This window comes from Rutilus rutilus (assembly GCF_951802725.1).
Source record: "Rutilus rutilus genome assembly, chromosome: 21".
Classification (NCBI taxonomy): Eukaryota; Metazoa; Chordata; class Actinopteri; order Cypriniformes; family Leuciscidae; genus Rutilus; species Rutilus rutilus.
The window spans coordinates 3,421,220-3,530,946 of record NC_140226.1 but is presented as its reverse complement, the minus strand read 5'-3'; the positions used below and the strand labels follow the sequence as shown (position 1 = coordinate 3,530,946).

Here is a 109,727-nt window from a genome sequence, read left to right as displayed (position 1 = left end):
ATCAAGGAGAAAATCAACAGAGTCAGCAGATATGCTTGGTGTTAAGGATATAGCCTTCATAAATAGTACACTAGTGTTCTCATTTAAGCATCTCTTCTTGACAGACACAGATCTAGCTTCAGTGGCAGGAGAGATCAATATATCAAAGAAGATACAGAAATGATCAGACAGTGCTACATCCTTAATAACAATCGATGAAATGTTTAGACCCTTACTGATAAGTAAATCTAGAGTGTGTCCACGATTGTGTGTGGGTCCATGTACATGCTGAGTCAGATCAAAAGTTTTTAAAACAGTTTTGATTTCTTTTGCCATATTGTTTTCTGCATTATCTATGTGAATGTTAAAATCTCCAGCAATGGCAAAACAGTCAAACTCTGAGGTGATTGTTGATAACAGTTCTGTAAAGTCCTCAGCAAAGGCTGGAGAGTATTTTGGAGGCCTGTAAATAATGATAAGTAAAATGCGTGGAGCACCTTTTAAAGGTGCAATGTGTGATATTTCTGAGGATCTATTGACAGAAATGCAATATAAGATCCATAACTATGTTTTCAGTGGTGTATAAAGACCTTACTTAATGAACCGTTATGTTTTTATTACCTTAGAATGAGTCATTTATATGTACATAACCGCGGCCACCCCCTTCTATGAAGGTCGACATATCGTGACGTCATGTTTCTACCGTAGCCGACAGCAAACAGACAGCGCTACAGAGCTCGTTTCATCACTAACTTGAATGAGAAGCAGCAGAAAAAGACGCGGCTTCCTACGTCGGCCACCGTAGCCTCTCATTCAAGTTTGAAATTTCAAGGAAAGGCCGCGAATATTGACCGGTTGCAATTCGCAAATCTCACCACTAGATGCCGCTAAAAATCACACACTGCACCTTTAACACAATACCCAGATATTCGAAAGAAGGGTAATTCCCAAATGATATTTGCTTACATTGATAGATATCTTTAAAAAGAGCAGCTAGACCCCCACCTCTCTTAACAGCTCTGCAGACACTCATAAAAGTAAAGTTAGGAGGGGCTGCTTCATTGAGGATTGTTGCACTGTAGCTGTCTTCTAGCCAGGTTTCATTTAGAAGCATAAAGTCCAGGTTGTTTGTGGTTATTAAGTCGTTGACTAGAAGTGATTTATTTTTAAGTGAACGAATGTTTAAAAGAGCTAACTTGACAGTCTTACTTTTCCCCACAGCAATATTAGTTTGACGTGTAATAGGCACCAGATTAGTTGGGTTTGCTGTATGGCTATTGAAGGCCTTAGACTTTCTATCATGTAATAGAACATCAATAGAGAAAGATACAGGCACACTGGGTTCCCGCTTGTTTTGTAAACATTTGAGAAAAACATTTGATTAAAAACATAATCTTTATACAGGAATCACACGTGTCCTTACAATTCATGTAAGATTCAAAAGACCAAATCACTAAGAAAAGCGCCGTTTATAATAAATACACAAAAGTTTCCAAATGATGGTTTTATTACTCCGCTAGATTTAGTCCTCTTGTTCAGATAGCAGACGACACTGTTTCTCATGTTGTATGTGTTTTAGGTGAAGACGTTTCTTTGAGAGCCGTCAACATTCAGTGTTTATAGAAATAAATGACAATTAAGAATTTAAGTGATAGTCTTTCTGTTTGACTAAATTTATACTTCATTTAGTGCAACTTTCCCTCTATCTACAAATCACACAAAGTGCATGCTGTTTTACACTTTACACTTTACAACTATTACAACAGAATCACATCTGACTATTGCACCGAGAGAGGCATATTCATTAAAGCTTGAGGCTGTTAAACAAAGTTCCACACTTTGGTAAAACCTGCTGATAAAATTACACAAAAGTAAATTCTAGAGGTCAACTGGGTTAAAAGTAAATGCATCATCATGAGCCATTTAAAACAAATACAGAAAAGCCACTATAGTGATCAGTTTTGGCTTTTGAATGTCTGTAATTGACATTTTACATACTAGTCAATTACGCTGTTTTTTTTTTTTTGTACAGTTTGCAAAAAGTATATAGTCTCCGAGCGTGGTCAAACATGTTCATATAGGAATTTATGAAAAAGATGAACAAATATTGCATAAAGAGAATTAAATGACGGTCCTTCTAGTATGAGTTTAGTTGCCAGAGAAAATAACACACAGTTTTGTTTAACATCAATTGATACTCAATATTAATGAAATAAATAAATGTAATGTCAGAGAATGCACAAAGCGCATCCTTTTGAGATGTAAATTATAATACATTTTAATTCAAATAAAACACACAAGGCCTACATCATAAAACTCAGAAGATTATGTATTTTAATATATTATATTATAATACAAATAAAAAGGCTTATACTTCAGTCGAGTCCCAAAATACACGTATAGGCTAAATCAGCGTCTTCACAGCAAGGGAAATGTTTGGAATAACAAGTAGGACTGTGTGCGGCACAGCTTGCCCTTTATATTGTACAACAGACCAATAGGCTCTATGCACGAACGCTGCTGACGTATTTCCGGTAGGATCTCAGCCAGCGTCTTTACTTCCGCATAGCACGTTCTATAGGACAATTCACTTCAATAAAATTAATTTTCTCAGAAACGGAGACAACGATTTTAGAAACTGATTCGCTAGTCGGATTTCGCGCGATATGAGAGAATACTCACCCTCAAAGTTGTTGATGTAGCTCGTAATTTATAATTTAAAGAACTTCTCTTTTTTACTCATGTGTGACAGTTTAACTGCCTTACAATATTGTTAACTTCATTCACGTTAACCGCTGGAAGTTTTTGTAAACCGCGAGTGTAATTTGCCATTATCTCCACCTAATGCAAAAACTGCTTCTGACGCAGCACCGGATGTAACTGGGCGGGCTGAGACAAAACGCGGAAGCGATCGTGCATAGAGCCTATTAAATTAGGCAGAATAACTTTTTATATGTTTGGTTGACTGTGTTTCATTTTGATAATGAGCAGTCTGCGATATGAAGCAACGCCAGAACTGATACTATGTTGTGTGAGAGTGCGATGTGCCTGCGCCATCATTTGGATTTGTTCCACTGAAATAACTTAAAGGGGTCATATAATGCCATTTTTGTACAAGCTAATATGATTATTTAGGGTCTAAATTAAAAGTTTGTAATATACTTTAATTAAAAATTCTCATTAGTATTGTAAGAAAACACTCATTTTACCTGGTCAAAAACAGCTCTGTTTTCAAGCACGCCATTTCAGTGCATGTGTCTTTAAATGATAATGAGCTTTGCTCACCCCGCCCCTCTGTTCTGTGCGTACACCGTTTTAATAACACAATAACCATAACACGTTATTTATTATAAACATGGGATTATGAATTATATTGAGAACGTAGTACATAGAAAACATGCGTAATGTACCTGAGTGTAAAACTTAGATGCATTCATCTTGAAGCCTGCAAGCGATTTGCAAAGATTAATATATTAATAAAGGTTAATAAAACGTTACACTTACTTCTTCTGGAGGTTCAGCAGGAACACGTTGGTACCGATTATTTTTTTTCAGGAGCAGCTTATTAGCAAAACCAGCTTTACTGACCCTCATTTGTAAAGCTGTCTGGTGTGTGAAATGATTCCATGAAAGCATGGAAGTTGATCGTGGGGAATCCCCGCGAGGGAATCCCCGCGTCAATGCTTTGGGCATATTCCCTTCAAAAACAAAATTCAGCCACTGTGTCTTCAGCAGTTCGGATTTAGGAACATCAAAATAACTGCTGTGTTCCTTATTACACCCAAGAACACCACACTCGCTTAGACGACGCCAGAGCCATAGAGACGACGCCATTCTGCTCCAGCATATACACAATGCACTATGATGACAGACAGCTGCTCACGAGCGAGGGCGGGTCTGTGTTAGAAACGCTGCTGTCAATCAACCATCATGGGAGGGCGTCGATTTTGTGACGTCACAAAATCGAACAGCTTGATTTCAGAGAGGGTAAAACCTATTTTTTACAGTCTATGCTTCAAACCCGTTCTTCAGAAAGTCTATGGGTGACGTCACAGACGCTTTGTCCATATTTTTTACAGTCTATGGGTAAAACATATAAGGAGATTTAAAAAAAAAACACTGGATGGATTTTTATCATTTTATGATGGTTGTGTACAGGCACTGCCAACACACACTTCAGTACAATCAACTTGTAAAAGTGCATACCATTATATGACCCCTTTAATACTCTGTTATTTATAGTCATACAGATATGACATCATTCGAAACAGTAAAATGTATATTTTTATTTGTGTACATTCAAAATGACTACAAAATATCATGTAATTGAAAAATAAATAAAACAACATGATGCGCTGCTTTAGCGCGTCTCGGTCTTTAGATCTTTCTGGCGCTCACCAAACATTAACCAAAATACAGAGAATAGCCTTCTTGGCGCGCCTACTTTTGAAAGTCAACATTTAGATTATTTAACGTTAAATGCATTATATATGCCTGAATTTATTCACTTTGGAATAAATCACAGCGTGTTTCATGATAAAACGTGACTTAGCCTATACAGTCCAGAAAACAGCAAATTCAGACCAACTGCTGGTCTACACAGAGAGAAAGGCTTAGGCTCTTCTGTTGTGCCGAGCCATTCGTTAGTCTAGTTGTTTGATGAGAAAATTAAATGTAGCCTATAGTTGCAATACACGCGTTAAGTTTTGTAAGCTCCGTGCAACTGCTGCAGCGGACTATTATTACTAGAATATTAGAAATCTAATACTCAAGCTGTTTTCTCATTTTTCTACTCTTAATATTAAATTAAAAAACGACTGAACGAAAGATACACGGATTCTCTTGAACCAAAAGAAAACTACTGCAGTGCAGCCAAAATGCTCCATTCGACTTATCTGAGATCCTTTACTCTTCCCTGTGGATGACCTGTGACCTACTTTCTGTAAGATCTGAATTTTTTAGTTTGAATGTTTGAGATTGAATTTTAGAAAACTGAATTTGAAGGTCCGAATTTCTTCATCTTGAAAACTTGAATCTGTATTTTTTTAAACTGAATATTTGCAGTATAAGAATTCAGAACAAAAAAACTAGCTGTTTGAAAATACATGTCTATAAAATTCAGCCATAAAAACATTTCAATTTGTTAAATTTCAAATGTTCAATATTCGTTTAAAAAAAATCAAATTCAGAACTATTTAAACTACCACGTAAGATTACACTTGCAAATAATTCAAATTTACACAATTCAAATTCAAATCATTTTGTCATATTATAAGCTCCATACCGTTACACCCCTACTATACACACAATAAATTTTTTTTAAATATCAATGTCCCAAATTCTGAATTGTAACCATTCAGTTTGAGGATGATGAGTTAGAAACGGCTCAGGAGACAGCTTAAAAAGTCAACATTTATTTGCAGACATATAAAAATGTCAAATTCAATCAGCCTGAACTCAAAAAACTCTGAACTTTTAAAGGCTGAAACTTAATCTGTAAAATTCAAGTGCTAATGAAATTGAACAGTTGTAACTTTAAATAAGAGAATGCATGTGCCTTAATTCACTCCCTTTTAGTTTCAACTCAGACTCAACATTTTTTAATCCACTGGTCTCAGACGAGTCTCTGGGCTTCAACGGTTTCTGATTCTCTCTCTACCAGAATTTGGCCATGATAACAGCAGGAGGAGCTGAAGAAGCTGTAGATCTCAGGAAGACACGCATGAAGAGTTTGATGAAGAAAAGCATCAAGTCGCTGCTCCTCACTTTTGTCATGCAGTGAGAAATCTGTCAAATTGTTGCACAACAGCATCAACTGCAATAGACAAACACAAAAATAATTAATATATATATATATATATATATATATATATATATATATATATATATATATATATATATATATATATATATATATATAAAACATACACAGGTACAGGATATTGATGCAAATTTGTTTGTACAATCTGAGTTTGAACACGAGGAAGACTAATGCATATAAAATATGTAACATCTGATTATTTACCATTACTGCCCATATCATACTCTCTAAGCAAACACATTTAAAAAACTAATTTAAACTAATCTTCAAAGTGTTCAGATCAAAGTATTTACTGAGTGAGAACACAGTTTATGCATATGGAGCCGTGTACAGTCTTTATTTAGAAACTATCCGTATAAAACTACCAGCTGAAACTCCTGTCACTGCTTGTCCTGCAGAAATCACTGAAGAGCCTAAGACATCATGTTTGGAATATATCAGGAATTAATGCAGTGTAGGTTTAACTCACATTCAGTTCACTTCCTGTTTACACACACATATATATATATATATATATATATATATATATATATATATATATATATATATATATATATATATATATATATATATACACACACACATTTATGCTGTGTTTTGGGAGATAAGTACTTTTTTCCCCCCACCAATTTACCACAAAATTCCTCAAGTATACCATTAGCTTGCACATGAAATTACAATTTTATGGGAAAACAAATACTTTAATAATAATCTAAATTAAATAGTTGTTTCTGGATATTGACCTCAGTGTCAGAGCCAGACATGTGCTGGATAGAAAAAAGCTTGTAGAATTTACAGTTTTAGAAATATAGAAATAATGTGTTGTAACCATATATATCCAGCAGAGGGCCATTGAGATTCATTACAGTTTTTTTCGATTGCTAAACGACAGTGGGCACAACTGGAGTCACATGTGCAAAACTCTAACCACAGCAGTTCATGTGGACCAAACTCTAGTTCACAGTTTTCAAAACTCTAACCACAGCAGTTCATGTGGACCAAACTCTAGTTCACAGTTTTCAAAACTCTAACCACAGCAGTTCATGTGGACCAAACTCTAGTTCACAGTTTTCAAAACTCTAACCACAGCAGTTCATGTGGACCAAACTCTAGTTCACAGTTTTCAAAACTCTACACACTTATACCATCACTTTAAATCCACAGTGTTGTGCAGGTTGTGGTTATAGCACTGTTCAAATGCTAACACACTGCTGTCAAAACTGTGAACCACACATTCAAAACAGAATGGATTTCATCCTTGTGCCTTTCAAACACTGCTGATTACAATTTCAGCTGAAAGGCTCCCATACACAAAATAAATATATTTGAAATATATTGTTGGAATATAAACAAATATTCGAAATTGGCCCAATAAATATATTTTAGTTAAACATATGTAAATATATTTCACACTTACTGTAACATAATATATTTTTGTTATATTTCAGAATATATTTCAAAATGATAAATATAAGTGACCAACAATGCAAATATATTTCAATGTATTTGGAATATATGCCACATATATTTTCAACACTTTACGTAAAATATATTTCAATATATATATTTTTTTCTGTATGGGTGGAGGTGGAAAGTGTTTGGTCACCACCCACATGACCAAATGTCTCTTTTGGAAGCCATGCGTGCCGGATGTGAGGACACGACTGCCAGGGATGTATAAGGCACTCCAGAAGGTTCTTCCCCAGGTGCACGGCAAGAGAGAACATTAGATCTGATGTTGATGAAAACCTGTGGCCTGATGCTAGAGAGAGGCAGGATTAGCCCCTCAATTATTTGTTCATATTACAGTATGTAGGCTACTTTCAGTTTCTACCTTTTTTTTCTCATTACTGTAATTCCGTAAATTACTACAGACTATTGAAGCAAACTGCTAATTTTCATTTACCCCTTAAAGGAGTCATAACCTAGTATTACATTGGATACCTACTGCTGTATTATAGTCTTTCAGGCCCTTCTAAAAAAGAAAAGTGGAAAAAAAATAAACAGACCTACTTTTACCCTTATTTCTGAAGGCATTATTGTCTCGCGAGATCAATGCGATGTTTTGGCTGTCGTGGACGCTCTATATGGCTCTGCACGCCAGTTGAAAGGGTTGTTGGGACAGCGTCATTAAAAATGAATTTCATCCACTGGTCCCTGATAGTTTCGTCCGATTTTGGGAGATAAAACACATTTACATGTTTTTTATGGCAATCAACCACAGAGCAAGTCCGGTGTGCACTCGGTTTCTCCATCTTTCTCGACTGAACTGAATATAAGGGGGAGAGGGGAAGGGGGGGGCTTCCTGCTGCGGTGTCCATATATGGTATATCCTACTACCTCATGACGTCAAGAGGGAGCTGAAATCAAAATCTCGTATTTGAGTGCGCGTGCACGCGCGCTGGTTTATTTACCCTGAGGTAAACAAACGCTTCACTTTTAAATATCGGCTTCCCGGCCAGTGTATAATTGTTAGTCGATCATAACACACATTGATTCTCGTGGAAAAGTGAAAATTGCAGGTTATGACTCCTTTAAGAATTGTTACGTTCTAAAAATGTAAATAAATCACGTGAAAGAATGTCTCTTTTTCTTTGAAGAAAATATTACTTTGTATGAAGTCACTGAAACTGTTCAAATTGTAAAGATAAAAAAAAATTATTTTCTGTATTGGTGTTTGATGCTAGTGTTTTTCCTCTCAGTGTGTTCTGAGTGACAGTGTGTGTTATCTCAGTGAGGGTTGTGCATAGTGTTTGGCTGCACTGAGCCTGTTTTGAGCCGTGTGTTAAGAGTTGTGTTGCTTGGAATGAGTTTTGCAGGTGATGTGACCTGTTTAGCTCAGGTGACTGTTGGTAGTGCAGACTGTAGTTAGAGTTTTGCACATGTAGCTCCAGTTGTGCTCACTGTTGTTTAGCAATCGAAAAAAAAATGTAATATTCTGTGACCAACTGCTCCTATCCCAACTTTGATATATTTTGTGAATATATATATAGTAAGTTCTAAGTTTAGAATTAGTTTTTGTTGTTTGGGAAGTTTTGAAGTTTTTGCATCAATGCCATTAAATATGCAAAAATGCCACAAAAAAAATAAAAAGACTGTTTCAAAAAACCAAAAGTAATTAAAACAAGTAGCAATAAGATAAGTTGTGTGTTTGTGCATGTGTTAGGTCTTTTTTGCTTGCCAAGTTTTATGAGAATGAGAATGAGAATGAGAGAGTGTGTGAATGTGAGTGACTGTGTGAGTGACTGTGTGTGAGTGAGTGAATGTGAGTGACTGTGTGTGAGTGAGTGTGTGTGAGTGAGTGAGTGTGAGTGAGTGAGTGTGAGTGAGTGAGTGTGAGTGAGTGAGTGTGTGAGTGAGTGAGTGTGAGTGAGTGAGTGTGAGTAAGTGTGTGAGTGAGTATGAGAGTGGGTATGAGAGAGTATGTGAGTGAGAGTGAGAGTGTGAGAGAGAGAGAAAGTGAGTGTGTCTGAGTGAGTGTGTGTGTGTGCGCGCCTGTTCTACATTGCTTTTATACTCCAGGACTACGCCTTCATTTCTGTGTGGAAATTCAGATTTATGCTGAATTTATTGATTAAAAAAAAGGATCATACTGACCCTAAACATAATCAAAGGGTTAAGTTCATGTACACATATAAAACAGTAACAACATTACCTTGAGGACAGAGACAGCGCCTGATCCAGGGTCAGTGTGTCAAGAGGGTCGAGTGATGTGAAGAAACTCACCAGACTATAAAACGAAAAACAACATTATTAAGCATCCTGTTAAACAGCTGTTATTCCATCCTACACACACACACACACACACACACACACACACCTCAAAAGATCATTAAACAAAAAATAGACATCTAAATAAAGCAGAAATTAGATTATTACCATCAGCGAGTCTCTGCACAGAAACAGCAGGACTGGCTCATCAATCTGGCACTTCTTTAAAGTCCGCGTGAACCGGAAGTTGCAAACGACTTTTCTCCAGTGCTGTGACGTATTTCCCAGTGAAAAGGAATATTGAACAGAGGGCAGGGTTTTGCTCTAGTGTATATATTAGAAAATAGATAATCACGACACGGAGGCGCCGGCGCGTGAACCGAAACTCAGCGTATAACGTAGCCTACTCGCCTCACAGACCTGAGACATATATAGAACGCTTGAAATGTCTACTTTTGAACAGAACAATTCAAAACGAAAAGAAAACAGACTGTTCTCTGCTTGTGTAATCCGTATGAAATGTGCATTTCTCTCTGGTGCATTCACTGAAGATCGCGAGTCAGCATCGTCAACTTCAGCTTTGCAGCCGACACTGACACAGAAAACACTGGTTTATTAGTAAACAATTAAAATGTCTCCTGCTATATTTTACATATTCATAATCATTAATTTTGCCGGTTCGTTGTGACAGCTTTTAGGTGCTTTATTGGCAGCGCCACCCTTACATGTTACATAAACGCATCACAACCGAAAACATGGAGATTTTTTTCTTTTTGGGGGCATTTTGTTTGTGTTCAGGCTTTCTCAGTTGTCTTTAGGCACAATGTTACGAGGACCCTGCTAATTAAGTTGCGAGTAGGCCTAAACATTGGATTCATGTTTATTATTATATTTAAAAAATACCCCAGTGTTTATGCCGGTCGTATCATTTTATTTTGTTGTATTTATCCGCCACACCTTAAAGGCCAGTCTGTGAAAATATTGTCTGATATTAAACCGGTTCGTGGCGCAAAAAAGGTTGGGGACCACTGCTCTATATGGACCTATGTGTAACTTTGTTTAATTGACGCACAAGGGTTAAAGTAGATGAACTTACGGTCAATCCTGCCACGGCTCCTGGACGCTGCATGTGCCGGAGGACCAAGAGCGCCTGGAGGTAATAGCGGTACAGCGTCTTGTCGGAGCTTGAGACCGCCGTGTCCTTCAGCAGATCCCTGTGGATCCTGAGAAAGTCTGACTTTGCAACTTGCAAAACCCTCTGGTAATCTTTAATGCTGGGAGCTCTCTCACCGAACCGGCTGTGACTGGATTAAACATAACAAACAAGAAAGGTTATTAAAGACACCACCCTTGTGATTATGTGAGGAAGCAACCATAACCTATGTTCTTAGTATTATTAAAATAGGGATTGAATGCTTTAGTTAATTTTGTTTGTGTATCTGTTTTTAGTATCATCATTACAGGATATAGCATGTTTTAGTTAATATATTATTTCAATTACATTTAATCATTTAGCAGACTCTTTTATCCAAAGCAACTTACAAATGAGGAGAGCAATAGAAGCAGTTAAACTAACAATAGGACAACAATATGCAAGTGCTATGACCCTTCTCAGTTAAGTCTAACGCAGTTTTTCTTTTTAAATAGATATAGAATAGAAGAAACATTATAATATTATAGGGTACAGAATGCTTTAGTGAAAGTTTTTGTTTTATAAATGTAGTAAGGTAGATAGATTGATGTTGTCTGTGTGCGAGGATTAAATGTGGTTACTGCTATTGTAACAAACCTAGTTTCCTGAAAAGGATTAATAAAGTATCTATCTATCTATCTATCTATCTATCTATCTATCTATCTATCTATCTATCTATCTATGCACGTATATACGCATGCATGTATCTATAACATTAGTAAAATAAATAAAAAGCTCATTGCAAAATGAACATGTAACCTCGTATCCCAGGTCTTGTCATGTGTCTTGGATACAGTCTTCAGCATGTCAGTGTAACTCTGGCATTTGGACCGGAGCTCTGGGTCGGCTCTGCACAGATCCAGCCTTGTCGTCAGGTATTCCAGGAACCATGTAATGCTCTTGATGTATCTATGGAAGGTGGCTGTGCCCATGTGGGTGCGCTGCAGGGCCGTCAGAAAGTCCCGGGTCTCTGTGCTCTTAGACAAGAAGTCCAGAGACGGCTCACTCGCGGTGGGCTGCACGTACCGGAGGAAACGGGACACGTTGTCAACCTGTGAAGAAGGACGTGAGAAAGAAGTGTCAGCATGTCATCATACAAAATGTAATTTTTTTTGTATTATTATTGTTAGTGGCAATAGTGTATAAGTGTTTTGTTATTTATTATAATATTTATTTTAATAATAATAATAATATACATTTATCAGAGAGGGGCACAATACATTTTGAGACAAAAGGGGCAGGGGATTGGATGTCTAAATGTAGTGCAGACTGCTTATAAATCCAGACAAAGAATCAGGTCTGAGAACAGTTATGTCCTGTTGCACACACAGAAGAGGTTGTTTTTCTGGTGACAAATATAATTTTTATTTCTTTCACACAATGTACAATCTGCAAATTCATCTGGGTTTCATCTAGGGCTGAACGATATTCTGTTTTAACATCGACATCGCGATGTGCGAATGAGAGATAGTCACATCGCCGGAACATGCGATGTGAAGGGTAACGTTAGTAGCACACAGTAAACACAAGATTGGTGTATGGCTTTTTGCTGGGGTGACATACGCGTTCCGCGTGCCTGCACAGTGATTGGTTCGCTGTGCCGCAGCTCACCGCTCACAGCCAACATTCACTGGCAATCCTATAGCTAAAAATGCGCTACGAAGAGGATCCTCCGCAAAAAAGTCAAAATCAGCTATTTGGGACTAGCCTATTTCGTCTACAAAAAGGAGGATGTTGACCAAAAAGAGGTAGGCCACTTTGCTGGAGTGTTATAAAGTTGTGGATGTTTTTTTTTTTTAAAGTCGTTTATTTTTCGTGTTCGCATTTATGAGGAAAAAACAATGTTATTAAGGACGCGACCGTTATGAAAGCGGCAGTAAAAGACTGCTTTAAAACTTTCACAGAGACCTCAAACAGAAAGCACAAAGCCTTTCTTTAAAACGAATTTCGTTTCGTATTAATTGTATCTTAATTTTAATCAGTATTTCATTATCCAATTTACTGGATTTAATAAATAAATATTAAATAGCCTATAGCAGCCAGCGCCTGAACTGGAGATTATAAGCTATCATCCATGAACCGCAACTCAGCATAAAAGCCTACTCGCCTCACACACCTAATAATAATAATAATAATAATAATAAAATAGAAATATTACTATTATCTACAGAAATCTCTACTTTTAAACAGAACCATTAAAAAAATAATAATAATAGCCTAATCTGTATGAAAAGTGCATTTCTCCCGATCACTGCTGCTAAGATCGCGAGTCAGTATTGTCAACTTAATCTTTACAGAAAACACTTGTTTATTAATAAACAATTAAAATGTCACATCGCAATATTTTACATATCATTAATCATTACTTTTGCTGGTTATAGGTGCCGTTTACATGAACGCGTCACTGAATCAGCACAGAAAACATAATTTTTCGGGTCCTAGAACCTGAAGAACGTTAGGTCCTGTGAAGAACGTTCACCGAATTCTGAGAGAAATATGTTTCTGGAATAAAATATTAAGTGGCCTTTTTGTTACTTGTAATGAAGCTTGCTTATTAGTGAAATTATTAATAACATGGAATGGTAATTATTGACTTTAGCCTGGATTGATGGCTCGCAATATCGCGATATATATCGTTGGGAAAAAAAATATCGCAATGTAATTTTTTTCCAATATTGTGCAGCCCTAGTTTCATCCTACATTCAGAGGACAGGGTAGGCTACTAACTTTGGTTGAAATTAGACAGGATATGAATCTTGGCTGCTTGCTTTTGCCAGTCTCAGACAGCAATGCAGGGTAGACCACAGCAAGCACATCCTGCTTTCAGAGGCTGAGAGTGAGAGAGGAAAACGCTTTATAAAGCGGCTTTCTGCCACTGGAACTTCTCCTTCACCGACGATCTCCTTCTCTTCGCTGAGCCTGAGACCCTCCGACAACCGAAGAAGAAGATCATCGCAGTAGACAGAGCGGATCCAGCGATAACACTGAGCCCAATATGCCTTTACTGGACTCTACACCTGAAACACCTGTAACCCGGTCAGCTTTGTCTGTTTCACAGATACTGCAGTGGTTTGCTTGTGTCAGTGGTTTGGTTTCAGCTGGGTTTCAATGCTCGTCTTCTCCAAAGCTACGGCTCATCGCACAGATCTTTTCGACAGCAAGCATGATTGGATCAGGTAAGAGATTGGCAGTATTTTAATTACATATACAGTACAGGTCAAAAGTTTGAAAACATTACGTTTTTTATATATTTTTGAAAGAAGTCTCTAATGCTGATCAAGGCTGTGTTTATCTGATCAAAAATACAGAAAAAAACAATAATATTGTGAAATATTATTACAACTTAAAATAATAGTTTTCTATTTGAATATACTTTAAAAAATAATTTATTCCTGTGATGCAAAGCTGAATTGTCAGCATCATTACTCCAGTCTATCACATGATCCTTTAGAAATCATTCTAATATTCTGATTTATTATGAGTGTTGGAAACAGTTCTGCTGCCTAATATATTTGATGAATAAAAGGTTAAAAAGAACTGCATTTATTCAAAATAAAAAAATATTTTCTAATAATATAAATCTTTATTATCACTTTTTTTTAATCAATTTAACACATCCTTGCTGAATAAAAGTATTGATTTATTTCAAAAAAAGAAAGAAAAAAAAATTACTGACCCCAAATTACTGACCAGTAGTGTATATTGTTGTTACAAAATATGTCTATTTTTAAAACATTTGCTTCTTTATTTTTTCACTTTTTATTCATCAAAGTATCCTAAAAAAGTATCACAGGTTATGAAAAATAGACATATTTTGTAACAACAATATAAATGTTAATTCAGTTTTGTTTGCCTTATTCAAAGTCCAGCGTGAATGTCTCAAGAACCCACTGTTTTTAACATGCACATTACATCTAAACATTCACGCTGGACTTTGAATAAGGCAAACAAAACTGAATTAACATTTATTACAACACATACCCAGTCCTTGCACGTGTCCCACGTGTTATCAAACCAGATCCAGCTCGCACATACACTCACAGGCGTCCGTAAAAGACGATCTATAAAATATTTTCCATCGAACACACATGTAATACGCAAATATAACATTTAAACATTTTGTTCACTGTCATGAGAATATATATTTACCTCACCAAACCTTAATTGGGTGTATATGACCAAAACCAGGAGCTCTCGTATGTTATCACTGTCTCTCTTCGCTGAAACTAACATTTCTTCTTCTTCTTCTTTGGAGTTTATTTATTGGCGGTTGGCAAACCAACTTGTAGGTGCATTACCGCCACCGACTGGACTGGAGTGTGGACAGGATACATGCTTATAGGATTGACATAATGCGACATATGAATGAAAATTCATGAGGAAACAACAACAAAACAAAACGTAAAAAAAAAAAAAAAAAAAAAAAAACCGGCCTAAATTCTTTTACTTAATTTCGTTTCTTTAATAAACTTAATAATACTATCATATATAGCTTTTTCCTTTAGTATACCTATTATAGAAAAATCTTTATGCTCAGCTTTAATTAGTGACTGAATGAAATTACGTCTTTCATTGTTGTATTTCCTGCAGTAAAGTATTACATGTTCAGCTGTCTCTTGCTGACTACAGTGATTACATTCCCCTGTTGGGTGCTTGCCAATTTTAAACAATGTACTATTCAATCCTGTGTGACCTATTCTCAGACGGGTAATAATATTCTCTTCACTTCTGTTCCTGCTCTCTCTCCTCCCAGCACAAACTTGTTGTTGAATATTATATAAGTGTCTTCCTGTTTCAATACCATCCCAGTGTACCTGCCATATTGATTGTACATATTTCCTAATGAACACTTTAGCTTCTGCTCTACTTAATGGAACTTGTAAATCTATCTGCTTTAACTTTAAAGATTGTTTAGCCAAAATATCTACCTTCTCATTACCCACTACACCAACATGAGCAGGAACCCAAATAAATTGAATTGATATACCCATAAGCTTTATGTTATACAATTTATGGAATATTTCATTAATTATATCCATCCTAAAAGATGATCTGCCAGATTTTATGCTTTCCAGTGCCGAGTAGCTATCAGATGCAATAACTATGTTATTCATTTGCTTTTCTTCTGTCCACTGCAGGGCCATTAAAATTGCTAAAACTGATAAATGGTCAGAAACTCTTTTCTTAATATGAGAATCATTCATTGGAATATACACGGCTGCACCTGCATATCCTGTCTTCGGGTCTTTTGATCCATCCGTAAACAAAAACACTGAATCTTGGAAATGCCTCTCAAAATAATTCCGCACTATATACCACACTGGAAGTTGTTTGGATTGATCCTTTATTTCCTGTTGTATACTGAGGTCAACAGTTGGCAAGGGGAATAACCAAGGAGGGATAGAGGATATTGAAACTGTGTTGCTATACTGTAATTGATTTAATCCTATATTCCTCGCCTTTGCATCACCTATCCACCCAAAACTCATAAAATTGGTTTCATTATGTTCCCAACAATCTGTCAGTACACTTTTTACAGGATGTGAAACACTTTGTCCCTGGATATTGACCCAATATGCCAACATTAACTTCATTCGTCTTATACCTAACGGTATTTCTCCCATCTCCACCTGCATAGCTGATACCGGTGATGATTTAAATGATCCACTACAGATTCTTAGGGCTTGTGCTTGCAATACATCTAATTGTTTGAGGTTTGTTTCTGCTGCTGACATATAGGCAATGCATCCATAATCAAACACAGATCTCATGAGTGCCCAGTATATACTTTGTAGGGATGCCCTACTAGCTCCCCACTCCCGTCCTGATAAACACCGAAGAATATTAATAATATTTTTGCACTTATTCTTAATTTTATCCAGATGAATTTTCCATGTAAGTTTTTCATCGAACCAAACTCCAAGAAACCTTATAAATTTTACTTGCTCCAGAGGATTCCCATATAATTTCAAAGAGAGGGGTATGCTTCTGAGCCGCCTTGAAAAACAAATGACCTGCGTTTTTGATACAGATAATTTAAACCCCCATTTATTAGCCCACTTTTCAACTTCCTCTATCGCATTTTGCATTTTTTTATGAACATATGTTATATTGCGACCTCTAATCCACAAAGCCCCATCATCTGCATATAAAGATTTTCCAATGTTATGTTCAACTTGTGAAAAGATGCCATTAATCATTATGTTGAATAATAACGGACTGCATACACTACCTTGTGGTGTTCCATTCTCTACTGTATACATTCTAGAATATTCTTCACCTACTTTAACTTGTATTTTTCGGTCAAATAAAAAGTTCTGAACCCAGTTATATGCTCTACCACCAATTCCTAAAGACTTTAACTTAATTAATAATCCTTCTTTCCAGAGCATATCATATGCCTTTTCCACATCAAAAAAGATAGCTACCACTACTTCTTTGTTTGTCTGTGCTTTTCTAATGTCTGATTCTAGACATAATATAGAATCCATTGTATTCCGTCCCTTACGGAATCCACTCTGATAAGGGGACAGCAGATTTTTACTCTCTAAAAAATACGTTATTCTTTCTGTGATTATTCTTTCCATTGTTTTACATAATTGAGAAGTTAGTGCAATAGGCCTATAACTAGAAGGATCTGATGGGTCTTTCCCAGGTTTAAGAACAGGTACTATTATTGCTTGTTTCCATATTGAAGGGAGTTGACCAGTTTCCCATACTAGGTTAAATAATTTTAATACTATTTCCAGCGTATTATCTGTCATGTTAGCCAGCATTTTGTAACACACTCCGTCTCTTCCTGGAGTAGTCTGCCGAGCAGTCTTGATTGCTCTTTTTAACTCAAACATGTTTATAGGTAAGTCTAATAAACTATCTGACATCTCATCTTCCTTCACCAAATTAAGATAATTCTTTAATGTGCTACTCCTACACTGCTTTGCTTCTTTTGAAAGATTATCTGAACTATGAATTTTCTTAAATGATTCTACCAAAAGTTCAGCCTTATCTAAATTGGTGACAGCCATTTTGTCTGTACCTATAATCACTGGTAACTCATAGTTCCTTCTAATCCCCCCCCCATTTTCCTGATCATATTCCATACATCTGACAGATGTACTGTTCTTCCAATACTATCACAGTACTGCTTCCAAAAAATACGTTTTTGTGTTTTTATTGTTTTTCTTACAACTGCCTGGGCTCTTTTATACTGAATCATAGCATCCATAGAATGCTGCTTTTTAAGTTTCTTAAATGCTTTATTCCTTACTTTTATAGCTGCTTTACAACCATCATTCCACCAAGGTCTGAAACTAACACATTCACATTACACGAGGCAATGCCGTAAACGAGTGTCGCAACACCATCTCTTAAAGGACCCACGACCAATTTATGCCTAGTGTCATATTTTGTTATAATCATCCCACTTGGCTACACCTGTATGAGTTTCTTTGTTCTGCTGAACACAAAGGAAGATATTTGGAAGAACGTTTGTAATCAACAGGGCTGCGTTCAGCCCCGACAAAACGTTGCACAACGTTTTTTAAACAGAAACGGTGATGCGTTGAACACACTGTTCTGATGACGCAAGAGTTGCAACTATGGCAGCTGAGAAGGCCATTCTTTGTGTTCTTTGTGAAGAATTTTCTGAGCCTGATGAAGTCGGTATAAATATGTGTTTAATACTACAAAATATGCCTGATGTTACAGTTACTGCACTTGCCACCCAGAATAAAAGAGAACATCCCAATCGAGTTAAGGGATTTGTGGAAACTGAAATGGAAGCACACATCTTACCTAATTCAGACTAAAACACATCTATTTAGCCTCACATACTGACTTTATTTGTAGGTCATACTGTTTTAATACCCTGTATTTTCTTTCTCATTTTTAGGAAAAGCAAATTACCATTGTTTATTTCTATACCAATACACTTGCAATGAAGCTAAAAATATAAACAACTACATCATTATGTTGATATCCCATATTTTTTACAATAAAACTTTCGACAAACATGTCTTCTAATATCCTCAGTTGTTGCGTACACCGAGCTGCATCAAACACATTTGTAAATTACTTTCCTTGAACCCATTGTGCGAGTTCACTTTCTTCTTCTTCTTCTTCTTTTTCGTTTTTATTGGCAGCTCGCTTCTCAGATAGAGCATTACCGCCATCTACTGTGGGCAATGAATCAGAGACTTGTATTTTCCCTCATCCCATACTATTCAGAACCTGGCCTTTCGATGTTGCTGCGTGTTCAGCTCCTCCATCTACAGCCCAGGATCTTCCAGACTAGGGACGAGGGATAATAATAATAATAATAATAATACTAAAAATTATTACCAATCCCAAAACTAATATTAAACTTCATATTCTATGAATTAACTTAGTCCTTTTTAGAAATATTACTAATAAATTATCACTTCCTACTGGATTTAAGAGTTCTTTTAATGTTAACTGCTGTACACCATTTTTCTGAAGTTCTTCAATTATTTTCCTTCTATCCTCAGTATATTTATTGCACTGAATGAGAACATGTTCTACTGTTTCTCTGACTCCACACCAATCACACAACCCTGTTGGATGTTTTCCTATTATATTTAATGTTGCATTAAGTCCCGTATGCCCCAACCTTAGTCTTGAAAGAACACAATCTACCTTTCTACTCCCTCTTGAATTCCTTCTTTTGTTTACCGATGATTGTATAGAGTAAAGATGCCTACCTATTTGTTCATTATCCCAGCAATATTGCCATTTCTCTGTTATCTTCTTTCTAATTATTGACTTAAGTTCGGATTTACTATACAAAATCTGCATATCTATACCATCTTTTGCTGCTGCCTGTTTTGCTAATTGATCTGCTTTCTCATTTCCCACCACTCCTGTATGCGCTGGAACCCACAATTTTTTTCCTGATGTATCATGTATAATAACTGAAGGATCTCCAAGACTATGTCCTGTCTAGTTTCAGACTGTTGAGCATCCAAACATAGTAATGCTGAACTCGAATCTGTACATATTAGTGTTTTATTTAATCCCATTTCATATACTGTATTCATTGCTGTCATAATCGCTAATAACTCTCCAGTAAATACTGATACCTGATTTGAAATTCTCTTTTTTCCTGATACTTTTAATCTTGGGATGATGTATGCTATTCCCACCTGGCCATTTGGATCCTTAGATGCATCTGTATACACTTGTATGTACTGATCATAATTATTCCCGATATAGCCTACTCTTTTGTCAACTCTGCCTCTAGTATCTCTTGATCTTTCATCTGTCTCTTTTCCAGTAAACTTAAGTCTATAACTGGTTGAGGTAAAATCCATAAAGGTGTTGCCGGTAATATTACTGTTGGGATGACTTCATAGGCCTACTCATTTAATTCCATCTCACGCACTACTTCCCCAATGATCCAACCAAAGCTATTCACTTGCTTTTTCCCATGTTGCGAGTTCACTTTAATACCACGTGCTTTATATAAATGTTGCTGCTGATTGGACTGCAGTTCTGACACACCCACCAAACAAGAGAAAACGTATCTCAAACCCCGTTGCACACCGGTGCACGCCGTTTCCAGGAAACATGACGTTCAACCCGGAAACCGTAGCAAAACGTTGCGCACCGTTTTGAACTTGAACATGCCCCTGATCTCGGTCCCCATTGACTTCCATAGTCAATGGGGACCGAGATCTGTTTGGTTACAAACGTTCTTCCAAATATCTTCCTTTGTGTTCAGCAGAACAAAGAAACTCATACAGGTTTGGAACAACTTGAGGGTGAGTAAACAATGATAGAATTTTCATTTTTGGGTGAACACTCCCTTTAAACCACGTCATGTCATATTGTCAACATACTTATGAAGCGGAATAGTGGGTCATATGTCTAATGCTTTTTGAAAACTTAAGGCTTTCTTCTTCATAAAACGAGTCGGACATCATCACATTTTTGTATACATTTTTATTTCTTTACATTAGTAAGCTACAGAACATCGTCTTTCAAAACATGACCTGCGCGAAAGAGAGAGAAAAAAAAGAATGTCATTGTAGACCACGGCACCCACTGAAAATGCACTTCCGAATGCGACTCTTATCCCCACTACCTCCCCAGCACATCTCAAACCAAACTGACGCCCTTACTGATGTTGCATTCCAGTGTTAATTCATACCGATTAGTCATTTCCAGTTGTGTAAATCTACTTATGGTTCAGAGTATTTATTTTTTTCCCACTTTAATTTCCCACATGTCTAGTACAATTATGTGGTTTTGTTTTATTAATACAGTATATAGCCTACTTTTAGCTTGATATACCCCGAAAGAATGGAAGTGAAATGTGACAACATGCCCCATAGGTGGGGTACATTGTAACATGATATGACAGCTTAAAAATGTTATCGGATCTAATAAAAAAATATACAAGACAAACTAGCCTAAAATATTTTTCTAAATAAAATACAATTATTAACTTTTTCATATAAAATAATGGCATTTTTAAATAAATATAAACTAATTTTTGAGTTTTGACAGGAAAACAGCTATATAGCCTACAACATAGTTCAAAACAAATAAATAATTAGTAATTTCTGAACATTGACTCTCAGTCTTTATTCACCTTTTTCTCATGTTTTCTCAATATAATTAATAAAAGTATAGAATATAATAGCATATTTCTAATAGGGGCTCATTGTAACGCAGTGTGACAACATGCCCCACCTGCACAACTTTAAACCCGGCTAGTGTCTTCTGCTAGTTAGCAAAGCATTAAAGAACTGTCTCAACTGTTTAATAACATATTTTGAGATCTGTCAGATTTGTCTAATTTTAAATAAACACAAAAAATAGAGATGAAAAATTAACTTAAGAAATTTACTTTTGCTATGGTTTATATAACCTACTGTTGATATGGCAACTAGTAAATATACCAAGTATGTGTGCATGTGTGGAAGTAGCCTAGCCTAAAACAAGTGTTACAACTTACAACTATCCCGCGTTACGTTGTGCCCGCGCTCCCCTACATTTTGTTTGTATTTTTGTATTTTCAAATTACAAATTACTTGTATTTTAATTCAATTATTTTTTCACATGCAGCTGTATTTTATTTAAATACATTTGATGAGTAAGTAGGCTATTTGTAATTTGTAATTAAATACTTTTTGATGTATTTGTGCCCATCAGGTGTACTTCACTTGGTTGAAGTGTTCTCAGCTGAGTTTAGCTGGATGAACCTGATTTCAGCTGTGAACCAGATTGGATGTGGTGTGATTCGGGAGGTCAGAGGATTTCAGCGTTTGACCAGAGCAGCTCAACAAGCCGATGACAACATAATATAATGCGGTGAGATCCAGGCAGTCGAGGAAACTGACGGAAAGGCAAAATGAATAGGCCTACTCACTAATCAATAACGAATGAAAAAGGGGGGGAAATTACAATGAAATAAAAAGAAAAATGGACACTCAGGCTATTTAGTATTTAGTAGGCTACTCAAATGAGTGACACTTGAGTCTGGAAACTTCATGGGCTTCATAAACTACCGCCGCTTAAACAAACTTCAGTATCACTGAAGTTCAACAGAAAAGAGAAGATCCTTCAGTTTGCATCGTCATCTTTCATCTGTCATCTTCAACAGCGAATGTGATGGGACTGTCTTCCAGAATGGTGTGATCCACTTCCAGTGGATGAAAATACAGCGCGTTGAAAATACACAGTCAAGCCAGCCGCACTTTTTTTTAGTATGCGCGTCTATTTGTGTACTTACGGTATGGGTGCACGCTGGAAGAGGCCAAAATTGATTTTCGGACACATTTTCTGCTATTTTCCATCTTATTAGGACATAAATAATTAAATGTCATGATTTTTGTATTAAATACGACTTTTAATTGTGTTTAATCTTTATTATTTTAATGTTTGTAGGCCTATATATGATTTACATTAATTATTACATAATTTATTCATGTTCATATTAATGTTAATTATTATACATCATTCTTTTTTTTACATTTTCATGATTTTTTTAAGATACGACTTTTATATTTGTTTATTTTTAATTATTTTAATAATTGTAGGCCTATATATGATTTACATTAATTATTATATAATTTATTCATGTTCATATTAATGTTAATTATTATACATCATTCAATTTTGTCAATTTTAATGTTTAATATATGATACATTAATTATTATACTTTATTAATTAATGTAAATTTAATTTAAATACAATTATGTAAATTCAATTATTAATGTTAGTTATCATACATTCATTGTTTTGCATTTTTATTGCTGATTTTAATGTTTGTATATATAAAATATTCATTAATTATTATACATCATCTATTAATGTTTGTTTGTTTATTTATTTATTTACTTACATTTTAAAGTAAATGACAAATATGACATAACAGGCTTTTGGTGCCTTTTAATCTGTTAATTCTCATTGAATTGCCTATGAGCTATACAAACCTGATCTATGAAATATACATTCATACCTGATGTATGAAATATGATACTCAAACACACACACACACACACACACACACACACACACACACACACACACACACACACACACACACACACACACACACAGCCATTTTACATATAAAAGGTCACAGTTTTGCCATTTTATTTTACGTTCTAGCACTTACGTAATGTCCCATTTTCAAACACTCATATGAGTGACGCTGACTAATACTGTATTTATTTTCTACTGTATAGTTTTGGAGAAAAGTAAAGGCCAATTCACCCCATTATCAAAGTGCATTCTAGCACTTACACCATATCCCATTTTCAAACACTTATAAAAAGTGTTCCTTCAAAGGTTTGCTCATTCTTTCACTTGATTCCTGTTCAGAGTGACCCTGACTATTACTGTATTTATTTTCAAAATAATTTTACTGTATAGTTTTGGAGAAAATTGAAGACAAACTCACCCCAATCATCAAAGTGCATTCTAGCGCTTACACCATGTCCCATTTTCAAACACTTATAAAAAGTGTTCCTTCATAGGTTTGCTCATTCTTCAATTTGATTCCTGTTCATAGTGACCCTTGCTATTACTGTTATCATTTTCAAGTAATTTTACTGTATAGTTTTGGAGAAAAGTAAAGGCCAAATCACCCCAATCACCAAAGTGCATTCTTGCACTTACAACATGTCCTATTTTCAAACACTCATAAAAAGTGTTCCTTCATAGGTTTGCTCATTCTTTCATTTGATTCATGTTCAGAGTGACCCTGACTATTACTGTATTTATTTCCAAGTAATTTTACTGTATCATTTTGGAGAAAAGTAAAGGCCAATCCACCCCAATCACCAAAGTGCATTCTAGCGCTTACACCATGTCCAATTTTCAAACACTTATAAAAAGTGTTCCTTCATAGGTTTGCTCATTCTGTCACTTGATTCCTGTTCAGAGTGACCCTGACTATTACTGTATTTATTTTCAAATAATTTTACTGTATTGTTTTGGAGAAAATTAAAGACAAACTCACCCCAATCATCAAAGTGCATTCTAGCGCTTACACCATGTCCCATTTTCAAACACTTATAAAAAGTGTTCCTTCATAGGTTTGCTCATTCTTTCATTTGATTCATGTTCAGAGTGACCCTGACTATTACTGTATTTATTTATAAGTAATTTTACTGTATAGTTTTGGAGAAAATTAAAGACAAACACCCCAATCATCAAAGTGCATTCTAGCGTTTACACCATGTCCCATTTTCACTCATAAAAAGGGTTCCTTCATAGGTTTGCTCATTCTTTCATTTGATTCATGTTCAGAGTGACCCTGACTATTACTGTATTTATTTATAAGTAATTTTACTGTATAGTTTTGGAGAAAATTAAAGACAAACACCCCAATCATCAAAGTGCATTCTAGCGCTTACACCATGTCCCATTTTCAAACACTCATAAAAAGGGTTCCTTCATAGGTTTGCTCATTCTTTCATTTGATTCATGTTCAGAGTGACCCTGACTATTACTGTATTTATTTTCATGTCATTTTACTGTATAGTTTTAGAGAAAAGTAAAGGCCAAATCACCCCAACCACCAGTGCATTCTGGCACTTACAACGTGCCATTTTCAAACACTCATAAAAATCATTCTATTATATGTTTGCTCATTCTTTCATTTGATTCCTGTTCAGAGTGACCCTGACTATTACTGTATTTATTTTCAAATAATTGTACTGTATAGTTTTGGAGAAAAAATAAAGACAAACTCACCCCAATCATCGAAGTGCATTCTAGCGCTTACACCATGTTCCATTTTCAAACACTCATAAAAAGTGTTCCTTCATAGGTTTGCTCATTCTTTCATTTGATTCCTGTTCAGAGTGACCCTGACTATTACTGTATTTATTTTCAAATAATTTTACTGTATAGTTTTGGAGAAAATTAAAGACAAACACCCCAATCATCAAAGTGCATTCTAGCGCTTACAACATGTCCCATTTTCAAACACTCATAAAAAATGTTCCTTCATAGGTTTGCTCATTCTTTCATTTGATTCATGTTTAGAGTGACCCTGACTATTACTGTATTTATTTATAAGTAATTTTACTGTATAGTTTTGGAGAAAATTAAAGACAAACTCACCCCAATCATCAAAGTGCATTCTAGCGCTTACACCATGTCCCATTTTCAAACACTCATAAAAAGTGTTCCTTCATAGGTTTGCTCATTCTTTCACTTGATTTCTGTTCAGAGTGACCCTGGTTATTACTGTTATCATTTACATGTCATTTTACTGTATAGTTTTGGAGAAAACTAAAGGCCAAATCACCCCAATCACCAGTGCATTCTAGCACTTACAACATGCCATTTTCAAACACTCATAAAAATCATTCTATTATATGTTTGCTCATTCTTTCATTTGATTCCTGTTCAGAGTGACCCTGACTATTACTGTATTTATTTTCATGTCATTTTACTGTATAGTTTTAGAGAAAAGTAAAGGCCAAATCACCCCAACCACCAGTGCATTCTGGCACTTACAACGTGCCATTTTCAAACACTCATAAAAATCATTCTATTATATGTTTGCTCATTCTTTCATTTGATTCCTGTTCAGAGTGACCCTGACTATTACTGTATTTATTTTCAAATAATTGTACTGTATAGTTTTGGAGAAAAAATAAAGACAAACTCACCCCAATCATCGAAGTGCATTCTAGCGCTTACACCATGTTCCATTTTCAAACACTCATAAAAAGTGTTCCTTCATAGGTTTGCTCATTCTTTCATTTGATTCCTGTTCAGAGTGACCCTGACTATTACTGTATTTATTTTCAAATAATTTTACTGTATAGTTTTGGAGAAAATTAAAGACAAACACCCCAATCATCAAAGTGCATTCTAGCGCTTACAACATGTCCCATTTTCAAACACTCATAAAAAGTGTTCCTTCATAGGTTTGCTCATTCTTTCATTTGATTCATGTTCAGAGTGACCCTGGCTATTACTGTATTTATTTAAAAGTAATTTTACTGTAGCCTGGCAAGCCAGACGTACATCAAGATGTTTAGTCTGGCAACTCACCATAGGCAACTCACCATAGACACGGTCAATCTGATGGGTGGGATAAACGGCTGTCTTTCAAATTCCCTCTGCACGCAATAGGACAGCGCTTCAACCAACCAGAGCGTTTTCCCAACAGCGGAGCTTAGTTGATAGATTCAACTTTTAAATCTGGCCGACAAAACTACGAACACATCTTCCTTTTTTAAGAATGACTTAAGTGCCGTTCTTTGTTCTTTTCTCAAAGAAAAACTTAACTCCAACTCCTCCAGAGTTGCGGCCAAAGCCGATTCGAAAGACCGTTGTTCTCCATCCGCAGCAGCCATTCTTTGTTTTCAAGTGGCAGGTAACCGTCGCAACTCTGTCGTCATATGTTAAGCCCACCCCCGCCTACTCTATACACGACGTGATTGGCCTGACCCAATTTAGGTTTTTGCCGCAAAAAGGTCTATTGAGAGTGTCTAGACCCACCCTGACTGCAAAATAATTTTGCTGCCGCTAGGGTGCGTCTAGATTTCTAGGCTAATTTTACTGTATAGTTTTGGAGAAAATTAAAGACAAACTCACCCCAATCATCAAAGTGCATTCTGGCGCTTACACCATGTCCCATTTTCAAACACTTATAAAAAGTGTTCCTTCATAGGTTTGCTCATTCTTTCATTTGATTCATGTTTAGAGTGACCCTGACTATTAATGTATTTATTTATAAGTAATTTTACTGTATAGTTTTGGAGAAAATTAAAGACAAACTCACCCCAATCATCAAAGTGCATTCTAGCGCTTACACCATGTCCCATTTTCAAACACTCATAAAAAGTGTTCCTTCATAGGTTTGCTCATTCTTTCACTTGATTCCTGTTCAGAGTGACCCTGGTTATTACTGTTATCATTTACATGTCATTTTACTGGATAGTTTTGGAGAAAACTAAAGGCCAAATCACCCCAATCACCAGTGCATTCTAGCACTTACAACGTCCCATTTTCAAACACTCATAAAAATCATTCTATTATATGTTTGCTCATTCTTTCATTTGATTCCTGTTCAGAGTGACCCTGACTATTACTGTATTTATTTTCAAATAATTTTACTGTATAGTTTTAGAGAAAAGTAAATGCCAAATCACCCCAATCACCAAAGTGCATTCTAGCACTTACACCATGTCCCATTTTCAAACACTCATAAAAAGTGTTCCTTCATAGGTTTGCTCATTCTTTCATTTGATTCATGTTCAGAGTGACCCTGACTATTACTGTATTTATTTATAAGTAATTTTACTGTATAGTTTTGGAGAAAATTAAAGACAAACTCACCCCAATCATCAAAGTGCATTCTAGCGTTTACACCATGTCCCATTTTCACTCATAAAAAGGGTTCCTTCATAGGTTTGCTCATTCTTTCATTTGATTCATGTTCAGAGTGACCCTGACTATTACTGTATTTATTTATAAGTAATTTTACTGTATAGTTTTGGAGAAAATTAAAGACAAACACCCCAATCATCAAAGTGCATTCTAGCGCTTACACCATGTCCCATTTTCAAACACTCATAAAAAGTGTTCCTTCATAGGTTTGCTCATTCTTTCATTTGATTCATGTTCAGAGTGACCCTGACTATTACTGTATTTATTTATAAGTAATTTTACTGTATAGTTTTGGAGAAAATTAAAGACAAACACCCCAATCATCAAAGTGCATTCTAGCGCTTACACCATGTCCCATTTTCAAACACTCATAAAAATCATTCTATTATATGTTTGCTCATTCTTTCATTTGATTCCTGTTCAGAGTGACCCTGACTATTACTGTATTTATTTTCAAATAATTGTACTGTATAGTTTTGGAGAAACTTAAAGACAAACACCCCAATCATCAAAGTGCATTCTAGCGCTTACAACATGTCCCATTTTCAAACACTCATAAAAAGTGTTCCTTCATAGGTTTGTTCATTCTTTCACTTGATTCCTGTTCAGAGTGACCCTGGTTATTACTGTTATCATTTTCATGTCATTTTACTGTATAGTTTTGGAGAAAAGTAAAGGCCAAATCACCCCAATCACCAGTGCATTCTGACACTTACAACATGTGCCATTTTCAAACACTCATAAAAATCATTATATTATATGTTTGCTCATTCATTTGATTCCTGTTCAGAGTGACCCTGACTATCACTGTATTTATTTTCAAATCATTTTACTGTATGGTTTTAGAGAAAAGGCAAACTCACCCCAAAAATCAAAGTGCATTTCCTAAAGAGGTTTGGTCAGTCTTTCAATGGATTCCTGTTCAGAGTGACCCTGACTATTACTGTATCAATCTTCATGTCATTATGAACCATTGTTTAAGACTAAATGGTTTTTATTTTTGAAGGCATTATAGTGCAAACATACCATGCTTATTTCATATTTTATAATTACCACATGTAATTTAAAATTAATTAATGTACAGTAGTTTACAAAATTACATGGAAATACATCATACAATGTCTTCTTGCATTTTATGTATTATTGTCATTTTAATTTAGTGAAAACCTTGTTTTTAACTATAAAAAATATATTATGTTCATCATCCATCCATTTGAGAAGTCCTTTTTTTTTGTCCATGGTTACTAATTCCTCACCTTTAGTTTAGTTTCTTATGTCTACGTTTTACATCCCTGTCAGTTTAGTCTTTTGTTGTTGGTTGTTGTCTTTGTTTATGATGATTATGTCTGCAAAGCTGTTTTTTTTTTATGTTTACCTTAATCTCCAGTCTATTGAATCTGCTCAAATGGAATTCCTCATTTCCCCTCCTCCTTGACAGAATCATTACAATTATATGGTATTGAGATGAACTCTAAAATTATCTTTCTAAATGAAAATCCACATACAGCAAGTGACAGGTCACAGAGATAAGGAAAGAGAGTTGATAACACAAAGAAAAATGAAACTGATGCAGTGTCATGTCCTTGACCCTGAATATGATCACACTTTTATAAATTCTTTGCTTTTCTTATTTCAGAAAAAAAAACGATGTGCATCTTGAAGAACGTCCTGGTTGCGTATGCAACCCACCGTTCCCTGAAGAAGGGAGCGGAGTACGTAGTCGACGTAGACTGAATGGGATCACGCTAAGGAGCCTGTCTTCTTCGAGCATGTTAGAACAAGCCAATGTGCACATTGGCGTGCGTGAGACGCATTGCGCATTCCGCCCCACCGCGCGGGCATAAATACGGAAGCAGATGCACGCACACCTTGTTTTTTGCTGAGGAGCCGAGCGGAACCGGTCAGCGGTGGTCCGGCTATAGTGGCAAAGGGACTACGTCCTCCGTTCCCTCCTTCAGGGAATGGTGGGTTGCATGCGCAACCAGGACATTCCCTTTCAGTCGAGAACGTCAGATGTAGTCGATGTCGACTGAATGGGATCTTTAACCCTGGAAAACGCCACTAGAGCTGCCACCTTCCAGTGCCTGGGTAAAAGCCTCAAGTCCCCCTGCAACTCTGAGGTGGAGAAGGGCGAGGCTGCTGTTCCACAGACCGGGGTCTCAACTTGTAAGAGTTAGCCGGCCCGAATTCCAGGCACAACTCGTTGACCGAAAGCTAGCAAGTCCCTACCCTCTAGTGGAGACCATGCGAGCAGGAGAACTGTTTCTTAAAAAAACAGAATTTTTAACTCACTGCCTGCGATGGCTCAGGGGTGGTCTTCTGCAGTGCAGTAGCACCAGAGAAAAAGAACCAAGAAGGTAAGGAGGGGACGCAAGGCGAATATATCTCCTTGCTTGCCTCAGGGACCTGACGATCAAATCGCACTCCGCTTGGATTTAAATCCACTGCCTCATTGTGCATCAATATAGAAGCCACAACATTTTGAAGTGGAGGGGACAGCCCTCACTCCAACCACAAGCAGTTTTTTAAAAGGGAGCACTGAAGTGATCAAACACCTTCGGGACTCAATTCAAGACTCAATTCAACGAACAGGTTCGACTTCTATTAGAGAAGCTCGCATCTTTCTAGAGGGTGCTCACAGAAGTGATGGTCTCTACTGCATAACAATTATTGCAGTAGACCAGAACCTCCGCGTCCCGTTCTTACTAAAACCAGACCTGGAACTTTCCAAGGTCTAGACGCGGGTGCCATCGTGCTGCATCCCTGAGAATGTGCTCAGAGGACAGGCTTGTGCACAATTCAGAATTGAATTGAAAATGACTCCTTAATTCCAATTCAATTCTTGAATTTGAATTGATGTCAAAAACAGGATCTAGAATTACAATTCGAATTTGAATTAAAGGAAGCAGCATTGCAATTCAATAAAAATTCAAAGAAATGAATATACATATTTTAAGTTAAGTGTTTAACAATGAAGCTTTACAGTATATGTCAGATATGATTGCAAAAGCGTCTAAGTGCCAAGTGCCAAGCTGGGTCTGAAGGTACCGAATGGGGCCAGGCTGGGCATCGGTTGGAAGCGTTTTAGACTTCGACAAAACCGGACCGGGGCCAGGGCCAGGGAACCACAGACGTACCGAGGTGGGGCAGCGAGGTGGAGGACAGGGATCTGGCTTGAGAGGCCCGAAGGCAACCCGAAGCGTTATTTGAGTGTGTGGGGGAACAAATACCTGACTCCACTAGGTGGACACCACCAGACTTGCCCTCTTGGGGCCCAGGAACAGGGGAATTTGCTCTTTCTTTGAAGTGTGGGTACCACTTTTTCTCTGCCCTTTTTTTGGGAGCCAGCAGTGGAACAGACACACACACAAACAAAGACTCCACCCGGCCCTCATCCGGGGGGAGGGAGTGGATGACCAACTCTAAAGCACCCTCCTCCATCCCTGAGCGGCACGCTCAGGAACGCTTTCGCTGTCTCTTGCCACCTGGCTTGGCAGCACCTAGAGCGGGCTGGGCGTCCCTACTGCGGCCGGCTCTATGCTGAGGCCTGGCTGGAGGCTGCTGCGGAGGCCCAGCGGGAGCAGCGGTAGAGGAAAATGCTTGGCGATGAGCAGGTGGAGGAACTGCCACCGGTGGTGGGGTGGCAGCAGAGGGCCGCCGCGGCAGGATGGGCCGGATGGCCTCCGTCTGCGCTTGGGCGGCAGAAAACTGCTACAACCTGGTAAGCTCTCTATGCACTTCGGGGAAAGAAAGGCACTGGGGCAGCGAGCAGAGAACCAGCGCGGCCCGTCCCGAGATACCAATCATCCAACCGAGACTGTTCAGGACACGGTGGAAGATTACAGTTGAGCCCAACAGCCTCGGCAGCCCGATTCAGCCTAGCTGATGTTTCTGGATCTGGCTCGGGCAACGTTACACTCCTAGAGGGAGACAACGCAGCCGAGTCATCATTTCCAAAGGTCAGCTCACCCTCCGATGCTGCAATCGGCATCCTGTCCCCTGGAGAGGCCCGAATGAAACAGCTTGTCCATTACAGAGGGACCAGCGTGCTCAACGAGGCTCCACTGTCTGCGATGTGATAGAGGAGTGAGGGGCCCACAGGGATTGGTAACCGGGCGGGGTAGCCTCACTATGATCCTCTGATCACCCATCCCACACGGCGCCGTAGCGGGGCGAGGCGTGGTAATGGGGACTCCGAGTCTCGATCTCAACACCGTGATAGTCATATCCTCACAATGAGAACATAAACTATCCACAAAAGCCGCTTCAACGTGCTGAATATGTACATATATATATTATTTACACATATATAATACAAACACATGATACAACCATTGTGATCGTCCATATGGGGGGACAGGGAATGATCACATCCAGAAATTACATGTAAATAAATACAGTAATACAGCAAAATGATACAGTAAAATTACTTGAAAATAAATACAGTAATAGTCAGGGTCACTCTGAACAGGAAGCAAATGAAAGAATGAGCAAACCTATAAAGGAACACTTTTTATGAGTGTTTGAAAATGGGACGTTGTAAGTGCTAGAATGCACTTGGTGATTGGGGTGAATTGACCTTTACTTTTCTCCAAAACTATACAGTAAAATTATTTGAAAATGATAGCAGTAATAGCCAGGGTCACTCTGAACAGGAATCAAATGAAAGAATGAGCAAACCTATGAAGGAACACTTTATGAGTGTTTGAAAATGGGACATGTTGTAAGTGCTAGAATGCACTGGTGATTGGGGTGAGTTGGCCTTTACTTTTCTCCAAAACTATACAGTAAAATTATTTGAAAATAAATACAGTAATAGTCAGGGTCACTCTGAACAGGAATCGAATGAAAGAATGAGCAAACCTATGAAGGAACACTTTTTATGAGTGTTTGAAAATGGGACATGGTGTAAGCGCTAGAATGCACTTTGATGATTGGGGTGAGTTTGTCTTTAATTTTCTCCAAAACTAAACAGTAAAATTATTTGAAAATGAATACAGTAATAATCAGGGTCACTCTGAACAGGAATCAAGTGACAGAATGAGCAAACCTATGAAGGAACACTTTTTATACGTGTTTGAAATTGGACATGGTGTAAGCGCTAGAATGCACTTTGGTGATTGGCCTTTACTTTTCTCAAAAATGAGACAGTAAAATTACTTGAAAATAAATACAGTAATAGTCAGGGTCACTCTGAACATGAATCAAATGAAAGAATGAGCAAACCTATGAAGGAACACTTTTTATGAGTGTTTGAAAATGGGACATGTTGTAAGTGCTAGAATGCACTTTGGTGATTGGGGTGATTTGACCTTTACTTTTCTCCCAAACTATAGAGTAAAATGATATGAAAATGATAACAGTAATAGCCAGGGTCACTCCGAACAGGAATCAAGTGAAAGAATGAGCAAACCTATGAAGGAACACTTTTTATGAGTGTTTGAAAATGGGACATGGTGTAAGCGCTAGAATGCACTTTGATGATTGGGGTGAGTTTGTCTTTAATTTTCTCCAAAACTATACAGTAAAATTATTTGAAAATAAATACAGTAATAGTCAGAGTCACTCTGAACAGGAATCAAATGAAAGAATGAGCAAACCTATGAAGGAACACTTTTTATGAGTGTTTGAAAATGGGACATGTTGTAAGTGCTAGAATGCACTTTGGTGGTTGGGGTGATTTGGCCTTTACATTTCTCCAAAACTATACAGTAAAATTATTTGAAAATAAATACAGTAATAGTCAGGGTCACTCTGAACAGGAATCAAGTGACAGAATGAGCAAACCTATGAAGGAACACTTTTTATGAGTGTTTGAAATTGGACATGGTGTAAGCGCTAGAATGCACTTTGGTGATTGGGGTGGATTGGCCTTTACTTTTCTCAAAAATGATACAGTAAAATTACTTGAAAATAAATACAGTAATAGTCAGGGTCACTCTGAACATGAATCAAATGAAAGAATGAGCAAACCTATGAAGGAACACTTTTTATGAGTGTTTGAAAATGGGACGTTGTAAGTGCTAGAATGCACTTTGGTGGTTGGGGTGATTTGGCCTTTACATTTCTCCAAAACTATACAGTAAAATTATTTGAAAATAAATACAGTAATAGCCAGGGTCACTCTGAACAGGAATCAAGTGACAGAATGAGCAAACCTATGAAGGAACACTTTTTATAAGTGTTTGAAATTGGACATGGTGTAAGCGCTAGAATGCACTTTGGTGATGGGGGTGAGTTTGTCTTTAATTTTCTCCAAAACTATACAGTAAAATTATTTGAAAATAAATACAGTAATAGTCAGGGTCACTCTGAACAGGAATCAAGTGACAGAATGAGCAAACCTATGAAGGAACACTTTTTATAAGTGTTTGAAATTGGACATGGTGTAAGCGCTAGAATGCACTTTGGTGATTGGGGTGGATTGGCCTTTACTTTTCTCCAAAATGATACAGTAAAATTACTTGAAAATAAATACAGTAATAGTCAGGGTCACTCTGAACATGAATCAAATGAAAGAATGAGCAAACCTATGAAGGAACACTTTTTATGAGTGTTTGAAAATGGGACATGTTGTGAGTGCTAGAATGCACTTTAGTGGTTGGGGTGATTTGGCCTTTACATTTCTCCAAAACTATACAGTAAAATTATTTGAAAATAAATACAGTAATAGTCAGGGTCACTCTGAACAGGAATCAAGTGACAGAATGAGCAAACCTATGAAGGAACACTTTTTATAAGTGTTTGAATTTGGACATGGTGTAAGCGCTAGAATGCACTTTGGTGATTGGGGTGGATTGGCCTTTACTTTTCTCCAAAATGATACAGTAAAATTACTTGAAAATAAATACAGTAATAGTCAGAGTCACTCTGAACATGAATCAAATGAAAGAATGAGCAAACCTATGAAGGAACACTTTTTATGAGTGTTTGAAAATGGGACATGGTGTAAGGGCTAGAATGCACATTGATGATTGGGGTGAGTTTGTCTTTAATTTTCTCCCAAACTATACAGTAAAATTATTTTAAAATAAATACAGTAATAGTCAGGGTCACTCTGAACAGGAATAAAATGAAAGAATGAGCAAACCTATGAAGGAACACTTTTTATGAGTGTTTGAAAATGGGACATGTGTAAGCGCTAGAATGCACTTTGATGATTGGGGTGAGTTTGTCTTTAATTTACTCCAAAACTATACAGTAAAATTATTTTAAAATAGATACAGTAATAGTCAGGGTCACTCTGAACAGGAATCAAATGAAAGAATGAGCAAACCTATGAAGGAACACTTTTTATGAGTGTTTGAAAATGGGACATGGTGTAAGCGCTAGAATGCACTTTGATGATTGGGGTGAGTTTGTCTTTAATTTTCTCCAAAACTATACAGTAAACTTATTTGAAAATAAATACAGTAATAGTCAGGGTCACTCTGAACAGGAATCAAATGAAAGAATGAGCAAACCTATGAAGGAACACTTTTTATGAGTGTTTGAAAATGGGACATGTTGTAAGTGCTAGAATGCACTTTGGTGGTTGGGGTGATTTGGCCTTTACATTTCTCCAAAACTATACAGTAAAATTATTTGAAAATAAATACAGTAATAGTCAGGGTCACTCTGAACAGGAATCAAGTGACAGAATGAGCAAACCTATGAAGGAACACTTTTTATGAGTGTTTGAAATTGGACATGGTGTAAGCGCTAGAATGCACTTTGGTGATTGGGGTGGATTGGCCTTTACTTTTCTCCAAAATGATACAGTAAAATTACTTGAAAATAAATACAGTAATAGTCAGGGTCACTCTGAACATGAATCAAATGAAAGAATGAGCAAACCTATGAAGGAACACTTTTTATGAGTGTTTGAAAATGGGACGTTGTAAGTGCTAGAATGCACTTTGGTGGTTGGGGTGATTTGGCCTTTACATTTCTCCAAAACTATACAGTAAAATTATTTGAAAATAAATACAGTAATAGCCAGGGTCACTCTGAACAGGAATCAAGTGACAGAATGAGCAAACCTATGAAGGAACACTTTTTATAAGTGTTTGAAATTGGACATGGTGTAAGCGCTAGAATGCACTTTGGTGATTGGGGTGAGTTTGTCTTTAATTTTCTCCAAAACTATACAGTAAAATTATTTGAAAATAAATACAGTAATAGTCAGGGTCACTCTGAACATGAATCAAATGAAAGAATGAGCAAACCTATGAAGGAACACTTTTTATTAGTGTTTGAAATTGGACATGGTGTAAGCGCTAGAATGCACTTTGGTGATTGGGGTGGATTGGCCTTTACTTTTCTCCAAAATGATACAGTAAAATTACTTGAAAATAAATACAGTAATAGTCATGGTCACTCTGAACATGAATCAAATGAAAGAATGAGCAAACCTATGAAGGAACACTTTTTATGAGTGTTTGAAAATGGGACATGTTGTAAGTGCTAGAATGCACTTTAGTGGTTGGGGTGATTTGGCCTTTACATTTCTCCAAAACTATACAGTAAAATTATTTGAAAATAAATACAGTAATAGTCAGGGTCACTCTGAACAGGAATCAATTGACAGAATGAGCAAACTTATGAAGGAACACTTTTTATAAGTGTTTGCAATTGGACATGGTGTAAGCGCTAGAATGCACTTTGGTGACTGGGGTGGATTGGCCTTTACTTTTCTCCAAAATGATACAGTAAAATTACTTGAAAATAAATACAGTAATAGTCAGGGTCACTCTGAACATGAATCAAATGAAAGAATGAGCAAACCTATGAAGGAACACTTTTTATGAGTGTTTGAAAATGGGACATGTTGTGAGTGCTAGAATGCACTTTAGTGGTTGGGGTGATTTGGCCTTTACATTTCTCCAAAACTATACAGTAAAATTATTTGAAAATAAATACAGTAATAGTCAGGGTCACTCTGAACAGGAATCAAGTGACAGAATGAGCAAGCTAGAATGCACTCTGGTGGTTGGGGTGATTTGGCCTTTACATTTCTCCAAAACTATACAGTAAAATTATTTGAAAATAAATACAGTAATAGCCAGGGTCACTCTGAACAGGAATCAAGTGACAGAATGAGCAAACCTATGAAGGAACACTTTTTATAAGTGTTTGAAATTGGACATGGTGTAAGCGCTAGAATGCACTTTGGTGACTGGGGTGGATTGGCCTTTACTTTTCTCCAAAATGATACAGTAAAATTACTTGAAAATAAATACAGTAATAGTCAGGGTCACTCTGAACAGGAATCAAATGAAAGAATGAGCAAACCTATGAAGGAACACTTTTTATGAGTGTTTGAAAATGGGACATGGTGTTAGGGCTAGAATGCACATTGATGATTGGGGTGAGTTTGTCTTTAATTTTCTCCAAAACTATACATTAAAATTATTTTAAAATAAATACAGTAATAGTCAGGGTCACTCTGAACAGGAATCAAATGAAAGAATGAGCAAACCTATGAAGGAACACTTTTTATGAGTGTTTGAAAATGGGACATGTGTAAGCGCTAGAATGCACTTTGATGATTGGGGTGATTTGGCCTTTAATTTTCTCCAAAACTATACAGTAAAATTATTTGAAAATAGATACAGTAATAGTCAGGGTCACTCTGAACAGGAATCAAGTGAAATAAGGAGCAAACCTATGAAGGAACACTTTTTATAAGTGTTTGAAAATGGGACATGGTGTAAGTGCTAGAATGCACTTTGATAAAGGGGTGAATTGGCCTTTACTTTTCTCCAAAACTATACAGTAGAAAATAAATACAGTAATAGTAAGCGTCACACATATGAGTGTTTGAAAATGGGACATTATGTAAGTGCTAGAACGTAAAATAAAATGGCAGAACTGTGACCTTTTATATGTAAAATGGCTGTGTGTGTGTGTGTGTGTATGTGTGTGTGTGTGTATGTGTGTGTGTGTGTGTGTGTGTGTGTGTGTGTGTGTGTGTGTTTTGTGCTGTAGTTGGCTCAAGTTAGACATCATTAGTTCGCCAGCTAACGCCGACCATTTGCTAACGTTATCTGATGTGAAAGACTACAGTTGTAACTTTATTGCTTTTCACAAACACGAGCGCTGTTGTTGCAATCTGAAACATCACCGCTAGAGGCCGCTGGATCCTACATACAGCACCTTTAATATGAACATGAATAAATTATGTAATAATTAATGTAAATCATATATAGGCCTACAATTATTAAAATAATAAAAAATAAACAAATATAAAAGTCATATCTTAAAAAAATCATGAAAATGTAAAAAAAAGAATGATGTATAATAATTAACATTAATATGAACATAAATAAATTATGTAATAATTAATGTAAATCATATATAGGCCTACAAACATTAAAATAATAAAGATTAAACACAATTAAAAGTCGTATTTAATACAAAAATCATGACATTTAATTATTTATGTCCTAATAAGATGGAAAATAGCAGAAAATGTGTCCGAAAATCAATTTTGGCCTCTTCCAGCACCCATACCGTAAGTACACAAATAGAAGCGCATACAAAAAAAAAATGTGCGGCTGGCTTGACCGTGTATTTTCAACGCGCGGCCCACTTGACCGCAGTGAAAATAGCGTCACAATCCTGCATAAGTCTAAGTTCAGTAATGGTTCATTTTTGTTGTAATTTTTTTATTAATTTAGTTCATATATAGCCTATATATATATATATATATATATATATATATATATATATATATATATACAGTGCGTACAGAATATGATCGAATATGAACACGATGATTTTCTGATCATATTTTTTTCCTAGGCACATTTTACCAATTCCAAACCACATTAATCGTAATAACTACTATTCATTTTGTATTTAATCATTTATAAGTGATATATAATTGTTCATGAAGGCTGGAAATGAAAAACGCCTTATATTCAGGTGTGCAGAATTATTAGGCACGTTTTCTTTTACAGATAAAATAAGCCAAAAAAGAGATTTAACTCTAATTATTAAATGCCCATGAGAAGAATGCAATACTAATGCAATACTATAAATTGCAGTTAAGGCATGACCATTGGACAGTGAAATACTCAATAGGTCAGCAGGGTCAGACAAAAACAGGTGGAGAAGAAAAGACACATGTTAACTGCAAAAGAATGAAGAATTAAGGTGAAGAATTAAGTGTGAAACCATCAGGAACCCTTTAGTCTCCAGCGCCACCATTTTCCAGAACTGCAGCGTACCTGGAGTCTCCAGAAGAGCAAGGTATCAGGATCTCAGAGACTTGGGTTAGGCAAAGAATCCTAAAAATGACCACCTCTTAATAAGAATCACAAGCTGAAGTGAATTAATCTGAATCGAGTAGTTCAATTTTCCATATTTATTGTATGTCATTATGTCTGTATCAGTAACTTTCTACCATGCACAAATACAAATGTCACTGAACTTTTGCTGTGTAATTGTAACAATGAGCACTCAAACACACCGAACGTACTCGGTTACTAACGTAACCTCGGTTCTCTCTAGAGAGAGGAACGAGTACTGCGTAGAATACGCTAGGGGAAAATCCTTTTCCACGAGAATACTGAAGCCAAAAAATTATCCTTAATTTTGTATTAATGTAAAACGCGTTGCAGCAGCATACAGACATAGGCGAGGCAGCTCGCGCGCCTATTGGCTGGTCTGCTGGCAACTGCTTAAGCCTATCGAGCGAGACCTAGAGTGACGTCAGACCCAATGAGGGCGCTTCGCGTGCATGCACGGCAGGATACGCAGTACTCGTTCCTCTCTCTAGAGAGTTCCGAGGTTACGTTAGTAACCGAGTACGTTCTCTTACGAGAGATACTCTCGTACTGCGTAGAATACGCTAGGGGAACCTACTGTAAAACGCCGTGCGTGCTGGGATCTGATACTATAGTCTCAAGGGCGACAGCCCGGAGTTCATACAGTACACAATCACCCAGGGAATTCACAGGGAATCCTGGAAGAGGAGGGGTTTAGCCACTATCTTCCTAGAGCAGCACTGCAATACTCAATAGCTGCATAACTGACAGCGTCAGTTTATGAGATTTGGCCGTACTAGACCGACAGTAGTCTGGCCTGTAGTGCGGGAACCTCTAGGTTGTAAAACCTTATAAATGTAGACGGAGAGGCCCAGCCTGCCGCCATACAAATATCTTGCAAGGCAATCCCACTTGACCAGGCCCACGATGAAGCCATGCTTCTCGTGGAGTGCGCCTTGACACCCAGTGGGCACTGCATGCCCCTGGTTGTGTAAGCTAGCGCTATTGCGTCCACTATCCATCTGGATAGGGTCTGTTTCGAAGCGGCTAGTCCCTCAGAGCGCCCGCAGAACGAAACAAAGAGCTGCTCCGTCTGTCTGAAAACAGACGAGCGAGACACATAAGCTCTTAATGCCCTGACTGGGCAAAGGGAGCTTTCGTCCATATTTCCTTCAGTGACCGGCAGGGCAGACAGGGAGATGACCTGTGCTCTGAACGGTGTATTGAGGGATTTAGGAACATAACCGTGCTTAGGTTTGAGTATAACTCTAGAGTCATTCGGCCCAAATTCCATGCACGTCGCGCTTACTGAGAGCGCGTGTAAGTCCCCTATGCGCTTCACTGAAGCGAGAGCCAGAAGAAACGCCGTCTTGAAAGACAGGTGTTTAAGATCAATCTTCTGCAAGGGCTCGAATGGATGACCTTTCATGGCTTCCAGTACCGTAGAAAGGTCCCATATAGGGACTGTGGGAGGTCTGGGAGGATTCAGTCTCTTAGCTCCTCTAAGGAAGCGAATGACTAAATCGTTCCTTCCAATAGACTGGCCAAGCGTGGTCGAAGAGAACACTGCTATGGCCGCTACATAGACTTTGAGCGTGGAAGGGGACCTGCCCTTATCCAACAGCTCCTGTAGGAAGGAGAGAACCTCCGTCACACCGCAATGCAGGGGTGACACACCACGAGCTGTGCACCAGCTAGAAAACACCAACCATTTGGAGGCATAGAGACGTCGCGTAGACGGAGCTCTGGCCTGCGTGATAGTGTTTAACACTCCCTGTGGGAGGTCAGCGGGTACCCGTTGATGGCCCACACATGGAGGGACCACAGCTCTGGGTGAGGATGCCAGATCGAGCCGTTGGCTTGAGAGAGGAGATCCCTCCTCAGAGGCACTGGCCACGGGGCGGTGCTTGCTAACTGCATCACAATTGGGAACCAAGGTTGGCTCGTCCAAAGTGGGGCTACAAGCAGCACTGAGCATCTTTCTTCCCTGACCCGCTCTACCACCTGTGTCAGGAGAGAGACGGGGGGAAAAGCGTAGAGAGGACGGAGAGGCCACTCGTGGGTCAGCGCGTCCTTGCTCTTCGAGAAAAATTCTGGACAGTGAGCGTTTTCTTGAGTCGCGAACAGGTCTACTTCCGCTCTGCCGAATTTCCTCAGCTGGACTGTCTGTGGGTGCAAAGACCATTCCCCTGTCGGAACCTGGTTCCTGGACAGTCTGTCTGGCCCTTTATTTAGGAGCCCTGGCACGTGCGCTGCTCTCAGCGAGAGCAGGTTGCTGCGGGCCCATATCAGGAGGCGCCTGGTTAGCCTGTACAGAGTCAGGGACCTGAGGCCGCCCTGGCGATTTATGTAGGACACCACTGAGACGTTGTCTGAACGTATTAGCATGTGGTGTCCCTTTATCAGGGGACAAAAGCGCGTGAGCGCTTTGCTCACTGCCAACATTTCGAGGCAGTTGATATGTAGGAGCTTCTCCTGCTTTGACCATTGGCCAAAAAGCGGTCTGCCCTCGAGCAGCGCTCCCCATCCCGAGGCGGATGCGTCCGTGGACACCACCATCACTCTCGAGGAAGTCCCCAGGCTTACACCTGATTGGTACCAGTCTTTTGCCTCCCAAGGTTTCAAAGCTGCAATGCACGCTTGATTGACCTTGAAGCGAAGCCGACCGGAGGCCCACGCTGTGCGTGGCACTCTCTCTCTGAGCACCAGCTAGAAAACACCGACCATTTGGAGGCATAGAGACGTCGCGTAGATGGAGCTCTGGCCTGCGTGATAGTGTTTAACACTCCCTGTGGGAGGTCAGCGGGTACCCGTTGATGGCCCACACATGGAGGGACCACAGCTCTGGGTGAGGATGCCAGATCGAGCCGTTGGCTTGAGAGAGGAGATCCCTCCTCAGAGGCACTGGCCACGGGGCGGTGCTTGCTAACTGCATCACAATTGGGAACCAAGGTTGGCTCATCCAAAGTGGGGCTACAAGCAGCACTGAGCATCTTTCTTCCCTGACCCGTTCTACCACCTGTGTCAGGAGGGAGACGGGGGGAAAAGCGTAGAGAGGACGTCGAGGCCACTCGTGGGTCAGCGCGTCCTTGCTCTTCGAGAAAAATTCTGGACAGTGAGCGTTTTCTTGAGACGCGAACAGGTCTACTTCCGCTCTGCCGAATTTCCTCAGCTGGACTGTCTGTGGGTGCAAAGACCATTCCCCTGTCGGAACCTGGTTCCTGGACAGTCTGTCTGGCCCTATATTTAGGAGCCCTGGCACGTGCGCTGCTCTCAGCGAGAGCAGGTTGCTGCGGGCCCATATCAGGAGGCGCCTGGTTAGCCTGTACAGAGTCAGGGACCTGAGGCCGCGGGCAGGGGGGGCGGGATCCTCAGAGCTCGCCCAATCCTCACTGCCTGATGCTAAGAGAGAGCAGGAATCCCCCTCTCGCAGCAGCACGTCGATCTCATCAGCGTCGTCGACAGAAGCGGCGGCAGACCGCGGCCACTGTCCGTCCGGAAGTGATGCTGATGAAACCGGAGAAGCAGGCGGGCGCACCGGCGAGCTTTGACGGCTGGGAGAAGGCTCCGGGATTCGCTGAGCGCGGCGCTTTTTACGCGCGGCACAACAGCAGGTGTGGGCGCAGTCTCGTTGAATAATGCCAAGCGAGTCCTCAGAGTCGCTAATGGCAACAGTTCGCAGTGAGGGCAGCCGCCGTCAGCGAGCGCGAGAGCTGCGTGATCTTGACCCAGGCAGGAAGCGCATATAACATGGCGGTCCCCGTCGCTGAGTGAGGCTCTGCACGAGCCGCAGGAAGGCATCTTAAAAAAGACGCAGCTCTTTTAGACAGTGTGTGTCGCGCCGGCGAACACACACACAGTGCAGAGAAAAAGGATATAGGCGCTGGATAGCGCAGCAGGAAGGCGATGAAGGCGGCGCGGCCAGCAGCTTCGTCGACTCGTCCCGCTGAAGTGCTTCTTCAACAGCGCGGCTTCTTCTCGGATCCAAACGCAACGCGTTTTACATTAATACAAAATTAAGGATAATTTTTTGGCTTCAGTATTCTCGTGGAAAAGGATTTTCCCCTAGCGTATTCTACGCAGTACGAGAGTATCTCTCGTAAGAGAACCAACAATTACTAAAAACACACACAAAAACTGATTTTGCACGGGCATTTTGCACTAGTTTTTTAAACCACAACCTTCTTGGGGCTTCTTTAACCGATATATTTAACGATATCTTTTGCATTTCTAATCCAAACAACATCAAACTTGGCACTGCACTTACTCGTGCCCGTAGCGAGACACCTGTCAAGTTTGAAATCCATCGGACTAACGGTTCGGAGATATGCGGATAACAGACAGACAGACAGACAGACAGACAGACAGACAGACGTTTCTGTAATTTATAGATCGATGGTGGAGAAAACAAGTCTGACCACCAGATGTCGCTAATGCGCATTGTGTTAAAAGCTTCGAGTAATGAAACTTTTTTTCTGCACAATTTCCTTAAAAAGCCTCGGTTTCCAATCTCTAGGGTGAAGCAGGTATAGTGTGTGTTGATGAGGGAGTGCAGGGAATCAGTATTTGGTGATGTTTTGCAGCATGTGTGGCGATGGCTGACTGAGTCTGCTGGGAGATGTAGTGCTGATGGGTGACTGTGACATTACTGATCAATGCACACAACTCCTGCTCAAAATCTTAATATATTTATTCCTGTTTTTCTGTCATATGGGCATTACTTCCACAGTCACCTGATAACAGATGACTCTTAATTGTAACGTAGAAACATGCATTTTCTGTAAGATGATTTATAACAATATAGATTGTGAAAAGCGCTTTACAAATAAATGTGAATTGAATTTAGTTGTTTTATTGTCTCATTTTTGTTTTTTTCTACTCTGTTTTTTAATGCATTGTTTCCCTCTTCAGCATCACTGATTGTTTGCAGCTTTTGTAATAGTTGTGTTTGAGTCCCTCAATTGTCCTCTGTGTTTAAAAATGGATCTTAAAATCATACAGTCACTGTCGGAAAGGCTTGTGTACGCAGAAGATGCTAGAAAACCCCCAGAGTGTGCAGATATGGAGGATTTTTCTGAAGAACCATGAGTTTAACTGCTCAGGACAAACATGGGACTCATCATAAATGGTAATTGGGATCATCCAGGTAAAGACACAGCATTGAGGATCAAGTGGAAACTTTTGAACTGCTTCATTTGTGTAAATTCAGATATTGGTTTTTTTGTGTGGACTGCATGCAAACAGCTTAAAAAAAAAAAACGTATTCAGGGTAAAACAAAATAAAAAAATTAAATGCAATGTATGATCCCTCTTTATTTCTAAATTATTCATATTTTGCAGTCTGCAATATGTATGTAAACATGGGGTATCAATGGTTCAGCATGTGCATCTTTCTTTTGTGAAATAACAGTAAATACAAATTTATTTCTGTATGATAAATGTGCAATCCTGACAATAATAATTGTCATTGTATCACTTTTTATTGTAAAACATCAGTGCTTGTGTTTTAAATCTAAGTATAAAAACAGGGTTTCTGCAGCTATCTTCAAATCTAATTTAATGCCATTTTTAATGCCATACATGACCCAGGACAGACCATGGTGCTATACACACACACACACACACACACACACACACACACACACACACACACACACACACACACACACACACACACACACACACACACACACACACACACAGTACATTTAAAGAAAAAACTCATGTCCCAAGTTCTGAATTGTAACCATTCAATTTGACGATGACAAATTAGAAACAGCTCACGAGACAGCTTAACATGTCAACATTTATTTGCAGATATTTCAAAATGTCAAATTCAATCAGCCTGACCTAAAAAAACTCTGAACTTTTAAAAGCCGAAACTTAATATAATGTGCAATTCAAGTGCAGAAGAAATTGAACAGTTGTAACTTTGTAAATAAGAGAATGCATGTGCCTTAATTCACTCCCTTTTAGTTTCAACACAGACTCAACAGTTCGTGGTTTTATGTTAAGTCTCTCTCTACCAGAATTTGGCCATGATGACAGCAGGAGGAGCTGAAGAAGCTCCAGATCTCAGGAAGACACACATGAAGAGTTTGATGAAGAAAAGCATCAAGTCGCTGCTCCTCACTTTTGTCATGCAGAGAGAAATCTGTCAAATTGTTGCACAACAGCATCAACTGCAATAGACAAACACAAAAATAAAGTCATTAAATCACATTTAAATGGATGTATATATATATATATATATATACACACATACACACAGGTACAGGATATTGATGTAAATTTGTTTGTACAATCTGAGTTTGAACACGAGGAAGACTAATGCATATAAAATTATGTAACATCTGATTATTTACCGTTTATGCCCATATCATACTCTCTAAGCAAACACATTTAAAAAACTAATTTCAACTAATCTTCAAAATGTTAAGATATATAATATAATACTGAGTGAGATTAATATACTGAGTGAGAACACCGTTAATGCATATGGAGCCATGTATAGCCTTTATTTAGAAACTATAAGTATAAAAGTACCAGCTGAAACTCCTCTTGTCCTGCAGGGATATATCAGGAATGAGTGCAGTGCAGTTTTAACTCTCATATTCATATTTCTTGTTTACACTTCGTGTTTGTTGAAGTCAGTATGACCCCCCAAAAAATGTATAGAGCGATTATAAGAATATACATTTTTAATAATAAAAATGATACATCTTTTTTTCCCCTTTTACTTCATATGCGTTTGGGAAGATATGAAGTACTTTTTTTTTATTACTAATTTTGCCAAAAATTCCTCAAGTATACCATTAAGCTTGCACATGAAATTACAATTTCATGAAAAAAATCACTTTAATGATGATCTAAACTAAAAACAAGTTGTTTCTGGATATTGATCTCGGTGTCAGAGGCAGACTTCTGCTGGTAGGAAAAAAGCTTGTAGAATTTACAGTTTTAGAAATAATGTGTTGTGACCATATATATCCAGCAGAGGGCCATAGAGATTCATTAATATTCTGTGACCAACTGCTCCTATCCCAACTTTGATATATTTTGTGAATAAATAAATATATAGTGAGTGAGTGAGTGTGAGCGAGTGAGTGACTGTGTGTGTGTGTAAGTGTGTGTGTGAGTGAGTGAGTGTGTGTATGACTGAGTGAGTGAGTGAGTGAGTGTGAGTGTGTGTGATTGTGTGAGTGAGTGAGTGAGTGAGTGAGTGTGTGCGTGATTGTGTGAGTGAGTGAGTGTGTGCGTGAGTGTCTGCGAGTGTATGAGTGAGTGAGTGAGTGTGAGAGTCTGTGAGAGTCTGTCTGTGTGTGTGTGAGAGAGAGAGAGAGAGAGTCTGTGAGAGAGTCTCTCTGTGTGTGTGTGTGTGTGTGTGTGTGTGTGTGATTGTGTGAGTGTGTGCGTGAGTGTCTGAGAGTGTGCAAGTGTGTGTGTGTGTGTGTGAGTGAGTGAGTGAGTGAATGAGAGTGTGTGTGTGTGAGTGAGTGAGTGAGTGAGTGTGTGCGTGAGTGTCTGCGAGTGTATGAGTGAGTGAGTGAGTGAGTGAGCGTGAGAGTCTGTCTGTGTGTGTGTGTGAGAGAGAGAGAGAGTGAGAGTCTGTGAGAGAGTCTCTCTGTGTGTGTGTGTGTGTGTGTGTGTGTGTGTGTGTGTGTGTGTGTGAGTGTGGTGTGAATGAGAGTGTGTGTGTGAGAATACGAGTGTGTGTGTGTGTGTGTGTGTGTGTGTGTGTGTGAGAGAGAATGCGAGTGTGTGAGAATGTGAATGTGTGTGTGTGTGTGTGTGTGTGTGAGAGAGAGTGCGAGTGTGTGAGAATGCGAGTGTGAGAATGTGAATGTGTGTGTGTGTGTGTGTGTGTGTAATAGAGAATGCGAGTGTGTGAGAATGCGAGTGTGTGTGAGAGAGAATGCGAGTGTGTGTGAGAGAGAATGCGAGTGTGTGTGAGAGAGAATACGAGTGTGTGAGAATGTGAGCGAGAGTGTGTGTGTGTGTGTGTGTGTGTGTGTGTGTGTGCGCGCGCCTGTTCTACATTGCATTTATACTCCAGTACTACGCCTTCATTTTTGTGTGGAAATTTTCAGATTTATGCTGAATTTATTGATTAAAAAAAAGGATCATACTGACCCTAAACATAATCAAAGGGTTAAGTTCATGTACACATATAAAACAGTAACAACTTTACCTTGAGGACAGAGACAGCGCCTGATCCAGGGTCAGTGTGTCAAGAGGGTCGAGTGATGTGAAGAAACTCACCAGACTATAAAATGACAAACAACATTATTAAGCATCCTGTTAAACAGCTGTTATTCCATCCTACACACACACACACACACACACACACACACACACACACACACACACACACCTCCAAAGATCATTAAACAAAAAATAGACATCTAAATAAAGCAGAAATTAGATTATTACCATCTGCACAGAAACAGCAGGACTGGCTCATCAATCTGGCACTTCTTTAAGAATGAACAAGTCCTGGATATACTCTATAAGTTTGGCTGATATCAGGGGACTTTTATTCTTCTGCTCTAACGTCATCAAAAGAGGATCCAGTGTTTTCTGGTTATATTCTGGACTGATTCCACAAGCTTTATCACATGTAAATCTCAATGGCTCTCTATGCAACTGGTAGATTTTCAACCCATCTGTGGGAGTGGAAAAAGAGGCGAGTTTTGCTTGATCTCTTCTTACAGGGACATCGTGAAAAACTGTGCAACAGTTCCTCAATAGTGAAGCGGACTCCTCTACTCATCGGGCCAGTCCAGCTCCAGGCCGAGGAAAGACTTCACAATCTCTCCGGAGTAAAACTTCAGCTGTGTGTCGATGCCGATGTCCACGAGCGCTTTAAAGATGATGACGTCCTGGTGCCGCCCGTGGAGCTTCAGCACGCAGTGAAGCGGCTCCAGGTTGGGGCTCTGAGAGTGTGTGATCCTCCTGCCGACGGTGTGTGTGTCGGGGTGGCACTCGCAGGGGGTCTGGGCGTCCACACACAGGTCTCGCTGTCCCGCCCTGAAGAACAACAGGTCCCGAAGACCCTTCATCATCATCGCTCTCCCTTCGGCTGCCGGGATCACCTTCCCGTGGAAATCACACACAACGTCTCCTTTAGAGAACGGACGGGTCGCAACCACTCCTGAAATCAAGAGGACGTTACATTTTAAGATCAAAACAACAACTGAATACACATGCAGGAAAACTATTCAGTGTTTTAGTTCCTTGTGCAGCGGACACAGAGTGTTTACTGATATAAACAAGTTCAATTCAAGACTTTAAGACCTTTTAACCCTTTAGAACCGGCTGTGTCGTCGCCGATACAGACCAACAAGCTGTATTCATTTGACCATAACTCTTCAACCATTTGCACTATCAAAACCATTCAAATTGCCCCTGACAGTAGACAACATGCGCTTTTCTGCAATATACGGCTTATTACGGTATTATTACGGTCATGCTTTCCGTCTGCAAATGACAGCAGCGCGAGAAGGAAGGATTTGAACAGAGAGATATGAAGCGCGGCAGGTTAGAGTGTTTTGGATTGCATAAAATAATAAAAGAAACGAACAAATACATGGCGAAAGAAGTGTTAGACAGCAGAAGAGGGGATTGGGGTGATTTTTAATGAAACTTGGGAGGCGGATGGCCGTTACTCTTTCACGTATCTAAGCATGTGTATGAATAAAAGTGTCCTAAATGAAAACTGTGCAACCCAATGTCACAAAAAAGACTTGTATATATGTATTATAGTTCATTTTTCAACTTTAAAGTGTTCATTTCTTTCGTTCATGATTTTTTTCTGTGTTTTTTTTCTAAATAAAAATCAGTAAATTTATTCTCGCTTTTTTTATTTTTGTCTATTTAAATTCTATTTACAAACTCACCACACACAATAATGGTCAATAAGTGTAATTTGTTGAAAGCTATTTTTCTGAAAAAGATGACACCTTGCACATTAAGATCGCACATCGTTTTAGAATTTTACAGTCAAAAAATCTAATTATGTGAAAAACACCTATTTTAGCTTCAGGTTCTAAAGGGTTAATGAAACTTAAACCACACCTGTGATGGAAATACACATAATTACATACGTATATGTAAAAAGAAAACAAAATATCATTGCTGTCATAAATGCTATTTATTAGTATGATATACAGTGAACTTTTCATGTAAGCAGACAATATCCGATATATAAAAAGATCCCACAAAAGCATCGTATCCCCAAGATTTCTGGTTATGTAAAAAGTTTATTCCGAAGAAATATTTTCATCAGCGTTCTATAAGCTTTTATACTTAAATTTGCATATTTTTGATTTACACTTTTTTTTTTACTTTATTAAATGTATCTTTCATGTCAAATTCTTACATTTGATAAATGAATTCAATATGCACTATAGAGCTGTTACCAATAATGTATACTGCAAAATTACAACAGCAATAAATAATGCTATGAGATTAATATTTGACATTTTTGAATATACACATAAGAACTTACTGAGCGAGTCTTTGAGTCATTCCTTCAAAACGCTGAATCGCGTAGTAAGAGGACAGCGCCTCTGCTTTGAGATACGCAATAGTTCTGCTCTGATCCTTGTTTGGAACTTTTTTCATTGGTAAAACAGAACAAAAATATTCAATATTGTGTCTAAAATTCAAGTAATTTAATAATAACTACTTGTTTCTTCTGTGAGTTTCTTTATGTGTGCCGTTACGTTACGCTCATTTGTTTTGATTTCTCCACTAAAGTCTCTCTCTCTCTCTCTCTCTCGCGAGCCTCAGAAACACTATCCATTATCAATCGCTGTTTATGTAATAAAATCAGAATCACTCGCGCTTCAATGCTTCACTGGTTATTTGACGGACATTGGGTTCGTCGGACTGGAGAAATTTTAGCGGTAATGTGACCAAAAATATATATCTCCAAAATGCATATTTTGTCACTGTTTTGGAACACACCAGCTTATTCATAACCTTAAGGCTAACATATTTATACTAAAAGCTAAAGAAAAAAAACACGTACATTTTGATTTCAGGGCCATTAAGGACCCGTGGCCACCCTGTAACAGCTGCTAAAATGTACATTTATGTGATGGTATTTTCTCTCCTTAGAAGGAAAAAGAAAGCTCTTCTTACCTAGACCGTGCTCGTCACCGAAGTTCTTGACGGCCAGCCCGGTCCAGGTCTGCTCAGACACACACTTTATTATAACCTGATTTGCCTCAATGCTGTCTGTAGGAGCTGGTTTCCACAACCTCTCGATCTCTTCTGGCTTCGGGGAGTTGGTCTTCCACCCCTCCTGCGCAATCAGCCTCGCCACCTTTCCAGCTGAAGCCTTGCTGTGTGTGAAGCGTGCTGGAGAAAGAGTTACATAACTTTACTCATGCGGGTCACGGTGAATTAATGGGTTAGTTCACCCAAAAATGGTAATAACCTCATAATTTACTCACCATCTAGTCATCCTAGGTGTATATGACATTCTCCTATCAGACGAATACAATCTGAGTTATATGAAACAATATCCTGGCTCTTCCAAGCTTTATAATAGCAGGGAATGGGAGCCCAAAATTTGAAGCCCCCAAAAAAGTGCATCCATCCGTAGGGTTGAGTATCGGTTTAATTTTAACAATTCCGATTCCTAATTTCGATTCCAATAAGGTAAAAAAAAAAAAAAAACGTAGATATAATTCACATTTAGTCTTATTGTAAACCATTTAATTGTAGCTGAATATCATGAACAAATCAACAGGCTAAAGAACACTTACACAAGGAATTTTGCCTGTGGGTTAAAAACACCATAGAAAAACAACTAGCCGAACTAATATAAATTTGAAACATTATTAAACACTCAGTAATTAAAAAAGAACAAGTAAAAAATTAGCAAATCGCAAAAAAAAGTAACAACTGAACAAAGATACGATTGAAATAAACAGTGTTTTAAGATTTTCAGGTATTCAGGAACAGACACTGTAATCAAAAGTAAAATAACACTGAACTTTAGAAGTAAAATATACATTACAAAAGTTATTCAGCCAAAAACAAGCTAATTTTCTCTTTGTCTTGTGTTGTTTGAGTAGTGTTATTATCAGTGCTTGAAGTGGGGAAAAAAGGTGCCGGTACTCTCTTGCATTGGCAAATCATGACATTTGAAATTTCTACAGTGAAAAACAAACCTTGGAGATATTGCAGGTACAACAATTTATTGTTATTTATTAACAGCATAAATGTATTTAAACAAGTCGTGCGTGCGTGCGTGCAAACGGAGCTCCTCCAAGTCTGCAAGTCCAAAAATACAATTATGGTGAGAATCGAGATTACTACATTTTATTTAATTAAATGCATTTATGGTGATATTATTATATTTTCATGTCATTCTGTGTTAATTTTGACCACGAACCATGCGCTGCCACTTTAATTCAGCGCGTGCAGCACAGCAGAAATAGACTCGGTGCGGAAACGATCTCTGCACTGCTGTATACGCAGTCTGGAACGGATCACCGGACCGCATGCGCGTGCAGTGTGAAAGCTCTAACCTGTTAACATGGGTGCGGAAAAAATAAGCACCGCATACGCACTGCAAACAGAGTATATGAAACGGGCGACACTGACGCTTTTTCTGTCAGTGGTAGAGTACCGGCTACATGCGACAAGTAGCGGTACGCAAGAAAAAGTGCAGGTACGCTTAAGAGTAAAATGTAGAAGTGCCGGTACTGCGTACCGGTGAGTACCGCCCCACTTCGGGCACTGGTTATTATAGAGACGGTTATTATTAGGCTGGTTATTATTAGGCTGCTGTCACTATACACAGTTGCCCAATATAGTTACACATGCATGCAGCACATAAAAGCAAGTCGTCTTGCGGTTGAATGGTTTAAAGTCATATTGAAATGTTCACAAAGGAATCGATAAGATGAATCGAAATTACATTTTTTAACAAGTATCTGATTCCTGACCTCAAGTATTCAATTCCAGAATTGGAATCGATTTTCTATTCCCAACCCTGTCCATCCATCATAAAAGTGCTCCACACGACTCCATGGGTTGATCAAGGCCCTCTCAAGAGAAGCGATATGTTTGTGTAAGAAAAATATCCATATTTAAAACTTAATCAACTAAAATAACTATCTTCCGGCAGACGGCCGAACGCATCGACTTACGCCACAAGAGTAACCCGTGACGCATGTATGATGTAGATGCAGGAGTAGCGCTGTTCAGGGTTCCCACACCTTGGTTAACTTCAAATTCAAGGACCTTTCAAGGACTTTCCAGGTCCAATACCCTCAAATTCAAGGACTTAATGTGGGGACACATTTGTTGTGTCCAACAAAAAACGTTGAGGTACCATCGTAGATTCATGCGCGCATGAACGTCATGGCAACGTACAACACAAAGTACCTCATGCGGGAAACACTTAACGTTACGCGTAAATGCGCTTAACTAGTGTAAATCAAGCAAGCTAGTATGCATAGGCCATGAAGTGTTGGCGAAATAACACATTAGGGGACTGGAGTGAATATGGAATTTTTTTCCAGAAAACTTATTGCACAAAATAAATTCAAGCACTTTCAAGGACCTGTCTCTATGTATGTTTATTTTCAAAAACTTTCCAGGGCCTTGAAAACATTTTTTCAGATTCACAAACTTTCAAGGATTTCATGGACCCGTGGGAACACTGGCTGTTCAAACAAACAGGGCTGGGCAACAAACTCAAGCTCCTCCCACATTTCTCTGTAAAAATCCTCATTTAATTCACGTCTAATTCATGACTGCCATTTTGTTTTGCTCTATCCTCTGCGCTTCAGCGTTCATCAATGCGTCATGTGTCGGGTCAGAGGTCACTCTTACGGCGTAAAACGATGCATACGGCCGTCTGCCGGAAGCCAGTGATTATAGTTTATAAAGTAATAAATATAGATATTGTCCTTACACATACGGATGGCTTTGCTTCAGAAAGCCTTTAATAACCCCTGTGGTCGTATGGATTACTTCTATAATGGATGGATGCGCTTTTTTGGGCTTCAAATTTTGGGCTCCCAATCATTATAAATGATATTTAATGATTTTTATAATGATGCCATTATAAATCTTGGATTAGCCAGGATATTTTTTTTATATAACTCTGTGTTCGTCTGAAAGAAGATAGTCATACACCTAGGATGACTTGAGGGTGAGTGAATCAAGGGGTATTTTTAATTTTGGGGTGAAGTATCTAGAAGAATGGCCTAGTTTGTGTCGTGTCAATGCTGTATTGGTGTATTTTGAGACTCACACAGCAGATATTCCTCTCTCTGTTTGTACTGGGAGGCTCGCCACTTATCATAGAGCACACGGTCTTCTGGAAAACCCGAGTCGACCCGCTGCTTTTTCGAGGGTGGCTGACCCTCCAGAGAAACGGGGAATCTGGTTATGAAGGCAGAGAAGTCTTTTCGTGAAGCATGTTCCTCAATGCTGGATCCAGCAGAACTCAGTTCAGCCAATGAGGAGTCGTCGTCCGAGGAAGCGCTGTATAAGTGATGAATAAATATAAGAAAAACCACTTGTATAAAAGGACCAGTTGTATAAACATAGCCATTATGTTAGGACATTATCTTAAGTTCTAGTGTGACCAACTAGCAGTTAGTCAAGGGCAGTCCATTTTAATTTTCGGTCTCAAATTAGGCTAATCTACGTTTTAATGTAACCAAAAAAAAAAAAAAAAAACAGTCTTAAAGGGATAGTTCACCCAAAAATGAAAATTAGCCCATGATTTACTCACCCTGAAGTCATCCTAGGTGTATATGACATTCTTCTTTCAGACGAACACAATCAGAGTTATATTAAAAAATGTCCTGGCTCTTCCAAACTTTATAATGGCAGTGAATGGCTGTTTATGTTTTGAAGCACATAAAAAAAAGCATCTATCCAAGATAAAAGTGTCCCACGCGGCTCTGCGGGGGTTAATAAAGGCCTTCTGAAGTGAACCGATGTGTCAGTGTAAGAAAAATATCCAGATTTAAAACTTTATCGACAAAAATAACTAGTTTCCGGCAGACGGCCGTACGCAAGTGGACTTACGGTAGAAGAGTGACCTCTGACCCGATGCATGACGTAATGATGAACGCTGAAGCGCAGAGGATAGAGCAAAACACCAGTCACGAATTAGACGTCTAAAACGACATTTTTTTTTTTTATGTGGGAGGAGCTTGAGTTTGTTGCCCAGCCCTGTTTGTTTGAACCACGCGAGGCATCAAAGCTTATGCTACTCCTGCATCTACGTCATACATCATCAAGTGTTACTCTTGTGGCGCAAGTCGACTTGCGTACGGCCGTCTGCTGGAAGCTAGTTATTTTAGTCGATAAAGTCTTACACTAACACATCACTTCACTTCAGAAGGCCTTTATTAACCCCCGCAGAGTCGTGTGGGACACTTTTATGATGGATAGATGCTTTTTTGATGGACTTCAAAACATAAACAGCCATTCATTGCCATTATAAAGCTTGGAAGAGCCGGGACACTTTGAGATATAACTCCCGATTGTATTCGTCTGAAGGAAGATTGTCATACACTCACCTAAAGGATTATTAGGAACACCTGTTCAATTTCTCATTAATGCAATTATCTAATCAACCAATCACATGGCAGTTGCTTCAATGCATTTAGGGGTGTGGTCCTGGTCAAGACAATCTCCTGAACTCCAAACTGAATGTCAGAATGGGAAAGAAAGGTGATTTAAGCTATTTTGAGCGTGGCATGGTTGTTGGTGCCAGACGGGCCGGTCTGAGTATTTCACAATCTGCTCAGTTACTGGGATTTTCACGCACAACCATTTCTAGGGTTTACAAAGAATGGTGTGAAAAGGGAAAAACATCCAGTATGCGGCAGTCCTGTGGGCGAAAATGCCTTGTTGATGCTAGAGGTCAGAGGAGAATGGGCCGACTGATTCAAGCTGATAGAAGAGCAACTTTGACTGAAATAACCACTCGTTACAACCGAGGTATGCAGCAAAGCATTTGTGAAGCCACAACACGCACAACCTTGAGGCGGATGGGCTACAACAGCAGAAGACCCCACTGGGTACCACTCATCTCCACTACAAATAGGAAAAAGAGGCTACAATTTGCACGAGCTCACCAAAATTGGACAGTTGAAGACCGGAAAAATGTTGCCTGGTCTGATGAGTCTCGATTTCTGTTGAGACATTCAGATGGTAGAGTCAGAATTTGGCGTAAACAGAATGAGAACATGGATCCATCATGCCTTGTTACCACTGTGCAGGCTGGTGGTGGTGGTGTAATGGTGTGGGGGATGTTTTCTTGGCACACTTTAGGCCCCTTAGTGCCAATTGGGCATCGTTTAAATGCCACGGCCTACCTGAGCATTGTTTCTGACCATGTCCATCCCTTTATGACCACCATGTACCCATCCTCTGATGGCTACTTCCAGCAGGATAATGCACCATGTCACAAAGCTCGAATCATTTCAAATTGGTTTCTTGAACATGACAATGAGTTCACTGTACTAAAATGACCCCCACAGTCACCAGATCTCAACCCAATAGAGCATCTTTGGGATGTGGTGGAACGGGAGCTTCGTGCCCTGGATGTGCATCCCACAAATCTCCATCAACTGCAAGATGCTATCCTATCAATATGGGCCAACATTTCTAAAGAATGCTTTCAGCACCTTGTTGAATCAATGCCACGTAGAATTACGGCAGTTCTGAAGGCGAAAGGGGGTCAAACACAGTATTAGTATGGTGTTCCTAATAATCCTTTAGGTGAGTGTATACAGCTAGGATGACTTCAGGGTGAGTAAATCATGGGGTAAATTTTATCTTTGGGTGAACTATCCCTTTAAAGAAAAAAAAAGTACGTCTAACTTGTAAAACTAGTCTTATGGTCTCACGCAACCGGCCCCAGGTGATGTGTTGAGTCCTTGTTGAGTGGAGACTGACCCGGACAAGGAGTCGAGGAGCTCAGCGGCGTCCACGATGTCCTGAGGCGTTGGATTTCCAGTGTCACTGGACAGGTAAAGGTTTACGGCCCTCTGTTTGTGCACCGGGAGGCTTTGTGAAGCCGATCTAACAGCCCTCCGCACGTCCTGACTCTTCACACAGGCCAGTTTATACCTGCAGGAAGAAAACACCACATCAAATGTGATATGACTGTGACTAGGGTTGGGAATCGAAAATCGATTTGAATTGAATGAAATCGAATACTTGGTCAGGAATCGGATACTTGTTATAAAATGTACATTTCGATTCCTCTTATCGATTCCTTTGAGAGCATTTCGATATGACTTTAAAACATTAAAGGTGCAGTCTGTAAGAATGACAGCTAGTGGTGGAAATAGGTACTGCAGTCCACATTCAAGATATAGGAGATCGTTGTTTCTCTACTGTAGATTGGGCAACTCTTAAAGTGACAGCAATCTATAATAACACTAATCAAACAACAAAAGACAAAGAGAAAATTCACTCATTCTTGACTGAATAACTTTTGTAACTATATTTAATGTATATTTTATTTATAAAGTGCAGTGCAATTTTACTTTTGATTACAGTTTCTGTACCTGAATACCTGAAAATCTTAAAACACCGTTTCAATCGTATCTTTGTTCAGTTGTATCTATTTGTTGCGATTGCTAGTATTTTATAAGTTATTTTTTAATTACTGTGTTTTTTTACTAGTCTTTAATAATGCTTGAAATTTATATTAGTTAGGCTAGTTGTTTTTGCTATGGTATTTTTAGTCTGTTGATTTTTGTTCAAGATATTCAGCTACAACTAAATGTTTTGCAATAAGACTAAATGTGAATGATATCCAAGTATGTTTTTTTTTTTTACCTTATTGGAATCGATAAGCAGAATTGGAATTGTTGTAATTCAAACGATACCCAACTCTAACCGTGACTGACAGGATATAGTAAAGGGTCTCCATTTACACGTGGATCTGTGTAGGTACAGTACGTACATTTCGTGGAGGTGGATCACGTCATGTGTCACATTGGAAACAGCTTTGCCGGACGACGACACGAAAAAACCCTGGCAGAATGTTTCGAGCCTGATGTTCCCAGGCCTGATCTGCTTGTAGTACAGCTGAAAACACTGTGGAGAAACACCACAGTTATTGAATGTAAAACACTGGTGCTGCGCAATCTGCTGTTTGTATCACACTCAAACTTACAGCTTCCTCCTCTTGTGTCAAGGCTATTTGTATGCTTGCAGTTTTCTCCTTCCTTACGCCGATCACAACCCTGCCACCGTGAGCGATCCGCTCCACCCAGTCCTCATCCTGGGGAACATCGAAAAGGTTTAGTTTAATATTGCAAACGTGTCCAGCATATCCTGAGTACAAACTCATTAACTCTTGTGCAACCTTATGGACATTTTGTGTCTTTTCAGTTTTTTTATTTTTTTTATAATTTTTCCTGTTTTTTTTGATAATTTTGCACAACTTTGATTTTCTAGCCGTTTCAGAGTTCAAACACGTTTCATAAAATATATATTTTATATAAAATATTGTTCATAAACTTAAACCTCTATAACTTTTTTTGTTGCACTTTTTAAACTTTTACTTTAACAATAATCTAAGGGGTCTTCTTTAAAATGAGGCCAAACTTAAGTGTGTGCTTCAAATTTTTATGACAGTTTTTTCTGACATTTTTGTCCTCTATATCAACAACATTTGGTACCGGGCCGCACAGAAAGAATAAATAACTTACCGTATTTTCCAGACTATAAGTCGCATCAGTCAAAAAATGCGCCATGAAGAAGAAAAAACATATATAGCCTAAGTCGCACTGGACTATAAGTCGCATTTATTTGGAAATTTATTTCACAAAAAAAATAAAAATGTTACGGATGGGACAGTTCTTCATTACGGACGTGAGCGGTCTGAAAGCGGCACTAAAAGACTGCTTTAAAACTTTCACAGAAACCTCAAACAGAAAGCACAAAGCCTGTCTTTAAATTTTATTTCGTTTTGCATTAATTGTAGGCGCCGGTGCGTGAACCGAAACTCAGCGTATAACGTAGCCTACTCGCCTCACAGACCTGAGACATATATAGAAAGCTTGAAATGTCTACTTTTGAACAGAACAATTCAAAACGAAAAGAAAACAGACTGTTCTCTGCTTGTGTAATCCGTATGAAATGTGCATTTCTCTCTGGTGCATTCACTGAAGATCGCGAGTCAGCATCGTCAACTTCAGCTTTGCAGCCGACACTGACACAGAAAACACTGGTTTATTAGTAAACAATTAAAATGTCTCCTGCTATATTTTACATATTCATAATCATTAATTTTGCCGGTTCGTTGTGACAGCTTTTAGGTGCTTTATTGGCAACCCTTACATGTTACATAAACGCATCACAACCGAAAACATGGAGATTTTTTTCTTTTGGGGGCATTTTGTTTGTGTTCAGGCTTTCTCAGTTGTCTTTAGGCACAATGTTACGAGGATCCTGCTAATAAAGTTGCGAGTAGGCCTACACATTGGATTCACGTTTATTATTATATTTAAAAAATACCCCAGTTTTTATGCTGGTCGTATCATTTTATTTTGTTGTATTTATCCGCCACACCTTAAGGGCCGGTCCGTGAAAATATTGTCTGATATTAAACCGGTCTGTGGCGCAAAAAGGGTTGGGGACCGCTGCTCTATATGGACCTATGTGTAACTTTGTTTAATTGACGCACAAGGGTTAAAGTAGATGAACTTACGGTCAATCCTGCCACGGCTCCTGGACGCTGCATGTGCCGGAGGACCAAGAGCGCCTGGAGGTAATAGCGGTACAGCGTCTTGTCGGGGCTTGAGACCGCTGTGCCCGTCAGCAGATCCCTGTGGATCCTGAGAAAGTCTGACTTTGCAACTTGCAAAACCCTCTGGTAATCTTTAATGCTGGGAGCTCTCTCACCGAACCGGCTGTGACTGGATTAAACATAATAAACAAGAAAGGTTATTAAAGACACCACTCTTGTGATTATGTGAGGAAGCAACCATAACCTATGTTCTTAGTATTATTAAAATAGGGATTGAATGCTTTAGTTAATTTTGTTTGTGTATCTGTTTTTAGTATCATCATTACAGGATATAGCATGTTTTAGTTAATATATTATTTCAATTACATTTAATCATTTAGCAGACTCTTTTATCCAAAGCGACTTACAAATGAGGAGAGCAATAGAAGCAGTTAAACTAACAATAGGACAACAATATGCAAGTGCTATGATCCTTCTCAGTTAAGTCTAACGCAGTTTTTCTTTTTAAATAGATATAGAATAGAAGAAACATTATAATATTATAGGGTATAGAATGCTTTAGTGAAAGTTTTTGTTTTATAAATGTAGTAAGGTAGATAGATTGATGTTGTCTGTGTGCGAGGATTAAATGTGGTTACTGCTATTGTAACAAACCTAGTTTCCTGAAAAGGATTAATAAAGTATCTATCTATCTATGCACGTATATACGCATGCATGTATCTATAACATTAGTAAAATAAATAAAAAGCTCAATGCAAAATGAACATGTAACCTCGTATCCCAGGTCTTGTCATGTGTCTTGGATACAGTCTTCAGAATGTCAGTGTAACTCTGGCATTTGGACCGGAGCTCAGGGTCGGTTCTGCACAGATCCAGCCTTGTCGTCAGGTATTCCAGGAACCATGTAATGCTCTTAATGTATCTATGGAAGGTGGCTGTGCCCATGTGGGTGCGCTGCAGGGCCGTCAGAAAGTCCCGGGTCTCTGTGCTCTTAGACAAGAAGTCCAGAGACGGCTCACTCGCGGTGGGCTGCACGTACCGGAGGAAACGGGACACATTGTCAACCTGTGAAGAAGGACGTGAGAAAGAAGTGTCAGCATTAAGATCATTAAAAGAAAGAAGAGCTACAGAACATTAGTCGCATTTCCATTACCCTTCAAAATATGCAAATTGAAATAGCGAATTCAAAATACGCCCAATGGAAACGTGTCAATTTCGCAAAAAACTCCCATACATCTCAAAAAACGCTCGCATGAGGAGGTTTTTCAGGCAGTTCGAAAAAGGAATATTTCACAAAACTGCAATGGAAACAGTTTTTGAGCATTTACAGGTCAGCTGACGTAGACGACGCGGTGTGTTTGGACAGAATACGAGACAGATTTCTTCATTAAACTCATAAATTAGCTTTTATTTTGACGGGCGGGGGTTTCTTCAAGCATCTCGGAGACGTTCCCGCAGTTCTTCTGGATTTAATCTGTCTCAGTTTTTTCTGTTTCTTCATGTAATCACAGACGGACTCGATGATGGTGAGATCAGATCATACCGGCTGTTGTCAGACTCCTTGTGCATACACAAATCTCACTGGATTATTACAATTAATGGCAAAAAGAATGTTTGGAAATGTATTAACATGCCTAAGACTTTTGCACAGTCCTGTATATATATGAAACTTTTTGTTTTTTTGGGCTAGTAGAACTTCTGAATGGCCGCTAACTTAAAAATTTAGTAGCCAAATTGACCGGTGAATGACCAAGTTAATTTCAAACCAATAATTTTTTATCGCGAGAGGAAAAAAAATTCCATTTTAGTCACATCGATTAATGGAAAAGCCGGCATTTCGCAATAGTTTTTTTTTATGACATTTATCGCAAAAGTTTTGAGCAAATCTGTCAGGAAAACGTGTGCAGTGAAACGGGTGACGAGATCTCACCTTCCTCTGCCAGTGGGAGACCCTGAGTGACTTCATCAGGTGCTTCTTAAAGTCCACCAGGAGCTTGGCATCCGTCGGGAACTTGCCATACAGACCCACCTCCTTCATCTTTATCCTCAAGGAAGAGGTTTGGGTTGAAGGAGGATCTCTATCGGTCGTGTCCGAGTCACTGTCAGGATCCAGGACCGTGTCAGACTCCTGAGGCTGGTTCGTGATGAAGAAACCCCGGCGCAGAAGCTCCTTCACCATGACGGCCCGGGAGTGTGTGTCGGGCAGGATCTCACGGAGATGCCTGTAATCCCAGGTCCTGCTGTTGAGGATCCACTCTCGACTGGAAGCCCTGGCCTTCTGAACCTCCTCCACTCGCTCTTCAGGTGTGCTGCCGGTTCTCATGCAAACCCTGGCCAGGTGAACGGGGAGGTTCTCCTGAGGCTTGTGGCACCGCAAGCAGTGCACGATATTACGGTCAGCAGATCTTCGAGAGAAAAGATATGATATAAAGAAATGTGACTGAAAGAAAGTAAATGGGAAGCAGCAGAACAGAGCTATTAGCATTTATATTGTGACTGGCTGGAATGATTGTTAAGGGGTGTATTAACGATGCCCTCATGTCACAATTCGATATTATTGCGATACTCCAAGACATGATAAAAGGTTAACAAAAAATGTACTGTTGATTAAAATGCTAAATTTGGTTTTACATTGTGTGTGTAAATGAATAGACTTAGACTTGGACTTGGTGCTGAAACCCAAAGCACAGGACAATAGAGACACCAGAATAAAAATATTCATGATTCTGAAGCTGAAAACACAGAATTATTGTAGATGAATATACTTGATCTCTGTCACTGACTAGATATATTTAAAATAATGTATAGGCCACTTTTACTGGTAACATCAGATATTTGCCATTATCAGGACACACAAATATTCCCCCATTGCTTTATTATACATTATATTCAACATTACATATAGCAGTTTAATGTAGTACTGACACTAAAACTCTGAAAACGTGATTTTTTTTAATACACAATAGGCTACATATTGATACAATTTTGTAGTGCGATATATTGTGACAACCCTATTGTTGAGGGGTGTGAATGTGCACAGACTATGATCAATTAGTAAACCCCCACACGGTCTTTAATGATCTTATGAAAATTAGGCATGGTCTTTGAATAAAACCAAAAACCCATGGTTAATATAGTTAAAGTCCCAAATGAACCATGGTTTTGACTTTTGAAACTTTAAAATCTAAATTGCTTTGATTTAAAACACTGTTAAGCTATGGTTTATCTTAAACTCTACATACAGTCAGGGATGGGCAGTATTTCAGATACATGTATTTAAAATACGTATTTGAAATGCAAAATACTATTTTGTATTTTAAAGCCTTTGGAAAAAATCTAATGTAATTTGTATTTAAATACATTTAAGATGAGTATTTTTGTATTTTCAAAATACATGAAATACTTTTTGCCAGTCAACCTCTTTATCAGGGTATCGATTTTGTGCATCAACTAGTTCAGACATTCACTAGCTCAACATTGGGTCTGCAATTTTTTTTTTTATATAAGGTGAGAATGTCGATCAATTCTACTTGTTGATTAAAGTTAAAATAGTGCATTATTCACTTCAGTTAACATGAAAGAATAAAAGAGCACAGACAAGTGGGAAAATAGCGTTAGCCAATCAGTCTTGACCGGTTTTTGATTTTTATCAACTAGCTTGTCAAATGTGTGTAAAGCATTACTGCATGTTAGGGCTGGGTGATATGACACTACATATCATAGTGATGATATAAAGTGTGAATTGATGGAACTTTTTCTAAATCGTTTACATAGATGGGCCTATTTGTGGGGTAAGCAAATTTATCCGTGTGGCTTTTAGTGGGCAGGAATTATTGTAACGTTGGAGTGGGAAAAGAAGCACTGATGAATGATACTCCACAAACATCTTCAGCTTTTAGTTTTAATAATAATCAAAAAGGGGTAAATAGTGTCAAATGAATCTAAATTAATTCTAATTAAAAAATTTAGATACACTTTCTAATTTTAATAAACTTATAGAAACAAATAAACTTTACATAAAATAAATATAAAATTACTTAGAAATCATTGGACTACCTGCAACAACAAAACAAAACTCAAGAGTTTGAAATTCAGTTTATGCCAAGGAATCAAAACTGATATTGAGAATTGTGGAACCATGATATTGTTACTGTGAAGTAAAATTGAGATTTTGGATATCGCCCATCCATATTCTTTGCTAGATAGCAGAAAAGGTTCCCACAGTTTTACATACAGTATGAATGTTTTAATAGTGTTCACCACAAGTAATAGACTACATTGTAACCAGAAATAAGTATATAAATGGCTGCTATTTTGCATAAGTTTATTTGTAATTGCCAGAAAGAAAGAAAGAAAGAAAGAAAGAAAGAGATGAGGTTGAATGTAAAGTCAGTAGGTCTGTAGGTTCTTCGTTCACTGTGACCTATACACTGGATGGCCAATTTCACATGTATTTTGTGTATTTTCAAAATACTGTATATTTAAATAAATAAATTTTTCCACACAGTATTTTGTATGTTAAATACGTTTCCGTGTATTTATGCCCATCTCTGCATACAGTAACATCAGATCAAATTAAAACCCTAATTCAGATGCAACCAACATAACCTCTGCTCTCTGACCTTTTAGATAGTTCACCCAAAAATGAAAATGTTGTCGCCACTTTCTCACACTGTATTTGTTCTAAACCTAAATTAGTTAATTTTTTTCTGTTGAACACAAAAGAAGATATTTTAAAAAATTGTTGGTAACCAGTTGATGGCACCCATTGACTTCCATAGTAGGAAAGAAAAATACTAAGGAAGTCAATGGGAAGTAGAAACTGTCTGGTTACCAACAGTCTTCAAAATATCTTCTTTTATGTTCAACAGAAGAAAGAAACTCATACAGGTTTGGAACAACACAAGGGTGAGTTAGTAACGAAAACATTTTCATTTTATTATCCATTTAATAGTTTATTATTGGATAAATGACTTCTCAAAATGCAAAAAAAAAAAAAAAAACATCCTCTGAAGGAAATACTAATAACACAAGCCTCACCTCCTCTGATCTCGTTCAGCCATTCTCACAGTTACAGCAAGAAAAGTATCTAATGCAGGAGAACAGTTTGTTGACGAAAGAACACGTTTAGAGCAGTTATATCAAAGGCTGTTAGCAGTTAGGCTTCTATACTCTTTGGTTATATTTCATTCTTCTTCTTCTTCTTCTTTTTCTTCTTCTTCTTTCATCAGTTGTCATCCAGCTTGTATGTACATTACCGCCTCCTTCTGCTCCGGAATGAGTAAACCTACTGTCTACGGTAAACCTGTGATCTCACTTCTTGCATTTGTGTCAGTTTGTGCCAATGTGGGCGGGGCTCAGTTAACCTGTAATGATGTCACTGAAGCTGAACCAATAAGAAGAACCAAAGGCGTGGCCAGACAAGTGTCACTCTTACTAATATTAAGCTGTATTGGGTCAGTAGGGTTTTTTAATGTTTTTCAACGAGTCTTTTGTGCTCACCAAAGAATATAATGTGAAATATTATTACCATTTAAAATAAACTGTTTTCTATGTGAATATATATTAAAATGTAATTTATTCCAGTGATCAAAGCTGAATGTTCAGCATCAATACTCCAGTCTTCAGTGTCACATGATCCTTCAGAAATCACTCTAATATGAGGATTTGATGATCAAGAAACATTTATGATTTTTTTATCAGTGTTGAAAGAGTTTTTGATGCTTATTTGTAGAAATAATGCAATGCATTCAAACATATGTGCATGGTAAGATAATTAGAAATGAATAATTAAGACTTTAATTCATCAAGGAGGACGCATTAAATTGATCAAAAGTGACAGTAAAGACATTTATAATGTTAGTACATACATTTAATAAATGCAAATAAAGGCTGTTCACTGAACTTTCTATTCATCAAAGAATCCTGGAAAAAGTATCACAGTTTCCACGGCAATATGAAGCAGCACAACTGTGTTCAACATTGATAATGCTCAAATCATCATATTAGAATGATTTCTGGAGGATCAGGATCTGAAAATTCAGCTTTGATCACAGGATATAAATTACAGTTTACTATATATTCACATAGAAAACTAATTGGTAATCAAGTGTAGGCCTACACATTATTCTGTTATGTGTTTAATGTATATAGTTTAATGGTTGCATTAAATACTTTATCACAAGGCTTTGTCAGTATTTCCTTTTCATTTATTTTGCATGTCCATTTAGTTTGACTAAGTAGTTTTGTATTATTTTTAGTTATGGTTGATCACATAGTTGTACTGATTTTAAATGACAAAAACCTTTGTGAGTTTGCTAATGCTGAAATGTATGGCTCCCATAACACCATCCAACGAGCCACAGATCACTGTCGTTTACAGAGGAGTTTTGATTGCTGTAAATTATCACCATACAGTGATTTAATGAGACATTGAGATGCTGGTGCAGAACAAAGGTGTGTAGTGTGTAGTGCGTAGATATACGGCGAGAGGAGAGAGATCAATCTAAGAGCTGGTGCTGTGACCGCCGATGAAAGCAGGAAAGCAATAACTGTTGAGGACTGTCACTGAGAAGCTGTTGAGAGCGCAGAGAGCACGAGTTTGGTTATGTTCCTTTTTGTTTAACCCTTATGGTGTTCGGGTCTGTAGGACCCGTTTTCATTTTTTATCAAAAGAAAAATGATACGATTACTTATGTTTTCGAATTCAGACTCATTGGCCTTGGCTCATTTTCTGTGAATAATATACAGTATATCAGAACACATTTTCAATGACCACACACTGTACACCCCCCCTACACATTTATATTACACACAGGATGTTCGGGTCCACTGGACCCGGGTCTAATAAAAGTGTGGAAATTGTAGGTCCTGTGTACCTTTACTCTGTCCTCCTCCTGTCAGGGCCTGCTGTTACTGTGTGTGTGTGTGTGTTTATGTTCATGTATATGGTTTATGAGGACACAAATGTGTAGCCTATAATGACATGGGTATTACAACGTAAACATGGTTTATGAGGACATCTGTGTCCTCATAAACCAAACGGCTTAAAAAACATACTAAATGGTGTTTTTTGAAATTCAAAAAGGCCAAACGTTTTCTGTGATTGGCAGGTTTAGGGGTAGGGTTAGTGGGGATAGATTATATAGTTTGTACATTAGAAAAACCATTACGCCTATGGAGAGTCCCCGTAAACCACATATCCAAGTGTGTGTGTGTGAGAGAGAGATTGTGTGTAAGTGTGAGAGAGTGTGAGTGCAAGAGTGAGTTCCTGCACAAGGTTGCAATTCTTAAATGTGATCTAACAAAGGTAAAGAGAAAATATTAACCATATATGCTGTTTATATTGCTTGTAATTTGGATGAAGTAAACATCTGTTGAGTATTTTAACATAAAATTGTTTGATTGTGTTGAATTAAAAACCCAAAAATGCACCCTCTACATCAGCCCCGCCCACTCCCGTGCCTCTCATGAAGAAGGGTCCTCAGGACGACCTGGAGGGACTGTTGGAGCATGTGAGTGGCCTCAAACCCACTGGCCGATTCGCCTCAGGAGAGAGGTGCAAATAGCAGCACAGCAACTACCGGTCCAGAACCTCAGAGTCTATGAGGACCTAAACGAGCCCTTCTTCAGCGGGTTGGCCTCAGCTCATAGCAGCTGCGCCCACATCAGCTCCTTTTCCCCCGCTCTCTCCATGCCAATCCCTTGACCCACTTCCTGACACTGGGGGGTTGGGGCGGTCTGTTGGCACTGCAGGGTTTTGGGACATTTTATTGTTAGGTGTCCAGTGATGGACGTCCCGCAAGCTGCCTCAGATCAAGCTGGCTTGTACCAAATACCTGTGAGGATAAAGGGGGGTACTTATCAGGCGTTGGTGGATTCAGGATGTAACCAAGCCTCGGTCCATCAAAGCCTGACTCAGCCCGAGGCATTGGACGAGAGCCGCATGGTTCAGGTACGGTGTGTGCACGGGGGACATCTGCTAATTTTGGGAACAAATTGGACTGCTTTTAGTAAATTATTGGGGTATTTATGTACGGATGTCTCTTGTGGAAAGAGAATGTATGGGAGCGGGCCGTCGCACAGGTGGGAGAGGCTGAACCGGGACCACTGGAGCCTGAACCAGGGGAACAGAGCGTTATTGAGAGGCTGACCCCCAAGGCAGTGGCGCTTCAGTAGTCATAAAACATCACACTTAGTGAGATTAACCAGTTTTTTTCTTCAAACAAAAGTGATTACAGTAATTTGCTGGTAAATCGTTGTACTCTAATGCACTGTATTTTGTTTTACAAATAGATTGTGAAGGTCTCTGATAGAAAGATGTCTTCATACCTTTGTTTTACGGTGTTTTTAAAAACACTACATAGATGTTTTATTAGATTAAATATTTAAGAGTTCCTTGTGCTGCATTCTATATCCACATACCACCCCAAAATTCATGGGAGCATTGTCTTATTTAAAACAAAGAGAAGCCGAGAACACCTAGAGCTCACTAAAATTACAGCAGATTAGAGGAAACAGTTGTTTTTCAAAGCGTAAAAGAAGACACACACACACACACACACACACACACACACACACACACACACACACACACACACACACACACACACACACACGGTTAACAGTTTCTAAAACAATTTGTTTCAGGAAAAGTGCACACAAAATCAAAGTACCATAAAAATAAAAATAAAAAAAGTCTCCAAACTGTTACATGCTACAATTAAACTTTGAAGCAATGGAAATTTGGAAGAAGGAAACGCACCACAGTGAAAATGTTGTGCCTTGTGTGAACTTTGATGAGGCCAAGAACACTAGCACTGTTAAACATGCGTGACAATAACTGTTCCAATTCAACTCTGATGTGACTGAGCTTGTTTCACATATAACTGTAAATTATCACAGTAATAAACAGGTCACTTGCATTTGCTAGCTAACTATTGAAATTTACGATATACTAAAACATTTTGGTACTCTGCTGATGTGAACAAAAACTGCATGTATATAACAAAATATTAAGACATAAAACGCACCATCTGTTTTCTGGATCAAACCTAAAAGACAGACGCCTAAAAGTCAAAGTATTGGCATGGACAGAAACATTGCACCTTTCACTTAAAATTACTACTTATCAACTGTAGTTCATTTACTTAACAGTTGTTTAGAGACAAACACAAAAAGAACTGTGTATCTATGACTGTGCGGTGAAATGCAGAGTTTTAAGTGTAATAGTTCGAAAAGTTTGAAGTGTAATGGTTGAATAGGTAACAGAAAAACGGCATAACTCACTTTTCATGTCCGTTCATTGTGTCTTGCGATCCCACAGCGTAGATAGACCAGAAAGATGTCCTAAAATAAATGTCATTTGTTTAGTCTCAAGCAGTGTCATGTAGAAGGACTGACGTTTAATTCTCGAAATGCGCTATTTGTTCATGTTTTCATTATTCCTATGAACATGTTTGACCAAGCTCAGAGAGTAGTCTTTACAAACTGTACAAAACAAAGAAACTAAATGTAAAGCGGGTCATCGATTAGTGGAAAAATATCATTTTACATACTGTATTGACATAAACTTTCACAATAGACCAGGAGAGAGGATTTCTGTATTCTTTATGGCTAATTGTCTCTTTTCCTATATGCCTTACACTCTTTCGTAATAAATTGACCTCTTGAATTTACTTTTGTGCACACATAAATCCTGTATAACGAATATGTTTGAATTTTATTCATAGGCTTTTCAAGGACATGTAACTTTATAGTTCTTAATGAGTTTGCATTACAACTGTGTGGCATAGTTCCTCTAACAAATCTGATAGAAGAGCAAAAAATGTACAAAGATTTTAAGCACATATAGTACCTTTATTTGAGTCAAAGAAAATGGTGATAACAATTGAAAACAAACTATAATCTTTAATGTTAAGCGGGACGTTGAAATAAACAATTCTGTGGACGTTAAACAACTTAATATAATATTAAGTATAATGTAATATAATATGAAAAACTGGTTTGTCAAAAAGAGAAAGTTCAGTCATATATTTAAAACGCCTCTTAAATGAAAGGCCTGCGTTTATCACACATGTTTTCCCATGTGCGGAAAAGCATGAACTTACATCGGTTTGTCTTCGCCTAAAACTAAACACAGACCAACAAAAACAAAGAAATGCGAACAGTGTCATCTCAACAAGATGACTAAATCTAGTGGAGTAATAAAAAGTCATTTGCGAAACCATACTTACAAACGTGTAACAAACGTACAAATTGCTCATCGTTTGAGTTTTCTATATTCTGTATGGATCATAAACAATTTTTGTATGGCCTAACTTATTTTCTTAGTGATTTGGGGTCTTAATTTTACATGGTGATTTCTTCACACGTCATTTTTTTATTTTATCTGCAGGTTTTACCAGAGTGTGGCACTTTGTTTACCAGCCTCAAACGTTAATGAATGTGCAGCTCTCAGTGCAATAGTCAGATGTGATTCAGTTGTAACAGATTAAGTGTAAAACAGAATAACTTACTTTTCGAGCTGATGCTTCATGTGATCCCACATCATAGATAGCTGTAAAGTTGCACTAAAAAATATCAACTTAGTCAAACACTCTCAAGCAGAAAGACTATCACTCAAATTCTTAATTTGCATGTATTCCTATAAACACCGAATGTTGACAGTTCTCAAAGGAGAGTCCAACAAACAAAATAGTGCTATCTGAATAAGATGGACACTAGTGGAGTGATAAAACAACACTTACAAGACCAAATGAACAAACTTTCACAATTGCTCACGAATGGATTTTGTGTATTTATTATAAATGTTACTTTTCAATGTATGCTGTGCCCTCTTTTCTTACTCATTTGGTCTTTTGAATTTTACAGGTGTTTTGAAAACACTCCAAGTAACTCCTGTATAAATATTATGTTTGAATAAAGTGACTTCCATGATATTTTCTAGCATGAAGCTTTGTCTGGATCACTCAACACAAAGTTTTGTGTTCTGACCACACGAAGATTACACTAAGATGAGATTTCTTGAGTATTGCATGTTTGCACTGTACCCGAAACTTAGGCGTCAACATGTATCCCTTGTGGTTGTTACACACACACAGGTATAATTTGAAACGTAGGTTTGTCAAAAGAAAAAAAAAGGTACATGCATACATTTAAAAAGTTTTCTAAGTGAAAATTGTGTTTTACTCATGTGAGGAAACTGCTCGGCTACAGTACTAATAAAAGATGCTGGTCATCAGTCTGTTTTAAAGAATAAAATAAAGTAAGTTTTATTTAAAGGAAATAGACAATAACTTTTCTTGCTTTTTGTATGGCAAACAAATGTATAAAATGTTTGAACATTTAAAATCCCTGTGTGTCTTATTTTACTCAGAATTTTGTAGTAAAATATGTAAATTTGTTGTTTTGCAACACACACACACACACACACACACACACACACACACACACACACACACACACACTATGGGTTGGGTTAAAAACGAAAACATTTTCTTTAAAAAATACTAAAATAACAAAAGTAACAACCAAATTTATATACACTAAAAAGATGTTTTTGTGTGCGAGCCCAGAGAATCACCAGAAAGCTTTTGATGAAGTGTCATTCTTTAAACATCTAGGCTAGCCTAAGCAACTGTCCTAAAACCATTAACAAACCCATTTAGGATGCACTCTTCCCCCGCCAGTTCCACTCGCAAACACCTTCACTGTAAGTTAGATAAATGTTTTGATTCTTTGTCTTTTTAACACTGATCCTATTGCCGTCGGGAAACAGATACAGATGTTCAAGAAAAAACGACACCTTTTCATGTTGAGAAGAATATAGCACGGGGTGTGTGGGTAATTAGGACTCTTTGGCTTGATGAACGTGTCTGATTCTTTGTCTTAGGCATTAACATAAAACCTAAAGTTCAGGTACTAGGCTACTGATCCTACTGAGGTGCACACACACACACACACACACACACACACACACACACACACAGTTGTTCTTAGTGGTCGACCGATATTGTTTTTTTGATGGCCGATGCCGATGCCGATATCTTAGAGAGCAGGGTGGCCGATGGCCGATATTTTATATATATATTTATTTTAATCAATATTTAATAAATTATAAATAAATTAGAAAACAAATCTTTAAAATAAACATGCTTTTATACTTTAGATGGCAACTTCTTGTATCTGCAATTCAGATTAAAAAAGCACAAAGTAATTGTTTAGAAATATATGAATATGTGAATAAAAAGAAAGTAAACACTGTAACAGGGCACTCAGTAATCTGGTAATTTCGTGCTGGTAATCATATTTTTTCAAATAAAGACAAGGTAACGCTAATTTTACATACAGCACAGTGAAAACGATATTAATATGACACAGTTGGCAACTGGATATATCACAGATATGAATATGACACAGTTGGCAACTGGATATATCACAGATATGAATATGACACAGTTGGCAACTGGTTATATATCAGCATATTTTAAAATGAAGGATTTAAAGTTTTTCGATTGCGTCTCCTGTGAAGCTGATCTTCTGTTCGCATTCACTCACTTCGCACGGACCGACCGTCACTTGCAGACAGTAATGCACACTTCACAAGATATCACAGCTGGATTCAATTAAATCTGCAAGGTTTGTGAAATTAAATGTTTATTAGATATTCAGAGATTTGTTTAAATGACGTAGATGCGCATTTGCTGAATGTTGACGGCAAATGAGAAAGTATTTTAGCCTAATTGTTTGCCTTTTCTGTTACAAATAATATAAAAGCAAACGCTTTACTTTACTTACTTCGCATACCATTTACTTTCTTTGTTTACCAGTTCTGTCTAACAAAGTATTAGATATGACTGACAGAGATCGTAAATTAATGAAGACGGAGAATGTGAGTGAGCGCTGTTTGCCTTTGCCGTTCTCTTCTGGTGTTCTCAGCGCCGCCCATCAAAATAAAAGTCCCGCTTCCAACACATCGGCCAATCAGAAAAACTTATCGGCCAATGCCGATATTTCAAAAATGGCAAATATCGGCCGATATATCGGCCTTGGCGATATATCGGTCGACCACTAGTTGTTCTTAAAAGAACATTTACCACTCTACAGATAAAGCGTTGTCGGGAAAATTCATTTCGCGTACCTACCCCGAAGTGACAAAATAAAATAAAATAAAATTCTGTATCAAAATTTATAAGGAAAGACCAGTACTTTGTTTAGGCTTGGTTTGTAGGGAATTACAAACCTGCGCACATATATTCAAACGCACATAACTATAGAACCAATTCTTAATGCGTATGTGAACGCCATCAGCGTTTCTCACAGGTTCGCGTTTAAAGTCTGTGTAGAGAGAGCGGTGTCGTCTTAGCGGCCCCTAATTTAATAACAAATGATCATGGCGACGGAAGCGAATCAATCAAAACTAACTTTAGCTGGAAAATAACTTTATTAAAGAACCGCTATAAAGCCAAAACAATCTCTGTTACGTTAAATTATACGCTTATCTCTGTAAAGCTGCTTTGAAACAATCTACATTGTTAAAAGCGCTATATAAATGAAGATGACTTGACTTGACTTGACTTAAAAGAACATCCCCAGACATGTTATAGCCAGTGTGGTGTAGGGGTAATGGTATTCCTGAATGTCTTGACTCAAATACTTTGACTCAGTTAACATATAGGCTACCCTATTGATCAAACAACAACGATTTTGACACTCAGGGTGTCAACATTACGTAATACCTGCTTGGGTGAATTTCACCCCCAACAATCAAAGGAAAATACAATCAGCAACAGTTTCCCCCATACAGACGTTCCCCCTGTAAAAACATTTGACACCCACTGACCAGTCAGTTTGAGTGACACGTGGATTCCCTGTCAATCACTAGGGTCATAAATCAATCAAAAGTGACACATAGTATATGTTAATACTACTGACTACATCATGCATTGTGGTCGTGTCTAGGCACAGATCCACCATCTGATCTGGATTCGGCTCGGAAGCGGCTGACTACATCATGCCTTGTTGTGGTCGTGTCTAGGCGCAGATCCACCATCTGATCTGAATACGGCTCGGAAGCGGCTGACTACATCATGCCTTGTTGTGGTCGTGTCTAGGCACAGATCCACCATCTGATCTGGATTCGGCTCGGAAGCGGCTGACTACATCATGCCTTGTTGTGGTCGTGTCTAGGCACAGATCCACCATCTGATCTGAATACGGCTCGGAAGCGGCTGACTACATCATGCCTTGTTGTGGTCGTGTCTAGGCACAGATCCACCATCTGATCTGGATTCGGCTCGGAAGCGGCTGACTACATCATGCGTTGTGGTCGTGTCTAGGCACAGATCCACCATCTGATCTGGATTCGGCTCGGAAGCGGCTGACTACATCATGCGTTGTGGTCGTGTCTAGGCACAGATCCACCATCTGATCTGGATTCGGCTCGGAAGCGGCTGACTACATCATGCCTTGTTGTGGTCGTGTCTAGGCACAGATCCACCATCTGATCTGGATTCGGCTCGGAAGCGGCTGACTACATCATGCGTTGTGGTCGTGTCTAGGCACAGATCCACCATCTGATCTGGATTCGGCTCGGAAGCGGCTGACTACATCATGCCTTGTTGTGGTCGTGTCTAGGCACAGATCCACCATCTGATCTGGATACGGCTCAGAAGCGGCTGACTACATCATGCCTTGTTGTGGTCGTGTCTAGGCACAGATCCACCATCTGATCTGGATTCGGCTCGGAAGCGGCTGACTACATCATGCCTTGTTGTGGTCGTGTCTAGGCACAGATCCACCATCTGATCTGGATTCGGCTCGGAAGCGGCTGACTACATCATGCCTTGTTGTGGTCGTGTCTAGGCACAGATCCACCATCTGATCTGGATTCGGCTCGGAAGCGGCTGACTACATCATGCCTTGTTGTGGTCGTGTCTAGGCGCAGATCCACCATCTGATCTGGATTCGGCTCGGAAGCGGCTGACTACATCATGCCTTGTCGTGGTCGTGTCTAGGCACAGATCCACCATCTGATCTGGATACGGCCCGGATCCGGCTGACTACATCATGCCTTGTTGTGGTCGTGTCTAGGCACAGATCCACCATCTGATCTGGATTCGGCTCGGAAGCGGCTGACTACATCATGCCTTGTTGTGGTCGTGTCTAGGCACAGATCCACCATCTGATCTGAATACGGCTCGGAAGCGGCTGACTACATCATGCCTTGTTGTGGTCGTGTCTAGGCACAGGTACATTCTTACAATGTAACAAGTATCATACACCCCTATCATACACCCGGTGCAATGCAGCGCCAGGCATGAGAAGTGTGTTTTTTGCTAGTTTCAGCTTGACGCAGTTATCATTTTCACGTCCTGCACCACGTTGTTTAAACAACAAATTAATTTGCGCCCATCTGTGCGCCCATGGGCTGCTGGTCTGAAAACTAGGTGTGTTCAGGCGCATTGTTGGCGCGTTGCTATTTTGAGGTAAACGAAACAAAAACCTGGTCAATGACACAATAATGTTTTGTTATTTAAGGAAAACCGTTTTCAAAAAAAAAAAAAACCTAATAATAACGACTTTATTCAACTATTCAGTTTCTTCGGTGTGGGCCTCTGACATGAGTTCACGAGAGCGCCACGACGCATGCGCATAAATATCTGCAGAAAAACAGTTGTCTCATTTACACTCAGCGACGCAGGCGCAGAACTCACATGCTAGATGGCAGTCGGCTGTAGTTCTCTCGGTGTGTTATTGGCCAGCCGCCCCGGCGTGTCCCGTTCCAGACTAAACTGCCAGTGTGAAAGCACACATACAGGACACTTAGGAAACAGTTGAACTGCTGAATCTTTTCATATCTCCTTCATCTCCATGCCTTTATGCCAAATTATGGAGAGTATAGTACCAATAAGTGATAAAATCATTAATAAACTCCCTAATTATGAGAGCACTTTCTTTTTCAATAAAAAGAATGAAACAATGTATTGTATATTGGTTACAGTATTTATTCATTGATTATATTGTTTAATTTATGAATTGATGTCTTCAGTTTTCTGTACTCGTGACTTGGAAACACCTTACAGTTACATGGTTAAATAATTGGTAAAAATTCCAAATGTATTGGCTGTGTGTGTGTAAAAAGTGTGTGTAACACTGAATAAATGCAGATTAATAAACGAATGCAGTGCGTTCTTGGCCATAAAAACAATACAATTAACTTTAACCGTTCGAATTTAGAGGGTTTATTTGCAGCAGAGAATAAAAAAAAATAAAAGCCCAAAATTCAATCTGTTCATTATATAAAGCGATTAATTCTCTTCTGAGAATTTGGGTGAATAGAGTTTCAATGGACGGACAGACATCTCAGATTTCGTTTAAAATATCTTAATTTCTGTTCCGAAGATGATTGACAGTCTTACAGGTTTGGAACTACTTGAGGTTGAGTAATTAATAACATTGTTTTTTTTTTTGGGTGAACTATCACTTTTAAAAAGGGGCGATTCTAGGATTTGTTCAACTGGGGGGCACAAGAGGGGCCACAATTAATACAAGGGGCCAATCTTATGTTGTGTTTATATGTAAAACTGTAGATATCCAAATCATTTAAAGTTCAGTAAGCTTTAAAATCCTCAATAAACAGTGATAGCTTTTTTTTTTTTTTTAAATTTATGGCATTTATTCAATGCTGTAAATAAGAACAGTCAAATTCAGTTTGTATTAACTTTTCACTTTTCAGAAGTGAAAAACTGTAATAAATACAAGAATCCAACTCACAAAAATAATAAAACTCAGCATTAGGTTATACAAACTTTACACAAATCCTCACAACCTTAAATGCTTGGGCAAAAATAAATAAATAGAACAGCCTAATTTATACAAATGCATAAGTATATTATTCATATAATAAATACACAATTAATGAATATAACTTTAATAATTAAATACAACAATAATAACTTGTATCCACATTATTAAATTTGCATAGCAGCATTTGCAGTAAATTTGCATTGATGAATAGACAAAATCTAAATATGCCAGGGCTAATTAGCCTTGTGCATATATGATTGTATACTATCATATATCCTTTCTGTTAGAGGTATAGCTGCTTTTTCAAAAGGGTATAGTTTAACTACATGCAAATTAAATTAATCTTATAAAAGCAGTTTAAAATAACTTAATTAGTCCAGTGTTATTTTAGTATTATTTATTTATATAGGCTATTATACATTTTTTGTAATACTTTATTTACATTGCTATTTATATTTGTTTTTTTATTTGAGAATGTTTCTGGATGCCATGACGTTTTGTCACTAACTTCTGTGAATTCTATCTTCATAGAAAACAAACATTACACACTTAATTTGAGACTCATATATTGTTCACTTTGCTTGACACACACACAAAAAAATAGCCAGATTGTGCCACACAACATTGCAAAACTACAAGATATTTGAAGAAAAACACAATCTATTTTATGTTTCAGACATCAAGAAAACTCAACATCAAATATCTTCATAATCTAAATGAGAAATTATCCATAAGAGACCGTTACATACCATGTCTGGGTTGCAAATTGTGCATACACCAAAATTCTTTTTATTAATATGGTCCATTTCGAAGTGTTTAAATCCAAACAAACAATATTCGTAGATTCTCCTCCGCTCCTGTATTGTTTTGTGATTGCACAGCGTCGTCTCGTAGACTCTGATCAGAGGCGCCGGTGCCGCTTCTTCCGTCGCTTGCAGTTTGTATATAGCTAATGTCGCAATCATTTTAATGTCGCAATCATTTTTTATTAAGTTTTTTAAGTTTAATTACAATTCTTATAAAGTCATTATCGAGTCATGTGGTACGACACTGATTTAATTTAGAGTATTCGTTCTCAATTCAAAGTCAAGTAATTTTCTTAATTTATTAGAAATCTTTAAATTCGTGTGCAGTCACGTAGCTAACACAAGTTTACCTGCACCTCTGATATTTTTCAGCTTTAAATTGTGGAAGATATATTTTTAAAGCGTGAGATAAACATAATAGCCTACGATTTGCTTCGGCATATAGTTTGCAATATCAGTTGCGTATCGGCCGAAAAAAAAATCACTAGCTGCTATACAGGAAAACCCTGATTGTGTAATTAGGCTACATTCATTCAGCCACAGAGCATTGTAATGACATCGAACACTGTTCTTCACTTTTTGAAGACGGTACAAAAACCTAGCGCTGCAACAACTCGCTAATATAAAAAGGGAATATAAATTAGCTCAACTTACCATGTGCTTTTTTTTTAGTTGAAAAACTGAAGCTCACTAATCTGTGCTCTACAACTACTAGCATCGCCGAACCGTTAATTATGCAAAAGCAAGCCAAAAGATATAATTTGAAATTTTGAGTGACAGACAATTAAGGGTGGGGGCACATTGGGGGGCCAATCAGCTTTCAGGAGGTCTACGCCACTGCTTTTAAATATGCGTGTTTGACCCTCTTATGGTTTGACCGCTGCAGAGCAGCAGATGTGACGTCACAGTCGAGTTCCATATGACGCCACAGACTCAGACTCACTAAGAGACGGTGTTACAAACGCAACTAAGTTACCGCTTTAAACAGCAAGAAAAAAGTGACACAGCTCGTTGAGATTCAGAATCTGACAGAATACGGTGTCATTTAATATATTTACGATATAAATAGAGTTACTTGGTGATCATAACAGTAGTTCAGCTAAGTTATATTATGTCTTCAAAATTCCCAGTGAAGATGGAGGGATTTCTGTCCGTGGAAGCGACGGACCGGAGAGTCGGTTGGCAGGACCAAACTACAGGTACCGAGTAAATACACATCAGAACTGACACATAATGAATCCGACTTAAATGGTAGGACTTTGTATGTAGCACAGCATATATCTGCAGAACTGTGCTTGTGTAATAACGTTAATGGGCTTGGGCTCTCGGTGCACCGTCGATGCGCGAGTGTGCATGTTTATTTCCGACTCATCCAGCGACTTATTTCCCATTTACTGTAAGGAGAAACTTATACTTGAAACTTGGCTAGAGATGAAGAATGCTTTTTACAATATAGAGAAGATGGTGCAGCAGCATACGACCAGCGGCTCTGGTTAACCATCTTTTTACCACAGTATTTGCTGTAAAACCATAGAAACTAACACAATGAACCATGGTTTTACTACAACAATAATGGTTTATCTATGACTGTTGTAATAAAACCGTAACTACAAATTTAACCATGATTTAAAAACTTATGTTACTATAGTTATGATTAACGTTACCATATTTTATTTTAGGTTTACTGCAATATAAAACTAAGTTGAACCATGGTAGGCTATGAACAAAAGAAATAACAACATGGATGTTTACTATTACCATAGTAAAACCATAGATCTAGTACTTTTCACAATACATATAGTTTCAAAGCCACTTTAAGGTTACAATCATAAAATATCCTTTAATAACAAACAAAGAAATGTCAATATGGAAATAGCTCTAAGATAATACAAGTCAGGACTTTAAAGTCATGTTCAGTTAAATAGACAAAATTAAGCTGTCCTTCAACATTTTTTAAGGGCAAGTTCGCCGATTTTTTGCATCTGCCATTTGCAACGAGCCCATTTCTCTAGTGTTCTTAGAACATGAGCTAGTGAATCATTGAGCTGTAATCTGTGCTAATAAAACAGACGTTTCTAATCAATATTTGTTGTTTGCAGAAAAAAAGACAAAAGAGAGTAACTTCCTCTCGAGAGGATGTAAGGCTGTGAAACGTTCCTTCACAACCCTCAAAACCACAGTGTTTCCTCTTGTGGCTGAGCAGGAATCACAGGTTCATCCATACACATCCAGCGTTGAGCCGCTAGATGGTGAGTCTCCAGTTATTACCACCCTGATTCATGGCCATTTCAGCCTGATGTTTCTGGTGTTAGTCTTCATTTTTCCTTCTCTACTCCTGCTGGCTCCTCAAATATGCATTTAAATGTTTTGTTTGTTTGTTTTGTTAAACACCATTTTAAAAACCCATATATTTATGTAGTGAAGTGTGATGGTTGAGAATTCTTTCTGTTTTTCTTTGTGTTACATTTTTACTGAACTGTACTGTAAATGTGTCTTATGGCATATAGAAAAAAAAATCTCTTAATAATAATAAAATAATAAAAACGAACTTCTTGTCGTGTCAGCCGTGTGCTTGCGGCGCGCACTCTTCAATATCACGCGCAAATGTGGCGCACCCTGTATCACGCAAAAGAAACTACGAGCATGTAACGTCGTGTTCTGTCGTCAATTAAGTATTGAGATAACCAAAAGGGAGATTAAAGCTGCGTCAAAACTCTATGTCGGGGCTTTTGTATTCATTTGTAGACTACATAAATGTTACACATTTTGGCGTAGCCCTTCTCATTTTTCATTATTTATATTCTAACATTTGATCAATATTGAAAAGTCATCAAAACTGACTCATGTCATAAAAATTATAATTTTGTGACCAAAAATGTGAAAAATACATCTAGCCTAAATGATCGTTCATGAGATTCTTTTAACTATAAGCAACTCAATTTGTCTAGATCTGTAATATTATTTCCTTTGTAGAATGAGCTTGTCTTTGTTTTCAATTATCTTACATTTTTATTGTGAGTGTGATTTAGTGATTTTCACATGATCATTCATTTCAATATTTATCCTCATTCTCATGTTTAAGAATCTGTTATCTGCTTGACAAATAATTGATGCTACTGCCCACTAACATGCTTTTAAAGCTATTGTTATTCAATGTGTGAAATTTTCCATCTTCAGACCGCTCCAGATCCAGGAGAGCTGCTTTCTCTAAGAAGACGGTGGAGGTTTCGAGACCCAGGTCTGATGACCATGATCAGCATCCGCACCTGGCTCAGGGGACGAGGGTGAAGCAGAGCCCAGATTGTGGACGTCCGCCCACTTCATCTCGCAGAGGTCAGAATAGGCTTTTAATAAAGAAGTAATGGCTTAGTTTCTATTTCTATTTTCAATGGCTGATTTGTCATTGAAAATAGAAAGTTGAACCAACTAAAGTAACGGTAACACTTTATTTTGATGGTCCCTTTTGAACATTCTGTCGACTATAAGTAACTTTGCAATAGAGCCCGACCGATATGGATTTTTGGGGGCCGATGCCGATGCCGATATTAACTCGAAAAGAGCCGATTTATAAGCCGATATTTTGATTTTGAAAATAAACTGGATATTAGACCGATTTCCTATAAACTGCACTTACACAACATTCAATAGCAAAATATCTGCCTGTTCTATGTATGTGGGCTGTATAAACCATTTTCCAGAAGGGATTATGTTAAAAAAAGCCTTAGATTACAGTCTCAATGACTAAACAATTGCACATCAAAAGTATATATTTTTTAATGATCAAAAAACAGTCTGGTTTTAAACATTTAACACTTTTACTTACTTCCAGTTGAATCTGGTTTTAACAGTCTGTGTACTGTAAAATAATGATAATTACTAAAGTTAAAGTAAAAGAGCTATGCCAAACAAATTCAATATTCCACAAAACCATGTCAATGAAGTGAAAATTAGAGAATCATTTTCAATCATCAGTTGCTGCCTGCCTTCTAAAACCTACTATTTAGCGATCTAAATCCGTTATGTCACATGTGACTCGTTAATGCTGAACGACAGTCTGCAACGTGTTTACTATTACTACTGTCTCTTTAAGAGCTGCGCGCAACGCGTCTAATATACACGCATTTGACAAGCAGATTTTCTCTCAATTTTCTCAAGTTTGCTTTCACTTTAGACATCACCGACTTTGTTTATGTAAACCTTGTGTGTATTTGACAGTATTAGCACAATAAGACTCGAAAGATAACTTAGTCCAGCGCTGGTAGACAGGCTTTTAATGCATGTGAGCTTCACATGATGTACGCGCTGAGAAACACATGTTAGAACAGCGCATCAGCACACGAATTAAATGTTTAACCGACAAGGCATCAAAGCACATGCAAATTATGAACTTTTATGAACTGCAGTGTCCCTTTCCGCTGCATTAACATTTTATGTGAATATACGTCGCATTGTTCAGTATGATGGGCGCCAGAATAGCAACTGACAGAATGCGTGATACTACGATATTTCTTCAAAAGCAGATCGTGGAAATTCAAAAATCGTCATATTGTACACCCCTACCATGAACACACCTCACCGATGATCTCACTCGCGGATAACTGGTTCTCTCTGCCCGAGCCCGACTCTCTCTGGATCAGCAGGTTGCAGGATGTGTGGCGCGTTTATACACGAGTGTTGCCAACAGGGACGTGTAGAGTGCCCTCTGGTGGACAAACTATACAACGCCAACACTCATGACATGGTTGAAGGGTGTTTCGTCCGTTTTTATTTTATTTTTGAAATATTCATTTATCGGCCATTACAAATGCCGATACCGATAGTTTGGAAAATGCCTAATATCGGCCGATAATATCAGCCGGCCGATAAATCGGTCGGGCTCTACTTTGCAACTTCATGTCGACTAACTCTCATTAGAGCATTAGTAGACTCTCTGCTTAATATCGGCACACTCTTAATTGTGATGCTCCTCCAACAGACACTCTACTGACTACAAGTAACTTTACAACTACATGTCAGCTTATTCGAACCCTAACCCTACCAGTCTACTAATACACTACTAATACTCTAAGGGGAGTTAGTAGACTGGTAGGTGCAATTTCACTTATAGTCAACAGAATGTGTTAAAGGGATACTCCACTTTTTTCGGAAATATGCTCATTTTACATCTCCCCCAGAGTTAAACAGATGAGTTTTACCGTTTTAGAATCCATTCAGCCGAACTCCGGGTCTGACGGTACCACTTTTAGCATAGCTTAGCACAGATCATTGATTCTGATGAGTCCAGTAGCATTTCTTTCAAAATGACCAAAGAGTTTCAATATTTTTCCTATTTAAAACTTGACTCTTCTGTAGTTAAACCGTGTACTAAGATCGATGGAAAATGAAAAGTTGCGATTTTCTAAGCCTATATGACTAGGAACTACTCTCATTCCGGCGTAATAATCAAGGAACTATGTGGCTGTACCATGGGTGCAGCAGGCGTAATGATATGACGCAGCGCCTGAAAATAGTCCCCAGCTCGGTAACTTCTTCCAACGTGACCGGGACTAAGTTTGTCTAACCTATTAGACCTATTTTCAGGCGCTGCGTCATATCACTACGCCTGCTGCACCCATGGTACAGCCACATAGTTCCTTGATTATTACGCCGGAATGAGAGTAGTTCCTAGTCATATAGGCTTAGAAAATCGCAACTTTTCATTTTCCGTCGATCTTAGTACACGGTTTAACTACAGAAGAGTCAAGTTTTAAATAGGAAAAATATTGAAACTCTTTGGTCATTTTGAAAGAAATGCTACTGGACTCATCAGAATCAATGATCTGTGCTAAGCTATGCTAAAAGTGGTACCGTCAGACCCGGAGTTCGGCTGAATGGATTCTAAAACGGTAAAACTCATCTGTTTAACTCTGGGGGAGATGTAAAATGAGCATATTTCCGAAAAAAGTGGAGTATCCCTTTAAAGGGACCATCAAAATAAAGTTAAACCTATTTTATTTATTTTTTTATGTTTTAATTGGACGGTCATCTAAAATCTTCAGAATATACAGAGCATGTTGAAAAGTAACGTTCCCATAATGCAAAATTATAAAATAGAATGTTCCTTTAACCAAGAAAAAACATTTTTGAAACGTTGAAAAAACTGGACGTTTTGAATGTTTAGGGAACATTTAGAAATAAAGTTTTCTTAATTTAATGGTTAGCGAAACGCTCTCAATAAGGCATGAACTTGATGGCACTAGCGCTGTCTGACACACACCAGAAACATCTGTTATTTTCTACTTTTCTACTAGACTATAATTCTCATACTCTGACATCACGTAAAGTAACTTTGATTTGCAGAAGATCAGAAATTCTTTTAAGATTCTTTAAATGGATATTTTATTTTTATTTGATGTATTTCTGTGCTATAGTTTATTTTTAAATGTAGTTATATTTGCATATTTGTATATTTACAGTAGGCATAATTGGTCGGGGAATCACATATGTGTATGTTCATGCACCATGAGTCAATTTACTCTTCATGGACAAAGTGTATCTAATGAAAGTGTATTCATTCACCTGATTTAAACATGCGTGCATTTAAATGTCATTTACTCATGGAATAGTAATATAGATCTTAGTATTATTTTAAGTGATGTATCATAATCTATAAACAACTATTAAAGATCATTCTCTGGTTTCTCTGGCTCTCTGCACTGGCGTCTGCACAAACTCGCTAGATCAGAAATCCAACATGGCGGCCATTTGCAACGAGCCCATTTCTCTAGTGTTCTTAGAACATGAGCTAGTGAATCATTGAGCTGTAATCTGTGCTAATAAAACAGACGTTTCTAATCAATATTTGTTGTTTGCAGAAAAAAAGACAAAAGAGAGTAACTTCCTCTCGAGAGGATGTAAGGCTGTGCAACGTTCCTTCAAAACCCTCAAAACCACAGTGTTTCCTCTTGTGGCTGAGCAGGAATCACAGGTTCATCCATACACATCCAGCGTTGAGCCGCTAGATGGTGAGTCTCCAGTTATTACCACCCTGATTCATGGCCATTTCAGCCTGATGTTTCTGGTGTTAGTCTTCATTTTTCCTTCTCTACTCCTGCTGGCTCCTCAAATATGCATTTAAATGTTTTGTTTGTTTGTTTTGTTAAACACCATTTTAAAAACCCATATATTTATGTAGTGAAGTGTGATGGTTGAGAATTCTTTCTGTTTTTCTTTGTGTTACATTTTTACTGAACTGTACTGTAAATGTGTCTTATGGCATATAGAAAAAAAAATCTCTTAATAATAATAAAATAATAAAAACGAACTTCTTGTCGTGTCAGCCGTGTGCTTGCGGCGCGCACTCTTCAATATCACGCGCAAATGTGGCGCACCCTGTATCACGCAAAAGAAACTACGAGCATGTAACGTCGTGTTCTGTCGTCAATTAAGTATTGAGATAACCAAAAGGGAGATTAAAGCTGCGTCAAAACTCTATGTCGGGGCTTTTGTATTCATTTGTAGACTACATAAATGTTACACATTTTGGCGTAGCCCTTCTCATTTTTCATTATTTATATTCTAACATTTGATCAATATTGAAAAGTCATCAAAACTGACTCATGTCATAAAAATTATAATTTTGTGACCAAAAATGTGAAAAATACATCTAGCCTAAATGATCGTTCATGAGATTCTTTTAACTATAAGCAACTCAATTTGTCTAGATCTGTAATATTATTTCCTTTGTAGAATGAGCTTGTCTTTGTTTTCAATTATCTTACATTTTTATTGTGAGTGTGATTTAGTGATTTTCACATGATCATTCATTTCAATATTTATCCTCATTCTCATGTTTAAGAATCTGTTATCTGCTTGACAAATAATTGATGCTACTGCCCACTAACATGCTTTTAAAGCTATTGTTATTCAATGTGTGAAATTTTCCATCTTCAGACCGCTCCAGATCCAGGAGAGCTGCTTTCTCTAAGAAGACGGTGGAGGTTTCGAGACCCAGGTCTGATGACCATGATCAGCATCCGCACCTGGCTCAGGGGACGAGGGTGAAGCAGAGCCCAGATTGTGGACGTCCGCCCACTTCATCTCGCAGAGGTCAGAATAGGCTTTTAATAAAGAAGTAATGGCTTAGTTTCTATTTCTATTTTCAATGGCTGATTTGTCATTGAAAATAGAAAGTTGAACCAACTAAAGTAACGGTAACACTTTATTTTGATGGTCCCTTTTGAACATTCTGTCGACTATAAGTAACTTTGCAATAGAGCCCGACCGATATGGATTTTTGGGGGCCGATGCCGATGCCGATATTAACTCGAAAAGAGCCGATTTATAAGCCGATATTTTGATTTTGAAAATAAACTGGATATTAGACCCATTTCCTATAAACTGCACTTACACAACATTCAATAGCAAAATATCTGCCTGTTCTATGTATGTGGGCTGTATAAACCATTTTCCAGAAGGGATTATGTTAAAAAAAGCCTTAGATTACAGTCTCAATGACTAAACAATTGCACATCAAAAGTATATATTTTTTAATGATCAAAAAACAGTCTGGTTTTAAACATTTAACACTTTTACTTACTTCCAGTTGAATCTGGTTTTAACAGTCTGTGTACTGTAAATAAATTATAATTACTAAAGTTAAAGTAAAAGAGCTATGCCAAACAAATTCAATATTCCACAAAACCATGTCAATGAAGTGAAAATTAGAGAATCATTTTCAATCATCAGTTGCTGCCTGCCTTCTAAAACCTACTATTTAGCGATCTAAATCCGTTATGTGACTCGTTAATGCTGAACGACAGTCTGCAACGTGTTTACTATTACTACTGTCTCTTTAAGAGCTGCGCGCAACGCGTCTAATATACACGCATTTGACAAGCAGATTTTCTCTCAATTTTCTCAAGTTTGCTTTCACTTTAGACATCACCGACTTTGTTTATGTAAACCTTGTGTGTATTTGACAGTATTAGCACAATAAGACTCGAAAGATAACTTAGTCCAGCGCTGGTAGACAGGCTTTTAATGCATGTGAGCTTCACATGATGTACGCGCTGAGAAACACATGTTAGAACAGCGCATCAGCACACGAATTAAATGTTTAACCGACAAGGCATCAAAGCACATGCAAATTATGAACTTTTATGAACTGCAGTGTCCCTTTCCGCTGCATTAACATTTTATGTGAATATACGTCGCATTGTTCAGTATGATGGGCGCCAGAATAGCAACTGACAGAATGCGTGATACTACGATATTTCTTCAAAAGCAGATCGTGGAAATTCAAAAATCGTCATATTGTACACCCCTACCATGAACACACCTCACCGATGATCTCACTCGCGGATAACTGGTTCTCTCTGCCCGAGCCCGACTCTCTCTGGATCAGCAGGTTGCAGGATGTGTGGCGCGTTTATACACGAGTGTTGCCAACAGGGACGGTGTAGAGTGCCCTCTGGTGGACAAACTATACAACGCCAACACTCATGACATGGTTGAAGGGTGTTTCGTCCGTTTTTATTTTATTTTTGAAATATTCATTTATCGGCCATTACAAATGCCGATACCGATAGTTTGGAAAATGCCTAATATCGGCCGATAATATCAGCCGGCCGATAAATCGGTCGGGCTCTACTTTGCAACTTCATGTCGACTAACTCTCATTAGAGCATTAGTAGACTCTCTGCTTAATATCGGCACACTCTTAATTGTGATGCTCCTCCAACAGACACTCTACTGACTACAAGTAACTTTACAACTACATGTCAGCTTATTCGAACCCTAACCCTACCAGTCTACTAATACACTACTAATACTCTAAGGGGAGTTAGTAGACTTGTAGGTGCAATTTCACTTATAGTCAACAGAATGTGTTAAAGGGACCATCAAAATAAAGTGAAACCTATTTTATTTATTTTTTTATGTTTTAATTGGACGTTCATCTAAAATCTTCAGAATATACCGAGCATGTTGAAAAGTAACGTTCCCATAATGCAAAATTATAAAATAGAATGTTCCTTTAACCAAGAAAAAACATTTTTGAAACGTTGAAAAAACTGGACGTTTTGAATGTTTAGGGAACATTTAGAAATAAAGTTTTCTTAATTTAATGGTTAGCGAAACGCTCTCAATAAGGCATGACCTTGATGGCACTAGCGCTGTCTGACACACACCAGAAACATCTGTTATTTTCTACTTTTCTACTAGACTATAATTCTCATACTCTGACATCACGTAAAGTAACTTTGATTTGCAGAAGATCAGAAATTCTTTTAAGATTCTTTAAATGGATATTTTATTTTTATTTGATGTATTTCTGTGCTATAGTTTATTTTTAAATGTAGTTATATTTGCATATTTGTATATTTACAGTAGGCATAATTGGTCGGGGAATCACACATGTGTATGTTCATGCACCATGAGTCAATTTACTCTTCATGGACAAAGTGTATCTAATGAAAGTGTATTCATTCACCTGATTTAAACATGCGTGCATTTAAATGTCATTTACTCATGGAATAGTAATATAGATCTTAGTATTATTTTAAGTGATGTATCATAATCTATAAACAACTATTAAAGATCATTCTCTGGTTTCTCTGGCTCTCTGCACTGGCGTCTGCACAAACTCGCTAGATCAGAAATCCAACATGGCGGCCATTTGCAACGAGCCCATTTCTCTAGTGTTCTTAGAACATGAACTAGTGAATCATTGAGCTGTAATCTGTGCTAATAAAACAGACGTTTCTAATCAATATTTGTTGTTTGCAGAAAAAAAGACAAAAGAGAGTAACTTCCTCTCGAGAGGATGTAAGGCTGTGAAACGTTCCTTCACAACCCTCAAAACCACAGTGTTTCCTCTTGTAGCTGAGCAGGAATCACAGGTTCATCCATACACATCCAGCGTAGAGCCGCTAGATGGTGAGTCTCCAGTTATTACCACCCTGATTCATGGCCATTTCAGCCTGATGTTTCTGGTGTTAGTCTTCATTTTTCCTTCTCTACTCCTGCTGGCTCCTCAAATATGCATTTAAATGTTTTGTTTGTTTGTTTTGTTAAACACCATTTTAAAAACCCATATATTTATGTAGTGAAGTGTGATGGTTGAGAATTCTTTCTGTTTTTCTTTTTGTTACATTTTTACTGAACTGTACTGTAAATGTGTCTTATGGCATATAAAAAAAAAATATCTCTTAATAATATACAAATAGCATGAGAAAGATTTATCTTCATTGTTTGACACTTATTGTCCAAAATGTTTTCTTATACTGAAGTATTAGGAGTTCCTTTCACTGGAACTAAGGGGCCAAGCCCAACCCCTGTAAAACAACCCCACACCATAATTTTGTATTATTGTAAAACGCGTTGCGGCAGCATACAGACATAGGCGAGACGGCTTGCGTGCCTATTGGCTGTTTTGCGGCAACTGCAGCAGCCTATCGAGCGAGGCCTAGCGTGACGTCAGACCCAATGAGGGTGTTTCGCGCCCGCTGCGTCACGTCCCGCTGAAACGGGCGTGGCTTAGGCATATAAATCCAGCTCGCAGGCAGCTGATATCTGGTTTTTCATCGCCGAAGCGAACCAGAGCGTGTGCATGCACGGCAAGATACGCAGTACTCGTTCCCTCTTCTAGAGAGAACCGAGGTTACGTTAGTAACCGAGTACGTTCTCTTACGAGAGGTCTCTCGTACTGCGTAAGTATCTTACGCTAGGGGACCTAATGTAAAACGCCGTGCGTGCTGGGATCTGACACCAAAGACCCAAGGGCGAAAGCCTGGGGTTCATATAGTGCACAATCACCAAGGGAACTCACAGGGAGTCCGGGAAGAGGGAGGGGCGGAGCCGCGCTCTTCCACATACAGCAGCGTCCCTCAGACGCAAATTACATCATACAGACAGGGCGGAGTTCGGCCTGAACTGATGGAAAATTGTGGGTCTTATTCACTTTGCCCATAAGCATTTTATGCTCGATCAGCGAACAGTGCTCAGCGGACACAGTATTCTGAACCGATAGCATCAGAACAGACAGTACTGGTTTATTTAGACCGACAACAGCCTGGCCTGTAAGGCGGGAACCTCAAGGTTATAAAACCTTATAAATGTAGACGTGGAGGCCCAGCCTGCCGCCATACATATATCTTGCAAGGCAATCCCACTTGACCAGGCCCACGATGAAGCCATGCTTCTCGTGGAGTGCGCTCTGACACCCAACGGGCACTGCATGCCTTTGGAAGTGTACGCCAGCGCAATGGTGTCAACTATCCATCTGGATAGGCTCTGTTTCGACACGGCTAGTCCCTTGGAACGCCCGCTGAACGAAGCAAAGAGCTGCTCCGTCTGTCTGAAGGCAGACGAGCGAGACACATAAGCTCTTAATGCCCTGACTGGGCAAAGGAAGCTCGTGTCCCCTTCCTCGTCAGAGACCGGTAGGGCTGTCAGGGAAATGACCTGCGCCCTAAACGGTGTGTTGAGGGATTTTGGAACATAACCGTGCCTAGGTTTGAGTATAACTCTTGAGTCATTCGGCCCAAACTCCATGCACGTCGCGCTGACTGAGAGCGCGTGTAAGTCCCCTATGCGCTTCACTGAAGCGAGAGCCAGAAGAAACACTGTCTTGAAAGACAGGTGTTTAAGATCAATCGTCTGTATAGGCTCGAATGGGTCACCTTTCATGGCTTCCAGCACCGTAGAAAGGTCCCATACAGGGACTGAGGGATGTCTGGGAGGATTCAGTCTCTTAGCTCCTCTAAGGAAGCGGATGACTAAATCGTTCCTTCCTATTGACTGACCAAGCGTTGTTTTAGAGAATGCTGCTATGGCCGCCACATAAACTTTGAGCGTGGAAGGGGTCCTGCCCTTATCCAGCAGCTCTTGTAGGAAGGAGAGAACCTCCGTCACCCCACAGTCTGGGGGTGACATGCCACGAGCTGTGCACCAGCTGGAGAACACTGACTATTTCGAGGAGTAGAGCCGTCGCGTAGACGGGGCTCTAGCCTGCGTGATTGTGTTTAACACTCCTCTTGGGAGGTCAGCGGGTACCCGTTGATGGCCCAAACATGAAGGGACCACAGCTCTGGGTGAGGATGCCAAATCGAGCCCCTGGCCTGAGAGAGGAGGTCCCTCCTCACTGGCACTGGCCATGGGGCAGTGCTCGCTAGCTGCATCAGAACTGGGAACCAGGGTTGGTTTTTCCAGAACGGCGCTACGAGTAGCACTGAGCATCCTTCTTTCCTGATCCGTTCTATCACCTGAGGCAGGAGAGAGACAGGAGGAAAAGCATAGAGCGGGCAGCGGGGCCATATATGAGCCAGAGCGTCCCCGCTCTTGGAGAAAAATTCCAGACAGTGAGCGTTTTCTTGAGACGCAAACAGGTCTACTTCCGCTCTGCCGAATTTCTTCCACAGCAGCTGGACTGTCTGTGGGTGTAGAGACCACTCGCCTGTCGGAACATTGTTCCTGGACAGTCTGTCTGGTCCTACGTTTAGGAGCCCTGGCACGTGCGCTGCTCTCAGCGAGAGCAGGTTGCGCTGAGCCCACACCAGGAGGTGTTGTCCGAGCGGACCAGGACGTGGTGTCCTCTTAATTGGGGACAAAAACGTGTCAGCGCGTTGTCTACTGCCAACATTTCGAGGCAGTTTATGTGCAGAAGCTTCTCTCGTTCTGACCATTGGCCGAAGAACGGTCTGCCCTCGAGCAGCGCTCCCCATCCTGAGGTGGATGCGTCCGTAGACACCACCCTCACACTCGAGGAAGTCCCCAGGCTTACACCTGATCGGTACCAGTCGTTTGCTTTCCAAGGTTTCAGAGCTGCGATGCATTTCTGATTGACCTTGAGACGAAGCAGACCGGAAGCCCACGCTCGGCGCGGTACTCGCGCTTTCAGCCAGAACTGTAGCGGACGCATGCGAAGCAAGCCCAGCTGAAGTACTGATGATGCTGAGACCATGAGACCTAGCATCCTCTGAAATTTCTGGGAGACAGAGAACTCTTCGCCCAATTGACTCTGAGACCTAGATTCTCGAGGTGATCGGGTAAAATGGTCCTGTGCCCTATGAGCTCCAAGTGAGATTGAGCTAGAATCAGCCAATCGTCCAAGTAGTTCAATACTCGCATGCCCTGGAGTCTGAGGGGTGCGAGCGCTGCGTCCATGCACATTGTAAATGTACGGGGTGCTAGGGACAAGCCGAACGGTAGGACTGTGTACTGATATGCCTGGCCCTCGAAGGCGAATCTCAAATATCGCCTGTGACGTGACGCCATCTGAATTTGAAAATATGCGTCTTTCAGATCTATTGACACAAACCAGTCTCCTCGGCGAATCTGCGCGAGGATTTTTCTGGTCGTGAGCATTCTGAACTGTCGCTTCGCAAGCACTCTGTTCAGTTGCCTTAGATCTAGTATGGGTCTGAGACCCCCATCTTTTTTCGGTACCAGGAAGTATCTGCTGTATAGCCCTCCTTCGCTCTGAGCTTGAGATAAAGGCTCTATGGCCCCTTTGCTCAACAGTTTCAAAATTTCTGCTCGAAGTAGGTGTGCTACTTCTGTTTTTACCGTAGTTTCGACGCGTGTCGCACAGCGACGAGGGCGTCGACGAAACTGTAGCGAATAGCCTCTCTTTATAATGTCTAGCACCCACTTCGAAACCCCGGGTAGCCTTGCCCATGCATCTGCACGAATGGCTAGGGGTTGAATGTGGAGCGCGCTCTGGTCGCTTAGCAACAGAGGGGCTTCGGTGTGCTGCAACATAAGCGTCGCGCTTATGACATTCGAGGCAGGGGGCGCGCTGATAACATTGTAATTCATTGTAATCATTGTAATTGTAATTTTGTGACCAAAAATGTGAAAAATACATCGTTCATGAGATTCTTTTAACTATAAGCAACTCAATTTGTCTAGATCTGTAATATTATTTCCTTTGTATAATGAGCTTGTCTTTGTTTTCAATTATCTTATATTTTTATTGTGAGTCTGATTTAGTCAGCTTGATTAACATTATTACAATTTATACCTATATAACACAGATGTTCTTTGCTAATTACAGAAACTATAAGCAAAATTCTTTAGTATAAATTTATATTTTTAAAATGTATAATTATATACAGTATGTATATATATATTTGTATGGTCCTCGAATGTGTTGAGTATTTCACCAGTCATTCTTCTCTGGGCATCACGTCATCCTCAGGTTCGTTCCTCTCTGAGGTCCATGTCGAGAGGAGATGTAGAGATTCGTTGAGTCTGAGCAGCCGAGGCTCGAACAGCGTCGATGGATTGGAGAGCCCAAACCAACAGGGTTTGTCCAGGTCCGACAACCTCGAAGGGTTTCTGTATCCTCCGCTGCCGGGTCAAGTTCCTGTCGAGCCAACAGAGACTTCAGATGGTATATTTAGTATAAATATATATTTCTAAAATGTATAAATATATATATATATATATATATATATTTGTATGGTCCTCGAATGTGTTGGAATATTTCACCCGTATCAGCCTTTTCACTGTTTGTATCACTCCGCTTGTCTGTGTTTGCGCAACTTGTATCATTAAGCCAGTAGGTGGCGACAAGTGACTGTCTTTATGAGTGAACAATTGAAATTTAAAGGCACACTATGCATCTTTCCGTTTTTGTCAAACAGTGACCCCTAGAGTCGCTGTGGAGTACTTGTATTTAACATTACTGTCGTAAATACCACTCGCGCAGAGCCGTCTCTGCACTCACGGCCTGATCCCTTCCGCCCTCTATACCGGTACCTGTTCAGTAGGATGGAAACTGTAATGAGTGGAAATAAGGTGTGGCCCCTTTAAGAGCTGCGCGCGCCCTGTTGAACTGTCGGCAGTCTGTATTGTATTTGCACCTCGAACACCCTATGTATGCGGGTTATTTCAGTTTGATGCTCATTCTTATCCTACTTTTGTTCATCAAGTAAAGCTGTGGATGGTAGAACGGGTGACAGTTACATGAGTTCGATTGGGGAATAAAGTGCAAGTTGTGAGATGCCAATCGCCTCCGTGAGTCTGTCTGGCCTCTGTAATAACTTCATCTGTGAGCTATCCCTATTTCTCCTCCTGACACAACGCGTTACAAAGCGTCAGACATCGAACAGGCACAGATAACCTCTGAAGATGTCTACTAGTCCATCTTACAAGAACGATATTTATTCGAGTCTGACTAAATAACGTAAAGCAATTCGTTACATCGCGAGACCTGATATCACGCGATACTTCCTGACGCTGAGGCCGGCGGCTCGCCGGCTCAAAGTTGCAAGGGTGGTTTTTCGGCTCACAGGCGCTCGGGGGGTACAAGACGACCACCATTCAACCCGAAAAAAGTCATATAACTATTCCAATGACTCCGAAGCTGTTCGGTTAAGGTAAAAAAGTTACTTAGTTCACCTTTAATTGAACTGATTAGTGCCAAAAACATTGATTAATTCAAGAAAGAAACAAGTTGCTGAAACCAATCTTTAATGCTAATATATAAATTGCTCATTTGCCTCTGGACACAAAAAGATTGCACTTGTGTTTGATTGAAATGTTACATCTATGCAAAATAATCCTTGAAAGATTTCTCATTTAAGGCCATTCCTGTTTGGAATAGGCTATGTGATTGTGTATTGTCAACAATAAGCAGAAACTTTCTGCATTTCCATTTTGTAGTGTGGATCATTCATTTCAACATTTTATTTTGATGGTCCCTTTTGAACATTCTGTCGACTATAAATAACTTTGCAACTACATGTCAACTAACTCTCATTAGAGCATTAGTAGACTATCTGCTTAATATCGGCAAACTCTTTATTGTGATGCTCCTCCAACAGACACTCTACTGACTACAAGTAACTTTACAACTACATGTCAACTTATTCTAACCCTAACCCTACCAGTCTACTAATACTCTACTAATACTCTAATGAGAGTTAGTAGACTTGTAGGTGCAATGTCACTTATAGACAACCGAATGTGTTAAAGGGACCAAAATAAAGTGAAACCAAAGTAACAATTTGATGTGACCACTGACTGATTATTAATATTATAAAAAATATATAAAACAAAAACAGTTTTTGATGTCTGAAATGTTCCATCCTCAGGATCCTGGAGAACTGTTTCCACAGATTCTTCTCTGGGCATCACGTCATCCTCAGGTTCGTTCCTCTCTGAGGTCCATGTCGAGAGGAGATGTAGAGATTCGTTGAGTCTGAGCAGCCGAGGCTCGAACAGCGTCGATGGATTGGAGAGCCCAAACCAACAGGGTTTGTCCAGGTCCGACAACCTTGAAGGGTTTCTGTGTCCTCCGCTGCCGGGTCAAGTTCCTGCCGAGCCAACAGAGACTTCAGATGGTATATTTAGTATAAATATATATTTCTAAAATGTATAAATATATATATATATATATTTGTATGGTCCTCGAATGTGTTGGAATATTTCACCCGTATCAGCCTTTTCACTGTTTGTATCACTCCGCTTGTCTGTGTTTGCGCAACTTGTATCATTAAGCCAGTAGGTGGCGACAAGTGACTGTCTTTATGAGTGAACAATTGAAATTTAATTGAACTGATTAGTGCCAAAACATTGATTAATTTAAGAAAGAAACAAGTTGCTGAAACCAGTCTTTAAAGGAACACTCCACCGTTTTTTGAAATAGGGCTTATTCACTTTCTTTCCTACATTTAGATAGGTGGGCAAATGCATTTTTGTCTCAGTGCATGCATTGTTTTAGTTTGACAGGGTCGACGCTAGCTTAGCTTAGCATAATGAATGGAATCCTTTGTTGCCAGCTAGCATGTCCTAAGTAAAAGTGATATAAAAAAAACAAAAAAAAAAACACCTAATTACTTCTTGTGGCCTGCGTATTCACAACTAGTACAAATAGCGATGCAGATTAACACTAGGTGATTTCCTAGGCAGATACTGACTTATATATTAATGACTATATTAGGGGGAAGCACAGGCGAAGCACTGCTACTTGGGCGTGATATCTCTGCGCCCAAGTAGCAGTGCTTTGCCTGTGCTTCCCCCTAATATAGTCCCAAGTCAATATCTGCCTAGGAAATCACCTAGTGTTAATCTGCATCGCTATTTGTACTTGTTGTGAATACGCAGGCCACAAGAAGTAATTCGTTTTTTTTTTTTTTTTATATCACTTTTACTCAGGACATGCTAGCTGGCAACAAAGGATTCCATTCATTATGCTAAGCTAAGCTAGCGCCGACCCTGTCAAACTAAAACAATGCATGCACTGAGACAAAAATGAATTTGCCCACCTATCTAAATGTAGGAAAGAAAGTGAATAAGCCCTATTTCAAAAAACGGTGGAGTGTTCCTTTAATGCTAATATATAAATTGCTCATTTGCCTCTGGACACAAAAAGATTGCACTTGTGTTTGATTGAAATGTAACATCTATGCAAAATAATCCTTGAAAGATTTCTCATTTAAGGCCATTCCTGTTTGGAATATGTGATTGTGTATTGTCAACAATAAGCAGAAACATTCAGCATTTCCATTTTGTTGTGTGGATCATTCATTTCAACATTTATCCTCATTCTCATGTTTAAGAATCTGTTATCTGCTTGACAAATAATTGATGCTACTGCCCACTAACATGCTTTTAAAGCTATTGTTATTCAATGTGTGAAATTTTCCATCTTCAGACCGCTCCAGATCCAGGAGAGCTGCTTTCTCTAAGAGGACGGTGGAGGTTTCGAGACCCAGGTCTGATGACCATGATCAGCATCCGCACCTGGCTCAGGGGACGAGGGTGAAGCAGAGCCCAGATTGTGGACGTCCGCCCACTTCATCTCGCAGAGGTCAGAATAGGCTTTTAATAAAGAAGTAATGGCTTAGTTTCTATTTCTATTTTCAATGGCTGATTTGTCATGAAAAAAATGAGGAAAATAAGACTGCTCAACTCACTTCAAATGTCACATTTAATTCTGTGAACATTATCTTCTACACATTAACTGAAGTGCAAAAACTTTAATATAAATAATTCCACAAAATCAGCTTATCATTGTAAAATGGCACAGCTTTTTATTTATCTAAATGTACACTCTTAAAATCAGTAAATCAAGCATTATATTATGATAATCAAGCATTAGTCTATTTAATGATATAACTTCAGTAATTAGAACTAAAACTTGATAATCTTGCATGAATGCATATTTAAACATACTTAAACTCAACTGGTGGTGCTTAAGATATTGTTGGTCATTCAGTGTTTCTGTAAAAAAAATAAAAAAATAATAGTAATTATTATTAAAAGATAATTCTACTACTAATTCTACTACTAATAATGACAATATACAACCATAGTCTATAAAAAAAATATATAGTATAGGCCTACAACACATGAGCTGCTGGGTTCATGAATGTTAATCACCTTGACAGCGTTCGTTCGCTCTGATTTGCTGAAATGAAAAGATTGCCGTTTGCGCATTAGTTCCGCCCACTACCGGAGAAACCGGCATCTCTTCTGAATAATCCCAGATCAACTCAGTTATTTTGACAGGAAAATACAAACAAGAATATCGTTTACGATTTTGCGTGGTATAATGTAAGACTCTCTCTCACTCTCTTTGCGTGCGTGAGAGAAACGCGACGGCGAGCGCGCGCCTGTCACACACAGGTACGCTGAGCTGAATGCTCGCTTGACGGAGAGCGACACTCTCAAGTGCTCAGTCAGTGTTCAGCGAGTGGAAATATATCTATGCTAAACTTATACTTGGCATCTACATTTTCATTTGAATTTCCAATTGAATGCACGACAACAAAGCACCGCAACAAGCGCTTCATTGTGGATGTAATACGCAAATGTAAATGATCAGAGTAAACTCAGAGAAAACCCGAAAGTAAAACAGATAATTTTATAATTAAATATTGCGATACTTTGCGCTACTGTATCGATATAATTGCGTGAAAAAGCATCGATTTTTTTCCTGCACCACTAATTAGAGCATTAGTAGACTCTCTGCTTAAAGGGCACCTATTATGCAAAATTCACTTTTACATGGTGTTTGAACATAAATGCGTGTTGGCAGTGTGTGAGCAAAACCACCCTAGAATGATAAAAATCCACCCAGTGCTTTTTTTACAATCTCAATAAATCATAAGCACTGTCTCAGAATGAGCTGTTCTCAGATTCGGTGCAATGTGACGTAGAATTGCGCAAGCCCCTCCCACGACTCCTTGATTGACACTGCAGTTTGAGCATAGACCCGCCCTGAGTGAGCTGGACACAGAGTCTGCCATTGTTCGAAGCTGGAGCAGCTGTAGACAAGAATGTCTCCTAAGCGATTGAGGTGTGCTGTTGTTGGATGTAAGAATGAACATAGCAGTCTTCATTTACTCTCGTTGTTACTCGATGATGGATCTGTACTGTTTGTGATCCAGCTTACGGTCTCCAGAGCGACAGGACTAATGTTACTGACCACGGCAGAAATGAAAGTGAGAGCGCGCACTTTATGACAGCTCATCGAGTCATTTTACGGATATAAGGTTTACCAGTTTATTAAGCACCCACTGAAAAGGTGTGTATATATTTGTTTACTGTTAGTTGTAACGAGTGTTTTGTGTACTTCGCTGTGTATGTTGTTGATAATGAAAGGGAGAGAGATCGAGAGTTAATGGATAAGACTTTAATACACACTTCTTATACTGTGTTTATTCAGCTCTTACAGTGATTCTCTGGAGTAAAACTAACACTCATCTTTTGTGTGATGTACAGTAAACTTCACTGAACTCATCAGTATAACGTTATTTTGGTCATCATTCGGACGGGGTTTGCTACAGCAGGCTTGAATTAATAGTGGATAAAAGCAGATGACAAATAAGTTATAACCATAATTAAACTACACTATACCTGTTCTATCTCATACAGCATATATTCTCTGGCTCTGTGGGCATTATTGTCCGACGCCGAGTCGAAATGAACACCGCAACTCAGAGTTTCTGTTGAGATTGTCCTTCTGGTTCTTCTGAGCGCGAGCTAGTGATGTTACGTTCGTGAACGAATCGTTCTTTTTGAACGAATCCTTTAGGTGAACGAATCGTTCTCGTTCACGTAATCAATTGACTCATATTTCTCGTTCACTGAAATCCCTCCCTCCACAGCAGCGCGGCGCTATTAGTAGCGCATGCGCAGCTCAGTGAACCGGTGTTTTCAACCTGTCAAAGAATGAACCTCGAGCCAATAGCCTTCGAGTATGAGATGTGACGGAGCATGTGATTTGTTGGATGTAGTGAACGAATACGCCCTTCACTGACTGACCGAGTTGCTTTTGAGTCTGAACCGGGTCTGAACGAGAGAGAGATCTTATCGTTTGTGTACGAGTTGAACGAACTGGTATGTCGTTCATGAACGAAAATAACCAGTTGTTTGAACGATAATGATGGCGAACCGATAGAGCTAGGTTTGTGTAGTTAGCATGTTTGCATCAAATAATCAAATTCACACTTTACCATTGTAATGAAAACAGGTTAATAACGCAATATATTGGTTAAATATAACAAAGACAAATTAACATCGTCATTTTTTACTTGGCTTGAGTTAAGGGGGGCGCACTTGACTGTTTACTTGATTTAAATTTACACTTCTCGTTACCTGCTTTTCTTATATTTTGGTTGTGTTTTAGTCTTAGTTTTGTGGTATTTTGCACTTTGGACAATTTACTTGACTACTTGTGTTCATTTTGTATTATCAAAATGAATTCATTACGTTTTATTCATGTCATATGCACTTCTCTAAAAACTAAAACAAACCAAAAAAATATGACAGTATTATAGGTCTCATAACGTCAGCAAATAGCATTTCAGTTCGGGCTGTGAAGGGGCATGTATTTGGTTGGATCTACTGAACGAATTTGCCTATCACTGCTGAGATCGCTCTGTTTTGAGTCTGAACGAGAGAGAGATCTCGTTCGTGAACGAATTGAACTGGTACTTTCGTTCGTGAATGAGAGTACTGGGTAGGTCGGTCATTTAGCATGTGATTTAATCTCATTCAAAGCGCAGTTATAGGTGTGCACATATAATTGTTTATATTCATATTCAACATACAGAACATCAACGTTTAATATAATCCCAGATTTATGAATGTGTATGTCTGACTAAATAATTAAAATGTTAATATTATGCAAGAAAACCTTGGTTTGGTCATCTGAACCACTTATTTAGACTTATGTTATTAATTTAGTAAATAAGGCACACATTTTAACAAAGCCAAATCACTTTTTTTTGTAACAAGTAAATACGTTCATTAAAACATAACATAAAATACACTCTTTTTCGCCACCTGCTGCAGTATATATCTAATATGAAGAAATTATCACTGAACGAATCAGTGAACGAGTCTGAACGAATCATTTTGGTGAACGAACTGAAAGTGAACGAGTCTCTGAAAAGAATCAAACTTTCCACCACTAGCGCGAGCTCGTGAGGCTCCGCCCCCTGGGCCGTGCAGCAGCAGTTAATTTGCATTTAAAGGGCACACACTAAAACAGCGCGTTTTTCTGAGCCCCCAAAAAATGACAATTTAAACATGCTGTAAAAAATGATCTGTTGGGTATTTTGAGCTAAAACTTCACATACATACTCTGGGGACATCAGAGATTTATTTTACATCTTGTGAAAAGAGTCATAATAGGTGCCCTTTAATATCTGCAAACTCTTTATTGTGATGCTCCTCCAACAGACACTCTACTGACTACAAGTAACTTTACAACTACATGTCAACTTATTCTAACCCTAACCCTACCAGTCTACTAATACTCTACTAATACTCTAATGAGAGTTAGTAGACTTGTAGGTGCAATGTCACTTATAGTCAACAGAATGTGTTAAAGGGACCATCAAAATAAAGTGAAACCTTTATTTATTTATTTATTTATTTTTAATTGGACGTTCATCTAAAATCTTCAGAATATACCGAGCATGTTGAAAAGTAACGTTCCCATAATGCAAAATTATAAAATAGAATGTTCCTTTAACCAAGAAAAAACATTTTTGAAACGTTGAAAAAACTGGACGTTTTGAACGTTCAGGGAACATTTAGAAATAAAGTTTTCTTAATTTAATGGAAATGTTAGCGAAACGCTCTCAATAAGGCATGAACTTGATGGCACTAGCGCTGTCTGACACACACCAGAAACACACGCACAGAAAGCCGCTTCTCAGACAGCATACGATCCAGAAAATAATTCAATTTCACCACTTATTTCTCTTGAATTGTCAAATACATGCAAAATCGTCAAAATGGCTGTCGTGCCGAGCATTACAGAGTCGGTTATGTCATAAATAAGACATTGCTATGCATTTAATAAAAGTCAATGCTTAATATAATATAAATATATTTTAAGATATGGCCCATATGATCTTTGCCATTACCAGAACTGAGCCACATGTGCCAGAGTTGGCCAAATGAAGCCTGGGAATGTATGTTTTCTTTTTAATAAAAGATCAGATAAAATAAGAAAAATTACTTTATCGTTGACACGGAATCACCAGGCTCCGCCCTCGTAATCGTGATAATTGTGAAATAAAATGACTATTAATATTAATATTGTGAAATAAGATGTTGGGACATTTATGCAGGCATTAAGCAGAAGTCAGGGGGATAGTGTGAAAAATCCCATTACTTTAGATTTGTATCATTACAGATAAGACAGTAAAATGTAAGTTATGTCATTATATCATTGCTTAATTTGACATCAGAGATGTGTCTAATAGTTGTTTTCAATTGTTTTTTCTTTTCAATTCTTTTCAAATCATTATTTCTTATTCTTCTATTATTTTAAACAGTATTATCTTGTTTTCCACTCAAAGTAAGGCTTGTTTTTAGAGAATATTAAAATCATTTCACCCATTATAATATTGTTTTCTCGACCAGCACTGATATTTAAAAAAAACAACAACAAACAATGGATCTAGCAAGCTAATAATTGTCTCATATTTTTCTGTTTGTTTTTCAGAGTCCTTTGAGTCTCTCTATAACGTGGGAAAGATGATTGGATCCGGAGGATTTGGCAAGGTGTACCTTGGAACACGCAGATTTGATGGCAAAAAGGTCAATCTTACTTAATTGTACAAACATTTTGCTCTTGCAAAACACATTTAAAACAATGTACAGATGGTTTAATACTTAGTGCAAGATCAGGCGCTTGAATACTGTTACTGTTATTGAAACTGGGTTTTTGTTTTGCAGGTTGCCATCAAGCGGATATGCAAGCTAGACAACGATCGTTATCTTAATATTGTAAGTTGGCCAAAATCTGAATGTGTATTGAGTTGTTTAAGTGCAGATTACTGTAGTTAATACACCTGTAGGCAGTGTTGGGAAAGTTCACTTTCTACATGAACTAGTTCAAAGTTCAGTTCACAAATTTTAAAATGAACTAGTTCAGTTCATAGTTCATACTCAAAATTTTACTCTGAGTTCACAGTTCCAAAAATGAACTAGTTCATAGTTCTTTTTTTCCATGTTGCTGCGAGATATAATTTTTCAAAATGATTGCCACAGCCCATATAGAACCATAGACAATTATTTTATCAGTTTTAACACTGAAACTATGCGTCAGATTTTCCCCATCCTCACCGACCTTGTCATAAAACTTGTTTAAATGATCATACGACGCATCCTTGCTGCTTTTTGTTTTGATTTGTAACGCAAGTGATGAGTCGTTCATGAACGATCCATTCATTGTGTTTGTCACGTGACAAATGAACGAAAGACTCAGAAGGTAAAGTAATTATTTATGTTCCCTGTAAACGATTTTTGACTGCATTATAATGATTTCTTAATTCAGAATATGATCAAGATTGCGTAGGTGGATGTGTTCTGGGAATTTGCCAGTTAATAGTATAACATTTAAAGCCCATTAAATGAATGAAATGACTCGAAAAAAGATTTGTTCATTTTGATGAACGAGATCGAACAAGAGAGTCAGTAGACAGTGGTGGCTGGTGTTGCCAGATTGGGTGTTTTTTTCCACTACATATTAAAGGGTTAGTTCACCCAAAAATGAAAATTCTGTCAGTAATCACTCTCCCTCATGTTGTTCCAACCCCGTAAGACTTTCGTTCATCTTCGGAACACAAATTAAGATATTTTTGATGAAATCTGAGAGCTGGCTCACTCATCCATAGGCTTCTATGGGATCGAAACTTGCCAGCCCAGAAAAGTTAAAATATTCCACATGACTACAGTGGCTCAACCACAAGCTTATCAAGCGATGAGAATACTTTTTGCGCGCAAAAAAACAACAAAAATAACGACTTTATTCAAGTATTAATTTTCGTCTGCGTGGGCCTGAATGAATTAACGTAGTGTAACAGCGCAGCGCATCTGGGTTGTACGTCACACGTAGGCTCACTATTGGCCGATGCTGGTCATGTGTGTGATGCGTGTGACGTACAACACAGACGCCCTGTGCTGTTACACTACGTGAATTCATTCAGGCCCACACAGACGAAAATTAATACTTGAATAAAGTCGTTATTTTTGTTGTTGTTTTTTTGCGCACAAGTATTCTCGTCGCTTGATAAACTTATGGTTGAGCCACTGTAGTCACTTGGACGATTTTCGCGATGTCTTTACTAACTTTCTGGGTTTGTAAGTTTCAATCCCATAGAAGCCTATGGAGGAGTGATCCAGCTCTCAGATTTAATCAAAAATATCTTAATTTGTGCTCCGAAGATGAACGAAAGTCTTACGGGGTTGGAACAACATGAAGGTGAGTGATTACTGACAGAATTTTCATTTTTGGGTGAACTAACCCTTTAAGGCCGGTTTACGGTGTGTTTTAGCCGGGTTTTCACCTGGAAGGCTCTATAGAAATCTGGCACTCTATTGAACGAAGTTAAACTGAGAGAGCGTGGGGTTCACAGACACCAGAATGAACGAGTTCACAGTAACATTCATCAGGCAGTAATACAGTACGTTCAGTTCACGTTCGCCCAAAATATGAACAAGTTCATGAACTATCGTTCAATGAACGCGTTCAGGCACAACACTGCCCGTAGGAAGCATTAGGTGTAAATGTGATCAACAAATAAGCCTAGAGGCACCAAAATAACTTTTGAACACATCTAAAAAGATCAAAGAAAAGTACATTTCAAAATGATATGTTTTCTTCAGATTTTTACCCAGCTAACCTTCCATCTGCTACTTCTCTCTAGCCTGGGAATCCCGAACCTCTCGTTACAGAAGTGGCGCTGATGCTGATGATGATGAGGCGAGAACCCATAAGCCCCTTCGTCATACGACTATACGAGTGGTTTGAAGATCCTAGAGATTTCACTCTGGTTATGGAGTATCCTGAACCCTACGAGAACTTGCTCTACTTCATCAAACGTTTTCATCATTTGTCTGAAGCAACAGCACAGTTCATCATGAGAGAGGCTGTGCTAGCAGTGCAACAATGCATCCATCGTGGTGTTTTTCATAATGACATTCATGCGCAGAATTTCCTGTTGAAGAAATCCCCGGTACAGCTCAAGCTGATAGACTTTGGCTGCGGTCAGCTTTTTAGTAGCAATGGCTACGACAGCGAAATATACATGGGTGAGCATCTGGGAGTGTGGAAACCTGAATGTAGTGACTTACTAATTATTTGATGCTTTTAAAAAAAAGCTCAACAATGTGCAAATGTCTTTCTTACAGGAATGGACGATTACTGCCCACCTGAAGTCTTGACAGAGCCTCGATTCCACGCCGTCCCAGCAAACGTCTGGTCTCTAGGAGTGTTGCTGTACGAGATGGTGAACGGATGTTCTCCTTTTCGCAATTTAACGGAAATCACACAAGCCAAAGTTACATTTCAGAACCCAAAATTATCCAAAGGTGTGTGAATAATATTGATAACATTGATAAACACACACATAAAGCAAAGGCTATGTACAGAAACAGTTAAAGGTGAAGTATGTAAGATGTTTTATATATAGCTCAACGTATAGCGAGAGTTTGGCGCGAGAGCCATGGGAAAAGAAATGCAGCTTTAGTTACAGAAGTGAAAGCCAAAATTCACTGCATTTATACCTTCAAAGATTAAACAGGTCATGAACACATCAAAGTGAACAGAGCATTGTGATGCGGAAAGGCACATTTTCATAAAGACAAACGCAACACAGCTGAAATTATTACTAATATGTTGGACCTGAAACATGCCTTCACATGAACCAGTAAGAGCTGCGCTTGCGATGTTTAAATCGGGGAAGACGCGATGAAGGGAAGAAGGGGCCTTTGCAAGAAAATATATAATATATGTAAACTTTTTTTTTTTTTTTTTTAAATATGCTTTATTTTGTCATTTATTCCACTCGCTGCCACTAGTGTTGCAGAAACGACATACTTCACTTTTAAACTAACGATAAGGAACTTTTTAACAGTATATTAATCATGTTTTAGATGCTGTTTTCAAAAATGCCAGGTCACATGGTCATGACTAACCAGCTCTCTCCTTATTAAAATGTGCACAGAATGCAGGGATCTGATTAGCCAGTGTCTAGCCCAGGATCCAGCTAAACGCCCGACGTTAGAGCAGATGTTACAAGATCCATGGATTAATAAGGGTCTAAAGCAGATTTGAGAAGTTCAGGAGATTCACTCGATCAGTTTCAGGTGTGAAGAAGTGTAACAGCAGAGTAGGATATTATCTGTCTTAAATTCTGGATTATTTGTAGGGAGATTTTCAAATTTGTGTTCATTGTAATGTTCTTGTTATAGTCAAGTGACCTTCATTTATATAGCGCTTGATACTATACAGATTGTTTTAAAGCGGCTTCACTGTAGTAAACAGGAAAATAAGAGAATCAGTGAACCAAGCAGAATTCAATTCTGTTCTAGCTCTAAAAAATCATTCATGAGTTGACTTGTTCATATCATCTTTGTATTGGATAGGAAATAACATACTTGCTGAGAGCTCTGAGCTCAAGACTGCGACAATCACGAGGCTGGATGCAAATGCAAGTAAAACGCTTTATTAAGTAAAGGAACAGATGCAGGATACTCCTCTGGCACATACAAACGATTCGGTGGGCAATCCGGCGGAGGTGTTACCCCTTCTAAGGCAGACAAGACCTTCAATTCGATCTCCCATCTGAGTGTGGAGACAATTAGGGTCTCGGGTAAAATGCACTAAATTAACTGATTAGTGTCAAAAACATTGATTAATTCAAGAAAGAAACAATTTGCTGAAACCAATCTTTAATGCTATAATAATCTGTTTGGAATATGTGATTGTGTATTGTCCATTTTCTCTTTCTCCAAGGGCAAAGAACAACAGCCAAAAATAACACGCTTGGTAAGTATTGATGAGGTGGTAAGTGGCATCCCTATTTCAGCTGTAAATAGTAATGAGGAGGTTGCAAACAATTAAAAGGAAAGCTTATGAGGTAAAGGACAAGCTATGTGTAGCTCGCAAAAAGCTGAGGTTGAAAAGGCAACAGACAAGGAGACTAAAGGCAAGAGTTTCTTCCTTGAAAGGTGTCATCAAACTGCTTCAGAAGAAACTTATAATTTCAAGTGAATGTGCCTCTCTTCTTGAAAGTCTGGATGATGTTCCCTGGGAGATATTTCAGAGAATCCAAAAGAAGAAAAAGTCAGTGTTTTCTGAAAACATCAAGCAATTCGCAACTACACTGCACTTCTACTCTCCAAAGGCCTATGACTATGTGAGAGAGAAGTTTCTCTTGGCTTTGCCTCATCCTCAGACCATACGAAAATGGTACAGTAGCATCTCTGCAGATCCTGTATATACTGTTGCTTCATTCACAGCTTTAAAAAGTCATGTTGCTGAGCAGAAGAAAGTTGGTAAAGACACAGTTTGCTCATTGATGATGGATGAAATGACCATTCATAAGCAAACTGAGTTTGGCGGCGACCAAATTCATGGCTATGTTGACATTGGAGGTGGTGAGATCGAAAATGTTGTGGCAACACAAGCACTGGTCCTCATTGTTGTTGCAATCAATGAGTCTTGGAAGATTCCCTTTGCTTACTTTCTTATCAACAGCATGACAGGAACAGAGAGAGCATGCTCAATCTTGCAGCCCAGCTCTTCAGCAGCAGTGTGGCTGATGCCCTAGAGTATTGTGAGCAGGAGCTGAAGTATCCCCAGTTCAGTGGATGTGCAGCCACTGTTCAATTCCTGCGCACAATAGATGCAGCATTTGATGTCCTTAATAGCCGCAAAGGACACAAAGCGCCCATCAAGCCATCTACTAAACACCGTGCTAAGGGTATTTTAGAAGAAACAGAGTCACTTCTCCGTGGGCTTAAAATGAAAAAAAAATATCTGCAGTTTGCCAAGCTACAGAAAGATGCTTTCAGCGGCTGCTAAAAACCAATGAGGGAAGGGCTCCACAGGGAAGAGGAACAACAGCAGCCATTGTCACTCGGGTGCGTTTCCCGAAAGCATCGTTAGCCAACTATGGTCGCAAGTTCCGTCGTTATCAGCATAGTTCAACGATTTGGTGTTTCCCGAAACCATCGTTCCAACGAACGTCCGCAAACAGCATCGCAAACTTGTGTGGTTGGAACGACAGCTCTCGAGCTGTGGTTAGAAGCATAGTTTCTAGTTTACATGAGATGTAGACTGAATAAATCCTTATCTTTAGCAAAATAAGCAAGCTGACATTCAAAAAAAGCAAGCTGACATACGTCTTTTAGTTTGTCAAGAGATTTAAAGCACCGTTTTTGAAGACTGCGCATGTGCGAACGTGCTATGTAAGAACGAGCCAAATATTAAGTCTGGTAATAAAGCAAAATAACTGAGAAAATTTTTGAAATGGTCTTCAGATGCCATGTCTGTAGCTTATATGACAAAATCTAGCGTTAATTCGATCTCAAACAGATTAATTAAAATAAGTTCCCTTTCGTCATCAGGGAATTGGGATCACGCTAGGGAGACCAATTGCCTTCGAGTGAATTAAAACGAGCCAATGAACATTGGCATGCAACATTTGCATTCCGCAGCCCGCCTACTAGTGCGGGTATAAAGGCGGAAGCAAGCGCATACACAAATGCTTTTAGCTTCGGAGCCGACCGGTGTGTCCTTTCTGAGTGAATGAGCTTTAAGATTGTATCTATTTTACGCTCTACGAGTCTGCTGTTTCGGGAAGGGATCTCTCTGTGTTGGTGAGACGGCGTTTCAGCGACCGCGCGATTTCCTGTCCGCCGGCTGTGTCTACACACTGTTAATTCAAAAGCTGTTTTTTCACAGCTGGTAAACGGTTGAGTGCGCACAGCGGGCTTGCAGTTTCCCCGCTGTGTTGCCGCGTTGGGTCCCTGTGTGCTTCAGCACAATAAAGAGAGTACTTTTTTCCTGAAAGAGCAATACGAGTGAAGATCACGTCCTTTTCAGGATGACGTTTCACTCGTGTGTTTCTGGATGCGATCGTTTCCTGTCCTCATTTGACGGCCACGTTCATTGTTTCACATGCCTAATAAGTGTGTGAGACTACGTTCGTGGGTGGTTCATGTTCTCTCAGGAGTGCATGACCACGTCGGCACGTTGTTCGTCTCCCCTTTTTAAAGGCTCGAGCTGCTCAGCGTGCCGTGTGCCGTTGCCGTTGTCACGGCAACCCAGCGCGCGTCATTCGGCGCTCTAGATGTGCGATCGAGACTCGTACCTCTACGAGGTTGAGTCCCTTTGCTTGTTCCCCAATCTAGTTCCTTTTCTAAAAAGGAGAGGACTACTTTGGCTAATGAGCATTTGGTGATCTGGGGGTTACAGTGTGGAACGTCTCGCCAGGTGAAAGACCCTCACGAGCTTCCCACTCCTCTAACGCATTGCAAACATGCTGAGACTGTGTTCGTGGGTGGTTTATGCTTTCTTATGAGAGCATGACCACGTCGGCACGTTGTTCGCCTTGCCTGAAGGCTTGAGCGCCCGGCGTGCCGTGTATCATCGAGGTGATGGCCACGTTCACTGTCTTGCATGCCTGGTTGGCGGCCACGATCACTGTTTCACATGCTTAATCAGTGTGTTGAGACTGCGTTCGTGGGTGGTTCATGTTCTCTCATGAGTGCATGACCACGTCGGCACGTTGTTCGTCTCCCCTTCGCGTAGGGGCTTGAGCCGCTCAGCGTGCCGTGTGCCGTCGAGGCTTTCGGATGGGGTTCTGGTCCTTCTCATGAGGGACCAAGCATTTCATTCGGGGCTCCAGGGGAGGACAGATGTCGATTGCTACATTGGAGAGAGGGCTGTTATACTCTGAAAATGATGCTGAGTTCCTACTATAATGGTGTGTTCTCGTGCTGAAGATTCAGTCTTGACAGCCACACTTCCTGGGTCTAAAGTGCCTGGGTGGGTGTGAAAAACTTTGGCAGTATGGAAGCATTTTGGTGCCAATATGGCAAGCCAAACATGCCTAAATCTGCAGAAGTTTTTTCTCTCTCACTACCCCTTAACATTCAGTGCACGTGGGTAGTTCTGATTCGGGGTGGAGCTGCGCTTAGTGACTGACCGTGATAAGTCACAGCGCTGGCCCTCGGTCAGACGATGTCCACACTGGTAGTCCAGAAGTGCTTCAAAACCAGCCCGCTCAGAGTTTGTTTCCCCCCAGCAAAGGGAAGGGAAACGACTCTGAGAGGAGCGACCCAGAGTTTGTGATGTCTGCTCTTCGGGAGTGCGTGTCATCACCACTCCTTCCGCCGGAGGAGGGCCGGGTGGAGAATCCTTTGTTGGTGAATTCTTTCTGTTCCGCCGCCGACCAGTCGGTCGGTGGTACCCAAAACCTCATTAAAAGAGCAGTTCGTCCTCCTCTGGGTCATTCACGGTTGGGACTGCCGAACAAGCAGTCTCTCCCGCTCGAGAGTGTGACGGCAGTGTGTGCCACCTTTGGGCCTCGCCACTCTCAGTCCCCTCTCCCCAGCTCTCAGATAGCAGTGGCGCCACCTCGGTCACGCCACTCCTGTCTGCCGCTGGGCGGGAAGGCGTGGAGACCAGCAGCCGCCCTCGGGCCTCGCTCCTTGTCTCCTCCCCTTCCCTCGCCAGGTGACAGCCCGCAGCAGAACACTCTCGGGTCTTCGCTGCCATCTGTCCCCCTCTCCCCAGCTCTCAGATAGCAGTGGCGCCACCTCGGTCACGCCACTCCTGTCTGCCGCTGGGCGGGAAGGCATCGAGACCAGCAGCCGCCCTCGGGCCTCGCTCCTTGTCTCCTCCCCTTCCCTCGCCAGGCGACAGCCCGCAGCAGAACACTCTCGGGTCTTCTCTGCCGCCTGTCCCCCGGTGGAAGCAGGTAGGTGTTGTCCAAGTACACACCCAGACCCCGCTCTCGGCCGCTACAATGCCACCGGAGCCGTGTCCCTGCTTTCCGCCTCGCTGCCCCTCCGCGGGTACGTCGGCGGTGCGGGTGGGCTCGTTGCGACGGTTTCTCGGAGCCTGGCTAGCACTCCCGAGGCCATCGCGCTGGCTCATCCGCACCATCCGGCTCGGCTATGCAATTCAGTTTGCACGCCGGCCTCCTAAGTTCAGGGGCGTCCACTTCACCCGTGTGCGTCCGGTGGATGCTCCTGTCTTGCGGAAAGAGATCGACGCCCTGCTGGCGAAGGACGCGATCGAGCCGGTCCCTCCAGCCGATATGAGGTCAGGGTTCTACAGCCCTTACTTCATTCTACCCAAGAAAGGCGGTGGGTTACGGCCAATCCTGGACCTGCGAATATTGAATCGGGCCCTGCACAAGCTCCCGTTCAAGATGCTCACGCAGAAACGCATTTTTGAATGCATCCGTCCCCGGGATTGGTTTGCAGCGATCGACCTGAAGGATGCGTACTTTCATGTCTCGATTCTTCCCCGACACAGACCATTTCTTCGGTTTGCTTTCGAGGGTCGAGCATATCAGTACAAGGTCCTACCCTTCGGGCTGGCCCTGTCGCCCCGTGTCTTCACGAAAGTCGCGGAGGCAGCCATTGTTCCCATGAGAGAACAAGGCGTTCGCATTCTCAACTATCTCGACGACTGGCTCATTCTGGCGCACTCGCGAGATGTGTTGTGCGATCACAGGGACATGGTGCTCCGGCACCTCAGTCAGTTGGGGCTTCGGGTCAACTGGGACAAGAGCAAACTCTGCCCCGTGCAGAGGATCTCTTATCTCGGTATGGAACTGGACTCTGTCGCCTAGACTGCGCGCCTCACGGAGGAACGCGTCCAGTCAGTGCTCAACTGCCTCGAGTCTTTTCGAGGCAAGTCAGCGGTCCCACTGAAACAGTTTCAGAGGCTCCTGGGGCATATGGCAGCCGCAGCCGCAGTAACGGCGCTCGGCCGGTTGCATATGAGACCGCTCCAGCACTGGCTTCACGATCGAGTCCCGAGGTGGGTGTGGCAGAGCGGCACGTTCCGGGTCAAAGTCGCCAAACCTTCACCCCTTGGTCGGATCCTGTGTTTCTATGGGCCGGAGTGCCCCTAGTCCAGGTTTCCAGGCATGCTGTGGTATTCACAGATGCTTCTGCCAAGGGCTGGGGGGCCACGTACAAAGGGCATGCAGTCTCGGGTCTGTGGACGGGGCCCCAGCTGCATTGGCACATCAACTGCCT

General features: G+C 39.3%; 3 protein-coding genes across 3 annotated transcripts; 1 reads left to right on the top strand and 2 right to left on the bottom strand.

The window, feature by feature from the left end:
* Positions 1-5,373: 5,373 nt before the first annotated feature.
* LOC311280384 (uncharacterized protein) lies at positions 5,374-15,061 on the bottom strand. The gene is made up of 5 exons (XM_084392501.1): positions 14,853-15,061; positions 11,463-11,755; positions 10,608-10,815; positions 9,456-9,530; positions 5,374-5,794 (listed from the first exon to the last, which is right to left on the bottom strand). Exons 1-4 carry the CDS (start codon positions 14,934-14,936, stop codon positions 9,495-9,497), a joined length of 621 nt encoding a protein of 206 aa, XP_084248627.1. The 5' UTR covers positions 14,937-15,061; the 3' UTR covers positions 5,374-5,794; positions 9,456-9,494.
* Positions 15,062-44,300: 29,239 nt separating this feature from the next.
* On the bottom strand, positions 44,301-63,819 carry LOC311280383 (uncharacterized protein). The gene is made up of 12 exons (XM_084392500.1): positions 63,634-63,819; positions 60,524-60,998; positions 59,366-59,658; positions 58,555-58,762; positions 57,016-57,123; positions 56,803-56,936; positions 55,785-55,958; positions 53,119-53,351; positions 49,986-50,204; positions 47,271-47,991; positions 47,029-47,103; positions 44,301-45,019 (listed from the first exon to the last, which is right to left on the bottom strand). Exons 1-10 carry the CDS (start codon positions 63,654-63,656, stop codon positions 47,603-47,605), a joined length of 2,256 nt encoding a protein of 751 aa, XP_084248626.1. The 5' UTR covers positions 63,657-63,819; the 3' UTR covers positions 44,301-45,019; positions 47,029-47,103; positions 47,271-47,602.
* A 13,287-nt stretch (positions 63,820-77,106) lies between these two features.
* Positions 77,107-105,468, top strand: LOC311281137 (uncharacterized protein). Its single transcript, XM_084393857.1, has 15 exons — positions 77,107-77,407; positions 78,308-78,457; positions 79,386-79,541; positions 83,063-83,212; positions 84,141-84,296; positions 86,976-87,125; positions 91,390-91,584; positions 93,290-93,538; positions 94,852-95,007; positions 100,165-100,259; positions 100,398-100,448; positions 102,371-102,755; positions 102,855-103,034; positions 104,091-104,317; positions 104,461-105,468. The coding sequence occupies exons 1-14, from the start codon at positions 77,320-77,322 to the stop codon at positions 104,174-104,176; spliced, it is 2,247 nt and encodes a 748-aa protein (XP_084249983.1). The 5' UTR covers positions 77,107-77,319; the 3' UTR covers positions 104,177-104,317; positions 104,461-105,468.
* Positions 105,469-109,727: the final 4,259 nt, after the last annotated feature.

What these genes read in the sequence shown, in the direction of transcription:
- LOC311280384 (XM_084392501.1), bottom strand. Translation starts at nt 14,936, where the DNA reads ATGTTAGTTTCAGCGAAGAGAGACAGTGATAACATACGAGAGCTCCTG. An exon ending in CCCAATTAAGGTTTGGTGAG is followed by an intron (nt 11,756 to 14,852) that starts GTAAATATATAT and finishes CCTTCTTCACAG; the next exon opens with GTTGACAACGTGTCCCGTTT. An exon ending in GAGCCGTGGCAGGATTGACC is followed by an intron (nt 9,531 to 10,607) that starts GTAAGTTCATCT and finishes TTCGTTTTATAG; the next exon opens with TCTGGTGAGTTTCTTCACAT.
- LOC311281137 (XM_084393857.1), top strand. Translation starts at nt 77,320, where the DNA reads ATGTCTTCAAAATTCCCAGTGAAGATGGAGGGATTTCTGTCCGTGGAA. An exon ending in CAGCGTTGAGCCGCTAGATG is followed by an intron (nt 78,458 to 79,385) that starts GTGAGTCTCCAG and finishes TTCCATCTTCAG; the next exon opens with ACCGCTCCAGATCCAGGAGA. An exon ending in CAGCGTTGAGCCGCTAGATG is followed by an intron (nt 83,213 to 84,140) that starts GTGAGTCTCCAG and finishes TTCCATCTTCAG; the next exon opens with ACCGCTCCAGATCCAGGAGA.
- LOC311280383 (XM_084392500.1), bottom strand. Translation starts at nt 63,656, where the DNA reads ATGGCTGAACGAGATCAGAGGAG. An exon ending in GTGATCCACCTCCACGAAAT is followed by an intron (nt 55,959 to 56,802) that starts GTACGTACTGTA and finishes TTCTTCCTGCAG; the next exon opens with GTATAAACTGGCCTGTGTGA. An exon ending in CTCCTCGACTCCTTGTCCGG is followed by an intron (nt 53,352 to 55,784) that starts GTCAGTCTCCAC and finishes TCACTTATACAG; the next exon opens with CGCTTCCTCGGACGACGACT.